At 33.5% G+C, this 144,179-nt stretch overlaps 4 protein-coding genes across 7 annotated transcripts; 3 read left to right on the top strand and 1 right to left on the bottom strand.

The window, feature by feature from the left end:
* Positions 1-33,173: 33,173 nt before the first annotated feature.
* On the top strand, positions 33,174-39,524 carry LOC123266084 (putative glycine-rich cell wall structural protein 1). Its single transcript, XM_044730118.1, has 4 exons — positions 33,174-33,268; positions 37,096-37,214; positions 38,491-38,950; positions 39,487-39,524. The coding sequence occupies exons 1-4, from the start codon at positions 33,199-33,201 to the stop codon at positions 39,522-39,524; spliced, it is 687 nt and encodes a 228-aa protein (XP_044586053.1). The 5' UTR covers positions 33,174-33,198.
* Positions 39,525-58,457: 18,933 nt separating this feature from the next.
* Positions 58,458-60,582, top strand: LOC123266083. Its single transcript, XM_044730117.1, has 3 exons — positions 58,458-59,250; positions 59,352-60,522; positions 60,576-60,582. The coding sequence occupies exons 1-3, from the start codon at positions 58,458-58,460 to the stop codon at positions 60,580-60,582; spliced, it is 1,971 nt and encodes a 656-aa protein (XP_044586052.1).
* An 8,090-nt stretch (positions 60,583-68,672) lies between these two features.
* LOC123265779 (uridine phosphorylase 1) lies at positions 68,673-143,857 on the bottom strand. 3 transcript variants are annotated; one of them, XM_044729679.1, is made up of 6 exons: positions 143,465-143,857; positions 84,391-84,514; positions 74,671-74,832; positions 73,260-73,445; positions 70,714-71,046; positions 68,673-69,451 (listed from the first exon to the last, which is right to left on the bottom strand). In XM_044729679.1, exons 1-6 carry the CDS (start codon positions 143,497-143,499, stop codon positions 69,269-69,271), a joined length of 1,023 nt encoding a protein of 340 aa, XP_044585614.1. In that variant the 5' UTR covers positions 143,500-143,857; the 3' UTR covers positions 68,673-69,268. The 3 variants fall into 3 exon arrangements, with proteins under 3 accessions (XP_044585614.1, XP_044585613.1, XP_044585616.1); XM_044729678.1 differs by lacking the exon at positions 143,465-143,857 and adding an exon at positions 86,346-86,685; XM_044729681.1 differs by lacking the exon at positions 84,391-84,514 and having other exon boundaries at positions 143,465-143,483.
* Positions 81,539-83,240, top strand: LOC123265787. 2 transcript variants are annotated; one of them, XM_044729705.1, is made up of 4 exons: positions 81,539-81,906; positions 81,990-82,074; positions 82,178-82,433; positions 82,541-83,240. In XM_044729705.1, exons 3-4 carry the CDS (start codon positions 82,388-82,390, stop codon positions 83,230-83,232), a joined length of 738 nt encoding a protein of 245 aa, XP_044585640.1. In that variant the 5' UTR covers positions 81,539-81,906; positions 81,990-82,074; positions 82,178-82,387; the 3' UTR covers positions 83,233-83,240. The 2 variants fall into 2 exon arrangements, with proteins under 2 accessions (XP_044585640.1, XP_044585641.1); XM_044729706.1 differs by having other exon boundaries at positions 81,990-82,433; positions 82,541-83,033; positions 83,112-83,240.
* Positions 143,858-144,179: the final 322 nt, after the last annotated feature.

Genomic DNA, 144,179 nt, shown 5'->3' with positions numbered 1-144,179 from the left:
AAAAAAAAAAACACACACACACATACAGACGTACAAACACCATCGCGGGAATAGTCAGGGAAGCTTCCTAGGACCTCTAAACGTTGAGATCTGATGAAAACTCGATTTTCGAAAAACGGGGTAAACAATAACTTTCCGATTTTTTAAAACTTTCAATTTTATTAGCGTAAAGTTAAAAATTCTCTTGCCGTGGACAGCATAATTCATTATTGATTCATCTAAAATCAAAGAACCAAACATGCTTTTTTTAACTTCCCGTTAAGAAAAAAGATTTTCAAAAATCGGGAAGTTATTGTTTTCACCCCGTTTTGTAAAAGTCGAGTTTTCATCAGATCTCGACGTTTGAACCGATCGGAACGTACCAAACGGCGTTCTAAAGAGTTCCCTCAAACTTAGATTTCCTGTGAATTTGAACCGTTTCGGACCGATAGATTTTGAGAAATTTTTAAAAATTCCAAAAAAAATAAGAAAAAAATTTTTTTTTTTTTGGAATAACTTTTAAACGGCTTTATCGATCAACTCCAAAAACCAATCCGCTCTTAAGCTTGAAAAACCACATCGATTGCCGCTCATCCGGTCAAAATCGGTTAATTCGTTCGAGAGATATCGTGAACGAAAGAAAACCAGAAAAAGTGTTTTTTTCACATAATTTCGACATTTCTTTTCGGATCGTCTTCGATCAAATGGAATAATTTTTAGAGCTTATAAAACCGCGTCAATCGCCGCCAAGACCGTTGAAATCGGTTGATTTGTTCGAGAGATATCGTCGACGAAATATTTGGAAACAAGTAATTTTTCAACATAACTCCGACATTTTTTGGAATAACTTTCAAACGGCTCTACTGATTGATTCTAAAAACTAATCGGCTCTAAACATAAAAAACCACGTCGATTGCCGCTAACTGCGTCTAAATCGGTTCATTCATTTAACAGTTATTGCGGTTTAAAAATTTGAAAAATTGTGTTTTATCAAACTTCTATCAGACTTTTGAGCTCGAAGAGCTCAAAAGCATAAAAAAGTTATCTCTTTAAGCTCAGAGAGCTTAAAATAACATATAAATGGTATTTTTGAGCTTAGAGAGCTCAAAAACATAAATAGTGCAATTTTAAGCACCTAGGTATGAAATGAGCGGGAAGTTGCACGGATGGCCTCCAGAGTCTACCGTTTTTCTAATTTGTTTTTTATTAAAAAATCAAAAATTGTGTTTTTTTTTTTTTCAAAGTCTGTCAAAAATTCAAATCTTAATTTTTTTTTCTCTTTCGTCCAATAACGAGATTTATCCATGTACTAACGAAATATACTTAGTTCTTTGATTTTAGATGAACTAATAATGAGTTATGCTGTCCACGGCAAGAGCATTTTTTTTGAGACGTCAAAGGAGATGAGGTACCAACGGCTGAGTTTTCGCAATTTTTAAATAAAAATTTCACAGAATACTGTTTAAATATGTATCTTTGGTATGCTGAATTGTTTAAATAAAATATATGATTGTATATACTAAAAAAAAAGTAAAAATACCCTTTTTTTGAACTTCTGAAACCCACCTAACACCCCTTAAACTTCTATCACACTTTCGAGCTCTTTAAGCTCATAGAACACTTAACTTTTTAAACTGGAAGAGCTCAAAAAACACATAAATTATATTTTTGAACTCGAATAGCTCAAAAAACGTCGTGAGAGCAATCTTAAGCGTTTAGGTATGGAATTAGAAAAAGTTGCAAACATGGCCTTTAGGGTCAACCGTTTTTCTAATTTTCTTGTCTTAATTCGATCATAACTAAGCCAAAAAGTCAAATGTTATAGAATATTTAAATTTATAGAAGAAAATGAATAAGTCTAAATGAAATAACTTTCGATTAAATTTCAAGTCAAAAGATTCTTCATCGACCCGGGAACTGATATGGTTTGCCGTAAGATTTTAGCCATGATTAATAAGTGCATTTCAATAATCAATATAATCACAAATATAAAAGAACTTACCAAAAACACAAAATTCTAAAAGTGAAAATTAGTTCCAACTTTTTAAATATGATATTTCGTAAAAAATGCTAACGTGATAGTGATGATTTATTGTCGCTTAATAAAATTTAATGACGTAAAGTGATAAACTTGAGTTATTATTAGGTGGTAATAATACACCTACATGATAAGAATACTTTCAGAAATTTTTGAGTTTGCTTTATAAAAATATAACTATTGTATGTGTCGTAATAGTGGAACTTTTATATAAGTTTTGCTGTTGTGTATCTTAATTTGTCAAATACACGATTCGCAAAAATTAAGGGATTTAAAAAAAAATTCTAATTTTTTGGGTGATTTTCAACGAGCTGTTACTCCGAGGAAAATGATCGAACAGTAAAAAAAAAAAAAGCAAATTGTAGCTCTAAGTGTCTAGTTTTCAGATACGACCATGAAAATTTTTTATCAGGTTTGGGTCTGGAGAATTCCTAATGAAACTACCAAAATTATCAAAAAAAAATTTCCCTATCGGGCCTCAGCCTTATACTATCCCTGCTGAAGAAATTTGTCACCTCGACTGTATTTACGCGTGGCTCGCCCAAGGTACATAAATAACTAATTAAACAACCGTAACTTTTGAATGCGTCGTTCAATTTTCTTTTTTAAAAAAGCATTTGACGCAGTTTTTAAAGCACAAAAAGAAAATATACAGGTTTATATTGATTGGTTGAGAAATCTGGAAGGTATTGTTACAGGGTAAATGTACCCGAAGTGGGTAATTCTTTGGCATCGATATTTGATCGACGCAGCACTGGCACGTCTCGATCTTTGGACCCCGTATTGTATTTTTTCTATTGTATAAAAAAAAGGCCTATTACTAATACGTACTGATTTTATAAGTAACAATTTAATAACAAGAAATTGTACAGACGGTACAAATTTGTCAAAGGAGTTAACCAGGAAGCGACGAGGGAGTCGAAAAATAAGCAGTACTCCCGAGTCGAAATTCGAGGTCCCTTTTAACGGTAATTTTTTTCCATCTCAATTTTACGGTCAAAACAGACTTGGCGCTGTATTGATAGCTCATTTAAACTGAGGCCTCTTTGCACCGTAACTAGTTCAGTTTCGTCCCATTCTACCACGATTACGGTCAAACCAGGCTTGAAATAATAATAATAATAATATCAAACATAATAATAATAAATAATAAATTGAATTTTAAAATTCTTAGGGATCCGGGTTCAAATCCAATTGAAATCCCATTTATTTATTTTTTTTTTTCGTTTTAATCGCTGCAATAATAATTGTTATTATGAATAATAATTATTATTTGCAGTAGAAGTCAGGTGAAAAGACCATAAATAAGTTTCAACACAACTATTCGTTATACGACGTTTCGTCGGTTTTATTCCGACATCCTCAGGTATCTAGTTTGACACAAATATTACAATCAATTTTTATACATAGTCATTAAAAACAATATCACAAAATTCAATTAATATAAAAAATAAAAAATAAAGAACAATTATCAGCAATCATAAATAAATTCATATCAAAATTACCCATAGCAATCATAAACAATTAATTACATAATTCCAAGCAATAAAATTACCTCGAATACTCTGTCAAAACATAGTCATACCAATGATCATTACAAAAACATTCTGAAGTACAACAACACATGTGTACATGATTCTCAACGTCATCCAAATCATAAATAAAAAACAGTAGATAATACAGCTCCAAAATGTTTACAATTTATAATACTATCAATAATTTAGAGGTTATTGACAAAAATAAATAATCTAAACATTCTACCGTCATGAGTAATTCTCAACTAAAAACCAAAATTCAAACAGCTGGTAAACATTCACAAGCGCTCTCTACATGTCAAACGGCGCACTAAGTAGAACGAGCAAGAATTCAAGTTAGTTCTTTTTTCTAAATTTATAACTCTCAATTAGTCTACTATATAAGCTATTCAAAATATCCGTATCCGTTTTCATATTCACAGTATCATTTAAGCTAATATGGACCATTTCACTAATATTTCTTTTCAGCCAATTACTTTCCTTATCTAAAACCTCCACCCCATCAAAATTTCTCACCATTCAGATGCTGGTCCCTGAACTTCCTTAAACAGATATCCACAAACGACCTCGGGTAATTATTCTTCTCTAAAATACACCTAACTTCTTTTAAATTATCTTCATGGAAGCTAGGATGACTCAACTTTAAAGCTCTATACATTAGTCCCAACACGACACTACATTTTTGAGTCAGAGGATGATAAGAATTAAAATTAAGCAATCTACCCGAACTCGTAGGCTTCTGATACCACTTCGTGCATAGCTCACCATCGTCCATCCTTATAACCTTAGTGTCCAAAAATGCAATCTGGTAATTAACTTCCACTTCCATCGTGAACTGAATTTTCGGGTGTATACTATTGAAATATCCCAAGAGATTGCCAACCTCACTCTGAGGGATTGCCAGTAACGTATCATCAACATATAGTTTGAGAAACGCTACTTCAAAAGATAAAAGAGGTAATACTTTGTTCAATACATGATTCATAACCAAGTTCGCCAACGACGGGCTCGCCGGATTTCCCATAGCCGACCCATCCCACTGTACATAGATGTCATTGTAAAATGTAAAATAACTCGTATTGAAGCATATATTGACCAAGTCCGGCAGTATATCTTTAGGAACCTTTACCATATTCTTGAACTCATCCCAGTTCTCTTCAATAGTAGCTAATACCAAGTCCTTCGGAATGTTAGTAAATAATGAAATAACATCCAATGACACCAAAATATAATCATCTGGTAATCTCGTCTTCCCTAAAAATTCAACTAATTCAGTTGAATTTTTTACATTGTAAGAAAATGTGTCAACAACAGGAACCAGCACCGAATGCAAGAATGACGCCAGTTTATAACACGGTGTTTTGATGCAGCTCACAACCGGTCGCATCTTACACCCAGTTTTATGTAGCTTTCTAAGACCGTATAGTCTAGGAGGTACCGCATTCCGAGTACTAAGAGCTTTGGCCTCGAGCTCATCAATAATTCCCTCATTAACCATTCTCTTAACGAAATAATTAATCAGAACTTGATATTTATTCGTCGGATCTGACTTCACCCTCTTATACACAGCTGGATCATTTACCAACTCAGCCATAGCTCTCTTATACTCCGCCTCATCCATCAGTACCGTTGCACCACCTTTATCAGCCCGCATCACCAACAAATCTTTGTGTTCTGACAAAAACTTTCTAGTACTCATCAGCTCTTTTTTCAAACAAAAATCTGCTCGATCCTTCGATTTACTCCCTCCACTATTGTAAAGGTTCATGACAGCATTCAGTGCACTCAGCCTCACATTATTCTTAATGACTTCTATTTCTTTAGCATCCGCATCTTGGACCTTAATCCTGGACACCCCGAACTCCAAATCCTTGATGATCGTAGGGATAGGAATTTACTTTTTATCTAATTCTACTCCAAACTTCGGAGACAGGCTGAGAACGTTAGTCACATAATCCGGCAAATCAACTCCCGAGTAATTACATATTACTTTATTTTCATTAAAATGAAAAATTTTCATTATAATTATTATTGTTATAAAAAATAAGTTGTAGTAACTAATAATAATTACAATAAAATAATAATTATTACAATTACTACTATAAAAATCGTTTATAAGCAAAAAAAAATATATAAATTAATTTTTTAACGAAAAAACAAACATGAATGATTTCCTAATTCGGGAGAGTATTTTTTCACGGACAGGGATTATTTACCGTCCAGTTTGTACAGATAAGGAGTAAGGAGGTAAGGATTATTTATGTTAAATTAACCTAATACACGGAAAAAACGAGATTTAACTAGTTTCCATGTTGGACGGAACCTAGTTCCATCTATAGTGAAAAAAATTTACAAATGGTTACTACTTCTATGTAGACTGTAGTAAGTACAGTTTCCGTTTATTTCAGTTCAATCCAAGATGGGGCTCAGAGCCATCTGAGATTTATTTGTCTCAGATGGTTGTCAGTACCGCGCGCATGCTCGTCAGTCCCATCTTCCATAGAAGTGGCATCCATTTGGAATTTAACCAGAATCTATCTGCAGATAGTACCTATTTTTACATTATCATTTTCATGTGCATTTTGCAATCAAATATATATGAATAATATGAATGAATAATAAGTATATTATAATGAATAATACAGATTATAATTTTATTCCAAATCAAAAAACTAATCCTTAATAAGTTTAAAAAAAAAATTTTTAATTTAAAATTAAAAAATTAAAAAAAAAAATTTTAATTTCAGTGTGGTACTATTTTTTAAAACAAGATGAAGATTGGTATTCATCAACATCTTATTTTAAAAAATAGTACCATACTGAAATTAAAATTTTTTTTTTAATTTTTTAATTTTAAATTAATTAACTATATATTCATTATTATTCTAAAATTTAGAGAAGTCTCTTAGGATTCTAATTATTTAGTCTGAGCAGAGGGTGGTACAGCAATTTAGATAAGAAAAAAAAACGCGTTAAATAAATCGGGACTTCAAGGTAATAGATTCCTAATACCATTCAGGAGAATGGCTTTCTTTTTTTAGCCGGGGGAGCGTGTGACGGGTAGGCTTACCCTCCAGTCAATATTGAGATGAATCATATATATTTCTATAAATCGATGGGCCAACTTGCCCACCTGAATTGGACACCGAATTTCCGTTATATTTCTAGCCTGACTCTGGTTACCGAGAATCGCTGCTTGCACGTGTTGCTGAGGAGACGCTTTCTCATGGGAACCGAGCGAACAGCCCAGCAAACGAGGTCGGATTAAGTCGGATTCAACATCCTATCCGCTTTAACACGATTCAATCCAATTTCTGAAATCTTCGGTTTTCAATCCGTCTTAATACGATTCAATTCGATCCGTCAGTGTTCGATAACTATAGTAAAAATTTTACCAACTTCTAAAAGTTCTTCTATACCGGCAACTAAATTAACATTTTCTACTTTATTCAACGACACTGATAATACAGTTAGATGTTATTATTATTGAAAAGTAAATTTTCTTATAAATAATATATATTAGTTATGTATTTAAATATTACAAAATAATTTTAAATATTTAAAAATTTTATGGTACTAAAATTAGCCGACGTTTATAATTTTTTTGTCTATTTTTGGTTCATTAAATTAGAACAAAAAAAATTTTTTTTTACATTGCATTTACAGTTTTTCTAATTTTTTATGAATGAAAATTAAAAAAAAAATTTTTTTCAATAATTTTTTCAATAAAAAAAAATTGCAAAAAATTGTAGATGTCAAATAATTAAATTTTAATAAATGTTTTTATTCAGGGCCCTATTTAAATCATTACAGTAAAATGTTATTTAAAATATTTAATTTATTAATAGATAATTTTTATTAATAATAATACACACTTTGTTCATAACTATACAATTAAAAGTAACTTATTATAAATATAAACTAGACAAAAAATGTCTGCGGCAAGTAAATAAATAAATACAATCCCAGTGAACACATGACTTTAATATGACGTCATTTATAAGTCATAGGAATGTCACAATATTTTACGTAAATATGACGTACAATTGACCTGTCTTGTGATCCAATTATGATGTAAAAATATATGATATAATTTTGACATCGTACTGATGTAAGTTTCTTACTTCTCTATGATATCACGGAAATGACTTAGATATTACGTACAACTGACATAATATATAAACTACAATATTACGTTACATTAATGCCATCATTGTATGTCATAACGACGTAAGTTTAATATCATGCATTTTCATCAGTGACCAGTCACGGTTGTACGTACTCTTGACGTAAGTTTAACATCATTCGTTTACATCAGTGACGTCACGGTTGTACGTATTCTTGACGTAAGTTTAACATCTTTCGTTTACATCAGTGACAAGTCACGGTTGTACGTAATCTTGACGTAAGTTTAACATCAAGCGTTTACATCAGTAACAAGTTCCGTTTGTACGTAATCTTGACATAAGATTAATATCATGTGTTTACATCAGTGACAAGTCACGGTCGTACATAATACCGATACCGTTTGTGAGTCATTATTTAACGTAATATGTCACAACTGTACATAATACTGACGTAATTTGAAAGTCATTTTCTAAATCAGTGACAAACCATTATTTTCTATAATATTGATAAAATTTGGGGGATATATTTTTTCAATATTATCGATTTATCAAAATTTATCAAGTATAAAACTTCTTTAACAAGATGTCTAATTTACAATTAATCGCTAAATATTAGTAAAATTGGTTTGAAATGTTGTAAGAATCAGAAAAGAGGTGAACAGTTAATTTAGGCCGGTACTTTGCAAATTTAAGTCCGTTTTAATAATAAAAAAATTTATAATTTCTTAATATTAATGAATATATCTAACATATTAGAAAATAACATACAAAACATTTTTCATTTACGTTTTTAAGAAAAATACATATAAATTAAATACATGTGGGATATAAATTTTTTATATTTATGCTTGTATGTTTTTCATACACTGCAGAAAAAAACATCTTGACTCAAAGGTAAATTTCTTTGGACCAAGAATATATTAAAGATGACTGAAAATTCCGTGAATAAAAGTCAAAATTTCTTGAGACTAAAAACACTTCTTTCTTTCTCCAATATAACTTTGGCCTCCGTAAAATTTTCTTGGTGCAAGAAATACTTATTGTACAGTGTTCATGTTACTCATTTATATTTTTTTCATGAATTTAGGTACTTTTATCCATTGTAAAAATATTTTCAGCTTCATTCAATATAAATGACTTAGTGTGAAAATGATAACAAAATACCGAGTTCAATTTATGTGGCATGAACTCTAAATTTTAAACCGTCAAGCGAGTAAACGTATAATTTCATATGATTTTGCGTCAAGAAATTAAATGTCAGTCATTTAAATATTGCACTATTACTTGAAAAATAATTTTTGAGAATTAGTGCTGCTACTTATGAAACATTGTATTAGAAATAATTCAATCAGTTCATGATTGTCATTGACGAGACTAATAGTATTTTACATCAAGTTTCATAATGTTGTTAGTATGTTAAATAAAAGAAAAGAAATTCAAATTTCGAAAAAAAATTGAAATTAAAAAGAAATATAGATTAAAAATGTTATTCTTAGAAGGTTGAAATTAAAAAAAAAAATCTAAATTGTAAATTGAAATTTTGAAGAAGAAAAATCAAATAAAAATACTAAATTTATGGAAAAAATTGAATAAAAAAATTCGAGTCTGGAGAAATCAAATAAGTATTAAAAAATATTCGTGACACGGATATATCGTTTACTCTGAAAAAATTTCGCCTCAACCATGTAAAGTTCTCTGTGTCCACTTTTACACGAAAATTTTTTGAAACTGTAAGAGTAAATCAAGTTTTATAAAAAATTTATAAATTGCCTATTCATTATCGCAAGTTTCACTAGCGAGCCTTTAATAAGAGTTTTACAATGTTTTATAGAACTTTATAAAAGATTTCATGAGCTTTTAATGAAATTGTATAAATTATTAGACTTGAATTGTATACAATTCCAACTCTTAAAATCCATTTAATATCAGAAAAAATTATGAAATAAGCATTTATCGTTATGTAGAGTTAACACATAAGTTAGGTATTACGAGACATGAACCGTTACTTGGACAAGTGAGCAGCGTTCCAGACTTCGACACGTGAGGACCCGAGTTCAAGCCCAACATACCTCAAGATTTTTTCATCAAGTATTTACATATATCTTGTGTTTCCAAGTTCGCAATAAGTCCACAATACTATAATTGATTTCGAAATTTTAATTTTTTTATATTTGAGAAATTTTTTTTTTAATATTTTTTCTGAGGTACAATTTTTACATCACTTACATCACTTTTACGTCATAATGACATCATTATCATGATATAGACATCACAGGTACGTCATATTGACGTCATAAATGTCATTAAGACATAATACTGACGTCATGACTACGTCATATTTTTACGTCAGAATCTTACGTCAGGAAGTGTGAAATAATGAGTCACATATGACTCATTCGTGACTTATATCTTACGTAAATCCTGACATAGCCCAATGTCATTTTGACTTCACATTGACGTAAACGTGTTTACTGGGATCATTTCATTATATTCTACAGTTATAATTATGTTACATTTTTAGTAGATTTCATAGAAATCTAACTATTGCATTGGTCCTCATGATGGAACTTTTGAAAAATTTTGCTATATTTCGACTCAGCTCGTCAAGCGAATTCAGAAAATGCATATGGTTCAAAAGTTTATATATGTATGTATTTATATATATATATATATATATATATATATATATAAGTATATATATATACTGCTATATGCTGTATATATATATATATATATATATATATATTTATATATATATGGGATATAACGCGGCTTGTCAGGACGATAGCGTCGCCAATTTACAACGGATCTCTACCAAACTCAACATACTTATTCTACAGATAAATATCAAAGTCAAGTTCGAAGATGAGCTTAATCGGTCAAGTAATTTAGAAATACCAGGATTTCAAAATTTTGAAAATCATAAAAATTCATATTTCTTCACTTTCGAACTCGAATAACTTTTGAATGGGATAACTTATTGCAGTTCTGTAAATTGCATCCGAAAGCTCTTCAAATAAGCTTTAATGTGAGTACCATGTCATATGTGTAGTCTCAAAATTATGCCCCATTCCCCTATGCCAATTATGAAATTTGCTATTGCACTGGTTTTAGTATTTGTCCGTCGATATATATTTTTGTCGATTGCATATAAGTTAAAAGCCCTAGTTCTGTATACAATTTTCGTTATATTTTTTTCTATTCATGATGAAATCTACTTCCATTTCGGCTGCCGAATGGTCTTTTTTTACTATACAATTTAAATAATTAATTAACGTTATTTTAAACTTTGAAATAATTAATTAACGTTAAAATTACTAGGTTGTAATGGTATAAAATCAACATTTTCACCTTTAATATAAATGATTTTTCTAAGAACGTTCTCTAAAGACATTGGTACGGCATTAGTTCGTTGTACTTTTACTTTCCATAAATAAGTCATGTTTATACCGTTAATATTTATTTGTTCAGCGTCTATTAATTTGACAGTTAATAAATTTTTATTATCGCTAAAAAATATTTCTTGAATTCGAGCGAATTCACCGCTTTTAAGTTGTATATAACTACACTCTTAAAAATTTCTATAGTATTTTTACTAAAAATGTGTTGGAAGTTTTTACGCACCACAATATAGTAATTATAATACACAGTTTTGTAAATTTACTCCACTTTTTATTCCAACTCAATTTAGGAAAATTACGAAACAATTTTTGTAATTTACTAAACACCTATCGGCAATTTGTTTAACAATATTACAATACGAGATTGTAATTTTACAAAACAAATTCTATTAAAAATGTTTTGTAAGTTTAGTACCCCGAGAAAAAATATTCAATATATATTCATATATATATATATATATATATATTATATATATATATATATATATATATATATATATATATATTTATATATATATATATATATATATTAGACTGGGCCAAAAAAACTGACTATTTTTTTTTCTATCGATACTGTGAAAATATCATTCATGATGATAAAAAAAAATTATTGTGCAAGTTTGAGTCCTTAATAATAATATTAAGGGGTGTATCGTTACGACTATTGATTTTTCAACAGTAATCGCATTTTTTACTCAAAATTCGTTAATTATCAATCTGAAAAATTTTAGCGATATGTATTCTTATAGGAAATTAAATTTCCTAAAAAAAAGTTATCTTTGTAAATTACTGTAAACAAGCCGTTTCCTTTGTAATCATGCCTTAAACAAAGATTTATTTTTTCAATTTTGCGTTTCAATTTTGGATTTTTGTAGCTACCAGAAATATCAATATTTTTACAATTTAAAATACTTATTTTCAAAGGAAATTTAATGCTCTACAAAAAAGGTCTCTTAACATTTTTGATTAAATTCACTCCTTTCAAAGTTATTCGACGTTGAAGTTAAATTCAAAAATAATTTATCGTTTTTTTCGCGTTACACATGATTTTTTCCTTTTGATTGAAAAATTTATGACTTTAATATTGAGAATAATTTTTTTTTTGTTGGAAGACTAAATTTTTTTTATAAAATCATAATTTACCAATGTATTATTTTGCTTTTTAACGATTAATTATCGACATAAATTCATTTTTACTGTATTTAACTAACTCCAATAGTAAAATAAATTCGGTCCCTTTATTATAAATTATTTATTTGCCTAGTGACATACTTTTACTTACAGAAAATATTGTATAAAAAGTCAAAACAAATTAAATCAGTAAAAGAGATAAACAGACATTTTACTTTTACTTATAATTTATATTTTACAAAAAAATTCTTTAATTGTTATCAAATCATGGCAAATGATCAGTTGAAAAATTAAATATTCAATCAAATTACTTTTATTACAATTTGGGTATTTTTTCCGGTGTTCACTAACGGCTAACAACAAATACTGAAGTTGTTCTTCGTTTTTAGTGAGACACTTATTGTAATCTTCAATTAATGATACACCACGTTCTGCAACATCATTGACGACAGCTAATTTTCCAAAAAATTCCTTACACTCTTGAAAACTATCATTATTGGACCAATTGCTTATGTCTTCATCGATAAAATCATACGGCAAATCAAATTCTTTGAATATGGTGAGCGATTCTACAGAAATGAAGTCACTGATATCTTTTTCTAGCAATTCATCTGAATCGCTTGCTACTTCATATTTTCTGGTTTTAGTATTTGATGATTTATTATTTATTAGATTTTCAATCATTTTTTTCTTCACAGTCAGGTCAATAGAATCATCAAATAGAGACATTATGGCTAATTGATCACTCAAATACCATAAATGTCTCACCATTTTCTTGAGAGCAGCATACAGTCGAGTTTATTTTGTTATATAATATCAATTGTTGCATCAAAGTCAAATCATTATTTGGAGCCAAAATTGCCGAGGATGAAGTAAACCAAGCTTTTATATAAGTTGTAACTATGAAAATACAAATATGACGAAGATTATTTAACTCTTTAGGTGTAATCTTAAACTCTGTTCGAAAAATAAATATTTTCAAACAATAAATCGCCTTCGACATCCAACGAGCATGACTCATTGCTCCCGGACATTTAAAAGTGTAATTATCCTTGGCGTAGCTCCCAAGAAAATAGATGATAACTCCAAAATTCTCGATAGTCATTTCTTGGAAGAAATTTCTGCAAAAAATATGATCATTTCTGTTATTATTGAAAGGTAATATCTTTACATGAGAACTGGAGATTTTAAATTGTGTACACAAAACGTGGTCAACTTGAATTAAGAAAATTATTAAAAGAACACTATCTTGCCTAAAATGAAAATTTTCTTTTGACCAAAAAGTTTTTCTGTGTACTTTTACAACTCAAATAACAACTCAAAATATACCTGCGAATAATTATCGATAAAACTTAATAGTTCATCTTTTTGTTTAATAGTATATTAGCCACTATCTTATCGTTGATGCCAGCGTTATATTTGGATGTGTTGATTTTATTCCAACCGATTTTAAATCGATTAAAATGGAACGTTCGGACCTGATTGTACTGGCCAGTAAGCTTCAAAAACGCCTTTTATGACAAGTTCAATTACATGATGACGACAGGGTAACCATATAAGCTTTCGTTTCAGAATTTTCTCAAGCTCTACGCCAGCGCCATGATGAATTCCTATAGATTAGAAAGATAAAGATTTGATTAGAAACATGAATGGCAAATCAAGTGATTTTTTATTTTGAACTATATTACTTCCATAAATTCTGAAAATATAACAATCAGTGGAGTTAATTTTTTGTAATAAAGTTTATTTTTAAATATTATCATCTGACCACAGAAAACTTTATTTTTGGCAAAAAATCAACTTGTCGGTTTTTAGAGGTTTTTAATTGGAATATTGAAAAATAATTGTGAAAAGATCTTAAGTATAATTTTTCTCTACTTTTTCAAATCTGAGCTTTTTCAAGTAAATAAGACTAATAATTAAAAAATACCCGTATTGGTTGCTCCAGTATAAAAGCATATCGCTTTTATGTAATTACTGACACCCCATTGCTCCATAGTTGAGTATACAGCTAAAGCTTGCTCAATCCCAGATCCTGAATTAATTTTTGGAATACCCAATAGCTGTTCACTGCCAGACGATGTTAAAAGCACCGGAAGCCTATCTACTGTTTCTGTCCCAACAATATCACTTAGCAGTTTACCATCCCAATGGACCACATAATTGTCATTGAATTTTTAAGTCTTCTTTTAAGCCTTTAGCAATTTCTTTCCGATGAATTATACGCTGTCGTTGAATAGTTTTATAACTCAAATTTACATTCCGAGTATCGAATCCCACACTTTTTAAAAGTAGCTGCCAAAACATATGTGGCGCTTCGGCTACTTACATTACCACGATCCAGTGCAGCAGCTAATTCTGGCGTCATAATATTAATTTTTGGTGTCCGTTTTGCTGTTAAAAATCTGTTTCAAAGTTAGACACATTTGAATTTTGACTCATAAATGAATCTGACTTTTGATTGCAACTCCTGACTAGATGTTGTAGCATCACAATCATCATTACTGTTATAATCACGAGAGGTGTCTTCTGAAAAATATAAATTATTTTGACATTGTTAAATAGAAAATACACTTCTTACAAAAAATAAGGGAGCAAGAAAAAATCAAAATATTTGGGGTATTTTCAACAGTCTGTAACTTATAAAAACTATCGTACAACAAATAAAAAAGCAAATTGCAGCTCTCAGTATTTTATTTTTGGATCTGAGTTCCAAAAATTTTTTATTCTAATCTTAAGAAATCTATCGAGATAAAAAATTTTTGAAATTTTTTGGTTTTATTCTTAGCTTATGGATTTGGAAAAAATTTTTGATTTAATCTCTATATGGACTGGATATCTTGCTCATTGAGCTTCGATTTGTTAGTTTGAAAACCTCGATTTGAGCATTTCTCGCTGAGATATCGGCGTTTTAATGAAAAAGACCATTCTGTCTTTTGATTATCAATACCTCAGCAACCAATGATCTGTAAAGAAAATTCAAGATGGGTTTTGAAAACTTGGATGAATTTTCTACAAGAATTAGCCATTGATTTTTGAAAAAAATTTTTTTAATCATTACATGAATTTAAAAAGCAACAAAAGGGCTTTTCGTAGTTTTTAAAAATCAATTGCCTAATCAAAAATTTGCTGCAATTTCCTTTTTTATTTACTGTACGATAATTTTTTCACAAGTTACAGCCTGTTGGAAATCCTCCGAATACTTGGATTTCTTTCTTACTTCCTTAATTTTTGTAAGAGTATGATAAAATTACACAATTGTGTAAGTTTGCAAGGCATTAACTACTAAAAATATTATTTTTGTGTAGAAAATATGCAAAAAATAAGTTATAAAAATTGTCAATCTTAACATAATTTAAGTTAATTGTACAGAAAAAAGATTATATCATCAGCCATATATAAATTTTAGGAAAATCTGAGATTTTCGAGCGTGAAATAATTTCATTGGCCCTAAAACAATTCGATTTGAATCAAATTATTTTAGTTTTCTTAGATATATTTTCATCAGTTGAGAAAATTGATTCTTTATTGAAGAATTTTTTTCTTACTTTGTGTAAAACTTAAAATTTATTGAATATAATAATTTAGATAAGTATTTATTCATTAGAACATAGTAACTTATTATTAGCACAGTACAAAATAAGTTATTTTTGACTTTTATTAAACTATTGATAATGAATACGTACCTATCGCCTCTATTTCCATTATTTCTTCGTGTTTTCGTCTGAGATATTATTATTATTTTCTTGCAGATTTGAAGACATTGGAAGTTGAAAATCAATATTATTATTTCTATCGAGAACCTTTTAAACTATTCTTCCCAGCGATGTCAAATAATTGTTCGAGTTTTTTTCAAAGCTATTTTCTCTTGTTTTTGAGCACGTGATTTTTTTTGCGATTGCACAGTAAATATTTCCACTTTTGAAAATACTAATTATTTTCTTTACAATGTTGCAAAAACCAGAAGTTGAAATCTGCAAATTATTCCAGCAGTCTTGAAACGACACTAGCAGTTTTGGAAGCACTATCATAAATTTTAATTTGAGAACTTTATGTTGATAAAAAAATAATGATAAAACTTCTTTGACAGTCGGAAGCTTACGGTTATTAATTTTCTCAATAGGAACACCGATTAAATAAGTTTTCTCCAATGACATAGTGGCGAGTTTTTTATCAAATCGAACTTAAACGTTACAAAGTAACGTAATGAAACAATTCACAAACACAGAATTAACTAAACGCTTAATTTGTAATACTGAAACAATTAGATACCATAAATAAATTCAAAACTATCAATTACAATTAAACAATCTAAAGAAATAAAGAAGAAAATTATATACCAAACAATAAATAAATACTTAATGAAAACTCAAATTTGCGTTGACAACGTTTAAGTTACTTTTGCACAATGAAGAATAGAATCAAAAGTAATTATGCACAAAGAGTATTCATTTTTTGAACAATGCAATGATAAAAGCAGGGGGTGGGAGTGAAGAAAGGCTATATTTTCAGCTTCAGTAATAGATTACGGAAAAGCTCACAATACCTCGCAGCGCTTTGGCGTGAAAGAAAGGCAGCGCTGTAGCGTATAACAATCAAGGTCATTTTCCGATCAAAAGGAAATCAAAGTTATTATACACGGATAGTATTCCCTTTTTGAAAAGCGCAATAATAGAAGCAAGGTGGTGAGAGAAAGGAAGGCTATGTTTTCAGCTTCGGTAACAGATTACGGAAAAGCTCACGATAACTCGCAGCGCTGTAACGTGAAACTTTCAAGGTCATTTTCAGGTGGTCGAAACTTCGCTAATAAACACTTACAAATATGTAATCGTGGAGGAGAGTAAAATTAAATTCTCGTTGACATTAAAAGGACAAAACAACAAGAGGGGCTAAAAACGGAAGTTTAAAAGTGTAAGTTTATAGAAAAAATATATCCCTATACAAATAAATAATTTATAATAAAGGGACCGAATTTATTTTACTATTGGAGTTGGTTAAATACAGTAAAAATGAATTTATGTCGATAATTAATCGTTAAAAAGCAAAATAATACATTGGTAAATTATGATTTTATATAAAAAATTTAGTCTTCCAACAAAAAAATTATTCTCAATATTAAAGTCATAAATTTTTCAATCAAAGGAGAAAAAATCATGTGTAACGCAGAAAAAACGATAAATTATTTTTGAATTTAACTTCAACGTCGAATAACTTTGAAAGGAGTGAATTTAATCAAAAATGTTAAGAGACCTTTTTGTGAGAGCATTAAATTTTCTTTGAAAATAAGTATTTTTAAATTGTAAAAATATTGATATTTCTGGTAGCTACAAAATCCAAAAATTGAAACGCAAAATTGAAAAAATAAATCTTTGTTTAAGGCATGATTACAAGGAAACGGCTTGTTTTACAGTAATTTACAAAGATAACTTTTTAGGAAATTTAATTTCCTATAAGAATACATATCGCTAAAATTTTTCAGATTGATAATTAACGAATTTTGAGTAAAAAATGCGATTACTGTTTGAAAAATCAATAGTCGTAACGATACACCCTATAATATTATTATTAAGGACTCAAACTTGCACAATAATTTTTTATCATCATGAATGATATTTTCACAGTATCGATAGAAAAAAAAAATAGTCAGCTTTTTTGGCCCAGTCTAATATATATATATATATATATATATATATATATATATATATATATATATATATATATATATATATATATATATAGGTAGTTGATAGTTGAAATAGTAAAAAAGAATAATTTGATTTGATATTTGATGTGATTTTATTTTTATAAAGTGCTAATTATATTTTCCGAAATTTAGCACTTCATACAGACCTTAATTTTCTATTCATTAAATATAAAGTGAAAAACGCATTTGCCCTAACTAAGAATCGAACGCGAGTCACGCACTTTCCAGACCGATACCTAACCCCCTACGCCGTACGACCGATCGGTGGTTCAATATCTCATCATTCTTATAAGCTAATCCTACAGGGTAATGGAGCATAACGACTTATTTTTACATCATTTGCGTTATTTGATGCTGTTTATTGATGGAAAATAACTAACTTTTACATTATTTATAATCATTAAATATTATAAAAATTAGAGTCTAACATATACTCGTTCAAATATATCGATTCCGAAATGATCATTCGAAAGTAATATTAAAATTTATAAAAGATAAACGATGCTTCGAATTTCTTATTAGTAATAAGTTATTACAAATAAACAACTATAGACTGAAGACTAGTAAAAACGAATATGAAGGACATTGTTGTTTTTTGATACATCAGTCTACATCAACAAGTAGACGATATTTTAGTTCAAATTTATAATCGTATTGAACTTCGGCTTTATAATTAAAAAAAAATTTAATAAATAAAATTAAAAAATATTTTCAAAAACATAAGAAAATGACTTATAACAAAATCCCAACTTGGAGTATTTGAAACTAATTTTTCCCATTAGTTTTATATAAAACATATCTCAAAAGTTATACTGTATAGTGATAGAGAAATATATTCAATAATTATGATTTAAATTAAGAGTGAAAATTAAACACTGAAGATTTCGAACGTGATTATTCTCACCTAAGAAAAAAATAAGTATCTCAAATAATTGATTGTCTAGTGAATATATTGTTTATGAACATTAAAGTTGACCATAAATAATCAATGGAAACTTTTATTTTTTCATTTTTTATATTTTGTATTTTTTGAATTATGGAGAACTATTTAATTATGCATAAAATTGAGAAAAAAACGGCCCTTCTTATATTATACAAAATTGCTATAACAAAAATAATATGGTAAATGAAAATACAAACAATGTTTGCAAATATAAGGCGTTTTCATAGTAATTTAGCAAAAAGTTTTGTAAAATTACCACACACATTATAAACAATAATAATTGTGGGTGAAATTAAAATTCACGATTTAATTTCACAATTAAAATTTGAATATTACAAAGAAAGTTACTAAATTTTTAAAGACTCCATTGTAATTTCTATTACAACTTTGTTTTGTGATTTTACAAAAATTTCTAGTAAACCAAATTACAAACAATGTTTGTAAATATCAAAGATTTGTATTGAAATTCGACAAACAGTTTCGTAAAATTACAATACAATTAGGATTTTTACATGAAAATCGTAAAATTACAATACATCTTACTAAGTTTCCTGACGTCTTTTGAAAAATTACCAAAATTGTTTCATAACTTCGCAGTAGTAAACATCGATTTGTAATTTTACCCAACATTTGTTTTGTAAAATGATTGTAATTTTACAAATATTTTTAACAGTGTAATTCTGACGTAATAACGCAACCGGACATAGTCGATTGCAATATATTATTGTTGATAGTATACTACGTTTACAATAGTATAATAGTATAATACGTTTACAATTTTCAAGTCGCAAACTTAATGCAGACTGTATTCAATTCATTTATTCACATATTAGTCGCAATCTTAATGCTGACTATTTAAAATGCATGTATCTATATCAGTCGCAAACTTAATGCTGACTAAAATGCGCACGTTCATTCCCAGTCGCAATATATAGTATCATTGCTGACGGTACAATGCTTTTACAATCTTCAAGTCGCAAACTTAATGCAGACGGTATTCAATGCATTTATCTATGTACAAGTCGCAAACTTAATGCTGACTATATCCAGTGTACACACACATTGGATCGAAGTATATTCTTGCCGAATATGGTACATATTTCAAAGTCGCAAATTCAATGCTGACCATTTTAAATGCATTTATTTATGTCAGTCGCAAACTTAATGCTAGCTGTAAAATGTGCTTCTACATTGCTAGCCGTAATATATTTATGCCGACTGTACCCCTCGCGACCCTATGGTCACTCTGGAATCACTCTGGAACCAGCGTCAGAGTGGAAACAGTTTGAAAATATATTGGTTCCAGTATGTTTCCAGAATGGGTTTGTGCGCTGCTTTCAGAGAGGTTTCAAAGTAAACCCAGAATGTTTGCAATGTTTTTCCAAGATAGAAATTAAATGGTTCCGAAATGGATTCTAAATGGAATCAAAGTGTTTTCAGAGTGTAATAAGAAAAATTTCGCAGCGGATCCAAAATTGTTTTAAAGTGGTTTGACTATTGATTTCAAGTAAATCACATTGGATGCAGTAGTGGGTCCACAATAGAATCAAAGTAGAACTAGAGTTTCTATAATGCATATATATTCAGCAATAAAATTTTCGTTTTAATTATTATTCAGGAAGTTTATAAGTTGATAAAATATTATTTAATTATTATAATTGTATTTTGAATTTTATCTAAGCATATGTCATGATTTATTTACCATTCTTCGTTATAAGAATGGCAAAGAATACGTTTGAATCAATCGGAAATAAATCGGAATTAAGTCTAATATAATTAATGATCGGTTATGAAATCATTAGTTATCGCTATTTTTGTCGTTATATTTACAACAACCGATCCGTATAATTGCAACAGATTGGAAATTTTGTATTATTCTAAAAAATCACGATGTAAAGAAATTACTATAAATGTGACAAATAAATATATTATTTATTGTTATGAGATCATCTAAATCCAAAAAATTCAACTAGCATGAACGCTTCATCCATTGTAGTAGTAAATTAATTACCGGAATTTTTTAAATTTGCCTAACAAAAAAAAGTTTGCGCGCCAAATTGATGAAAAATTCAATTTCAAAGTAAAAGATTTTTTGATAACACTTTTCTTAAGAAACGATACTTGAAATAAAGCCCTAAAAGTTATAAAAGATGTAGTAAAAAAAATTAGGAAAACGGTTGACCCTGAAGGCCATCCCTGCAACTTCCCGCTACTTTGGTAATAAAGCGCTCAAAATTGCACTTATTACGTTTTTGAGCTCTTCGAGCTCAAAAATATAATTTCGTGTAGTTTTTTAATTAGATATGATCATACCTGGCTGTTCGCCGGGTGAAGCATAGGCGAAGCATGCGGGTCAAGCATTATTACCATAATCCCAAACAGGATTATCCATTAAACTCCATTTATTATCATATATAAGTTATATATAATCAGATCTGATAATATATAGGTCTATATATAATTCCAAAATTCTCAAATAATTTTAATAATACATGAATAAAGAACTAAAAATTACATTCCATGATAAATTAATAAAGCATACACAAAAGATTTTTTCATTTGTCATAATATTGCATGAAGAAGAATAATAATATCAATTCCATATTGTATTTAAAAAATAAAAAAAAAAATTTCTTTTTGTAAATTGATTTTTTAAATAAAAAATTCTAAAATATCAATTTCTCAATTAAAAAAAATTTTGTGAGAAATTGAAAAGTACATAATTAATTGAAGAGTTTTAGAGCAACTTAGAAGATTTTTTTTTATAAATTCATAAATTTTACCATTTTTATAATTTATACCGTAAATCTGCCTTTAAATATATTAAATAAAAAAAATTAAAAATGTCGCATTACAGATACCATAAAAGGGCGTATAATAAAAATTTTTTTTTTGGGAATTAATTTATTTTTACCTGAAACGTCGAGAAATGCAAAAAAAAAATTTTTTTCCAAACTAAAAATTTTATTGGACAGAAATAAAATTGAATTTTTATTATACGTCCTTATGGTTCCTGGGTGCCATATGGGCGTTTAATTTTTATACGTCCTTATTGCATCTGTAACGCGACATTTTTAATTTTTTTTATTAATACATTTAATGGCAGATTTGCGGTATAAATTATAAAAATGGTAAAATGTATGAATTAAAAAAAAAATCTTCAAAGTTGCTCCAAAACTCTTCAATTAATTATGTACTTTTCAATTTTTTGACAAAATTTTTTTTAATTGAGAAATTAATATTTTAGAATTTTTTTATTAATTAAATAAAAATAAATAAATTTTACATATTTTTCAAATTCTCTACATTTTCAAGAAACTTAAAAAAAAAATTACTGTTGTAGAGCCAATCGGTTACCGTGTTTTATCCGGTTTAAAATTTACAAAAAGTAAATTTTTTTTTTTATTTTTCAAATACAATATGGAATTGATATTATTATTCTTTTTCATGCAATATTATGCCAAATGAAAAAATCTTTTGTGTATGATTTATAAATTTATCATGAAATGTAATTTTCAGTTATTTATTCATGTATTATTAAAATTATTTGAGAATTTTGGAAAAAATTAAAAATATTCAATGAAATATTTATAAATCTGACAACATATTAATTAGTTACAAATAAAAGACATTACCATGGAGCAATCACATGTTCCGCACTGTCGAAACTAGTATTAAAAGTCTTCGATAGATGGCGTATGGCCGCAGAATTGTTCCCTTTCTAGATACTTGACTTTGAAGTGTTAAGTTAAAAAAAGAGTAGAATTTTTGTACTCTAATACAGAGAGTATCTGTTTTTGAATAAAGTTGTACAAACAACTAAAATGAATGTTGTATCAACTTTATTATAAATATAACTTTATTTATCACTTTTACTTAGGCTTCAGGTTTGTCCACATCTTGGTATGGCCATATCAACCCTGATCAAGTCTGATATTGCCAATTTTATATTGGGCCTGCTCAGAGTATTTTTTTCAAGGGATATAAATTATATCATATAATTAGATATGATTAGATCTGGCCATTTTTTGGATCATATATAGACGATTATGCATGATTATATATAATTAGACAAAATCTTTTTTCATCGGGAATGCTATGCATAATTCAAGAAAACACATTGTATCCATTCAAGAAAAAGTATAAATTCAGTCTGGCCCCACTCTGTAAACACTTTGAAACATATTTAAAACCAGTCGAGAAATATTTTGGTACCATTCTGTAATGAAGATTGGACTATTCAATTTCTGATTTGAAAATACTTTGGGAATACTCTAGAACGATCGCGGTTACATTTTGATTATTCTAGGTTAACATAATAGATCGACTCTGGGTTTATTCTGGAAACAGGGCACAAATCTACTCTGAAAACACTATGAAATTCACAAAGTTACGTAATAATTTTTGAATGTTCTTTGAGTGTTTCCAGAAAAATTTGAAATCCGCAAGGGACGATACATGCATGTTTTCAGTCGAAAATTCAATGCTGACTTCATAATTATTATGAAATATTCATAGACTGTACAAAAATTCAATTAGTTCATTGTCAGTACGTAACTAATAGTCATTTTCTTCCAATGAATCATTTATTGAGTCATCATCAAAATCATCATTTTCTGAATCTTCCGTAAAGGAGTCAATATCATCATCGATATTATCATCATCATTTATGTTGGAATAATCTGCATTATTTTGATTTTTATTATTATTGTGAGAATTATTTACTTTTGAAGTGTCTCGGATTCGAACAATTGGAGTTAATGAAAACCATTGCTTCACTTGTTTTTGTCCATAATAAACCTCCTGTAAGAGTTCATCTCGTTCTTCATCAACTTTAGGGTCAGCTGTATGGAGCTTTTCTGATTGATCTTTTTCTTCTTCATCAGTTGAACCATACAGTAAAGTTGGATTCAATAATTCGGGTACTAAGAATTTCCAATAAAAATCATTTAGACGAGGAAACATTTCTTTGGTCCAAAACGTTCTGTCATAATCGATTTTCAGATTTAGTGAAGCTTTAGGTGTCCATATAGATAAAATACACCATTTTCTTTGTGTTATGTGTAATTGTCCTTGAATTTGATGATAATAAGAACTGCTTGTTCTTATAGATGTAGGATCTTTATCTTTAAAGTGCTCATTACCCCATTTCGTACCTTTGTTGACAGCTTCTGTGGGATCTGCATCTTTTAAAGTGTAAGGACATTTAATTTCAACGATGCCATCATCACCAACTAAGCCATCTGGTGATGCTCCAAATCCAAGAATTTTGTCATCAATAAATAACCCACAAGGTTCAATTTGAATATCTTCATGTTCTTCGAGTCTATCGAGTGCATTTGATTCATTATTTTTACCGTAAACCAATGCAGGATTATGGATATTTCTTGATGGATACAAAATTTTCTTTACATTATCTTTTTTTGTTTTGTCTGTTCTACATTTACATGCGTTCTTAAAGTTCGATGCAGTTAAAGAAGACGACGAATGGTATGCCATTTTTCGCACTCAGCTTGATCAATTGTCTCAATGTTCTAACTTGACACGATCATTTTGAAGCTGCTGTAATTTTTCTCGGTGCTTAGCAAGTAAGTTTTGATATTCATTTGGAGTAATTGCTATACCCGCCTTTGGTCCATAGTAGCAATCTTGTGTACCTTTGCCTTTTTTGCAGTAACGACCTTGAGAACCTTTTTCGGTATAGCGACGATTGTTATATTCTACTTTTTCTTTTCTTTTATTTTCTAAAGTTACCAATCGTTCAGGAATACTTTTTTGCCAAGTAGCCAAAGTGTCGCACATAGCTGCTTTACTATTATATTGAATCACAGCAAATGCCACGCGAATTGAGTACCGACCTAATTTGCAAAAATCTATTCGCTTACCACCGACTTTTGTAGCTATAATGTTATTGGCGCATTCAGCTGGATTATTACTCGAATTTAATAGTACATCTCCTGGAACTGATTGACATCGAGCAAAGTATCCGAGTATTGTATTCCAGACATTCAATTTAATTAAGTCAGGTACGTGATTGGTTGCCGGATTTTTATCACAATAATAAGGTTTACAATTTTCATGTCGTCCAAATGCATGGAATGGCATATTTTCTAAATCTTCTTCGATTATCTTAACTTTTGTTTTAAAGGCAGTGTTAGTGGACATTATGTGACGAGCAGCTTGTCGAATTGCTTTTGAACTTCGTTTACCAGCTTCCTCAGTGGCCTTTTGAAGATTTTTTTCGTTTTTTAGCTGGCTTGATTTTTCAACTTTTCTCAAGTTTGTTGATAATCTACGAAGCATGTGATTCATACAATTTATTCTTTCTACTTCAACACCATGTGTTTTATATACATTGTGATCGCACAGTTTTTGATGTACACTACTATCACCATCGGTCACAATATTTTTTTATATCAAATTATGCTTTTCAACACTAGTTTAGAATAGTTCTAAAATCATATCTGATTCCATTCGTGTTGAAGCTAGGTTAGGTAAGTAATTCTGCCAACAAAGATGATACGGTTGTTTTCCGATTTTACACTGTGAACATCTTTTATTAGCTACTCCAACATCTAATACTTTGTAATGTATTGATCCAGGACAAGAGCAGCTCCAGATGATGAATTATATAATCCTGAAGCATAACTTCTTTTGAGATAGGTGCCATCGGTTATAACTGTCGTACACGGTATGCCATCTTTAGTAACACGTCCTTCATCGCAAGCTCTCTGCTTAGATTCTTTAGCAGCTTCAGTCATTGATTGAACTGCTGTTTTTGTTACATAACAACCTACAACAGTCTCAGCTACAGAGTATGATTGATAGTTATGACATGGTAAATCTGCAGCTGTTAATAACCCTTGCAGCTGATAAAATCCAATGCCACTACTTATACAACCTAATACAATGCTATCATTAGTACGTGCAATATCATTTGATTGTCGTTCACTAAGAACCATAAATTCAAATTCACACGCAGAGCATTCGTATAAAATTGAACATTGTAAACCATTCATTATTGGCCCAATGTAATTAAGGCAGCAGTTCAACTGTCGACATTCCTCATGAAACGAAGCAAGACGATGTTCATAAAATGATTGATTAAGTTGTTCTGTTAAGTATTCCACATCAACTATCAATTTTTTGTGAGCATTACTTACAAAAGAGCTACGTGGACGCTTTTGTCTTTTCTTCTTTTTTTTGGTTTTTGATGATGGTTTATTACTATCTAAATCAGTTAATGGTTTTTTGATATTTGCATCATTTTTTCCACTGTTTGATGAATTATTAACCGTAGGATCATTTGGAACACTGTTTGGTGAAGAATTTACAGTAGGATTCATAGGTTGATTACTTAATGACGTAACATCCGATGAATTTTCTACTACATTTTCCTCTAAATTTGTTAAATACGATTTAAAAATTTTAGATAGTCTATCTCTACATAGTCCTTCGACATTGTAAATTTGGTCATTAGCTTTACAATTATTTATTTCTATGGTAGCTAGTAGGTAGACATTTCTTTGTGCATCTGTATTTTCCTCACAAATCGACATATTTGTAACAATCATGGTCAATAATTGTTCTAAATTATCAAAACAACAAACACAAGATGTACCATCTGCATCAACAGTGCCTGATTCATTTCGACTGTGTGAATCGAATGAATAATATAAACCATCACAAGAAATAATTGCTATTGAAACGTTATTCATTCTCAGTATTGCGTTTATATTATTTCCTTGAAACATCTCAAGTCGTTGCTCTAGTGACATAAGCTCTGCATCAGGAGTGTTAAAACATTTTCCATAAAAAGTTTCCTTAACTGTAAAGGTAGAACTAAAATTTGGGAAAATATATACTTCATTACAAAGCTCATGAACTTCCAAATAATATTGATCAATAGGTCTTCCATCAACAGGAGGATTATCCCGTAAAGACATGCTAGCCTCATAAAGAGAATCTCCAACTTCAAGTACGATATCAATAATTCCGGACTTCCAAGTTTCAATTGGAATAAAAGTTGCCGTTGCTATGGCAGAAGCAGCCATCGCAGTACATTGGTTACCAGCAGACATTCCAAATTTAGGATTAACTTGATTTATACTACCTCTAATAATACTATAAGGCTTTTCTTTGTATGAACAATGCGGTTCAGGTTCTGACGAAGGCAGGCTATCGTTCGAATTCTCAATATTAATGTTAATATTTCGATTACCATTGTCATTATCAACCATCATTGTCTCGATTCCTTCAGTGACTTCGTTAACATCGTTATAACTATTAACGGTGGATGTCTGCGGATCACTGTTTGGTTGTGAATCAATAATGTCTTCTTCAGAAATTTGTGACTTTTCACTCTCTTCATAATTATCTGAAACATTATCAATCACTGTAAATTGGGAAGGGTACTTACCATTTTCTGCCACTGGTGATTTATTTTGGGGTTTTTTGCCTCGGCTCTTTACTAACCTAGAGAATATAAATAATTCGAAAATGAAGTGTGAGCTCTACAAGATCATTTAATTTTTTTGTTAATTACACCAGCACACCAAAAAAATGGTTTGTATATTTCATCAGAACAACATCGAATTATGTATTTCGATGCGCTGAATCCGAATTTGAAGATTATGTAGCTGGTAAATTAAGTTTGTCTAGATTAAGTTTGTCCTCATGTATTTTGATGGGATAAATGCAAATCTGAAGTTGGTTTGGCTTGTACACGCTTCAACTTAGAAAAAATTACAAAAAAAACGCTAAAAATAGCAAAAAATCATAAGAAATAGTCATAAAGTAGTAAATAATATCAAAAAACAGTATTGTTCTTACTAGCAGTAATGAACTATAGATATTATTCTTTTGAAATTATACTATGAAATCTATAGATTGTAATAAAAAAAAAAAAAAAAAAGACTTTTCTTAATTTTACACCGTTCTTCGCTTGTATCGAGCTTTTATGTCTACACGGAGAAAATTAAATATTAGGGGTTATCATACTAAATTTGTAGCTCCAATCATCTAGGATGATCAAAAAATTTTTCAATGCAAAGATGGTTACTGTTATTATTTTTTTATGATAACAGTTTCCATTTTTTATAGTAACAGTTACAGTCAGGATGATAACAGTCACTATCAAGATGGTTATAGTAACTCTCAGGGTGATAATATTTACTATCAAGGATAGTAATTAATATTATTGAATTCTATGAAAAAATTAATCAAAAATTCAATAATTTTCAAGTACACGGAAAGAAAATTATAAGTACTTTTCAATTCATCACGGGAATAGTTTTCATAATCATATAGAAATTTTTCCTATACTGCTATAAAAATAGTTTTCATGATAGTATTGGAATGATTCCTATAATAGTATAGAAACATTCAATGTTTACTGTCACTGCAAAGATCTTGACTCGAATTTGTGTCTTTTCAAGGTTTTATATCATTCTCACCGATAGTCAAGTTATTATGATAAGTATTTAGTCTGCATTTGAAAATGCTCTGTCTCTCTAGATACATAATGAAGAAATGACCTTGTATCTTTTGAACCATTGACATTTTTAAAGATATAAGCTCATCCCGATGTTACACTTATCAAGACCTTTCATTTGAGTACCTTTCATTTTTCACATACTTTATATATTTATATATTTCACAAATACCATATATATAAAATATATAAAAAATGCCATGTGGGTATTTAGGTGAAAGGTCTCGATGAGTGTAACATCAGAATGAGTTTAGATCTTAAAAAATGTCAATAATTAAGAAATCACATTGTTTCTTGTTAACTATTGACATTTTTAGAGATATAAGCTCATCCCGACATTACACTCATCAAGAGCTTGCATTTAAGTACCTACATCAATTTCTCATATATTTATATATATCATATATATGTATGCATGAAAAATATATCAAAAATGCATGTGGGTACTCAAATGAAAGCTCTTGATAAGTGTAACATCTGGATGAGCTTATATCTTTAAAAACATCAATGGTTAAGAAAGTACAGTGCAATTTAACAAGAGTCATTGTTTAATAAAGCAAAATTTTATTTATTTATGGTTCAGAAGTCACGGCTCCTATAAATGATGGAAACAATTCCTGTAAATATAGGAACCACTCCATTAATTCGTATCGGAACTATTTCCATAATTGTTGGAAGCGATCTTATAAATTTTAGGAACACTTCCTAATATTATGGGCGTCATTCCCATAATCATAGTAATCATTTCTACAATCAGTATAAGAACTAATCCCATAAATTAATAAGAATAATACCTATATTTTTCTTCTAATATATATATATATATATATATATATATATATATATATATATATATATATATATATATATACGTTTTTGACCGTGGTTTTTAAATCCTGATGTTTAAATTCTACTTACTACCTTAGATAGTAGCTGTTATAATTTCTGATGGTTACTGTTACCATCAGAAATTATATATATATATATATATATATATATATATATATATATATATATATATATATATATATATATATATATATATATATATATATAATACCATTTAGGGTGATAATGGTAACTAACTCTAGTTTACATACAAGATTGTAACAGTTATTATAAATATGGTAGATGCTACCATCTCGATGATTTCTACAATCATCTAGATAGTATTCACTACCATAGGGTTTATGGTAATAGTATATTACATACCTAGGCCAGTAAAATAAGAAAAGTCTCAGACCACATGTAATTGTTGGCCGAGGCGAAGCCGAGGTTGACAAACATGTGGTCTGAGGCTTAACTTTTTACTGGCCAAGGTATGTACACTATTTTTCTGCTCGACGTAGCCGGAATGTGGCAACTTTGTTTAGCGCAACGGCCAGAAAATTGCTACTTTCCGGCCGGAAGGCAGAAAAATTTTTTACCATAAGTAGATAGTAACTGCTATTATTTAATTTTTTCCGAGTACAAATGATCTACGCAGCGGATTTCTTTTTCGTTTCCTTTCCTATTTCGGTATTTCTGTCGGTGATACGAAATCCATTTAAGACGAAAAAATTTTTTTGCTTACATGATTGTATTTTTTGCGATTTTTAGCTATTTCTGAAGGTTTTTTGCAGTATACTAAAAATTTGGGTCATGTGCGGACTAAACTTACCACAAATTCTGATTTAGTGCATCGAAACACATTACCCTAGGTAGGTCTGGTCAAATGTACAAACCACTTTTTTCTTGTTTGCAAAGTTCAAAGTCTAGTTCTGCAAAAGGAAAAAAAATAAAAATTTTTTTTTCAAAAGATATGCAAATTCAAAATTTCGCGATTTTTCCAGTTTTTCGTTTTTTTTTCTGTAATATCTCAAACACTATTATAGATACAGGAATGAGCTTTCGTTTGTTTGAAAGGGACACTTGGGGCTATTGATAAAGAAATATTTTAGAAAAAAATTTTGAAAAATGCCAAAGTTGTCAAATTTTGAATTTTTGAAAATCGTCAAATATGACGAGCGCCAATAAAATTTTGGCTCAGGTTTTTTTTGTATAATACCTTGTACTGATCTTAAAAGATTCTGAAATTTTTGGAGAGGGGTTTTTGGTTTTTAACCCTAGACTGGTCAACAAACGCGACCTAACGATTTTGGTCAAGTGATGAGGGTTTTGCCGCAATGCTTTTAGAGCGTACAGTGTTGCCAGTTCATACACGTTTGACAGGCAGAGACTAGAAGTGTTTTCGGAAACACCGCGGACAAAAAACTACTTACGACTCTGGTTAAGCGATGAAGAAAGCCCCGCAAATTCTTTTTCAGCAATTTTACGTTTTCGAAGATGTTTGAAAAATTTATAATTTTGAATCATTTTAGTAAATATTGAAGACGTAATAAAAAAAATATAATTGAGCGCGGCGTCACGCTCATAGAGTGACCAGTCTAGGGTTAAAAGCATGAATTTTTGAATTTCAAAAAAATTTTTTTTTTCTTTTTTGCAACTTCTAAATAAGTTAAATTAAAGTTATGCAGATACGTAATATTGTAATTTTTAGCATATAAAAATTGAATGCACGACGTCGAAATATTAAATAATAAATTAATTTCATTTTTAACTTCCCGCTAAGAAAATTGAAAATTTTCAAAAGTTGAGTAGTTATTGGTTTCACCCCGTTTTTTGAAAATCTACTTTTCAACGGATGTTGACGTTTTGGGATCCTAGAAAGCTTCCCCCAATGTTTCCGCGATGATGTCTGAATGTCTGTGTGTGTGTGTGTGTGTGTGTGTGTGTGTGTGTGTGTGTGTGTGTGTGTGTGTGTGTGTGTGTGGGGCCGTATGTAAACCTCTCATAACTCTTAAACGGCTCGACCGATTTCATCGCGGTTGAGGCCATTCGAAAGGGCTTGACCAAACTTGTCCAAAAATAAAAAAAAGTTGTAATTAATTTATTATTTAATATTTTCACGTTGTGCATTTAATTTTTAAATGCTCAAAATTACAATATTATATATCTGTATAACTTTTTCTCATTTAGAAGTAGCAAAAAACAAAAAAAAATTATTTTTTGAAATTAAAAAATTCATCATTTTGAAAAAAAAAACCCTTTTCAAAAATTTCAGGATCTTTTAAGATCAGTACAACGAAAGCTCATTCCTGTGTCTATAATAGCGTTCGAGATATTCCAAAAACAAAATTGAAAAACTGGGAAAATCGCGAAATTTTGATTTTGCATATCTATTGAAAAAAATTTTTTTTTTTTGGCAGAACTTCGTAATATGATAAAAGAAAACTTCTGACCAAAATTTAACCAAATCGAAAGCGGTCGATTTCAACTATTGGTCGATTTAACATGGTATGACCCATATAGATTTAGTAATTATAAGCCTATGATTATAGTAATATGTGCAAATTAAAGCTTCTTGATGGGCTTTTATATGAACTTTTTCGAAAGTCAATAAGTTTTTCCAATCAAAATTTATTCTAGATACAAGTGGAAAAAGAGTGATTTTTTTTTTAAATGTATATCAACATTTTCTATATTTATCAACCTAAGAGATTAATTATTTAACAAATATCAAAGATGAAATATTTTTTTTCTAACTATTCAATTTTTTTTTACCATATTTTGATTTTTGACAGTTATTAAAAAATAGAAATAGCGTAGTAATAGTAATAATACAATAATTTAATAAAACATACTTCTTCATACGGTTCTTTAAACTTCTTTTTTGATACGGCTCATGGTTTTTACCAAAAGACTTATTTTTTTTTAATAAAGGCATTATTATTTATGTAAATATAAATTAATCACAGTAATTTTTTAATTTTTATCACTTAAAAAGCTCAATTTGTCAATATGTCAAATGACATAAAAACAAATGAGATGCAAATTTAAATTTTAATACAACGTAAATCAAAAATTCAGTACTATGACAAGCGATAAAAATGAAAATAATAAAAATAAATAATAATTGCCCGTTGAAAAGTCACTTAATATGATTACATTGTTTTTATATTTATTTAAAAGACATGTACAAAGTAACTGCGATAATAAAAATTAATTTTCATAAGTTTTTGTAATAAATAAAAAATGACAAATATTCAAGTTAGTGGAGTTGGGATCATGAGTAGCAAGATAAAACCTGTAAGTAAAATACAAAATAAATAATTTATAGAATATTATATAAAATAAATAATTAGTTATAATTATAAAATATTTATCTGTATGATAGCAGGCATGATCAGTACTTTTTGTTCTATGGGTATTTCCCTTGGTAACAAATAAGAAGATACCACACCTGCCATCTAGCAGATTAATACTTAAATAGTAGCAGCAGTGACATCTTAGCCTCTTTAGACTTATGGCGCTGTGAGTACAAACAAATATATATAAATATATAGCCAATTATAAAATGCTTGAGGATAATGTGTTCATTGGCGATAGACTTTTAACTTCCAATGGTAATGCAGCAAAACAAGCTTGCAAACATATGAAAAGAAGTATTGAGTTCTTGTTGGCACTGTGATTACTATATTTTAAAAAAAATAAATGAATATCAAAATTAATACATTAGCTGTCAAAAGAGGTAAGACAAATATTCATTTTTTTACTAAAGATTATGTACGTTATATTGAATATTTTCAAGCAATGAAGATAAATACTACCCAAGCGGCATAAATTGTTTTTGTTAATGTTTTGTTGAATTTAATTTGACGATTATTAATTTTTTAACTTCTTGTTGAGTAAAATCTACCAAAAAGTCCACATTTTTTTTTGTGACGCTTGGGTTATTAATGTAATTTAAAACTTAAAATTTAACAGTGCAAACTAATTTTTTTCAGCATAAACTATAAAACATTAATATGTCTAAAGAAGAGATTGAGCTGACGGAAACTCTTTCAAATTTCAATCTAGGCAATCCAGATGTAACGGGTAAGAAAGAAATTTTTTGATGCAATAACTCCAGAAATAACGTTTTTTAGGTAGATTTCTTTAGAAATCTATCTGTTGTAGCCGGTTTCATGTCGTAATTTAAAAATTTTGTCATTACATCGAGTAATGTAGAAAAATCGCATTGGCTCACAAGTTTACAAATGTATTTAAGTATGTATGTATATATGTATGTATGTATGTATGTATCTATATATCTATATATATATATATATATATATATGCTGCTATATATATATATTGTGATGCCTTTTCCGGCACTGGCGTCGACAGGGCCGGATCAGGTCACCCAAAAAAATTGGCTTACCTGGTTCGTATATTTGGTTGGGTGCCAGGAACTCAATGTTCCACGGGTCGATCTGGCGGTGGATCTTCGTGGGCGGCGGGTCGGTGTTGAAGAGATTCAAAAATCGAATCACGGCAATCGACGAACAAAGAAATCGAAATGGGACGATAGGATCGGTTAATCAGAGCAACAACAATTAAAAAAAATAATTGAGGCGTGCAATTCTAATCCAACAACGGTTTATTCAACAACAAATATATACTGTCGGCAATGTCGCATTAATAACAAAATTATTTAACGCAAAAATAATTCTAACGCAAGACTAGTGCTAACGCAATGATTCGACATTTCAAAATAAACCAAATTCTAGAAAGAAATTCGAGTAACCAAAATAAAAATTACAAAGCCCTTTCTTTCAAACAAAATAAATAAAATGTCGGTTCGCCAAAATGCTTCAACAAATTTCGAAACGAATAAATAATTCAACTCGCAAAATTTATTCAAAATTTCAAAACAAATAATTAATTCAATTCGCAGAATTTATTCGAATTGTCAAAACAAATACTTAATTCAATTCGCAAAATTTATTCAAAATTTCAAAACAAATAATTAATTCAATTCATAAAATTTATTCAAAATTTCAAAACAAATAATTACTTCATCTCGCAAAATTTATTCAAATTGTCAAAACAAATAATTAATTCAATTCGCAAAATTTATTCAAATTGTCAAAACAAATAATTAATTCAATTCGCAACATTTATTCAAAATTTCAAAACAAATAATTAATTCAACTCGCCAAATTTATTCAAAAAATTTTTAAAAGGAAATAATTATTCCAATCGCAAAATTTTATTAAAAATTTCAATCGCAAAATTTTATCAAAAATTTCAATTGCCAAATTTAATAACAAAATCTCAATCGCAAATCTTTATCAAAAATCGCAACAGCAAAATTTATCTACGAAGTCTTCTCTTTTTTTTTTTATTAAAAAAAATATAATAATTTCAATCGCAAAATTCAACCAATAATTTCAATCGCAAAAACCTAATAAAGATCTCAAAATTATCCAAAATAATTCAAATCGTCAAATGGTTCAACAATGACAAGAAAAAAAAACAAATTATGCGAAGTATTCGAATTCGTCAACTTATTTTACAAAGCACTTTACTAAGCCGCTTTGTCGGGTATTTGAAGCTCGAGGTAGGTAAACAGTACTTATAATCCCGACCAAAAATTCCACACACACAAACACGTGACTCAACGGTACCGTGCCGCAGAGTGTCGTCACTAAGCTTCAAAAATACCGCACGGAATTTCTTTAATTCCGTGCAACTCGAATTATAAACAAATTATTTTAACACGACGAAATTCGCGGTGATGACACCCTGGGGCTAATAAAGACAGCGACCAGACTTACCCTGCAGCTACCGTAGACGTCTCGGGCGATGCTGACCAAGTAGACGAAGTTGGCGGCAAAACTGACGGAAGAGCGTCGATATCTCGGCGATGGCGTGTCCGGGGTCGTAGTGTCCAAAACAATTCAGCGAAATATTTCACAATAATGTACACAATCGTACTCACGTCAGCGACAAATTTATAAAAAAACTCAACAGCAAAAATAATCAAAATAGAACGGCACGATGCCACAGTCACGGCGTCCAGATCAGAATTCATTGCTAATATGGCTGCCTCCTCGGCAACCCATGCTCTTTTTTTTTTCGGTTCGTTCCAAAAACTCGCATCCAATCAGCTCACAGCTTCTTCTAGCCGGCCGTTGTATTCCGGGATGCGTCCAGTATTCCGTTGCGATCGATGATTGGTCGATACTTCGATTAGTGATCAGCCTCGTGTTCAGATGGCGCCTCGCATACTTGTTGTTGGTCGCTCTCCGTCGTCATTGGTCCGTTCAAATTTTCTCGTCGTTCTATCCTCGCGGCCAGATGTCACGTTGATCGTCGATGGCTCGTAGAAATTCGCGGGTCGTCTGATCGCTATAGTCTAGTCTCACTCACTCATGCATTCAACAATAGTTCCCACGCATTCCTGTACTCTTTTCAAATTCGGCGCGTTTTCATGAATTATTCTTACCTCGAGCTTGTCATTCTGATCGGGAGGCCGCTTGGGGCGACACAGGCGCGTCGAATCTCAGCAATTCCTCAGCTTAGCCAACCTAATAATCTCTAACCGAGCAATTTCAAATTTATGGAAAATTTTCTCATGTCACAATATATATATATATATATATATATATATATATATATATATATATATATATATATATATATATATATATATATATATATATATATATATATATATATTAGGGTGCTTTTTATTTCAACTATTTTTTTTTTCGGTCTCATCGTGAAATTTAGTTGCAAGTACCCAAAAAAAATTCCCTGAAAGTTTAGGCCCTTAATATTATTATTAAGTCCTCGACCCAGGCGTGTAAAGATTTCCCATTAAAAAAATATGGAAACTCTGATTTTTTATCTGTAAATTTCTGTATTTCAGTGCCATTTTCTAGCATCGTTTCATCCATGGACTGGTTTTCTTCAAAATTAAATGCGCTACAAAAGTATCCATTGCGGTCAAGCCATAACTGAAACCGGCGAGGTAGTACAGGCCTCTAAACTTGATTTTTCCATGAAATTCGCGTTTCCTTGCATTTATCTTCCGAATGACAAGAGCTATACAAAAAATGTCAATGACAAACTTGTAGAAAATTTAATTTCCTACAAAAAAGTCTTAGGCACAAAATTGCTAAAATCAATATTTTCAGAGATATCTAATAATAAATTTTTTGTAATTTCAAATTTTTATCGAAAATTGCGTCAAATTATAAGAAATATCTTTTAAAAATATCATTAAATATCTTAAAAACTAGTGATTTTAGCGACTTGGTGCTAAAGACTTTTTTTGTAGGAAATTGAATTTTTTACAAATTTTTCATTCACATTTTTTGTATAGCTCTTGTCATTCGGGAGATAAATGCAAGGAAACGCGAATTTCATGGAAAAATCAAGTTTAGAGGCCTGTACTACCTCGCCGGTTTCAGTTACGGCTTGACCGCAATGGACACTTTTGTAGCGCATTTAATTCTGAAGAAAACCAGTCCATGGTTGAAGCGATGCTAGAAAATGCCACTGAAATACAGAAATTTACAGATAAAAAATCAGAGTTTCCATGTTTTTTTAATGGGAAATCTTTACACGCCTGGGTCGAGGACTTAATATTAATATTAAGGGCCCAAACTTAAGGGATTTTTTTTTTTTTGGTCCTTGCAACAAGATTTTACGATGAGATCGAAAAAAAAAATAGTTGAAAAAAAAAACACACTTTTGATAATTTCTTTGGTAGTTTGGAGAATTAAAAAAAAATAAAAAATTAATTAATCGTCGGCTCATAACATTAAAAAAAGCCATTCGGCGACACCCGATATGGATAGGTAGATTTCACTTTTCATAATTTTTTTTGAAATTTATTTTATATTTATTTATAATTTTTTCTATTAATTCAGCTATTCAAAAGCTGTCCTCTGACGTAGAGAAAATAATGAAGACTCTTCAACAGAACCATGACGCCTACAACAGGCAAAAGAACGCCATTGAGATGTTGCAGAAGAAGCTGTTGGTTAAGGTTAGTACCTCCGCGATAGTCCAGATAAAAAATTTTGGCTCACCATCCATGTTATACGTATCGATAGAAGTAAGGTTGTAGGTTAAGTTTTTATAACGTTACTGTACTCGTCGACTACTATATTCTCTATACATATACACACACACTACGGTTTCAGTGACCAGCGGCTGTTTTTCGTACTCCTTCTCCTAAAAATGATTCTCTAAAAGTGAAATTTATTTTAATTAATCTCGAAAATTACACGGTAAATAATTTTTATTTTTTTTATAATTGTTCGAAATATCATATTCTTCAATCTACTAGGTTTTCGATAAAGTGGTGAAATTCCTTCGATGGAAAAAATTAAAAATACTGTCAGTTTCCCACGCTTCTCCTATGTTACATGTACAAAAATGTCATTTTCAATTGCAATTATCTCAAGTTAGGTACGGTAAATCGTTTTCAAATTTTAACAGCATATGTATTATGTATTTAATGACTTATATATTCAAAGTTTCGAGGATTTCTTAAAATATTGTTTTCATAACCGTACTACCTTAAACATTCGTCAGTAAGTTCCTTCCCAAGAAACATAAAATCAAATAAAATTCTTGAGCGAGACCCTGATAGCCACCTTAACTCAAACTTTTATTCAATCTACTGCCGAAATTTGTAGCCAATTTGATGAAAAAAGTTGCAAACCAAACGTTTTTATTTGAGTTGTCTACAAGTTACACTGCAATTTGACGTCAAGACTTGCAGTACAAGTATTTTATTCAAGTTGGAGTACAATTTAACCAAAAGTTCGGTGTTAACTTGTATTCAAATTCGGGCTGTAGATTTTAGTCAATTTGTTTACAACTGTTGTACTGTAATAATTTACGGCAAGCTTGATGTCAAGTTAACTGTAACTGCTGAAATCCAACTACTTTAAATCAAAGCGTGGCTATCAGGGGAGCTTGTGCAAAACGAATAGTTACTAGCGTCTCCATCTAGAAATGGACTCAAGAATTGTACATGACTTTTCCATAGTTGTACTGAAGAATCTTGCATGCAGCAAATGTTTGCACATGGCTTAAAAAGGAATAGACACAGATATGTAATTTGTTGTGATAAGACCGAGTCAAATTTTTGTGGTAGACTTGCACAACATCGGCAATTTCTACCTGTAATAATTATCTGCTACAAGCTCCCTAGATAGAACACGACGCTAACAACTATCGAACTTAAGAGCAGTCTTGCACAAGCCTTGTAAAGAATTGTGCAGTATAATTTGTTAATTTTTTTTTTTTTTTAGAATGACGATGATGAAGAAGTAGATGAGGGAAGCGATGGCAGAAGAGTTGGACCAGGAGAAAGAGAAGAAGGTGGTGAAAGAGGTGGGCGAGGAGGAGGAAGTGACCGTGGAAGAGGAGATGGCTGTGGAAGAGGAGGTGGTCGTGGAAGAGGAGGTGGCCGTGGAGGAAGAGGAGGTGGAGGTGACCGTGGGGGAAAAGGAGGTGGCCGTGAAGGAGAAAGTGGCCATGAAAGAGAAAATGGACGTGGAAGAGAGGGTGAAGGAGAAGGTGGTCGTGAACAAGAAGGTGGCGTTGAAGTTGAATATGACCATGGAGCAGGAGGCGGCCGTAGAGGAGGAGGAGGAGGTGGCTATGGAGGAGAAGGTGGACGTGGAAGAGGAGGAGGAGGTGGCTATGGAGGAGAAGGTGGCCGTGGAGGAAGAGGTGGAGGTGATCAGCGGCAAGACGATATGGAAAAGGGTAAGCATTATATATATGTATATATATTGTAACGTAATATTAAATAATGTTTAAATAAATTGATTCTATTTGATGTGAAAATCCAATTGAAATTATTATTACGTACAAACTTACCAACTTGGCACGCCTTCGAATGTAGCAAAAGAATTATACAACATCAAATAACAGTAACTGTTACCCAGAAGGCGCCAGTTAATTTTATTAAAAATTAACAAAATAGATAATCAACCAAGCAAAAAAAATTTCAATTACCGGCTAAAGACAATTTACTCTCAAAGGGAATTCAGGAGATTATGCAGATTATAGGTTGTGTCAATTAATGTCTCAATATTATTTTCCCATTTTTCAAATTTATTAAAAGAAACAATTTATGAATAATCAAAGAAGAATTTCAAGGCTATGACGTCACGCAGGACGCCGTCAGCTTTACAAATAGTAATTTTCCTAGTACTTTTATTTAAACAAATAATCAATTTATTTAGCAACCTTTAATTAACTAGCCTAATTAGCGATAGTTCAATATAAAATTTAACTAGTAAGCCTGGAGTTGAAAGCCGGAGCTACGCAATTCTAACCCAATACCAAATATTAATTCAACGCTTACTTGATACAATGTCGATTTTCAGAATATATCAAAATAATTATTATCACCCTTCAGAAAGAGCTTGGTGCTAGCAACAAAAACTGGAGTCCTTGGACTACACTTAATTTAATTATTCCTAATCAATTTATTACAAATTATAGTCTTCACTTTTTTTTTTTAATAAAAAAAACAGAAACCAAAATACGTGCTCCTTCTGTTTACACTCAAGGCGGTCTCTTTTCCCCCCGATGTGTGTGCTCGCTCCCCGGTATCCACTCCGTGGCGCATGCGCACTGCTATTTTTTTTCTATTAAGTATTTTTCCAAAACAAATTTTTTTTTTTTTTTTTTTTTTTTTTTTTTTTTTTAACAGTACGTTACAATGCCCCTTCCCTGGACACGAGCTCCCGCGAGTTCGCAAAAAAAATTTTATTTAATATTTGGTACTTACATCCATTGTGCCTTTGTTTTACCTGCTTCACCGCTCGAACCCATGACCCTGAAATATTCAATATTAGCGAGACTGGGGGCTCGTAAACAAGAGTGTCACTAATTATCTTTCCTGATTTGATCAAACCAGTGACCGTTCATCTCCTGCGAAATAATCCATAAAATTAATTAGTCCGAAGAGAGATTTTATAGAAGCAGTCAAAGTAACGCAAAGATTTAGCAATATTCATCTAGCAAGCTAATGACCATCTCCAGGATTTGGGCCACGGTAGGGCTTCAATTTTGAGACGTGCTGCCTACCAATGTTTACACCATCCATATTTTCCAACTCGACAATTGTTGGTGACACTACTGTCACCACTGTAAATGGACCGGCAAATTTCGGTGCAAGTTTTGCAGCCACATGTCGAACTGCATCAGATAAAATATAATTCTTCTTCCACACTACATCTCCTACTAAATAGTTGCTCTCTCTCCTCCTCAAATTGTAATAATAAGCCTGCCTATTGGAGGCACCCTGTATATATTGAGATATTAAATCTCGGAAGTCTTGTAACCGCTGGGTTCTTTCGATCCATTGCTGATGATCTTGCACATATCGATCTGGAGCTTCTCCGACTTCTTCTTTTAAAATCCCCCCGGGTTTTAATTCTCGGCCAAAATTCATAAACGCCGGGCTCACGTGTCCCATTGATGAATGAGCTGCTGTATTATAGGCAAAAATAAATTCTTCCAGGTGTTTGTCCCATTCATCATGGACGTCATCTAGATATGATCTCATCATTGTCTTGAGGACTCTGTTGATTCTCTCCACTGGGTTTGCTTGTGGGTGATATGGTGGGACATGTGTGATTATAATGCCGAATTCTTCCCCCATCTCATTGATATTCCTGTTGGTAAATTCAGACCCATTGTCCACCAGTAAGACCTCCGGACACCCATGTCGATATATGACTTCTTTTTCGAAGATATCCCGAATAGCATCTCCAGTGGCATGTTTTAATGCCGCTACTTCAACATACCTCGTGAATAGATCCTGTATCACTAAGAGGTAACGATTTCCCTTATTAGTACGGGGCAGTGGCCCCATTATGTCGGCTGCCACCACTTTCCAAGGTCCATCATAGTCCCGCTGACCCATTAATCCCACGGGAACCGCTTGTTCTGGCTTGACTCGTTGACAAGTGATGCAGTCAGCCACGTATTGCTTCACATCCCGGAGCATAGCAGGCCAATAATACCACACGGCTAATCGACGATACGTCTTTTCTGCTCCATAATGACCAGCTCGGGGATTATCGTGCTCCTCCTGGAGCACTCGAAGTCTGTGTTCGGGAGGCACAACTAATTTCCATGCCTCCAAGTCCCGAACTGCTAATTCTTTTAGCCGATCAGGTCGCAACACATATAATTGCTCATTGAAGAAGTCGTAGTCTGGAAATCTCTCGGGATGAGCTATCACCCGGTCAATCTGCCGCTGATACCAGCTGAATTCCTCCTCATCAACCTCCTCGTCGGGATCATCATCTTGTAACAAATTGATTTCTTCGGGGTTTTCCTGGCGTGTTCCGGGTATTCTTGATAAGGCGTCCGGTACTTGATTTTCGGTACCGCGTCTGTGCACTATTTTACACGGGAAGGTTAACAACTTCATCGCCCAGCGAGCGAGTCTTCCTACTGGATCTTTTAAATTTTGCAGCCATCGCAAACTACTGTCGTCAGTGACCACCGTGAAATTATATCCCTCCAGATATGCTCGGTACTTCTGAAGGGCCCAAATAACCGCTAGGCACTCTTTTTCTGTCGTAGAATATTTCCTCTCAGCCGGCTGTAAATTACGACTCGCGCAAGCAATTAAATATTCCTTGCCATTAATTTCCTGGTGCAATACTGCACCCAGGCCCACATCACTGGCGTCAGTATATAACTTGAACGGCTTTGTAAAGTCTGGATACACTAAGACTGGTGCTGTGATAATTTCTTGCTTGAGTCTTTCAAACGCTGTCTGTTGCTCTTCATTCCATTCCCATTTGTTGTTGGGGCTGACCAATTTTTGCAATGGTGCCGCTATAGTGGCACAATTTTTAATAAATTTCCGGTACCAGCTGACAGATCCTAGAAAGCTTCTGACCTCAGCTCTATTCTTCGGTGTCGGATAATTTTTTAATGGAGTAATCTTGTCCGGATCAACGCGAGTCCCCTCACGATCCACTACAAACCCCAGATATTTAATCGACTCCCGGCAGAAATGACTTTTTTCTTTATTGATCACCAGACCAGCCTCCTTCAGGCGGTTTAGGACCTTCCTGACCAATTCCAGGTGCGTTTCTAGTGTTGGAGTTGAAATAATAATATCGTCCAAATAGGCATACACATATGGTTCCCATTCCGGGCCAAACAAGGAATCGACGAGCCGTTGAAATGTCGCGGGCGCGTTGGTTAAACCATAAGGCATTCTCTTAAATTGATATAGACCCATTCCAGGTACTCGGAACGCTGTCTTTTCCTTGCTGGACGGGTGCAATGGTATCTGATGATACGCGTGACTCAAATCTATATTTGAGATATATCTTGCACCTCTCAAGCCATCAAGTATCTTATCCATCCTCGGAATGGGATACGCATCCTTTTTTGTGACTTCATTTACTGCCCTGAAGTCCAAACAAAATCTATAAGAACCATCTGGTTTCGGATGCATCACTATAGGCACTGACCATGGGCTGGATGACCTTTCTATCACTCCATCCCGTTCCATTTCTCGGACTTGTTCCTGAATAGCTTGATTTATCCTAGGAGAAGCTGGATACGGCCTCTGTCGTATTGGCTCGTGATCTTGAACATCGATCACATGTTCCGTAAGGTTGGTCAGTCCAAAGTCGTTTAGCATTTGGTCCAGTGAATCCGCAACGAACTGTTTGACACTCTCTTTTTCCAAATCGGAGAGCTCGGCTAAGCCGCAACAGGTTTCAGATTCAATATCTGACGTTGATAGTGGGTGACGTTGTCCTCCAAGCACCCACCATTGTCTTGATTCTGCCGAAATGGTAAAACCAAACGTATAGATGAAATCCATGCCCAAGATACACTCTGCGTCTAACCTCTCGCAAATCCTAATTGCGAGAGTACGGGTTACTCCATCCATAGTGGCTGGTACGTGAGCAATTCCCAAAATCTTCTCACGTTCACCATTAGCAACTCCTACTGCCATATTTTCAGCTTCCTCAATCGGAATACAAGCCTCCAAAATGGCTTGTTTTCCTCGCCGAGACACATAGGACCTTGTCGCTCCAGAATCAATTAATGCGTCAAGTTCTGTATTGCCAATCCACAATTTAGCTATCATTCTCTTGAAATTAATTTGCGTATTTTTCTCCAATACAGCATAAACGGCTCCGATCTTTATTGTCGTCTCAGATAATTTTGGTGACAACATGGGGTTTTCTACAATGATTTCACGCTCCACCGGGGCATTTTCTAAATTAAACAAATCACGCTCAGATTTATTGTGACTCTCTGAGTCACAGGTGTCTTCGGATTCCTGAGAAATACTACCCTGAGCAGTAGTAATTCCACATGATATAGGAATCCCACCATTTTCATCACTTACTGTGTCCTGGGAGTTGTCACAGCCTCGGAGCCCGCTGCCTCCCCTTGAGCGCTGCTCCCCTGGCCATTTCCCTGCTCTATTGGGTTACAGGTTGGACAGGTTCTGACTGTCACACCAGGACGTCCACATCGATAACACACGAGTGTCAATGGCTCTTGACACTCCCGATACAAGTGTCCAATTTTCCCACACCGGAAACAATCTAATTGTTCTTTGGGTTTAGCGTCTGATGCACTCGTGGTGGTATTTGTTCCTGCTGGAGCTGTGGGTTGGCCAATTAGCCTGTAATTGCGCATTGGAGACGATCTTCTTGATCTCCGCTGCTGGTTAAAGCTCTTCGGCTTCCCCGAAGATGTTCCTGGCTGGTTCGAACTCGATGTGCCCTCTTTGGACGCATACTTGGGCCCTTTAGTGACAGCTGACTTCTCATCAACCGTGCAGACTTGCTCATCTTCAGCTTTGGTGCCACTAGATTTCTTAGGCGACTTTTTATCCGCTCTTGAAGACTCCTTGGCTTCTTTCTTCCAACGAGATTCATATTTAACTATTATACGAATCAGGTCTGAATAAGTTATAAAGTCTTCCCTGTCGAACGCTAGTGAATATCGAGCCCGTAAGCCATCGTAGACTCGATCCAACTGCTGACGTTCTGAAATGCTTTTTGACAATCTTGTGAACAGACTCTGCATTTCAATGACATATTCCATGCCAGACTCTTCCAGTCGCTGATTTCTGGTCCAAATAATTTGTTCGAGTCTAGTAGAATTTGTTTCTGGATTGAACCACATTTGGAGATGAGCTTTGAACTCTCTCAGGGAGCTCCATTGCTTTTTATTCTGCCTGAACCATTTCAGGGCAGTGCCTTTTAATACTTCAGGCACCAACTGCAGCGTTTCATTATCATTGAGCCCTCTGGCCTCACATTTTTCCTCAAACTCAGCCAGAAAGTCTTCTAAATTCTCCTCGCTCTTTCCAGAGAAAGAAACTCCCCATCGGTGAACATGTTCGATGCTTGGATTTGCACGCGATCCCGAATTCTGTGACAAATTCACTCCTGACGACGACGTTTTCCTGCCTGGCGGTAGCAACGGTGTTGATCGCGAAGACAAAACTTTTCTCGGCGCCTCGTTCTCCGAACGTTCCGCCTTGTCGTCATGTTTCGCTAACAACCGCGCTGACCTTCTTCTCGGCTCAGTCGTCCGTCTTCTAGGGGGATCTCGCGGCAAATCTTCCCCATCTGTCGATACATCGCACAAAACCTCAGTTTTGTAAATGCTGGATTTCTTTGTGGGTACCTCCACCTGCTTATGCCTAGGTGCCGGCATTGGTGGGACCCTCGGTGAGGTCCTTGGAGCCAGAAGTGTTGATGTAGAGGCATATAGTCCTAGTAGATCCCCTCCCCTCTTATGGCTCCTTCTCAGACGCTCCGGAGATTCTACAAAAAGACATTCATTATTCTCCAAGGTAACACGAATACACTCACCTTGCCATTCCTTGGGAAGCATGATAGTTCGCTTCGTGGATTCAGCATTGCTTCTTTCGGACGTCTCTGCATCGCTCGCACCGTCGTTTGTCCCACTGTCCACCTCGCTTTGTACGGTTGATGACCCAGGTTCTCTAGCCCATTCTTCAAGGTTATCTGGACCGTTGTCTACCAGTGGCTCTTCCAACAGGTGCCCCATATGGCCTGATATTAATATTGAGAATCGCTTGACTCGTGCTATCAGTTCCTGACGATCGCCTTCTTCTGGTAGTCTCACTAATCTCAGTGCGAGACGCAATTTTATCTCGTCCCAACTATCTACGTTGATCAAACGCATTTTGGACCTACTCTTGTTTACGATAATTAGAGGGAAAGGATACGATGAGAATACTCGCGTGTAAAGCAGAAAAAAATTTAAAATAAAATAAATTAGTAAGCCATAAAGCAATATGAATTAGAATTGAAATCAAGCAAAAGCACAATGTTTACAATAATTTCTTAGGTATTCCAACTACGTAGCCACCATTCTTTGTACCACCTATAATCTGCTTTAAAATTTCTCCTGGGGGCCCCACGTTTCGGGCGCCAAATTGTAACGTAATATTAAATAATGTTTAAATAAATTGATTCTATTTGATGTGAAAATCCAATTGAAATTATTATTACGTACAAACTTACTAACTTGGCGCGCCTTCGAATGTAGCAAAAGAATTATACAACATCAAATAACAGTAACTGTTACCCAGAAGGCGCCAGTTAATTTTATTAAAAATTAACAAAATAGATAATCAACCAAGCAAAAAAAATTTCAATTACCGGCTAAAGACAATTTACTCTCAAAGGGAATTCAGGAGATTATGCAGATTATAGGTTGTGTCAATTAATGTCTCAATATTATTTTCCCATTTTTCAAATTTATTAAAAGAAACAATTTATGAATAATCAAAGAAGAATTTCAAGGCTATGACGTCACGCAGGACGCCGTCAGCTTTACAAATAGTAATTTTCCTAGTACTTTTATTTAAACAAATAATCAATTTATTTAGCAACCTTTAATTAACTAGCCTAATTAGCGATAGTTCAATATAAAATTTAACTAGTAAGCCTGGAGTTGAAAGCCGGAGCTACGCAATTCTAACCCAATACCAAATATTAATTCAACGCTTACTTGATACAATGTCGATTTTCAGAATATATCAAAATAATTATTATCACCCTTCAGAAAGAGCTTGGTGCTAGCAACAAAAACTGGAGTCCTTGGACTACACTTAATTTAATTATTCCTAATCAATTTATTACAAATTATAGTCTTCACTTTTTTTTTTTAATAAAAAAAACAGAAACCAAAATACGTGCTCCTTCTGTTTACACTCAAGGCGGTCTCTTTTCCCCCCGATGTGTGTGCTCGCTCCCCGGTATCCACTCCGTGGCGCATGCGCACTGCTATTTTTTTTCTATTAAGTATTTTTCCAAAACAAATTTTTTTTTTTTTTTTTTTTTTTTTTTTTTTTTTAACAGTACGTTACAATATATATATACTTCTTAAAAAAATTAAGGGAGCAAGAAAAAAATCCAAATTTTTGGGGGATTTTCAACAGGCTGTAACTTGTAGTAAAATGGTCTTACAGCAAATAAACAAAGGCAAATTGTAGCTCTAAGTGTCTAGTTTTTGGATTTGAGCTTGAAAATTTTTTATTAAAATTTTTTGTCGATTAATCTTAAGAAAACCACCGAAAAAAAAATTATCGAAATTTTTATGGTTCTCTTTTTTCATTTACGGACTTGGAAATAGTATATTACACATCTAGAGCAGTAAAATAAGAAATGTCTCAGATCACATGTAATTTTTGTCCGAGGTCAATAAACATGTGATCTGAGGCTTTCTTATTTACTGTCCGTGGTGTGTATACTACACTGATAGAAAATTTATGTTGACTCAAGAGATATTTTGTTGATCTAAGAATCTATTTTGGAAGACAAATGATTATTTTGCTTTAAGAATTTCTTGTCTTGATTTAGATTTTCTTGGCTTAAGAGCTATATTATGTTCAATCGATACATTTAAGTTTTTCAATCAAAATAACATTGTCGTTTAAAAAACTTAAAATAATTCATCTAAGTATATTTCAAAAACTAAATAGTCTTTAATTGTTATACCAAATAAAAATTATTTATTGGAAATAAGTAAATTAATGAATGACTCAAAAAAAAAGCCATTCTTAACACAAGTTGGTAACATCTTGAATCAATGTTATCGCCTATCTTGAACCAAGAGACAAAAATTCTTGAAAGAAATATATCTATATCTAGTTTCAAGAGTTCAAGTTTTGAAGAAAAAAAGTTTCTTGAATCAAGATTATTTTTCTATCAGTGTATTTTTTTCCTCGACGGAGGCGGAGAGCGGCATTTTCATTTAGCGCAGTGGGCGGAAAATTGACGCTTTCCGCCCGGAGGGGAGAAAAATTTTTTTTGACTTAACCTTACATGGAACGGATAACTTGTTTATTCAGCTTCAATTTGGTATTTTCAAAATCTCGATACATGCATTTCTCGCTGAGATATCGGTGTTTGAATGGAAAAAGATCATTTTGTCTTTGATTACCAATATCTCAGCAACCAATGATCGCACAGAAAATTTAAGGTTAAATTTTAAAACTTGAATAAATTCTCTACAAGGATTGGCTATTGATTTTTGAAAAAAAAAATTTTTTTTCAATCATTACATAAATTTGAAATTACTTAATTATTTTTCTTTTTCTTGTAAAAATCAATAACAAAATTTATTTTTTGGTTAAAAAATGAATGAGCGTTATGAGGCATGCACTTTTGAATTTTCCAAAATTTTACATTACTTATATTATTAGATTTTACAAATAAGATGCAATGTAAAAGAGGGAGCAATGAAGGGCAGAAGCGGAAGATGAGGAATGAGGCCTACAAAGTCGTGCATCGTCATTTGAAGAAATTTAAAAATAACAATGAGAATGATGATGATAATAATGATGATAAACGTTTTCTTTCCCGTGCAGGCCCAAGTTTTCATTTTCACAATTATTAAATTTTTTTTTTGTATATTTTTAATAAACATCCTTTATTTTATTTTAAAAATTATTTGTTGAATCAGTTAATTTAAAGCTCTTAGAGCTCCAAGGGATGGCTCTTTTATGCTTTTGAGCTCTTCGAGCTCAAAAGTCTGATGTAAGTTTCATAGAACACTATTTTTTGAATTTTCAAACCACAATAACTTTAGAATGAATTAATCTATTGTCACGCGGTTGGCGGTATTTAACACAGTTTTTTCAGCCTCATTAGGAATTTTTGAGTTTGAATTGATCGAACTAGGAATTTCGGAGCAATTCCGAAAAAACAGTTTTTTCGGTTTTCTTTCGTTCACGATATCTCTCGAACGAATAAACTGATTTTGACCAGGTTGGAGGCGATCGACGTGGTTTTTTGATGTCTAAAGCTGATTAGTTTTTTAAATTAATCAGTACAACCATTTAAAAGTTATTCCAAAAAAACAACATTAGAAAAAATTTTTTTTCGTGGTTATTTTGAGATTTCTCAAAATTGACTGGTCCGAATAGATCCAAATTGTATTCACAATCGAAGTTTGGTCAAGCCCTTTCGAATGATACCAACCGCGATGAAATTGGTTGAGGCGTTCAAAAGTTATAAGCGGTTCACATACTTTTACACACACACACACACACACACACACACACACACACCAGCAAGGCATTCACCGATGCAGTAAGGGCAGCCACTGCAAACATCGGCACAGTCAAGACGCTAACACCAACAACAACGATCGAGATCCTCGACTTAGATGAAATCTCTACCGAGAGCGAAGTCCGTGAAGCACTCAAACGTGAATTCACTGACAACCTGGAGGTCAAACGGGTAAATTTGACAAAACCCACACCACGAGGTAATCGGGCAGCCTTCTGCGAACTAGACGAGCCCAATGCGATTAAGGCCCTTGACAAGGCCCGTATACGGATCGGTTTGGTGAACTGTCGTATACGCCCAGTAGTAAAAGTAACACGTTGTTTTAAATGTCTTGGTTATGGACACCAAACACGTCAGTGTGCGGGACCAGACAGAAGCAGGTGCTGCTACAAATGTGGCGGAGAGAACCACAAGGCCGTAAACTGCACGGAGAAGTTAAAATGCTTCCTTTGTGCTTCGGACAAAGATGCCCAGGATAGTCTATGCCATATTTCTGGCACTGGAGCGTGTAAGGCATTCCGCAAAGCACTTGCAGAAGCCATGAAAGGTCAGAAATGACACGCATACTACAAGGCAACCTGAATAGGTGTGCCTTGGCGCAAAACCTGCTGCGCCAGCGTGTTTTCGAAGATAAAATTGACGTCTGCTTTATCTGCGAGCAATATCTAAACATCGAAGGTAAAACATGGTTCGCAGACGAAACGGGCACGGCAGCAATTTGGATTGTGAACACAAAGAACGTTACCGTCAACAACAGCGGAGGTGGAGCAGGTTTTGTCTGGATTCAAACCCCCACAACCTACTTCATGAGCGTCTATCTCTCACCTAACGAAGGGATTAGTGTGTTCCGACAGAAACTCGCAAATATAGAAGATGCGGTCACTAAGTTCGACGGCGAAGTTATCGTAGCTGGTGACTTCAATGCTAAATCGGCTGAATGGGGCGCTGATTTCTCCGACACCAGAGGCAACGAGGTCGCTGACGTCGTGGCTAGACTCGACCTCATAGTGCTAAATACTGGGAGCACCACGACTTTCAGAAGACCGGGGTACCAAGAATTCATCCTCGACATTTCGTTGGCGACTCCAAGGACTGCCAACATGATTGAAAACTGGACAGTATCCGAAAAATACAGTGGCAGTGATCACCAGTTCGTGACATTTAACGTTGGATTGGCATCTGCTCCGGTATCACAACACGACCTTTCTAAGCGAAAGTGGAATGTCAGGAAGCTTGATCCAGAGGCACTGCGAGCTTCACTTGCACGGAGCTGGTCTACCCTTCAGAACAACCCGACTCCGGATACTTGCAGCGAGACAGAAAGGACAGTACTAAATACGATGAAGGAGATTTCCGCCGCATGTGACGCCTCTATGCCGCGGTTGAAAAACCGGAGTTTTCGCAGGCCGGCGTACTGGTGGTCAACAGACATAGCGGAACTTCGCAAAATGTGCCATCAACTACGTCGCCGCGCAACGAGAGCCGCCAAACGCTCCCCAAGCCAGGACTTGTATTCAAAAGGGTACAAGCAGGCCAAAAAGATGCTAAATCGAGCCATCAAAGCAAGTAAAGCAAAGTTGTGGAAAGAGATCTGCAACGATCTCGACAATGACATCTGGGGTAAAGCCTACCAAATTGTCGCCAAACGACTTGGAAAGGCTTCACCAGAGGCGCCGAAGTCTCCAGCCTTAATGGATAGCATCGTAGCGGAGCTTTTCCCCAAACACCCGCCGCGGGAGAAGAAACACTACACTAAAAACAACGAAGTAACGCCCTTCACAACTAAGGAACTACAAGACGTGGCCAAGTCACTCAAAACAGGAAAGGCACCTGGACCTGATGGCATCCCGGCATCGGTGATCAAGATTATAGCCCTGGAATACCCAGACTTACTCCTGAACACCTACAACGCATGCTTGGCAACTGGCACCTTTTCCGCGGTCTGGAAACGGCAGAGATTGGTTCTCTTAGACAAAGGTAAGGGAACCCCCATAACACCTTCGTCGTTTAGACCACTCTGTATGCTAGACATTGCTGGAAAACTGCTCGAGAAGCTCATACAAGGGAGACTTCGCGACGACATCGACCGTGCTGGAGGTTTTGCCACCAACCAGCATGGCTTCCGGAAAGGTCATTCGACAGTCGGAGCGATCAAGAAAGTCATAAAGACAGCAACACAAGCATGGTCTGGTAGCCTCAAAGCTCGTAAGGCATGCACTCTCCTCACGCTAGATGTCAAAAACGCATTTAACAGCGCAAATTGGGGAGACATTTTAGACGCTCTGGAGCACAAGTTTGACGCGGAGCCAGAAAATCTGGCACTAGTCGACAACTACCTTGACGATAGAAAGCTAATAGTGGAAACTACTGAAGGCCCACAAGAATACGCCATAACGGCTGGCGTGCCGCAAGGCTCAATAATGGGGCCTGATCTATGGAACGCAGACTACGACGAGCTTCTTGAAATCCCGTTGCCAGAGCAAGTAGAGCTAACAGGCTTTGCAGACGACGTTGCAGCCACTATAGTGGCGGACAGCGTGGAAGAGGCCGAACTGCTAGTTCGGGAAACCATCGACACCGTCGAGACTTGGCTCGATAAGCATCACCTGAAACTCGCCAAACAGAAAACCGAGATGGTCGTTTTGACCCGTCAAAAATGGTTTCCAAAACCATTCGCTATGGACATGGGAGGAACAACGCTGACGTCAACAAGGGCCCTGCGGTATCTAGGGGTAATTATAGACGAGAAACTATCTTTCCGTGAACACCTCGACAGTGCATGCAAGAAAGCCAGCAAGACTGTGTCTAGCCTAGCACGAATTATGACCAACACCATGGGACCAAGAACAAAAAAGAGAAGAGTTCTTCTAGAAGCAGTCCACTCGGTACTGCTTTATGGAGTGGAGATATGGGCAGACATATTAAAGCAGAAGACCTACCGGCGAAAGATCGCAGCAGTACAGCGGCGAGGCGCTCTCAGGGTTGCCTGCGCCTACCGCACAGTTTCCGAAGCGGCTGTATTGGTCATTGCAGGAGCCGCGCCCATCGACCTATTAGCGTTCGAAAGAGCAAAACTCTATGACGCTAAAGACAGTGATGATAACATGAAGGACGCAAGAACGAGGATAAAGGCGGAAACGCAGCAAGAGTGGCAGGACCGATGGACATCGGGAGAGACGGGCAGATGGACGGCGCGCCTGATCCCAAACATCAACGTCTGGCTCTCTCGGAAGCACGGGGATACGGACTTATTCCTGACCCAGCTATTGACGGGACATGGGCAGTTCAATGCCTATCTTTTCAAGATGGGTTTGCACAGCACACCAACGTGCAAATACTGCCCGGATAAAATCGACGACTCCGAACACACATTCTTCGAGTGTGCTCGATGGAAGGACTACAGAAGAAACACTGAAGAGATCATAGGCACCAGGCTCTCCCCCTCAAGCCTTGTGACCTATATGATCAAACAAGAGGAAAACTGGTCAGCTGTTGCAGTTTATGCACAGCACCTCCTGAAAGACAAAATCGCAGAAAGGGACCAGTAGCCAGGAGTAGGCGTCGTGAGACGCAGCACGACTGGATTGAAGTAATGCTAACGCGGTTCCAATCCAGTCCTCCCCGTACCATCTAGGGGAGAGGGGAAGAGGAATGTTTTTTTTAGTGGGTAAAAATCTCCACACTACCGACTATCGATATCTGCCGGAAGATGGGCGGCAGAGTTAACAATACCGGTGTCTTTTGAAGATCTTTTTTCGTACCTCTTTACAAAAAAAAAAAACGCACACACACACACACACACACACACACACACACACACACGAATACATACATACATGCATACATACATGCATACATACATCCATACATACATACATACATACATACATACATACATACATACATACATACATACATAACCATTTATCCGATATCTGGGGGTGACGCTGGATGCCCGACTGAACTTTAAACAACAGTTTGAACACGTAAGTGCTAAAACATCAGCGGTGGTAACTAGCCTATCAAGACTGATGTCTTTACAAAAAAAAAAACACACACACACACACACACACACACACAGAGATACCATCGCGAGAATAGTCAGGGAAGCTGCTTAGGGCCTCAAAACGTTGAGATCTGATGAAAACTCGATTTTCGAAAATTTTTAGTTTTCTTAGCGGGAAGTTAAAAAATTGTTTTGTATCAAAAAAAGTAACATTAAAATTTTTAATTGCCATAGAGTTTGTATGAGTAAGACAGAGATGGTAATATCGTTCTGTCACATTCCTTGCCGGTAAGCTGAGCAAATAAGACATAGGTAGTAATATTTCTCTATCAGCTCAGCTGCTACGCTTCTAAATGTTGTCATGCGCAATAGGCTAAGAATGTAATAAAAAATAATATCTATCTCCTTCTCACTCATTGAAATTGTATGGAAATAAAAAATGAAATAAAAAAAAAGTTATACAAAAAAATTTTTTTGATTGGAAATATCAAATTGACTCAAAAAATTGTGAATTATAGAATATTCGAGTAAAAATAAAAAAAAAGTTAAAAAAACGGTTGACCCTGAAGGCCATCTCTGCAACTTCTCGCTACTTTCGTAATTAAGCGCTCAAAATTTCAATTATTACGTTTTTGAGCTCTTCGAGCTCAAAAATATAATTTTCGTGTAATTTTGAGCTCTCCGAGCTCAAAAGTGTAATAGAAGTTTAATAAAAAACTATTTTTTGAATTTTCAAACCGCAATAATTTTTGAATAAATATACCGATTTTCACGGGGTTGGCGGCATTCTACGCAGTTTTTTGAATTCTATAATATATTTTCAAACGCAAATTGATCAGACTGGAAATTTTGGTGTAATTCGAAAAAAACACTTTTTTTCGATTCCTTCCGTCAACGATAACTCACGAACGAATCAGCCGATTTTGACCAACTTGGTGGCGATTGACGTGGATTTTCGATGTTAAGGGCTGATTAGTTTTTAGAATTGATCAGTCAAGCCGTTTGAAAGGTAATAAAAAAAACGACACTTGAAAAATTTTTTTTCGCAGGAATAGTCAGGGAAGCTTTCTAGGACCTGAAAACATCGAGATCTGATGAAAATTCGATTTTCAAAGAACGGGGTAAAAACAATAACTTCCCGATTTTTGAAAATTTTCAATTTTCTTAGAGGGAAGTTAAAAATAATTTAAGGGAGCTAAGGCTTCAGGGTCTAAAATTTTGGTAAATAACTAAAAAAATAATAACCTCTCGAAGAGCTCAAAAGCATAGAAAAGCTGTCTCTTTAAGTTCAGAGAGCTCAAAATAACACATAAATTGTATTTTTGAGCTCGGAGAGCTCAAAAAAATCATTAGTGCAATTTTAAGTACCTAGGTATGCAATTAGCGGAAAGTTGCACGGATGGCCTTCAGGGTCTACCGTTTTTCTAATTTTTTTTTTTTATAAAAAGGTGTACAAATTTATTTGTACAATTTTTTTGTTGAATATTTCATGAAAAGTCATAAATTTTATATTAACATTATTATATCGGGACTTAGATTGACTTGGGTGTAAAATTTACATATAAAATAAAACAATCTATTTAATTTAATTTTTTCCTGTATGACGTTTAGAAAACCTAACGATAAAAAGTCAAATTTCTAAAAGTTGGTTAACTCATTACGAAATTTGAAATCAATTAATACCTATATTGCCGAATAGATTTTTTAATTGTTAACTAACAATTTTTTTAAACAAATAAAAAAATTAAAAAAAAAAAAAGTTCTCCATAAGATAGGATATCTTCACAATTGATAAAATTTTTAATCGTTTAATATCTACATTGTGGAAAAAAATTTTTAATTGTTAACTAACTATTTTTTTAAACAAATAGAAAAATAGAAAAATTTTCTTAAAAAAAGTTTATCCTCACCATAGGATATCTTCACGATTCATGAAATTCTGAATCGTTTGATACCTACATTGTAGAAACAAGTTTTTAATTATTCACTAACAATTTTTTTTAACAAATGGAAAAATTAAAAAAAAAATTAGGAAAACGGTTGACCCTAAAGGCCATCTCTGCAACTTCCCGCTAATTTCGTTAATACCTGGGTGCCTAAAATTGCACCTATATACGAAGATTTTGAGCTCTTCATGAAAAAAATCAAATTTCTGAAAGTTGATTAACACATTTGGAAATTTGGAATCAATTGATACCGATATTGCCGAATCGATTTTTTAATTGTTAACTAACTATTTTTTCAAACAAATAGAAATATTAAAAAAAAAAAGTTCACACGATAAGATATTTTTACGATTCATGAAATTTCGAATCGATTGATACCTATATTGTGGAATCGATTTTTTAATTGTTAACTAACTATTTTTTTAAACAAAAAGAGAAATTATTTCAAAAAAAAGTTTGTCCACACCATAGGATATCTTTACGATTCATGAAATTTTGAAACGTTTGATACCTACATTGTGGAAACAAATTTTTAATTATTAAGTAACTATTTTTTTAAACAAATAGTAAAATTAAAAAAAAAAAAAATTTATCCACACGATAGGATATCTTTACGATTCATGAAATTCTAAATCGTTTGATACCTACACTGTGAAAACAAAATTTTAATTGTTAACTAACTATTTTTTTAAACAAATAGAAAAATTAAAAAAAAAAACGTTCTCCACACGATAGGATATCTTTACGATTTATGAAATTCTGAATCATTTGATGCCTACATTGTCGAATTGATTTTTTAAAAGTTTAACTTATTTTATTATAAAAAAAAAAATTAGTTAACATTTAAAAAATCGATCTTCTGTCGATAGGTTTTCTGGACGATTCATGAAATTTGGAATCGATTGATACCTATATTATGGGATCGATTTTTTTAAAGTTAATTAAGACTTAGAAAAAAACAAAAAGTTACAAAATAGAAATAACTCCGAGTTTCTGAGCGGCCGCTTACTATTGTTATTATTTGCCTAAAAATAATAATTATTTCCCCCATTTTTATCCGACAACGGTTTGAGGGAAATCGCGCACGTGCACTGTCTCGGATCGGGGATCGGACATCGAGTCCCCGTAGAGCTCATATTTTTTTAAACTTGTTAACTAAATTTTCGCACTAAAAAAATTATTTTTTCAAAATTTTTTTTTTCATCTCGATTATCTGCTGCGGGGAAAATTTTGATATGAAAAAAAAATAATTTTTTTCTAATTCTAACTATTTTTTAATGCAGAAATTCAAAAAACTAAAAATTATTCAAATAAATTCAAAAAAATTTTTTTGACCGTAGCTGATTTTTTTGCTTATAGAATACAAAAAAAGCTATAATTAAAAAAAATGTAAATCAATTGATTTTTAGCGGAGTTACAGCTATTTGTTTATGAGCGCTTCAGCGGAACCGCGTTTTTTTTTTTTATTAAAAAATTAATATTTCGTAAACTATCGGTCGTAGAGATATCAAATTTAGCTCATTTTGTTTGTAATTAAATTCTCTAAGTTTCATTTACTGCATATCTCGACTACTTTCGCGTAGTTTCTGAGATATTTTAATTTATATAAAAAATAAAACAATCTATTTAATTTAATTTTTCCCTCTACGACGGTTATGCATCGGGCATGCGCCGAACGATTACGAGCATATTGCTTACAGCTGTCATAAAGTTACTAAATGCAAAATGTAAACATGAATTTTATTTTTCAAGCTACATCCACCTGTGTCGGGATAATATTTGTAAGTTATTTTTTATATATTTTTAATTTTTGTAGAATTCGAGCTACGTTGGTCTTTTTTTTTATCAATCGCTTCATTATTTTTTAATAATATCATAAAAATAAATAGGGCGTTGACAGTTCAAGGTCACCACAACTGCTTATCGTTGATTTAAATAATTCTGTCAATGTTATATATTTTTTTTTATTTCAAAATATAAAGCAATTTTTTTAATTATTATTAGTATTCATTTTTTTTATATTCAATAATTATTTATATTTTTTATTTAATTTAGAATATTTTCACGTGCTAGGGACTTTTTTAGTACCCGGACTGGCCACCAGGCAGCGCCATTTTACTTTTAAAAAAAGTGGGGGGTACCCTCCTAAAATGGCCTTAATTTCTAATCAGATTTTACATGTTATCTGCTGATGATATTTGCATCAGGTGGTAAATTGGTGTTTGCCTAATGTAAGCCAACTGGCCACGTTGCAACAGGTGCCCTAATATTTATTTAATCTAATATATAAAATTCTCGTGTCACAGTTTACGTTGCCATACTCCTCCGAAACGGCTTGACCGATTTTGATGAAATTTTTTGTGCTTATCCAATATCTATGAGAATCGGCCAACATCTATTTTTTATCCCCCTAAATGTTAGGGGTAGTCCACCCCTAAATTTTTTTTTTTATTTTTTAGACAAAATTTTTAATTTCTATTTTTTTATGATACAACATACAAAAATACATACAATCCTCAATTTTCACCCTTCTACGATCAACCCTTATTTTTTAATAGCCATTTTAGTAATTTAATCATTTTTCCTCTCCGGTCGAAAACTGATCAATCGTCATTTAATTAGTTATCCCCGCCAGATGTCTACAGGTGTCACTTCTGACCCAGTAAACAGCACGGAGTAGGGATGAGAACGAAGCCGGTCTCCTTTCTTTCTCACTCCCTACACAGTTGTCGGCCATCATTATTGTTTATGCATCAAGTGTAGTAGTAACGTTGACAATTATTATTTTGCTATCTCAGTGTAACTCTCATATTAACTTTTAATCATTCCTATTTTATCAATAATAATTAAATTATCAATTTTGAGTGTATTTTGCACGATTAGTTAATCAAGTTATTTTATAACCTCAAAAGTACTCAACACGTGACACGAGCTTCCAATAACAACGGATTTTGTGTTGTAAGTATACTTTTTTTTATATCGAAAATGTTGTTGATCTTATAAAAATTTAAGTTTCATTTAATTTTATTAACACATCTGAATTGAACAATTAAGATTTTCATAGTTTCCAAAAAATCAATCATTATGAATCTTTATTTTGAAATGTCAATGGAAATATTGGTTGTATGAAAAAATTATAAGAGACAATGTTTTCATAAAATTTAATTTTTTACTTTTGTTTGAAAAATTTTTCCATAAAACTTATATTTTTGTTATAATTTCATAAATTAAAACTAATCATTTCAAAACTGCGGGAAAAATCCTGGCCCTAATTATACTTTTAACATTTTTCATCATTAAATAATTTCATTAATTCTATTCATGTATGTTTTGTACAGTGAGCAATGCCAAGAAAACGCAAAGGGGCTGATTTGAGCCGCAGTACAAGTAAAGCTCGAAACTTGCGAAATAGCAGATCCGAAAGAACAGAAGAACAAATCCAGCAACAAAATACTGATGCACGTGTCAGAATGGCGCAATTGCATCAGGAAGAGCCAGAAGATACACGAGCTGAACGCAATGAAGTCAGAAGATTATAACAACGACAATCACGCCGTTTCACAGTCAATAGACGAAGAACAAATGACCAACAACGACAACAGGTACATCGAGCATTTATATCTGATTCATTCCTGCGTCTAGCATTCCAGTATGAGCCCGATATTGAATATTATGCTCATTCAAAAGTGGTAATTGGTGCTATGGACAAGGAATGTCGGCATTGTCATGCTCTGAAATTCAAAAATGAGCCAGCTGGGATGTGTTGCGCGTCAGGAAAAGTGCAACTACCTGAAATTGAAACACCACCTGAACCATTGAACGGCTTACTTATCGGCACGGATCCAGATTCTAACGTGTTCCTGAAGTCAATTCGAAGATTCAATTCATGCTTTCAAATGACATCGTTTGGAGCAACAGAAATAGTTCGAAATACTAATGCAAATGGTCAACAATTCAATTCTACATTCAAAATCAGAGGCCAAGTTTATCATAAAATGGGCTCACTGCTGCCAATGCCAAACGAACCACATAAATTCTTACAAATCTACTTTATGGGCGGCGAGGATTCCGGAAGCGCACTTGCCAATCGCGTGAATGCACGTTGTGATTATAATAACCTTGATTCACTTTATGCCAGGCGCATCGTCAGCGAGCTAGATGCTCTTTTGAACGAGCACAACGAGTTGTTGAAAATATTCAAATCACATATGCACCAATTACAAAGCGATAATCACGCTATCGTCATTAATCCTGATAAAACACCAGCTGGAGAGCATATTCGTAGATTCAATGCACCCGTTGTTGATGATGTTGCTGGAATCATGGTTGGCGATTGTACAGCTGCACGAGAAATTGTGATTCGTAGAAGAAATAATAATCTTCAGTTCATTGCTGACACACATCGTTCATATGACGCTCTCCAATATCCGCTAATATTCTGGAAGGGACAAGACGGATATTGCATAAACATAAAACAACGAGATCTCGTATCAGGTACTTCATTGTTTATTAGATTGATCATTAATCATTTAACAAAACAATTAAATTATTAAACGTAATAAATTTAAATCAATTTTTATGAACAAATATTACAGGAGCTGAAACAAACAAGAACGTTAGCTCAAAGGATTATTATGCGTACCGATTAATGATTAGACGTGGCCTGGACAACGTCATTTTACGATGTCGTGAGCTTTGTCAACAATTCATGGTCGACATGTACGCGAAGATTGAGAGCGAACGACTACGATACTTACGATATAATCAACAAAAGCTGCGCGCGGAAGAGTACATTCATTTGCGAGACGCTATCAACAACAACGCCGACGTCGCCGAAATTGGTAACCATGTCATTTTACCATCATCGTACGTAGGCAGTCCACGTCATATGCAAGAATATATACAGGATGCTCTGACTTTCGTGCGCGAATACAGACGACCATGTTTATTTATCACGTTCACATGTAATCCAAAATGGCCAGAGATTACATCTTTGCTACTACCTGGCCAAAATGCAATACATCGCCATGACATTACAGCACGTATGTTCAGACAAAAGTTGAAGTCTTTAATAAGTTTCATTACTAAATCACATGTATTTGGTCCCACACGTTGCTGGATGTATTCGGTTGAGTGGCAAAAGCGAGGATTACCTCATGCACACATTTTGGTTTGGTTCATCGACAAAATCCGTCCTGAAGAAATCGATAGTATCATTTCTGCGGAAATTCCAGATCCATCCACTGACCAACTGCTGTTTGATATTGTTACAACAAACATGATTCATGGTCCATGTGGTACTCTTAATAGTTCATCGCCTTGCATGGCTGATGGTAAATGTACTAAAAATTTCCCTAAAGATTTTACCAATGATACGGTCACAAATGTCGACGGATACCCAATATATCGTCGAAGAAATCCTGAAAATGGCGGACAATCATTTATTAAAAATATCATCAACACAGACATTGATATTGACAATCGTTGGGTGGTGCCATATTCGCCTCTGCTGAGCAAGACATATAATGCTCATATTAATGTTGAGTTCTGCAGTTCTGTGAAGAGCATCAAATACATTTGCAAGTATGTCCATAAAGGCAGTGATATGGCTGTGTTTAGAGTGGAAAATACTAATGTGAATGCTCCTCCAGTGAATAAAAACGATGAAATAACGCTCTACCAAATTGGTCGGTACATCAGCTCCAATGAAGCTGCTTGGCGTATCTTTGGTTTTCCAATTCATGAACGGGATCCAGCAGTTGTTCAGTTAGCCATCCATCTTGAAAACGGTCAGCGTGTATTTTTAACGAACGAGACAGCGATTGATCGTGCAATAAATCCACCTAAAACTACACTCACTGCATTTTTTGAATTGTGTAATCGTGCGGATGATTTTGGTGCCTTTGCACGAACATTACTCTATTCACAAGTACGACGCTATTTCACATGGACTCAAACAAAAACATGGATGCCCCGCAAGTCAATCCAAGACACACGGAGTGCTTTTATCTTCGACTGTTGTTGGTTAATGTTACTGGCCCATTATCATTTCAAGATATACGTAAAGTGAATGGGCAACAATATCCAACGTATAAAGATGCATGCCTTGCACTCGGCTTGCTGGAAGACGACAACCAGTGGGAATGCATGCTTGCTGAAGCTGCATTGAACTGTACAGCAATACAAATTCGTCTACTATTCGCTATAGTGTTGACTACATGTTTCCCAGCCCGAGCACAGATATTATGGGAAAATCACAAAGATTCAATGACTGATGATATATTGCATCAACATCGTATACGGTGCCACGATCTAACCATAACATTCAGCGACGAAATGTACAATGAAGCATTGATTGCTATTGAGGATCTTTGCATTGTCATTGCCAACTTACCACTTAGTAATTTCGGTATGAATTCGCCAAATCGAACTGCATCTGATTTAATAAATACTGAAATGAATCGTGAACTGCAGTACAGTACTGTAGAAATGGCAGCGATTGTTGCCCGCAATGTCCCACTAATGAATGAGGAACAAAGAACCATTTATGATCGCATTATGCTCGCAGTTTCAGCTGGACAAGGTGGGTTCTTCTTTTTGGATGCACCGGGTGGAACTGGCAAAACATTCGTTATTTCGCTAATTCTTGCTGAAATACGATCAAATAATGGCATCGCATTGGCCGTTGCATCATCGGGCATTGCAGCAACTTTATTGGATGGGGGTAGAACAGCTCATTCAGTATTTAAGCTGCCACTAAATATTCAGAATAACCCTGACGCAGTATGCAACATTAAGAAACAATCGTCCATGGCCACTGTGCTGAAACGTTGTAAAATTATTATTTGGGATGAATGTACTATGGCACACAAACATTCACTTGAGGCGTTGAACAGGACATTGAAAGATATTAAAAACAGTGACAAACTATTTGGCGGAACTCTGTTGGTCCTTTCAGGTGATTTCAGACAAACACTTCCAGTCATTCCACGTTCAACATACGCTGATGAGATCAACGCTTGCTTAAAATCATCTCCATTGTGGCGTAATGTTGAAAAATTACAGCTAAAAATAAATATGCGCGTTCAAATGCTTCAAGATCCATCCGCTGAAACATTTTCAAAACAACTCTTAGATATCGGTGATGGAAAAGTTGCTATAGATGAAACTGGATACGTCAAATTACCGACCGATTTCTGCACAATCGCTGATTCGCAAGATACTCTCATTGAATAAATATTTCCCGATGTACACACACAGTACATAAATCATGAAGTGGCTTGCAGAAAGAGCGATTTTAGCGGCAAAAAATGTAGACGTTGACAATTTAAATCTGAAGATACAACAGTTATTGCCAGGGGACTTGGTATCATATAAATCTATTGATACAGTTTGCGACGACAGCGAAGCAGTAAATTTTCCCACAGAGTTTTTGAACTCACTGGATTTGCCAGGCATGCCACCGCATAATTTACAATTAAAGGTTGGATCTCCAATTATCTTGCTTCGTAATTTGAACCCGCCCCGGCTGTGCAACGGTACGCGATTAGTCATTCAAAAATTAATGAAAAACGGGATCGAAGCCAGGATTTTAAATGGCAAGTTCAGAGGTGAAAATATACTCATACCACGGATTCCTATTATACCTACAGATGTGCCAATTCAATTCAAACGTATTCAGTTTCCGATTAGATTGGTATTTGCAATGACTATCAACAAATCCCAAGGTCAAACGATGTCTGTTTGTGGATTAGATTTGAGAACACCATGTTTTTCACACGGACAATTATACGTGGCATGCTTTCGAGTGGGTAAACCATCCAGTTTGTTTGTGTTAGCTAAAGATGGACTAACAAAAAATATTGTTCACGCTATAGCATTAAGAGATTGATATTGTTTAATAGTGTTACTGTCGTAATTGTTTAATTAATGATATATAATTTTAAGGAATAAATCATAATAACTTAAAAATAATGTTTGCCTTTTGTTATTTTTATATTCCCTCATCGTTCACAGCGCTCCATGCTTATTTCACGCATATACCACATTCTTACATACATACAATATACACATTCTAACATACATACATACTTACAATAAGTAAGCTATTTTTTGTCTACACTAGAAATTACTAGGAAATTATTTATATGGCAAAACAACGTTTGCCGGGTCAGCTAGTAATTTATATGATGCGTCGATTCCAATATATTCAGGATAATATTCCATAGCTGATTTAATTTGCGGTATAACAAAAAAAAGACCTTTGAAAATATTATCCACAATTAAAAAATTACAATCAGCTTTATAATCGTTTATTAAAATATTTTTTACAGTTTCTGATTGATTTTTTTTTCTCCATTGTACTTTAAATTATGGATATCTTTTAATAATACAACTTTTCCAGTTTGTTCGCTAATTAGATCTTTAATTTTCGTTTTATTAGCTTTTAGGTTTATAAGTTCCTTAACCTTTTCTTTAACTTTTGGAGTCATCCGTCGAGTTTGAGGCAAGTGTTCATACAATTGGGTTGTCGAAAGATGATTATGATGTAAGTCGATTCTCGATATGAACAACCTTTTTCCATCATCACTCACACTAACTTTAAATGACGCTGGGCATTTTTTTTGGAAGGTATTTGACGATCTCTCTCCTCTTCCTACTGATTTAAAATTTTTTTCACCATGAATGCAATAATATTTGATAAAATAATACTTTAAACCTTTATCAATAGGTCTTTTTACACCTTCTTTTCTACACCGATGATGGTTGAACAATCTCTTTTGTAAAAAATACAATTTGAATAATTTTGATAATCCTCTATTCTTTTTTGTGATTCTTCAAATGACTTGAAACTTTAATTCAATTTTAAATTCGCATTTTCTTCAATAATGCTTAATAGTAAAGGATGCATTCGGAAACACTCTAGCTAGAAATGGCAGCAGGGCGCAAGAATTTAAAATTCAAAAATGAAATAATAATAAATACTATCTGTTCACCCGAATATCGGACGGATAAGAAAAAATTAATCGTCCGAATAATTGGACGGCTAGACACTCCATTAATTTAAATAGCTATATAAAAGTATACATATAGGTTAGCTTTTGCTCTTTTCATTTCTGCAAATACGAAATCGGAGTTAGTAGCGAGATAAGATGCAACCGTAAATGCATCGCATCAACTCATGGTAAATTATCAGATCGTGTCTCACAAAAACCAGGATCCACTTTTCGTCGGGGCATTTTGTTAATTTATTGATAATCACTAACTGCACTGCTCAAACTAACGCTGCTTAGCAATCTTAGTATAATAACATTGATATATGATCATAACCTCCACACAAGTATTCACGTTTGTTTTAAAAGAAAAACATTACACAAGAATTTATTTCTATCTTAATTATTGTCAGTGAAGTCTGGCATTAATGATGTAATGTATAAAACTTAAAGTTTCCAAAACTTACTTTGAATTTTTTCACCGCAATATAAAGTTATGTAATATTCATGGTACATTCAAATTAACGCGCCAGAAACAGCACAGTGACGTCAAACCAATCACATCACGTTTTACGTCACGTGAATTTGATGTAATTTAGGACCACTTTTATTTATTAAATTATTTAAATATTTATAAACAAAAATCGAATATTTTTTTTTCACAAATTCTAAAAAATTATATACAATCTAAAATCATCAATAGTTAAGCAATATAAAAATCACGCAAATACCTAATTCAACCCTTTTGTAGAATTTTACTATTTTATTTCAGAGGATTCAATTTATTCTAAATTGGATTCTTAATACTGATTTAGTTCAACATGAAACAATTAAAATCTGAATATATTTCATAATCTACTTCTAGTAAATTCTATAGTGGTGAATAAGCCTGGGCTTGCTTTGGCTTCGAAACTTGGGCCAGGCTTGATTAAAAAGCTTGGACCAGTCTTGGCAACCAAGCTTGGCACCCTGTTATCACTCCAGACTTCTACGAAGGCTGGGCCAAAGCTGGTTTACAAATCAGGAACAGAGTTTTAAACGTTGCGCCAAGCCTGAGCCAAGCTTGGCCCCGTCGTAATCTCCTGTCTAGGGTATACAGTATTGTAAAACACAAATGATTGTGATACAATTAAAACGCTGATTTAAAAAAAAAATTTTCATTTAATTACTTTTTTTATTGAATTATTAATAATTACCAACAGTTAAATTTGTTATTTTAATCGTAAATAAAAATAATGAATTTTAATAACTATTAAAAGAATTGGGAATGCTAAAAAATTAAAATCACTATTTTGACTCATTTGTTACACTCAAACCTTCTAATAAAAAAAAAAATATACCTTAGAGGTGAAGTCTGAACAGCGTATCACCATAAAGTAAATAATAGATTATACTCGATAACTTATTGAAAGGTAAAATGTTATTATATATTTGTTTAAGAATATAGAATATACGATATTCACAATCTGAGCATTTCTTGTTTTATAGTTAACTGTAATTGATAAATTGGGTTTACATCCAAAAAACAATCAAAGTTATAAATGTGTATCATTAACTTAAATTTTTGTTTTTTTTTTTTTTTCATTGTTAATCATACTTCAATAAGTCAACAGATAACGTAAAAATTTAAATGCAAATATGCAGACTTTCATAGTTGAATCAAAAAGTCTAGAAACAAGACACAGTAAGAAAAAATTATTGGTTCTAGAATAAATTTTCTCAACTCAAGAAAATATTTAGAAAGATAAAATTCATATCAAATTGAGTTAGGATTTCTTGAGCCGAAAATATTTTCTTGTCTCAAGAAAATTTCTTCTTACTCCAAAACAACTTCGGTCTTCCTTAGAATTTTCTCGGTTTAACCTTTCGTAGGTTGCGTGATTTTACCGAACTATTTCCGTTGCTTGGTGAGCGTTACCCAGCTGTATGATTTAAATGGGACAGCAGTGATACTTATAGTCATACCAGAATTTAAGAAAGTCTCCATCGTTCACTCGCACCGTATGCCACGGCGCCAACCGGGTTGAAAAATCAATTTAAAAATTTTTCTAGAACATTTTAAGATATATTTATTGCTTTTACATTTTCAGAAAGGTTCAAAGAAAGAATTACATTTGTTTTAGAACTTTCTTTTAAAATATTATTGATGAAATGTAAAAAAAGCGGCGTCACGCTCTTAACGCGACCTACGACGGGTTAAGTATACTTTTTTGTCTGTGCACCAGAAGCTGTTATCTAATTAACGATAATAATTAACATATTTTTTTGTGCTTATATATTTTTTTTTAATTGCATCACAGATACGTCGTTGTTTTCAAGAATAAAAAATTCAATGGAATTAAAATTTTTTTTAATAAAATGTATTAAACTTTAAAATTGCATTTTATTAATATTCAATATTAATGATAAAACTAATTTTTATGCGATTTTGCTAAATAGACATACACATTCAACATTGCTAATTACTAAGTAAAGTATAACATTTAATATTTTTCAACTGATTTTTCTCTTTTTATGCATTTCGCTTATTGTTACAATTAATCATTAAATAGTTGATTTCGATAAATATGATATAAATATTAAATAGTTATATTTCTTTAATATGAATTTTTTCGTTTAGTTATAATTTACAATAATTTCTTAAACATTTTACGCAGAAATTTGTCACGAAAATATTATTTTTAAAATAGATAACATCAACTATTTTTTAAAATATGTGGAATGTTTTTTTTCTTATGCGTTTTAAAAAAATTGGAAACAAAAAGTTAATACGCAGCATATATTTTCATTTTTTTCAATACAATAGCATATCATGTCATTTATTTTAACTATAACTATTAACCTCAATACTAATTGTACATTGTGTAATGAGGTAAAAAACAATTACGCGTGGTTAGCGTATCGAGTCATACTTTAAATTAACCACAATTTTCAAATTTTAACTTCAAGTTCAAATACCACTACTTTATGTCCGTAAATTTATACTGTTATCATGTAATAAACAGTCATTATAAATCTCAGAGTTGGTTTTCCGGACAAAATAGTTGATTAAGACATACTTTAGGGTGTTATGAAGAAACCGCAAAATTTCTTTTTGAATCTTCTATGAAAATATGTTAGTTAAATGTGTTTTAAAAATACTCTCCAAAAATCAGCTAGATTAGAAAATTTTTAAAGATCACTTCTATTACCAAATGAATTGTTCCTACGTTAACATAATTATTTTTTTAATGCTTATAGTAAAAATTAGTATGTTAACACAGGAATTTTTCTTCTGTTAACATAGTAGAAATTTTTATATTAACATGAGAAGTATTCCTGTGTTAACATAGTAAAATTCTCTACATTAATTTAGAAATTTTTTCGATGTTATAGAGTGATTTTTGCAATGCTAGCGTGGTAAAAATTAGTACGTTAACATAGGAATTATTTTTTTCTTATGTCAACATAATAAAATTTTCTATTTTTAGATAAGAATCTCTCTTATGTTACACAGTTATTTTTCAAATGCCGGCATTGTAAAATTTAGTGTGTCAACATAGGAATATTACCAATGAAAAAAAATTTTTAACTTCCCGCTAAGAAAATGGAAATTTTCTAAAATCGGGAAGTTATTGGTTTTACCCCGTTTTTCGAAAATCGAGTTCTCATCAGATCTCGATGTTTTGAGGTCCTAGGAAGCTTCCCTGAATGTTTTCCCGATGATATCAGTATGTCTGTATGTGTGAGTGTGTGTGTGTGTGTGTGTGTGTGTGTGTGTGTGTGTGTGTGTGTGTGTGTGTGTGTGTGTGTGTGTGTGTGTGTGTGTGTGTGTGTGTGTGACCCTCTTATAACTATTGAACGGCTTGACCAATTCCATCGCGGTTGGTGCCATTTGAAAGGGCTTGACCAAACTTAGATTTTAAATACCGTTTGGATCGATTCGGACCGGTAGATTTTGAGAAATCTTAAGAAAACTACAAAAAAAAATTTTTCAAATGCGGTTTTTTTGGAATAACTTTTAAACGGCTTCATCGATCGATTCCAAAAACTAATCAGCTCTTAACATCAAAATACCACGTCGATCGCCGCCAGCCCGGTCAAAATCGGTTGATTCGTTCGTGAGTTATCATTGTCGAAAGAAATCCGAAAAAAGTGTTTTTTCGGAATTACTTTGAAATTTTTGATTCGATCGATTAAAATTTACAAGTTCGTAATGAGGCTTCAAAAACTGCGTTTAATACCGTCAACCGCATGAAAATCGGTTCATTCATTCAAAAGTTATTGCGGTTTGAAAATTCAAAAAATTTTGTTTTATTAAACTTTTATCAAACTCAACCGCTATTAGAGTTTTGAGCTCGAAGAGCTCAAAAACGTAATGTGTCATTTTGAGCGCTTAAGTACAAAATGAGCGGGAAGTTGCAGGGATGGCCTTTAGGGTCAACCGTCGTCCTAATTTTTTTTTTTCCGTATTTACTACTTAGTATAGATTAACAATTTCACAATTTAGATTTTTATCAATTCATTGCCTTAACGTCCGATTAATCTTAAGCAACCCATGTAAATTTTTAGCCGATTTTTTAAAGTGCTTTAAAAACATAATAAACTGACATTTTTTCTAAGGACACAAAATAAATTAATCGGTTTTGTGCATCGCCGTCATGTAGAATAGTACTGGAGGTATTGAAACTCAAAGTTCCATCCGAGAATTATGTTGAAAAAGAAACATACAACTACATCTGCGCAAAACGCATAGGCCACTGAAAAATCCATGTAACATTTATATAACATAGAACATTTGCTTTTTATTAAGCATCGATAAATTTAACTATTTATTATTATTTTCTTTCATTCAAAACTCAACTTTGTTACTGTTAAAATGTTAGATATGTAATTAAAACAGGTATTTTTATTGGTTATAGTTCCTTTTTATTTTTCTTCTAATTTTCATTGAATGTCGTTTTCATTTAAAACATTAAATAGCCTTTCTAATTTTTTTTTTTTTCATCTCATGCTATTAAAACCGGCACTCATTTGTACTTGTGTACCACTTGTTTTGTAAAAAACAAAACGTGGCAAAGTTAGCATTCCCTCTCCACTGATGCCAGTAATTGAGTACTACACTTGTGAAAAAATAATTTACGTAACAGAACACATTTTAAAATAAGTATAAATTTGTATATAAAATTTTATAATGATATAAAAGTATCATTAATAAATGATTATCATATTAATATTCATGTTAACTTTTTAAAATTAAGTTTAATTTCAATACAACTAGACTAAATAATTCGAAATGCCATGAAGCTAATTAATGAATTCATGAATTCAATAACAGCAAGTTTCAGTTTATAATTATAACATTCCAGTATTATATATTGCGAATCACAAAGTTTATTTTAGTTTGGTGTACTATAAATATTTATTAAGAGAACAAGATTTTTCGAATTGCATCGGTGGATGAAAAAAAAAAAAAAAATAAATGTATTCCAAATAAAGAAAGTATGAAAAATTGAAGAACAAATTTTAACGCTAACGATTTAGTCGTAGTTTTCGGATTCTTGTTGAACGAGTTTAAAACGCCGTGGGCTTTTAACTGCCATCGAACCGTGGCCTTCTAGTGACAAGCGACCTTTTGTTTGCAGATATTTGGTAATGTATCGTGACACTAAAATTTGCGGTCTCTTCTGCCACTCTTCTAAGACTTCTTTCGGTGCCATAAGCTAAAAAAAGAAGAAAGTAAAAAATTAATATACAGAATTATGAATCTTTATTGCACACCTCAAAATGTGAAGCTACTCTTAATTTGATACCAAATTTAACTACAAAAATTTCTTTCAAAATAGAAATATGCCCATCACAAGTTGGGAAGTTATTGGTTTTACCCCGTTTTTTGAAAATCGAGTTTCCAACGGATGTTGACAATTGAGGTCTTAGGAAACTTCCCCGAATGTTTCAGCGTGCGCGCGCGCGCGCGTGTGTGTGTGTGTGTGTGTGTGTGTGTGTGTGTGTGTGTGGCCGTATGTAAACTGCTTATAACTTTTGAACGGCTTGAACGATTGGAACCAAACTAGTGGCGTTTTAAAAAGTTCCATCAAACTTAGATTTCCTGTGGTTTTCGAACCGTTTTGGACCAGTAGATTCCGAGAAATGACAAAAATAAAAAAAAAAAAATTTTTGTCAAATGTTTATTTTTTGAGAATAACTTTTAAACGACTTAACCAATCGATTCCAAAAACTAAACATCTATTAACATCAAAAAGCCACGTCGATCGCCGCCAGGCTGGTCAAAATCAGTTGATTCGTTTGTGAAATCGTTGGCGAAAAAATTCGGAAAAAGTGAATTTTTTTCCAATTGCTCCAAAATTTTCGGTCTGATCAATTTGTGTTTGAAAGTCAGTCATCGGAGTGGCTAAAGGTACGGCTCACTGGGACATACGGAGAGCGGAAAGTAGTAACTTCCCACACACCGATGTGATAAAGTCCCACTTTTCATCTTCCGTATGTCCCAGTGAGCCGTACCTTTAGCCACGTCCGTAAGTCATATGATTCAAAAGAATACGTTGAATGCCATAAACCGCGAGAAAATCTATTGATTCATTCAAAAGTTATTGCAGTTTGAAAATTCAAAAAATTGTATTCTGTGAAACTTCTCTTCGAGCTCAAAAGCATGGAACAGCTATCTCTTTGAGCTCGGAGAGCTCAAAAACGTCATAAGTTCAATTTTAAGCGCTTGAAGTATGGAATTAGCGAAAAGTTGCAGGGATGGCTTTTAGGGTCAACCGTTTTCCTAATTTTTTTCGTCGTATCAGTAATGAAAATAATAAATTTTCCTTATTCATTATACTTCAAAAATGAACAATAAAATTGTTTTTTTTCTTTTAAATTAAATGAACGGTTTTGAGGTGTGCACTTCTAATTTTACAGAACTTTATTAAGATTTTTAGTGTAAGTCTTTAGTCGTAATTTGTTTATTTATATTTACCTGATCACCTTTCAGTCTATCTAGCAAAGTAACACATACAATGGCAGATCTAATACCAGCATGGTGCGTAAGCGCTGCGAAAGCTACAGCTTCCATTTCAATATTAACAACACCCGCTTTTTGCAGCTTTTGAAGATACTCCATTTTATCATTTTCCGTAAACTCGCAGAATGCACCATCAAGACGACCTTGGCCTTCATAAAAGTCGTGCGTACACATAGTTTTTCCGATTACTGTGTCGTACGGATCCTCTGGATGCGCCATTGCGTTCAACTCCTTAACCAACTGTTTGTCCAATTTAGCTGGTCGTCGAACCATTTTTCCCAATATTGGCTGTAATTTCGAAAAAAAAAAAATATTTATTGCCATGCTTAAGGGATAATAGGGAAAAATTCGCGATTTTATTCCACTTGTTACTATTTTAACTATTTTTAATCAAAGCAATCGAATTTTGCAGAAACTATTTGCTAAAATTATAAATAATTTTGTTGGATGTCTCAAACGCGAGCGCGAAGGTACATGCTTTCTTATCGCCTAAAAATCAAAATTCCAATGTTTTTATCACATTGAATCGTTCCTGACAGTCATATATATGATACAACAATTCATACATCGTTTAAAACAAAAATTATCGCTGAACTTGTCAAAAAAATTTTTTCAATAATTAATTGTTATTTTTACGTAAAAAAAAAGTGGTAGCAATAGCTTATAGAGTGGATTTCTCAAGTCTTTATGAAGGACTCATCATTATTACTTTTAAATCAATTTTTAATTAAATTTAGTATTTAATTTCCTTATCTGCGTTATGAAAAGTAGTGAAAATTGCAGCTTAATACTGTTTTGTAAAATTACAATTAATATTTTTCGGCTGACAGTTCGAAAAATTTTCTGTCTTTTGAGCAGCCATGGATAAAAATTTATTTCTTAATACACCTTAAAGACATTTAATACTACAGTGTATACACTCCCGTACAAAAATGGATTGATCAATTATTGATCAATAACTGATCATTACACTGATAAAAAAATTGACGACTCAAGAGCCAAACTCTTGAACCAAGAATTCCATTTTGAAGAAAATGATTTTCTTGAGTCAAGAGAATAAATTCTTGACTCAAGAAAATTTTCTTAGACCAAGAATAATTTCTTAGCTCAAGAATTTATTCTCTTGACTCAAGAAAATCATTTTCTTCAAAATAGTATTCTTGGTTCAAGAGTTTGGCTCTTGAGTCAAGTCAATTTTTTTATCAGTGTACGTGATCACTAAGTGATCAATTATGAGTCTACCATAGATCAACGAGAGATCATTCAGAGATCGCTAATTGATCACTGTACACGGAAAAAAATAATTGGTAGAGGCTACCGATTGGCGATCGGTAGCAGCTACCGATTTTTTTTCGGTAGAGGCTACCGATTTTTTCGGTAAAGGCTCCCGAAAAAAACCAGTAGCTTCTATCGAAAAAAAATCGGTTCCCTCTACCGAAAAAAAATCGGTAAGTGAAAAATTAGCAGTCACTCAATGATCAATTAATGACCTCTGAGTGATCAGTAAATGATCATTGAGTGATCAATTTTCTATCACGAATGATCATTTAGTGTTCATAAATTGATCGCTGAGTGATCTTGAAGTGATCAATCGCTGATTTCTGTGATTAATAGGATACCTGCCAGTGATCAATGATCGATCAGCTCGTGATAAAAAATTGATCACTCAATGATCATTAACTGATCACTCAGAGTTCATTAATTGATCATTGAGGGATTGCTAATTTTTCACTTCATGATTATTAATTTATCGCGTAATGATCAATGATTAATCACCGTATGATCTCTCAGCGATAAAAAATTAATCTCTAAATGATCATTGGATGATTTCCTACAAAATCAGTAAATCATTAGATCATTTCTAACCGATCACGTGCTAATTTTGTTGCTTCTCTTCCAACCCAAAGCGGTTGAGATAGTGCTTTACTTTTAGCACGTCAAAGTCAGGCAATTTTGTAATTTTAATTAAGTTAAAAATAGCATTTTAATTAAGTTCAAAATAGCATTAAAAGGTTATTAGTGAAAAGTTTTTGTATATTTAAACTTTACTTTGATCAATTTATGTATGAAACGAGCGCTTAAAGCACGCATGCGCACTTGGATTTACTAAACTTTTTTAAATTTCTTATTAAAACTTTATGTAATTATTTTAAGTTATGACATGTCTTTGTACATAATATTTCAAGCTTAAGTCAAGAAATAAAATCTCCATTTGAGAAAGTAAAATTTTCGCTACAATAAATCCTGCAAAAATTTGACATTTTTTATAATTTTGAGAGAAATAACAAACATAAATTCAACTTGATTATAAACCGAGTAGCTAAGTACACAATATGTGGAAAGAAAAAGCTCTTTATTATTAGTTTTCAAAATTAAAGTATATTTTTGATAAATGGTTAATAAAACTTTAACTTTTTAAAAAGAAAAAATAGTGACATAAGAAAAAATAAATTAAAGCGATAAAATGAAACAATGGATAAAACAATAGAATATTTTCTTACCACTTCATAGTATGGTTTGAGCATTCCATCAACCGCCTCTTCACTGATAACAACAGTACCACCTTCAAGACCAATTCCACCGCATGTTCCGATTCTGATGAATATAGGGTCACGAACTTTTGCATGATACATGAGTTTGATAACTTCGTGCAACAATATTCCGACAGACGGTATTCCCATTCCATGCTAAAGAGTATAAAGTACCAATTGATTATTATTACTATTTTTGTTCTTATAATAGTAGATTTTAAAAAAGAGTAATACACGGAAAAAAAATCCTATGAAAAATTACAATGGTAACATCGTTATCCAGGACTAGACTTTCAGTATCTTGATTTTTATGATGCTGCCGTCTACAGAATTCAATTTGAATTATTGAAAATTACGATGTTATTTAGTAATTTTTTTTCCGTAAGAGCAAGTGAATAAGGACGCATACTATATGTTTTAATAAAAGAGAGACAGAGTCCAGTAGTTTACGACGCCACCACCGAAAGATGACCAACTACTTATGGAGGGTCTTATTGTGTGCCTGAACAGAAAGTTTAGATCTTCCCTCTGATAGCGTAAGGGGATAAACCTTGGGCTTATGGCGGAGAGGACACCGGGTTCGATTCCTCGGTGATATAGAATTATTTTTTCGGTGACCTAAACTTCTATTTAATTTGTATGATAGAAATTTACGATGTTGCATCGTATAAATTATAATGTTTGAGTTCTGGTCCGGCACTACAATGTTCTATACTAAAATTACGATGTTTTCACCGTAATTTTTCGTACAATTTTCTTTCTGTGTACTTGAATCAAGTCAACCGGTTTTCTTTAAAATTAGTTTGTTCTTGGATTGAAAATTTTCTTTCTAAGGCAAGTATTTTTTTTTCTTCAGTGTACCTTGATATTTTTTTAGTAAATTTGGATTTGAAATTTTTTGTAAATTTGCTTTCAATTTTTGCAATATAGTGAATCGTTTTTTTTTTTTTTTTTTTATCTGAGTTGTTTTATTCATACCAACAATGAAATGTTAATTTGAAATTCATACGCATCAATGGAATTTATTAGTCAAATTTGAATATGGATTACTTTCAATTATTTAATCAAGAAATTTAAGAACGTATTATTCTCAATTCTGAAATATGCCAATATTATAAGCAAAACAATCCTTTACAATAATATTATTAGCATTCTCTTCAATTTGTTTATTATAAACTTCGTCTTACATTACGGCATTATAAAATTTTATGATAGTAGGTATTGTATGAATTAATATTATATTTCATGTGGGAGTATGAATGTATCGATATAATAAAAAAAAAAAAAAATTAAACATAAAAGTAAAGATATCATTTCAATTGATATCGGCTTTTCTTTATTATTTAAAGTGTCAATATACAATGGCAATTGAAATACTTACGCTGATTGATAAGACTGGACCAACTTTGTACATAGAGTAACGATAAGAATATTGGCTGATATCCAGTAGAGTAGTACCAGTCGGAAGCTTGTGACCTATTTCTTTCATAATGAAATTGGCGAAATTCTCCATCCGCTTTGGTGTTCCTCCCATGCATACAAACTGATTTAATAAAAAACAAAACAAAATTAATTTTTTAAATCCAGTATCAAAATGTATTCATTTATCTTTTTTAAAAATGAAATTTTTATAATTCAGAGTTATATTGGATTGTTAAATATATCTTGAAGCTATAATTAATTTTCTATCATGGATTCATTTAAGTTTTTTTTTATTTCAAATATTTCGCGGTATTTCCTTTACTCACTAATAAACAGGTTGCGGTCAACCAGTCAGATCGAAAGCATTCCGAATTATCAAAACTTTAGAAAATTAAGAATTCCGCTACATTCAGAGTTTATGAAATACATTAACTTAAATAGAATACTAGCCGAAAAACAATTTTGTAAATTATAAAACACCGAGCTATCGAATATAGGTAAACATAAATCTTATATTCCTCAAGAGTTAAAATTAATTTAATTTCGAAAAAAGTTCGTTCCGACGTATATTCATCCAAATACTCATCCATATGAATAATACAATGATTCGGTCGAAAATTACTCATCCAAATAACTATATATTCACATTTTTCGGCTAAATGAGTGTTCGTCTGTTCATTTATTTTGGCGTAAAAATTTTCGTTGTTATGTTTTTTAATTTATTGAGACTTTGTGACTTTGAAAGATTCTATTAATATAGCTTTAGTTTTTTCTTTATTCAAAATTATATTTTTCGGAATTTTAAAATTTTTCAAATTATTTATTTTAAATTATATTTTATATTTACTTTCTAAGTTCTAGTAATTTATTAATTCGGAATGTTGTCAATCTGACTATTTGACTGCAACCCTAAAAAGGCCATTCAGCAGCCGAAATGGAAGTAGATTTCATGATGAATAATAAAAATACTACTAGGGTTGCATACGAAAAAAAAAATAAATTTCTGTTTGATTAAACAACAATGACGTCAAAACGAATGCAAAAATAAAATTTCATTAAATCTGTCTGAGAAAGCAGGTGATTTTTGGCCTAGACATAGTGAGATACACAAATTAAAGCTTATTTAATAAGCTTTCAGATGCCATTTATAGAATTTTGATAAGATATCTTGAAAATATTTTGAAAATTTTTGAATTGCTATTATTCCTAAACTATTTAATTTGGAGAAATAAATAAGTACACAAATTGAAGCTTATTAAATAAGCTTTCAAATGCAATGTACAGAAATCTGATAGGATGTCGCGTTCCATTGTTATTGCACGGAAATAAGGTAAAAGTGAAAATTTTTTGCGATTTTTGAAAATTTTTGAATTGCTCTCAATTTTAAACTAATCGACAGATTTGGCTCATCTTAGAACTTAACCTCGGAAATTGTCCTCAGAATAAGTATGTTACGTTTTATTGAGATCCGTATAGAATTACGGAAGTTAGAGAAGAGACAATGCCGATTATATCGTATATATATATATATATATATATATATATATATATATATATATATATATATATATATATATATATATATATATATATAAATAATATATAAAATTCTCGTGTCACAATGTTCGTTCCCATACTCCTCCGAAACGGCTTGACCGATTCTCATGAAATTTTTTATGCATATTCAGTAAGCTTGAGAATCGGCTACTATCTATTTTTCTAACCTCTAAGTGATAAGGGGTGTTCACCCTAAAAATTTGTTTTTTATTTTTTTGATAAAATTTTTTTTTTTTTATTTTTTTATTATGTGGCATCAAAAAATACATACAACTCTAAATTTGCACTTTTTTATCACCAACCCTTGCTTTTTAATAGTCATTTTCATAATTTTATCATTTTCTATCCCGCTCGATAACATCAATTATTATCACTTGGTAAGTTATCCCCTCCATGTGTCTACCGGTGTCACTTCTCACCCTGTAAACAGCACGGAGTAGAGATGCTACCTCTACAGTTTTCGGCTATTATTAGTGTTTATGCTTCAAGTGTAGTAGTTAAACATTTTTACTATCTTAGTGTAACTCTCATATCAAATATATTCTCGAGTAACTTTATTAATTATTTATTAATAACTAATATTATTGAATATAAATAATTATTAATAACTAATAAAATTATTAATTTTGAGTGTAAATCGCACGATCAGTTAATTAAGTGACTTACATAACCTCTAAAATACTCAACACGTGTCACGAGTTCCCGCAAACAACGGCTATTGAGTTGTAAGTATAAATTATTTTTTACGTTTATTATAAAATCGAAAATTATTCTTTCTTATTTATAACGAAAATATTGTTGGGAATGGTGAAAAACGAATTCGGTGAAAGTTAGATTTTTATTACAATTGGGAAATTTTTTTTTTGTGTTTACTTATAAAAGCTCTACCCTGTTTAAAAATATTCATTGAAAAAAATTCACTATCGTTAGATTTGAATTTTTTTCAATAATTTCAATTGATTTTAATTTCTCAGTATATATCTATAGATATATAATTTACATAGAGCGATTTTTTTTAATTTTTTTCAATGAATATTTTTAAACAGGGTAACTTCGACAGAATTTTTTTTTCACTATTTCTAACAATATGTATTTTCGATATAATTAAGAAACATAAAATTTTTTGCTTTCGTGAAACTATCTAATTTTCACATGTATATTTAATGTAATCAAAGATAAAATAAATGATTAATATAATAATTAAAGATAATAATTAAATAATTCTATCAGTTCTATTCATGTGTGTTTTGTATTGTACAGTAAACAATGCCAACAAAACGCAAAGGGGCCAATTTGAGCCGTGATACAAATAAATCAAGAAGCATTCGAAATAGAAGAGCCCAAAGAACCGAAGAACAAGTTCAGGAAGAAAATACTGGAGCGCATATGAGAATGGCGCAATTGCGTCAAGAACAATCAGACGATAGACGAGCTGAACGCAATGAAGTCATGAGATTAGAACAACGACAATCACACCGTTTTACTGTCAATAGACGCAGAGCGAATGACCAACAACGCCAACAGGCACATCGAGCTTTTGTAGCTACATCATTTCTGCGTCTAGCATTCCAGTATGAGCCCGATATTGAATATTATGCTCATTCAAAAGTAGTAATTGGTGCTATGGACAAAGAATGCCCGTATTGTCATGCTTTGAAATTCAAAAATGAACCAGCCGGGATGTGTTGCGCGTCAGGGACAACTACCTGTAATTGTATAAACACCACCGGAACCATTGAACGGTTTGCTTATCGGCACAGATCCAGATTTTAACGTGTTCCTGAAGTCCATTCGAACATTCAACTCATGCTTTCAAATGACATCGTTCGGAGTGCGGATGATTTTGGTGCCTTTGCACGTACTTTACTCTATTCACAAGTACCACGCTATTTCACATGGGCTCAAACAAAACAATGGATACCCTGCAAGCAAGGCTCACCAGTTGATGCATGCCCCAATTTATTCAAATCAAACGCCTTGGGGCGAGTATTTACAGTGAATCCAAGACAGACTAAGTGCTTTTATCTTCGACTATTGTTGGTTAATGTTACTGCCCCATTGTCATTTCAAGATATACGTAAAGTGAATGGGCAACAGTATACAACGTATAAAGATGCATGCCTTGCACTCGGCTTGCTAGAAGATGACAAACAGTGGGAATATATGCTTGCTGAAGCAGCATTGAACTGTACAGCAATACAAATTTGTCTACTATTCGCTATAGTGTTGACTACATGTTTTCCAGCCCGAGCAGAGATATTGTGGGATAATCACAAAGATTCAATGACTGATGATATATTGCATCAACATCGTACACAGTGTAACGATCTAGCGATAACATTCAGCGACGATATGTACAATGAAGCATTGATTGCTATTGAGGATCTTTGCATTATCATTGCCAACTTACCACTCAGTCATTTCGGTATGAATTCGCCAAATCGAGGTGCAACTGATTTAATGAACACTGAAATGAATCGTGAAATGCAGTACAACACTGTAGAAATGGCGGCGATTGTTACTCGCAATGTCCCACTAATGAATGAGGAACAAAGAACCATTTACGACCGCATTATGCTCGCAGTTTCAGCAGGACAAGGTGGGTTCTTCTTTTTAGATGTACCAGGTGGAACTGGCAAGACATTCCTCATTTCGCTAATTCTCGCCAAAATACGATCCAATAATGGCATCGCATTGGCCGTTGCATCATCGGGCATTGCGGCAACTTTATTGAATGGAGGCAGAACAGCTCATTCAGTATTTAAGCTACCACTAAATATTCAAAATAACCCTGACGCAGTGTGCAACATAAAAAAACAATCGTCCATAGCCACAGTGCTGAAACAGTGTAAAATTATCATCTGGGATGAATGTACCATGGCACACAAACATTCGCTTGAGGCGTTGAACAGGACATTGAAAGATATTAAAAACAACGAAAAACTATTTGGTGGCACTCTGTTAGTCCTTTCAGGTGACTTCAGACAAACACTTCCCATCATTCCACGTTCAACATACGCTGGTGAAATCAACGCCTGCTTAAAATCATCGACATTGTGGCGTAATGTTGAAATAGTACAGCTGAAAGTAAATATGCGCGTTCAAATGCTTCAAGATCCATCCGCTGAAACATTCTCAAAACAACTCTTAGATATCGGCGATGGAAAAGTCACTATAGCTGAAACTGGATACATAAAATTAGCGAATGATTTCTGCACAATCATTGATTCGCAAGATGCTCTCATTGAACAAATATTTCCCGATGTACACACGAATTACATAAATCTCGAGTGGCTTGCAGAAAGAGCAATGTTAGCTGCAAAAAATGTGGACGTTGACATTTTAAATCTGAAGATACAACAGTTATTGCCAGGGGACTTGGTATCATATAAATCTATTGATATAGTTTGCGATGACACTGAAGCTGTAAATTTTCCAACAGAGTTTTTGAACTCACTAGATTTGCCAGGCATGCCACCACATAACTTACAATTGAAAGTTGGATCTATAATTATTTTGCTTCGTAATTTGAACCCGCCACGGCTATGCAACGGTACGCGATTAGTCATTAAAAAATTAATGAAAAACGTTATCGAAGGCACCATTTTAAATGGCAAGTTTCGAGGTGAAAATATATTGATACCACGAATACTTATTATACCCACAGATGTGCCAATTCAATTTAAGCGTATTCAATTTCCGATTAGATTGGCATTTGCAATGACTATTAATAAATCCCAAGGCCAAACAATGTCTGTTTGTGGCTTAGATTTGAGCACACCATGTTTTTCACACGGACAATTATACGTTGCATGCTCTCGAGTGGGTAAACCATCAAGTTTGTTTATATTAGCTAAAGACGGGCTAACAAAAAATATTGTTCACACTGCAGCATTAAGAGATAAATATTATGTAATTAATTAATTATATAAATAATTATTACTTTTAATAAATTAAAACAATTAATGTTTGGTGTTTTGTTATTTTTGAACAACATTCCCTCATCGTTCATAGCACTCCAGGCCTTTTTCACTCATATTCCACATCCTTATACACTTCCAATAAGTTAGTAATTTTTTTTTCTACACTAGAAATTCTCTAGAAATTATTCACATGGCAAAACAACGTTTGCCGGGTCAGCTAGTATATATATATATATATATATATATATATATATATATATATATATATATATATATATATATATATATATATATATATATATATAAATACATACTATATATAATGTAATACTATATATGTGTCTATATATAATATATATATATATATATATATATATATATATATATATATATATATATATATATATAAATACATACATACATATATAAACTTTTGAACCATGTGCATTCTCTGGATCCGCTTGACGAACTGAGTCGAAATATAGCAAAATTTTTCAAAAGTTTCGTCATGAGGACCAATGCAATAGTTAGATTTCTATGAAATCTACTAATAAACTGAGCATCCACTAATACTATAACGCACATGCATAAAAAAATATACTTGTTTGATTTGATCAACAATCATTGATTTTCTTAGTGGGAAGTAAAAAATGATTTAATTAATAGAATTTTTTTCTTGTTATCGTATTTTCAAGATTCATATATATTACGTTCCGGGAAAAGTATTATAGATTCTTGACGTTATTTGTTTTTTCTATTAGATTAAGCAAATTTCAAAAGATTACAAAATTAATTTTGATTAAATTATCACTTCAATGGTATGCTAACTGTTTAAGTTCTGAGAATGAACAAATAGAAATAATTAATGAGAAAATGCGAAGAAAATTTTTTTTGGAAAGTTTTCTTTAATGCTTTGAATAATGAGTCGTGCAAAACTAACAGTAAATAAATTTTCTTACTACCTCGGTCGAAAATACGTAGTTTCTGCTGCGATATCGCAGCAGAAAGCTTCATTTTTATTCCTCGGTCAAGCAGTACGCGCGCCATCTAGAAGAGCGGGAGTAAAAACTTAGTCGCGTGTACTGCCACTCAATACATGAGAAATTTCCTCTACAATACTACCACAAAGACCCGACTCACGTATCCACAACCTCTACTTTTACTCTCACTCGTATAACCTCAAAATTTGTTTACAATTAGTTAATGCTAATGTTTATTGGTAAATTCTATTCAGAAAATTATTGTGATTAAAATTTTATAATAAAAATAAGAAAATGCATGACCAATTATTTGACGAGTCAACCGATGAAGAAGAAGTCACCAAATGCTTTGATGCGGAAACACAATTGATTGTGCAAACTGACACTTTGCCCAAGAAATCTGCTGATAAATATACGCTAGTCTATAATACTTACAAAAAATGGAAACAAAAAAATAAAAGTGCTTTATCTGATTCTGAGGAAAATAATTTAATTGTTTAATTCAAAAGTCTATCCACAAGATTGTGTCCGTCTACTTTGTGGAGTGTTAATTCTATGTTAAAATCGACGCTGAATGCCAGAGATAATATTGATATCAGTAAGTTTTATAAATTAAAGGGTCTAGTTAAAAATAACGCCAAAGGTCATAAGCCTAAGAAATCTGCTGTCTTGACGTGGGACGAGGTTATGTCATTCATAAATAATGCACCGGACTACACTCATTTAGCCAATAAAGTATGTATTTATAAAAATTTGTATAAATTGTATTAATTCTTTAATTAATTAATTTATTGTTATCTTTATTTTTATATTTTAAGGTTGTGTTAATCTTTGGCATTTGTGGAGCTACCAGATGCGATGAATTAAAAGAACTTCAAGTTGCTGATATTGAAGAAATTGGCGGTAAATACCTCGTTCCTATCAACGATTCAAAGAATGGTCTACCTCGTAAATTTTTAGTCGGACAACTTTTTTATGAAAAAGTGAAAAAATATATTTCATTAAGGCCTTCAGATTTTGGGATTGAGAGATTTTTCGTGCAATTTTCAAACGGTAAATGCTGCCGACAAGTAATTGGGAGAAATAAAATAGGTCAAATCCCAAAAATTATTGCTGAGTATTTGAAGTTGACTAATCCATAGAATTACACATAACAGGACACTGCTTACGCAGGACATCAGCTACATTGATATCAAACTCTGGAGCAAATGTAACAATGTTGAAACAATTAGGAGGATGGAAATCAGCTAATATAGCAGAAGGTAATTTTTATTACTAATTTTTATTACTTTTATTTATTAAAAAAAATTATAATTATAAATGTTTTGTAAGTATTTTAAATAATATGTTTATATCTATATATTTACAGGTTATATTGAGAACTCCTTGCTGAATAGGCAGAAAATCTTTGATAAAATCACACATACAGTTAAAGTTGCTCTTCCGTCAGATACAAATCCGCAAACATCTACAAGTGAAACTAATTCTACTAAAACAGGAAGTTCAGTTCAAAATCATGAATCTATATCAACAGAAACCGATTGTGATAATTCGTTTGATAACTTTTGCTTAGATGATGACACTTTGGCGGCAATTGACAACTCATTTGGATCAGAAAAACCAGTATCATTATTACCTTCCTTTACCTCGGCAAACAATGAAAAAATAATCATAAATTCTGACGTTGAAACAGCTGAACCTTGTCATTTTTTAAAAAAACCACCGATCTCGGTTTTTTCTCATGACAAAGAAAATCAACCTCCAGAGAAAAAAATGAGGGTCGAGCAAATACGTAATGCAAATAGTAATGTAAAATCAGCATCAACATCAACTAATTTTGTAACAAGTCAACAAAAATTTAAGTCTACGCCTAATAAAAATGAAACTAAACGACTGACATCGGAAACTAAACTAACAGATTTTGAGGCACCAGAGTCTGCATCTATAGAAGCGTTATCAAGCAAAAATCCAAACATACGATACGACAACTGTACATTTCACGGAAATATAATTAATAACTTTTATTTTTCTGATGATAAACTTCCTGAGCAAAATATATAATTTACTATAACAGGTTTAACATTATAATATTATTACTTTTAAGGTATAATGTACGCAAAATATTCAAATTGATAATTATTAAAAAAAAAATTTTTAAAATGACTATTACTATATTACTATAAAAATGACTATATAAACTATAATAAATAAAGTAACCTTGGCTGTTATAAAATAAGTTTTGTAATTTTAATACAAATAAATAGTCAATATTTTATAACATTACTGTTTAGTTATAATACATGCAATATATTCTAATCGATAATTACTTTTAATAAATGATTATTACTATATAAGCTACAATTGATAAAGTAGCCCCAGCTGTTATAAAATGAACTTTGTAATTGTGATACGAATAAATAGTCATGATTATAATATAAGTACAATTTCTTTAATTAAAATGTATCTTTAATTAAAATCTATACCTTTATTTATAGATGTATTTGATGCCTGCCCCCGACCAGCAGCACTCACTCCGCTCGTGCCGCAAATGTCGGGGCAGGCATCTATCTTATAGTACACACTTGTCGTTTTTCCGTATTTTCGACCAGGTAGCAAGAAAAATAGTATACACTATACGCGCAGAAAGTTTGAGAGCCCTGAACTGCGCGCTGTGATGCCCTCGGCTTCGCCTCGGGCATCATGGCGCGCAGTGCAGGAATCTCAAACTTTCTGCCCTTGTAGTGTAATATACTATACTTTTTCTAAAAATAAAAACTTGTAAAAAAATGAGTAAAGTAAAGAACTTAATTTTATTTATTTCAATAATTTAAAAATTTTTAATGCAACTTTTTCGTTTCGATTTCTGATTATTCTTTATAGAAAGTCAGTGACTTAAAGAAGAAATAAATATAAGAAATTCTAAATATTTAATTCGATATTCGGTATCTCTTATTAGTGAAATCAGTATTAATACGATAACATTAAACTCGTTATTGCATACTATATCATTATTATTTTAATTTATCGCAGTTTATATATTAAACTATTGAAGTCGAGGACACTTTTTATTGATGCGAGATAAAACTACACTAACGTCTTTATCGCAATAAAAAGAATTTAATCTATCATAAACAGATTACAATTAATGAAATGAATTATTGACATATTCTATTCATCTTAAATGCTAATAAAATTACTTTCAATAACTGACTATTGTACCTTAATGTCACCAAACATTTCAACTAGATCATGAGATCCACTCCCAAGAGCTAGATGGTAAAGAATGTCTTGGTCCATTAATTCAATGTTGGGATTCCTTAGCCGTACTGATCCATCGCTGTACCTTAAGTAAACATAAAAATTATTTTTAAATTTAAAAAATAACATCATTTCATAGGTAGCACGATTATGATGGATTTCTATAGATTGCATCCTATTACAAATAAATGGATACCTTTACTTTCATTGTATAAAATTTCACTTATTGTTACACTGAAAATAAATTACTTGATTCAAGAGAAATTTTTATTTTTAAATTTTACTCTTGCTTCAAGATATTTTACATTTAAATTTATAAAAGAAGTTCACTTTTAAATAAACCAAAAATTCTACAAAAAAATTTTATTTTATACCTTAATTAACTAAAAAGTCTGAAGTACAGTTCAAAATATATTGAAGTAAAAAATTCGTTCTTTCAAACAATTTTTTTTTTGCTATTTTAAATAAAGAAACAAATTCTTAAAGTCAAAAAGTCAAAATTCGTGAAATACAATAACAGATTTTTTTAACAATTAGTTTCTTGGAAAGAATATTTATTTTTAATCAATCAGAGTTTTCTTCATCAGTGCATCAATTGAACTACTACTAATTCTAAGATTTTTCAAAACTAAAAACAACATTTCGTTTATTATTTATAAAGAATGACGTTACAGTTTTATCTCATTTTTACGCTTCAAAAAATCAGAAAAAATGACCAAATCAACGTATAAACATTTTTTTTTTATTTTTTTCAAATTATTTCTAATAAATTTTATGGAAAAAGAATTTTATGGCTAGTAAAAAAAAATTTTTTCGTACAAATTTTGTCGAACAACTGCAGATATCATTTTTTTTTTTTTAATTTGAAGTTCGATTTAATAATTGAACTTTGAAGATTTGTTGTTGATAAATTCACAAACTGGTAGAAAAATTAATTGGATTCAAGGAACAGAATTTTCAACCAAAAAAGTCAATTTGAAAAATTGGATTGTGTCTTGAATTAAGTCGAAAATTTTTTGAACCGGGTGAGATTTTATTAAACAAGAAAAAAATTTTTATTCAGAAACTTGATTCAAGACAATCAAATGCTTCTTAACAATCTTTGAGGTTTAAAATTTTTCCTCTTGAATCAAATTAATTTCTTATCAATTTTGTCTTAAAAAATTTAAATCTAGAGAAAATTGATTTTTTGATCTTTATGATAAAAAATATACCATCACATATATTTTATTTCTCAAAGGTGTTTTCTATGACACAGTTTGATCTCTTAAGTACTTACGAGCACGGTGCGGTAACTTTGAAATATAGGCTTATTTTTTATAGACAGTTTAAATATAGACATATGAATTCTTAACATCCTTAATATTAGGGAAGTAATTTTGAACAATTAAAATAAAATTCAAAACAAGATTGAGTAATAAAAAAGTATGTATTGAATTGTCCGCAGACTTATAAAATGTATAATTTTTCATTTTCATGAATAAAAGAACAAAACAAATTTTAAAAGAATTATTGACTATTATTGTCGTTTAATTTAACGACAAAAGCCATTTTACTTTATTTTACCTATTTTCTATGACAATTGAGTTGACTATTAATAGTAAATTAATTAAATTCTTATGAATTAAATTAATGATCGAGCGGAACTAATCAATTAAAAGAAAAAATTTTACGATCGGTATTAGTAATAGAATATTCTTCTACTATAATAAAAAAATTAACTCGATTTAAGAGAAAAAAATCTTAAACCAAAAATATCTTTTTGAAAATTACAATAATTATGAATTCAGCAAAAAAAATTGTTCTCAGTTCAATTATATTTTACTTCGTTCAAAAATTGTTCTCTTGGATCAAGTCAATTTTTATGCGAGTGTATTACTTGATTATCCACCTGAGTAAAAATTACAAATTCATACCTAACACTACTTTCCAATTTCTTTAAGCCACCAAATTCATTTTCATTTGAATCAGACTCACAGTCACTTATAATTTTCATCTGACAGACATGATTTATTATCTCGTCTTGAGACAAATTTTCGCACGTGCAAGTCGGCATTTTTGATCGTGAATAATAGAGCTTACTCTATTGAAAACGAAATTCACATAAAAATAACAAAGTTTATGATAACTTATATTCACAAGCACTAGGTTTGAAATTCGAATAAAACTTTGAAGTTTGTTTTGGTTGTATAATAACTCAAACTACAAAACTAATATTCTGAATGCACTGACGCTCTCCGAATGGACTGATTCGATTGTAACAGCAAGTCTTATGTTACCCCACCTTTTTCCATTCTTTCGATCCTTCACTTCTTCGTAATTATCTTCCCCCACTGGTTTAACTACTGACTTTTTTTTCCCCCGGAGTTGCATGAGCTTTTTTTCGTTCGACATTCCAATCACCGATTACCGATCACTCAAAAATTCTACACCTACAGAAATTTACTAGATTTATTGTTAAAATAATATATACATATTTATATATGTACATGTGTATATTTTTTTTAATCCTTCCGAGAATGTATTTATCATCCATGGCAATAAATTACAATATGTAGACTAGTTTTAATTAACAATTAACCTGATTTGAAGAGAGAGCCTCAATAGTGCGATGCAATAACAAAAGCTCATTTTCTGTATCAAGATTCAACTTTTTGACTCGCTTGGAAATTTATACTCCTTATAGTCGCTGGTGCTTAGAAAAGTTTATAACTTTCCTAGTGTCACGAAAAATTTTATTTATTATGTTTATTGTGTGTACGTATATTTACACACTTAGCTAGATTCTAGGTGACAGAAACTATGGTGCTATTATGAAACATGTTACGATTAACTTTATAAATAACATTATACATTGGATTCTATGTACAATATTTAAGCAGATAAAATAGAAAGCAACGTTTATTATAAATTATAACTTATAATTATAACCATACAAAGGTTTACTGACTAATATTAAATAAAAAGTCTAGAATAGTTTCGAAAAAGAATTTATATGAATGGATTACCGGAAGATTAAAATAGAAAATAATGAGTCGTTTTACTTTAAATACTTGACATTTAAATTTCGAATGAAAAATGCAAAATATGAAAATTAGAATAAATTAAAGCATAATTGATCAATAGCTTATTACTTTTATGTTTACATATGCTCTAATTCATTTTTATTCTTAAATAAACAATATATGGTAGATAAAAGTATATTTTTCATAGGAATGCCACGTTATGGTCTTATAGATAAAATATTGAATATCACAGATACAGGTAGGGGGAAGGACAAAATGAGGTACCCCAAAATTTCATAAAGAAAATTTTGTTCTCTTAAAAACTTATAAAATGTTTAAAAATATATCGCAACGTCATTTTTCGTTATTTAAGAAAAAAAAATTTTTTCTGTTCTAAAATATTTCTAAAGTAATTTTTAACGTCATTATGCATCAATAAATTATTTTTTCAAAACTACGATTTTTTTTTAGATTTTTCTTAAGAAACTTGTACGAAAAATTTTCGTTTAGTCTTTTTTAAAGCAAGCGTTGGACAATGTTTAAGGAGCAAATCTTATTTCTTCAATTCTTCATGAGACTTTTTTCAATCGATCCGGAAAAATTATTCGATAAATCGATCTAAAAATCCACAGGACCATTAAGGATATGTTGGCCAGTAAATAGTTTTTAAAACTTTTGTATCTCCATCCATGTATACATATGAATTACGTAACAATTATATAATTGGGTATAAGAAAAAGAATTATATAAATATATTCATAATTCATAGCTAAATTTGTCATTAAAGACAAATTTGGGAATTGGGGAAATAAAGGATAAAGGGAGAGGGGGGACCTTACTCAGTAAGAATTTTCGGTAACCGACAAAATAATTCGGACAGCCCAGACCGGGACTCGAACCCGGATCGTTTGGTTACGCGCCAAAGGCTCTACCAATATCTTGTTACCTGAATCTGAACACTTCACGTAATAATTACCGTAACTCCTATTCTTTCCTGCTTCACAGCATTATTTATATTTGTAAAAATGATTGCCGTAAGATGAACGGTGTGGCTTAATGTATATAGAATAAGCGAAAGGAAATTTAGTATAGACCGGATAGCTCAAATGGTAGAGTAGCCGACATGTCTTCGGAAGGTTCTGGGCTCGAATCCCAGTCCGAGCTATCTAATAATTTTTTCTCGCATATTCTATAAACTCACATTAAGATGATCCTCTTCACATTCCTTTCTCAATCCTTTCCTACCAATATCCTGTTACGTGAATGTGGAACGCTTCACGTAATAATTACCGTAACTCCTATTCTTTCCTGCTTTACAGCATTATTTATATTTGTAAATATGAATATATTCCATCTTACATATGGAAATCATATATGAGTAAAGATGCACTTAATTTGCCAACATTTTGACGTCTCACTTTTTTCGACGTTCGTTAAATCAATATTGAGGGTCGAGAAAAATTTTTTTGCATTTAAAGTCAAGAATGAATCTTGTGGATAATTCATTTCAATTTTTAAGACTAATTTTTAATTTTATGTGAGGCTAATGATTATTCAGATACCACTATTTGAGGATACAACGATTTTTTTAACTTCCCGCTAAGAAAATCGAAGATTTTTTTTATTCAAAGTCGGATAATTGACGAGAAATTGACGTGAAGAAACTTTACTTAAACGAAATTGGCGATAGATAAAAAAGATATCAGATCTACGAGATTGTTTAGTTCAATAAATTTTTTTTGTCTCTAGACCAAGAAAGAGAATGCAAAAAAATTAAAACATTTTTTTTCATGCTATTCCTTAAAATTGCGTGAGAACTATAATTAAAAAAAAAAAATTTGATCAGGAGATCTATAAACTGGCATCTCATTAAAAGAACTCTTTCTTTTCATGTTGATACTAGTTTTCACTTGATTTAATCGAAACTGGTCAAAAATTACCGAAAAAATTGGAAATTTCTGGTAACTGCGAATTCTTGTTATTTAGTTGATAGTTGATAGTTGATAGCTGAACATATTTATTTGACCTTAGAGCCGAAATTTTCTCAAGGCCATCAATAAGCAATACATTTAACAGGAATATACAGCATTATAATATAATTACAATAATAGTTTTAGATTAATAACAAAGTAAAGTTTTTAAGTTTTATAAAAATAAGTAATAAATTCTAATTGATCAGTACAGCAGTTAATCAATGAACACTTTGAACAGAGATTATAGTTGAATAAATAAATAGTCTAATAATTTTAATTGTCATTTGCGAGAAAAACTGCAAAAGAGGCATTTTGAAATTCAGGAAGACTATCCACAGTTGTCAGTCCAGGAGGCAGCGAGTTCCATACACGTATGCCATGGATTATAAAAGATTGTTCGTACATGTTACTGTTTACTCTAGGTAAATGCAAGTAATCTTGACTAGTATCATCTCTACACATTGAAACTTTTAGATACTCGAACCCTGGGCCAAACAGCTGTCGATAATTTAACCGAATTTCTTCGAAAAATAAACATGCTATGAAGTAATCTCTACTCTTACTCAATTTTAGCCATCTTAATTTATTATAATACGTGGTTATATGCTCGTATCTGGATAATTTGAAAATAAATCTCTCACAAGAATTCATTTTTCTTTGCAACCTAAATAGCAACTTTTTCGACATATTAGTAAACGCTGCACAACAATAATCAAAAATGGGAAAAATAATCATCACTAATTTTATTTACTTCAAAAACAATTAAAAAAATTAGGAAAACGGTTGACCCTGAAGGCCATGACTGCAACTTCCCGCTAATACCATACCTAGGCGCTTAAAATTGCATTTACGACGTTTTTGAGCTCTTCGAGCTCAAAAATACAATTTATATGTTGTTTTGAGCTCTCAGAGCTCAAAAAGATAGATTTTCTATGCTTTTGAGCTTTTCAAGCTCAAAAGTTTGATAGCAGGTTGATAAAACACTATTTTTTGAGTTTTCAAACCGCAATTACTTTTGAATGAATGAACCGATTTTCACGCGATTGGCGGCACTCGACGCAGTTTTTTAAGCCTTGTAAAAAATTTTTAAGTTTGAATTGATCAAACAAGAAATTTCGAAGTAATTCCGAAAAAACACTTTTTTGGGTTTTCTTTCCTGCACAATATCTCTCGAACGAATCAACCGATTTTGACCGGATTAGCGACAATCGACGTGGTTTTTCAAGGTTAAGAGCTGATTAGTTTTTGATCGATAAAGACGTTTAAAAGTTATTTCAAAAAAACCACTTTTGAAAAATTTTTTTTTTACAGTTTTTTTTAGATTTTTCGAAATCCATCGGTCCGAATCGGTCCAAATTATATTCAAAATCTAAGTTCGGCCAAGCCCTTTCGAATGGCACCAACCGTGATAAAATCGGTCAAACCGTTCAAAAGTTATAGGAAGTTTAGATACTTACACACACACACACACACACACACACACACACACACACACACACACACACACACACACACACACACACACACACACACACACACACACACACACACACACACACACACACACATACATACAGACACTCGGGGCAGAAGAGATACTGCTACCGGGCGCGTCTCCCCGAGCGGATGGGAGAACGCTCGCTGTCCTTGGATGACACTTAATCTCTTAGTTGATGAGGTACAGCGGGTAGGAGCCAAGTAAAATAACCAAACAAAATACGCTCCCGTGGACAAAACTCCCCTTTAATGGGTTGGTCGCACTAACTGACCTAACAAGACGATCGTTCCCTGCTGTGACCCACTGGGAGTGACCGGAACCTCGTGTCGTAGTTTCCGACGATGCAGGCCAGGGCTGATGTGAGCTTGCTCTGCCGAGGTGTAAGTTGCAGCAGTGGATCAGGAGCCAGCCACTTCGGGCCTTGATCAGGAAGTACGCAGTGAGTGTTAGAGATCGGAATCTTCACCGCTCCGAGCGAGTCTAGTCCGTCCGTGTATTCCGGGGCTGGCTAAGTGTCGGCTAGGCCTCAGGGAACTGGGGTAGGAGTACTATCTCCGAGGGTACACCCGTTCCTAGTTATGACAACCCGCTCCACTCCGTACGATGCGCTGGTGAATTTAAAAGTATGAGTAAAATTCAGGAAAACAACAATAGTGAAAACGGGCCTCATGCCCAACAAGCAGCGATTGAAGCAAGCGCTGAAATGAAGCGGTCGCAAGCGTTTGAACGCCTTGAAAAGCTGACCAGTGAGCTAAATGACTTCATCCAATCTAAGGTCAATATCCACAAGGAGATTAAGACCAAGACGACCAGCGTAGCCAATGCCCTCCAGAGATTCAAGAAACTTGATGAAGAATGGTGTTTAACAGTACGACGCACTTCTCGCACTACACCGGAGAGAAGCATTCAAGCAACTATCGTGAATGAAGAAGCAATGGACACTGGAGCCGAAGGTGACGGTGAATCAGTCGCGGAAGACAGAATCAGAACTAGCAGCAAGTCAACTAAGAGAAAAGATCGATCTTCTCCCGACCCAACGATCTGCCAAGTTGTGAAGAAAAAGGACCTGAAACCAAGCCCTCCGAAAAACACGGCAGTGAAGAACGCCGGAAAAAAAGAGGTGACTGAATGGCAGAAGGTCCAATCCAAGAAGGAGAAGAAGGAGCAAGCGAGAGAGCGGTTACCAAAACAACCGGTGAACAAATCTCGGCCGGAGCCTAAGCGGGAAAAACCGCGAAAATTCACCAAACCAGATGCCTTAATTATTCGACCCGTTGAGAAGGCAAAATATGCCGAGATACTGCGTCGGATTAAAAAAGATGTCCCACCAGATCAGACCCGTGACGTCGTTGACAAGGTTCAAAAGACGAATGATGGGAATATGCTCATTACGCTTTCCAGAAAGACCGCAGACAAAGGACAAGCTTTGCTGAAGACCATCAAGAGCATCCTTAAAAAAGAAGCGCAAGTCATCTGTAAAGGCCCAGAGGAACAGATGTCCGGAAGGCCTTACAAGAGGCAGCTGGAAATGACTATGAAATACCTGAAGATGTCATTAAAATTCGTCCGGCCTACAGAGGTACTCAAACTGCTTCGGTACGATTGCCAGCAGCAATAGTGCAGAAGATACTTGGAAAGACAGGCAAAATAAGGATTGGCTGGGTAAATTGCCGTGTCAGAGCAATTAAGACACCATTACGATGCTATAAGTGCTGGCACTTTGGGCACACTACTGCCCAATGTAAAAGCGAAGTCGACCGATCTGGGCTTTGCATCAAATGTGGGCAAACAGGTCATCAAGCTGCTCAATGCCAAAATAAAGTGAAATGTGCGTTATGTGCGGAAAAACCTGGCTCTCAGGACACTGTTCACCGGTCTGGTTCTGGCCGATGTCCAGTCTTCCAAGAAGCACTCCAGAAGCTGACAAATAAACGAACATGAGGATACTGCAGCTTAACATCAATCACTGCGAAGCTGCGCATGACCTGCTTATGCAGACAGTACGGGAATTAAAGCTCGACGTTGTGCTTTTATCGGAGCCATATAAACATTTAGCTGGACAACCTTGGGAGACGGATATCACCACGAAAGCTGTGATCTGGGCTTGTGGTAAGCTCCCTTTCCAGAGTGTAGCTACCAATGGCAGCGCTGGCTTTGTAGCAGCATCAGTAGATGGCATCCGTTTTTACAGCTGCTACGCACCACCTAGCCTCTCAATTGCTGAGTTTACTGACTTCTTGGATCGACTGACCGAGGACGCGAAGCAACATCATCCAGTGGCGATAGCCGGGGACTTTAACGCCTGGGCAGTGGACTGGGGCAGTAAGCAGACTAATGCACGAGGAAGAGAGCTGCTAGAAGCTCTTTCTACACTAGATGTAGTCTTGCTCAACAGTGGTGACACGCCGACCTACACCAAAGGTGACGCAAGCTCGATTGTAGACGTCACTTTTGTCAGTACCAGCCTTGCTAAAGGTAACACTAACTGGAAGGTACTGGACATCTACACTGCCAGTGACCATCATGCGATACTCTGGGAAACGTCAAACGACCAGAACCTCCGGGGGCCTATCAAGCAATTTAACACCGTCGGTTGGAAGGTGAAATCTCTTGACCCAGAAGTATTGCTAACAGCCCTCGATAGTGATCCGATAGAGACTGGATGTGCAGAAGAACATACTAAGGCTCTGATGATGCGAGTAACACAAGCTTGTGATGCCAGTATGCCTCGCAAACGTGTTATGAATTCAAGACCTGCGGTACACTGGTGGAATGATCATATCAGCAACCTCCGTAAAGAGTGTCATCGAAAGAGAAGAATATCACAGCGTGGCTATCAACGACCTTACTCTGCAGTGCTGATCGCAGAGTACAAAAAAGCTCGTCGTGAACTTAATAAGGCCATAAAAGAGAGCAAAAGAAGATGCTGGAAAGAGCTCATATACGAGGTCGACAAAGACGTGTGGGGTCGGCCGTATAAGGTGGTCATGACGCACCTGAAGAAACAACAAATGCCGTCACCTACGTGTCCCCAACTCCTTCAGAAAATCGTCACTGCGCTGTTTCCACAGCAACACAGTCTCAATTATCAGTCAACGCAAGATGAACTGGACGACATTCCACCTGTCACTGAAGAAGAATTGTTGGAGGCCTGTAATCGGGTAGGAAATAATAAAGCGCCGGGATTAGACGGAATCCCTAATATAGCCTTGAAAACCATCATAAAGGCAGCACTAACATTATTTCTGGACGCTTAGAACACATGCCTCAAGGAGGGGACGTCTCATCGTAAGTGGAAACAGCAACGGTTAGTTCTTTTACCTAAAGGAAAGAAACCGCCAGAAGAACCGTCATCTTACCGACCACTCTGCATGCTAGATACGGCGGGTAAGATATTTGAGCGTATCATCCATCAGCGAATAGATGCAGTAGTCGACCTACTCTTGGCAGACAACCAGTATGGATTCCGGAAAGGACGATCAACCCTGGACGCGATCAACCTGGTTGTTAATACGGCCAAAGAGGCAATCGCAGGAACTAGATGGAAGGGTGGAACGAAGAAGTACTGCCTGGTGGCTGCCTTGGACATCAAAAATGCTTTCAATTCCGCTAATTGGGACTGCATCATGCAAGCTCTCGACGAGAAGAACGTGCCAACATATCTTCTCAGACTAGTGATTAGCTATTTTACAGATAGAGTGCTGAAATATGATACAACGAATGGTCCAAAAGAGTATGATATAACCGGTGGTGTGCCACAGGGCTCTGTTCTTGGTCCACTTCTGTGGAATATCATGTATGACGGGCTCCTGAGACTGAAGCTTCCAAGATGTGTCAAACTGGTAGCGTATGCGGATGATGTTGCCGCAGTGATCGTCGCCAAACACCTCGACGAGATTCAACATCTGTTTGACATCACTTTTGAGAAGATCAACCAGTGGATGGATACAGTGAACCTACAACTGGCCAAGCAGAAGACCGAAGCAGTGCTTATTACCAGCCGAAAAGAAGTTGAAACAATTAAGATTAATGTCGGTGACCGAGAAATCACATCACAACCATTTATCCGTTATCTGGGAGTGATGCTGGATGCACGACTCAACTTCAAACAGCAGGTGGAACATGTCAGTGCCAAAGCGTCAGTAGTGAGGGCTAGTCTCGCACGGCTGATGCCTAACATCGGAGGCCCAATGCAGAGCAGGAGGCTACTATTGTCATCAGTAGTCACATCAGTGCTCACTTACGGAATATCCATTTGGGCTGATGCACTGGAAACCCAAGAATCATGGAGAAAAGCTGGACCAATATACCGACTGAGTGCCCTACGAGTAGCTAGTGCCTTCCGCACTATATCAGAAGAAGCAGTGTGCGTCATTGCTGGAACCCTACCTCTTAGAGTTCTAGCAGAGGAAAGACGGGCCCTTTACCAACGAAAAGGTCAACTGCACTGAGCCCGAAAGAACTTAGAATTGAAGAACGGCAGAAGAGCATAGGCCGATGGCAACTACAATGGGATGCTGCAGAGAAGGGTAGGTGGACGCACCGTCTCATACCTCGGATCGACATTTGGCTTAACCGGAATCACGGTGAGGTCAATTACTATCTTACGCAGATGTTGTCGGGACATGGGTGTTTTCGAGAGTATCTACACCGCTTTAAGCACGATGACTCTTCGGAGTGCCCGTCCTGCCCAGGAGCTGCTGAAGACGCGGAGCACGTCTTCTTTGTATGTCCTCGTTTCGATCCACAGCGTGAAGAACTGGAGAGGATCCTGAACCAGAGAATGCAACCAGATTCACTAGTAGAAGCAATGTTGTCATCAGAAGCTGCCTGGAACGCTACCAACACCTTTTGCAACAGAAGTCCTTAAAGACTTGCGTTCCACCGAAAGAAAAAGAGCAAATAGCAGAAGATAGAAGGAAGATAGTTAACACCTTAGCCACCAGAAGGAAGAACAGTAGCTAGATCCTCCCTTCACGAAGTAATGCCTGACGGCGGTTTCCATGAGGGATTAGAGGAAAGAAGGAAAAGGGGTTTAGGGTTTAGTGGGTAGGGGCGTTAGTGTCGAGTTAGTATGACGCTGCGTCGAGTTGCCACATATCCAGGCCAAACAGCTATGCCTAGAATCCGTAAAAAGGATTCCCCGCCTACAAAACACACATACAGACACACACACACACACACACACACACAGACACACACACACACACACACACACACACACACACACACACACACACACACACACACACATAATACAGACATAGTGACACCCTCGCGGGGACAGTCAGGGAAGCTCCCTGTGACCTTCAAACGTCGAGATCTGATGAAAACTCAATTTTTGCAAAACGGGGTAAAACCAATAACTTCCCGATTTTTGAAAATCAATTTTCTTAGCTGGAAGTTAAAAATTATTCTGTGTATTTGAGTTCCCAAAAACTTTGTACTTCCTTATATACTCCGTTTTGTACCCCCATTTCCCCTAATTTTTTATTTTACCGTCCCAGAATAAGAAAAAGAACTTCATAAATGTTATTGAATTAATAATGCACAGCAAGAAAATTCTATCAAAATTTCTAATATGACTATACTGGACTATACTTGTATTACTGGCAACTTTCAAACATTTTAGACAAAAATTTACTACTGCCACGGAGAAAATAAAACAGCAATGAATACTGTTTCGTACAAATATTAGGAAAATGTTCATAAACAGTAGTGAGTGGTGTACGAGACACAACTGGTTAGTGTTAGAACACGACTCAATAGTTTGCAGACAATAGTCAGTAGTTTTTATATAGTGCTCTCTACTGTCCCAAACATTTTAACCTCATTTTCTTCAAAATTAGTGCTGAGAACTGTTCAAAATAGTAATAAATGCTGTTTTTCTTCCTTCGTGTGTTTAGAAAAGATTTTTTACAATTTACTATCGTAATTTTTTAAAAAGATTATTGTATTAAATTCGATTAGAAAAAATACGATATTACTATCGTAAATGGTAAGAGAATAAAAAATAAGATGTAAAAATGTTATTTTTGACATATCAACCGTGAAAGTTGGATTTTCATGTAACACACAGAGAGCGCAAAGAATACGATTTCTGACACTCTATAGTTTAGTTAATTTACCTCGTACTACACGGAGAAAAATTATAATAGTATTTACTATACGAAAATATTAACTCCTACTATCTGAAATGGTAATAAAATTAATTAGTCACAAAATAATAGGTGTTATCATTGACAATTGTACTAGTTACTATTAATAATGATAACGATTACTATCGAAAATGATAATTGTAATTATTAAAAATTATAACTGCTATAATCGAAGATGGTAACTGTAACCATCTCAAATTGTAAAAATTCCGAAAGAAAAAATAATATAAATTTATTTTATTTAATTCTTTATTTGCATACATATTTTAGTTATGAACATTTTTTTGTTTAAAATATTAAAACAAATAATAACACAATCGTTTAAATCCATATATGATAAAAATTTCCAAATATTAGAGCTGTTATTGATTATTTTGAATAATTGACATATAAATTATAACCGCTAGAGGGCCGCTATATTGACACGTGTTTATTTTTATTTTTATTTTTATTGCTCTGTTTTATTATTAATTATTGTCATCAAAATACAACAATTAATTGCAAAATTGTGCAGTGGTAAACTTTAACAATATACAATTGTAATATTATTTTCACTCAAATTCGGTACTTAAAAATAATAAAAATGCCACCTAAAAAGCAAACCACGCAATGTGTCTGTAATAGCTGCTCTAAAATTATACGAGAAAATAGCTCTAGTGTACAGTGCTCAACATGTAGAAATTGGACCCATGCAAATTGCACCGGTCTCTCCTCCGAGGATTTCAGAAAAATTGCTAGTGATATCAAGAAAAACAAAACCGCATGGAAGTGTGACCGCTGTAAATCTGAGGTTAGTGTCGTGCTCGAAAAAGACTTATCAGGTACGGACTCCGATTATGAGGACAGTGACAACGATAGCAGTAATACAAATGATATTAAACAAATGCTAGAACAATATTTTAAGGATTTTAATGAGTTTAAAAAATCCCAAGCCAAATCCCAAGCCAAGTTAGAAGCTAAATTTGACAATTTCAAGGCCTCAGTCGAGGACAACCTAACTGGAATCAGAGCCGAGGTAAGCAAGTTGTCCAAGCAAAATGTGTCACTTACAAAAAAATGTGCACAATTTGATAGTAGAATAAATACTGTAGAAGATAAGCTAAACTCGTTTGCCGTAACCGCAGACTCCCCAGAAGAGGTTATTGCAGAGATGAACGAGCGTAAAAGACGTGAATCTAACGTAATAGCTTTGAATATCGCTGAATCAAAAAAAAAAAGATGGAAAAGATCGCCTAGAAGATGATAAGAACCAAATTGCAACAGTATTACCCCCGGAGCTGGTGGATGAAATCCCCAAATTCAAGTTTCGTCGGTTAGGTCGACCAACTGTAGACCGCATTCGACCTCTGCTAATTAATACTGGCTCAGCTGTTACTGCTAAGCACATTCTGAAGTCAAAAACTCCAACAACAGGTAATACTAACATCTCGTTTAAATCCGACCTAACTCCATCGCAACAGTCGTACCTTAATAAACTCCGCACCGAACTCGATGAGTTCACTAAAAATGGCAACACAACGAAGACAATTAAATATGTTAATGGTACTCCAAGAATCGTGAACAAAAATTTTCGCACGCTCTCAGAAAAGGGTAAATTTAAAGCACCTGCAACTCTACTATCAGAACGTGAGAGGTCTAAGAACAAAGCTGAGCAGCTTCCAGGCTGCCACAGCAACTAGTCTGTTTGATATTATCTGTGTCACTGAGTCCTGGCTGCATAGCTCCATACTTGATGGGCAACTAGTTGACCAAGTTTACTCTGTTTTCAGAAAAGACAGGGACCCTGCTGTGAGTGAACGTGGTGGCGGTGTTTTTATCGCAACCAAGCGCTCCATTCAGGCAGAGCCTATCTCAACAGAAGATACCAAGCTGGAACAAATTTTTATCAAAGTCCCAGGCCTTCACAGTAACACTATCATTGGATGTGTCTACTTTCCACCACACTCTACTCTCGACAATTACCAGACGCATTTCGATATACTTCTTGACATTAAAGGCAAGCATATAGATGCAAAACTTATGATATTAGGTGATTACAATTTGCCGACCAGTACTCCACGTGCTGATTGTGAAAAGCTGGTATCCGAAGGTTTCGCTCTTCTTGAATGCCGGCAGTTTAACAACACCGCAAATGACAACTTTAACCTGCTGGACCTCTGTTTTAGCGACCTTGAATTGTCTCTGGATAAAACACTTGCATTGACTACTGAGGATAAATATCATCCAGCACTTGACATCAACGTTGATTTCGCACCAAGCCTCAAATCAGATAATTTCCCATACCTAGCATTCAAAGGAGCTGATTATGTCAACCTCAACACCTTTTTTCTTCGAACAAATTGGTCGGAGCTTTATAAAATAGACCTAATAGATGACAAACTCACGTGGTTCTACAACAAAATGCAAGAAGGTATTGATCAATTTGTCCCAGTGCACAAGTGCAAGAAAGATAATTTCCCTTGCTGGTTCTCCAATGAACTAAAAGAAAAAATACGACTGAAAAAGGCAGCTCATGCTAGGTACAAGAAATGGAAAAGCCAAATCAATTATAGGAATTTCAGCCTCCTGAGATCTGACTGTAAGAAATTGAGCTTAAGGTGCTATAAAAGCTATATCAACCGTGTAGAATCTATGGTCCAGTCTGATCCGAATTGCTTCTGGAAATTCATTAAAAATAAAAGACGCAACAATTCAGACATTCCGTCGAATGTGTTCTGGGATGACCTATCAGCTGACACTGGTGCAGATATAACCAATCTATTTGCATCCTATTACGAAAGTGTTTACATCCCTGCTACAAGTGATAATGAATATTCTGAAATCGACCTCGACGAGCAGAAGGCCGACCTGAATGACTTTGAGGCCACCTTCGATAACGTATACAAGCAACTGATGAGCCTGAACCCTAAGAAAGGAGCTGGTCCGGATGGGATTCCTAATATCTTCCTCAGGAACTGTGCTACCGGACTCTGTGAGCCCATAACTCACATCTTCAACAAATCATTACAGCTTGGGACATTCCCAACAGACTGGAAAGTCTCATTCGTCAGCCCAATACACAAGGATGGCCCTAGATCATCTGTCTCCAACTACAGACCCGTATGTATTCAATCAGCACTAGCTAAGCTAATGGAGAAGGTAGTCTTACCTCAACTGACTTCCTCCTTTAAACACATTATCTCTACCAAGCAACATGGATTTGTAGGCAGTAGATTGACGACAACCAACCTGTACACCTACGTCAACTACATACTTAATGCTATGAACAACGGTTACAAGACTCATGCCATCTACACCGACTTTAGCAAAGCTTTTGACAGGGTAGATCATGAGATTTTACTAAGGAAGATGGAAAACTACGGTATACATGGACATGCACTCAGCTGGCTCCGGTCTTACCTAACAGGCAGACGTCTGCAAGTCAGGGTTAATGGTAACTTATCTGACGAATACATGGTCACTTCAGGTGTTCCTCAGGGGTCGCACTTGGGCCCTATACTCTTCAATATTTTCGTCAACGACATTGGGAAAGAGTTTGTTTCTGAGTTTATACTGTATGCAGATGACCTAAAAATCTACAAAACTATAGTGAGCGAATTAGACTGCGAGATCCTACAGCATGACATCAACACGCTAGCTACATGGTGCACAAACAACAAACTTGACTTGAATGTCAAAAAATGTGCAGTGATAGCCTTCACACGTGCTCATACCCAGGTGCCCACCAGCTATCTCCTGAATGGCGTCGAGATCGAACATGTAGACTGCATCAAAGACCTTGGTGTCTTAATTGACAACAAGCTTATGTTCACCAAACATGTAGACAAAATCACACTCCAAGCCCTCAAAATCCTAGGCCTTGTCACAAGAACATGTAGAGACTTCAACTACCCGCATACTACGGTTAACCTATACCTTACTCTAGTTCTGCCGATTTTGGAATACTGTTCGGTCATCTGGTCACCTTACACTGATATCTTAACCAAGCAGCTTGAGAGAATTCAAGACAAGCTATGTAAATATCTCTCAAATACATGCTGGTCGCGAGCTAATGCCTCCACTTTAGATGATCTTCGCAAGCACTTCAAATTAAACAATTTGACTAATCGTCGTCAGGTCGCCGACATGGCTTTTTTTTACAAGGTGGTCAATGGAATCATTGACACCCCGGACATCTGCAGCAGCTTCGAATTTGCGCCTGCCAACATAATGTTGAGGCGCAAAAGGTTACTGAAAACTACTAAGTCTTCAAAAAACTATGTGGTGAATGGACCTCATGACAGAATAGCAAACCTGGTGAATAAATTAAATGGCGAAGTGGAATTCTACGGTGGTACCTTCAGTGCTTTTATGTCAAACATTAAAAAACAGTTACTTATGTACACATAAACTACACAAAATTTTCTTTTTCTCGTTCTCTGCTTCAACTTAAATCATAATTTAATTTTCTTTAATTTATGTTAGTTAATTTTAAATAATCTTTTTTTATGTATATTGCCGATAGGCGTATGTTGATTAATAAATAAATAAATTATCAAAATAGCAATCGTCCAAGATTTGGGTTACTAAAAAAGTCTTATTATTATCAATTATTAATATTTTTTCACAAGATAAAATAATGAAACATTATTGATGGTTCCAATATGATTGAATTAATTGTTATCCTATAATCTATATTATTAAGAGAATATCATTGAGAGAAAAAAACTCTATCTCTAGATTCATAATCAATAAATGATCTTATATCTTATGAATTATTGACATTTTTACAGATATAAGCTCACTCCAACATTATACTCATCGAGACCTTTCATTTGAGTACCCACATCAATTTTTAATATATATATATATATATATATATATATATATATATATATATATATATATATATATATATATATATATATATATATATATATATTAGGGTGTGCCAAAATGTAACTCCTGTGGAGAACCTTTTAAAATTGGAATTTTGAGTTCCGCTTTTAACAGGAGCTGCGTTTGGGCATTTCCTGAGATATTTTAGAGTGAGACGATGTATTTGATTTTCATAGAATTTTTTAACAGATGCTTAGTTTGGGCACTTCCGGCCAAATTTTTAATTTTCTCCGAGTTATTATTTTTTCGGTGGCCGAAAAAAGTCTCACTGAGTAAAGGATATAACATCTTTGCTTAATCTTAAATTAAAATAAAGATTTCTAATTGTTAGATATATTCACCCAAGGATGGTATGAGTGCTCATACCGACAATAATGTTATGAAAATAAATAATAAGTAAAAATTAAAATTTAAAGAATTTAATAAATAAAAATTTAATGTAAAATTTAAAATTAGTCTAACATCAATTTGGATCGGGGATAATGGCTTTGAAATATAGAACTCTTTAATTAGTAAAAACACCGATCTTCGGAAAAAATAGTAAATTATATATATATATATATATATATATATATATATATATATATATATATATATATATATATTAGGGTGTGCCAAAAAAAAGACGATATTTTTTTTCACTCTTAGCCCAAAATATGATAGGATATGTCTAAACAAAAATTCTGTCAAAAGGCCAGCTCTTAATTTCAATTTTAAGAGCTCCTTCATCGAACTTTAAGTTTTCCCATATAAATAACATGGAAAGTACGGTTTTAAACAGTATTTTACCCTGCAAGCTGTGAAGAAAATTTTTTTTGATAAAATGAATGATTGGACCTTTTAAGCATTAAATTTCTGAGAAAAAATTTCATTGAGTCATAAATCAATCGTCATTATTTAAGTTTTTACGGATCTTTGAAATTTGAATTTTTTGAAAATTTTACGTTTTTTGCATTTAACAGCCAAACTATTGGAGATAGAAAAAAAAATTAAATGGCAATTTTGTAGTTCGTTTGATGCTCTATAACAAAGTTCTTAACAATTTTTGTATAATCAATAACAAAAAAGCTACAGACCTACAAAGTTTTGTTTTTATTATTTTTCACTTTTTTCAATTGAACTATCGATGATATAGAACAAAAAATTTAGTATAAATTTTTTAGTATATCAAATTTGCAACAAAATTGTATAGGTGAGATTTTTCGTATTATTGATGGTTAAAAGTTACAGGCTCAACAAATTCTATTTTTATGATTTTTCATTTATATCATGTAGTATATCAATAACATATATAAAAAATTAATAATAAATATAAAGTACATTCAATTTTTTACAAATTTATGCTTGGTAAACTTTATATACTGTCTGCAGTTCCTAGATCAAAAATTGTTTACTAAAATCCAGTAAGAATCAGAAGAACTACAACAAGAATTTGTGAAATAGAACCCTCCTTCAAGTTGTTTACTATGACTAGATTATTATAATTATGGTTTATGATGAAATATACACGATTAGATTAAATAATGATGATAATAAATTTATAATTACTTTGCAAATAAAACAGATAAAAAAGTTTTTTATAGTTTTGATTATATATTTAGACTCTAAAGAAATATGTTTCCTTTTCAATATCAATTAATCGCAATTTAACCCAGAAAAATTATTACACAAAAATAAATTCTCAATATTTTATGTTTATGTTTCTATAAATATTAATATTTGCATTGAACTATGTGTTTTCTATAAAAATGAAGTTGTTATTGCTGCCAATATTCAAATTTAAATTCAAATTATCCTAAGGAATTCGCATTTAACGCCCTCTAAGCATTTATTGTTTTTGGTCGCTTAATTGATAAATTTTCCCCGGGAGAACGCCAATTAGTGAATTTTATTGTCTTTCGTTTTAATTAGTCTTCAATTGAGGTTGGTTTTTTAAGAGTTATTTATGTAATAACAACAATTATACTTTTTGGAAAAAAAAACAATGTCTAGTAAAACTAATCAAAGAAAATACATCAACTTAGTTGGCTTCGAATCGAAAAATTTAAATAATTTAAAATTACCGATGAATCGTGACGTTTTATGTTTGTTTTTCTACAAACATAGAACAGAAAAACGAATTATCCGCGAAAGTGCTAAACTTGTTCTTTTTGAGGTTAGTAAGGTGTGGAATAAGTTTTCATTGCCTGCAAACAACTCACATAATACAATCGTAAAAATTGAAAAATTGTACAAAGATTGGCAAATAACTCAAGTGAAGATCTCACCTATACAATTTTGTTGCAAATTTGATATACTAAAAAATTTATACTAAATTTTTTGTTCTATATCATCGATAGTTCAATTGAAAAAAGTGAAAAATAATAAAAACAAAACTTTGTAGGTCTGTAGCTTTTTTGTTATTGATTATACAAAAAAATTGTTAAGAACTTTGTTATAGAGCATCAAACGAACTACAAAATTGCCATTTAATTTTTTTTTTCTATCTCCAATAGTTTGGCTGTTAAATGCAAAAAACGTAAAATTTTCAAAAAATTCAAATTTCAAAGATCCGTAAAAACTTAAATAATGACGATTGATTTATGACTCAATGAAATTTTTTCTCAGAAATTTAATGCTTAAAAAGGTCCAATCATTCATTTTATCAAAAAAAATTTTCTTCACAGCTTGCAGGGTAAAATACTGTTTAAAACCGTACTTTCCATGTTATTTATATGGGAAAACTTAAAGTTCGATGAAGGAGCTCTTAAAATTGAAATTAAGAGCTGGCCTTTTGACAGAATTTTTGTTTAGACATATCCTATCATATTTTGGGCTAAGAGTGAAAAAAAAAAATATCGTCTTTTTTTGGCACACCCTAATATATATATATATATATATATATTGTGACATGGGAAAAATTTTCTAAAATTTGAAATTCCGAGTTTTAAAATTATTAGGTTGGCTAAGCTGAGGAAAAGCAGAGATTCGACGCGCCTGTGTCGCCCCAAGCAGCCTCCCGATCAGAATGACAAGCTCGAGGTAAAATAAGTAAAAAAAAACGCGCCGAATTTAAATTAAAAATTTAAATAAAAAAAATACCGGAATGAGTGTGAACTATTGTTGAATGCATGAGTGAGTGAGACTAGACTATAGCGATCAGACGACCCGCGAATTTCTACGAGCAACGCGACATCTGGCCGCGAGGATGGAACGACGAGAAAATTTGAATGGACCAATGACGACGGAGAGCGATCAACAACAAGTATGCGAGGCGCCATCTGAACACGAGGCTGATCACTAATCGAAGTATCGACCAATCATCGATCGCAACGGAATACTGGACGCATCCCGGGATACAACGGCCGGCTAGAAGAAGCTGTGAGCTGATTGGATGCGAGTTTTTGGAACGAACCGAAGAGAAAAAGAGCATGGGTTGCCGAGGAGGCAGCCATATTAGCAATTAATTCTGATCTGGACGCCGTGACTGTGGCATCGTGCAGTTCTCTTTTTGATTATTTTTGCTGTTTAATTTTTTTTTAAATTTGTCGCTGACGTGAGTACAATTGTGTACATTATTGTGAAATATTTCGCCAAATTGTTTTGGACACTACGACCCCGGACACGCCATCGCCGAGATACCGACGCTCTTCCGTCAGTTTTGCCGCCAACTTCGCCTACTTAGCCAGCATCGCCCGGGACGTCTACGGTAGCTGCAGGGTAAGTCTGGTCGCTGTCTTTATTAGCCCCAGGGTGTCATCACCGCGAATTTCGTCATGTTAAAATAATTTGTTTATAATTCGAGTTGCACGGAATTAAATAAATTCCGTGCGGTATTTTTGAAGCTTAGTGACGACACTCTGCGGCACGGTACCGTTGAGTCACGTGTTTGTGTGTGTGGAATTTTTGGTCGGGATTATAAGTACTGTTTACCTACCTCGAGCTTCAAATACCCGACAAAGCGGCTTAGTAAATTGCTTTGTAAAATAAGTTGACTAATTCGAATACTTCGCATAATTTGTTTTTTTTTCTTGTCATTGTTGAACCATTTGGCGATTTGAATTATTTTGGATAATTTTGAGATCCTTATTAAAGTTTTGCAATTGAGATTTTGTTATTAAATTTGGCCATTGAAATTTTTGATAAAATTTTGCGATTGAAATAATTATTTCCTTTTTAATTTTTGAATAAATTTGGCGAGTGAGTTAATTATTTGTTTTGAAAATTTTGGAATAAATTTTGCGAGTTGAATTAATTATTTGTTTTAAAAATTTTGCATAAATTTGGCGAGTTGAATTAATTATTTGTTTTGAATATCTTGGAATAAATTTTGCGAGTTGAATTAATTATTTGTTTTGAATATCTTGGAATAAATTTTGCGAGTTGAATTAATTATTTGTTTTGAAAATTTTGGAATAAATTTTGCGAGTTGAAATAATTATTTGTTTTAAAAATTTTTTGAATAAATTTGGCGAGTTGAATTAATTATTTGTTTTGAAAATTTTTGAATAAATTTGGCGAGTTGAATTAATTATTTGTTTTGAAAATTTTTGAATAAATTCGGCGAGTTGAATCAATTAATATTTCTTTTTTTTATTTTTTGAGAGAAAAGACTTTGTAATTTTTTTTTTTTTTTGGTTACTCGAATATTTTTTTGTGTAATTTGTTTTATTTTGAAATGTTGAATCATTGCGTTAGTACTAGTTTTGCGTTAGAATTATTTTTGCGTTAAAATAATTTTTGTTATTGATGCGACATTGCCGACAGAATATATTTGTTGTTGAATAAACCGTTGCTGGATTAGAATTGCACGCCTCAATTATTTTTTTAATTGTTGTTGCTCTGATTAACCGATCCTATCGTCCAATTTCGATTTCTTTGTCCGTCGATTGCCGTTATTCGATTTTTGAATCTCTTCAACACCGACCCGCCGCCCAACGAAGATCAACAGCGAGATCGACCCGTGGAACATTGAGTTCCTGGCGCCCAACCAAATCTACGAACCAGGTAGGCCAATTAATTTTGTTGACCTGATCCGGTCCTGTCGACGCCAGTGCCGGAAAAGGCATCACAATATATATATATATATATATATATGAAAAATATATAAAAATGCATGTGGGTACTCAAATAAAAGCTTTTGATAAGTGTAACATCGGAATGAGCTTATATCTTTAAAAATGTCAATAGTTAAGAAATGACATTATATCTTGTAAACCATTGACATTTTTACACAAAATTTGCGTCTTTTCAAGTTATTAATATAATGTTTTTTAATAAAAATTGCTAGTATGAGTAGGGAAAATTGAAGAGATTTAATGAAAAATATATTGTCTGAAGAGAGGAGGTGACTCCTCTATAACGGACGGTTACAGCTCGGCTCGGTAAATATTTTGCGTTTTTTTTAAATTACGACGTACATTCTTCGAGACAAAAAAGTTGCGGCGAGTACTGAGGGTATTGGAGATTGAAAAAAAATTATTGTCTGGAGGAACGAGGTGACTTCAATATGGCAGACGGTTTTTAAAGCTCTGATCAGTTGATACTTCGCGTTTTTTAAATTACAGCAAGTATTTCTTGAGATAAAAATATTGTATCGGGTACTGGAAGTACTGCAGATTCAAAAAAATTATTATTTTCTGGAGTGAGGTGATGACTTCAATATAACGGACGGTTGTGAAACCTCTGGTCAGATGATACTTCGCGTCTTTCTAAGTTATTAATAAAACGTTTCTTGATAAAAATTGCTCGGATGCGTACAAATGACTTAAGAGATTCAATAAAAAATATCTCGTCTGAAGAGTGGAGGTGACTTCTTTATGGTAGACAGTTAAAGCCCAGCTAGGTAAATGCTTTGTATTTTTTTGAATTTATTATGTATATTTTTCGAGATTAAAATGTTGAAGCGAATACAAAGGGTACCGGAAGTTTAGAAAAAAAAATTATTCACTGCGGTGAGGAGGTGACTTCAATATGGTGAACGGTAATTAAAGCTCGCGTTTTTCAAATGACGACAAATATTTCTTGAGATAAAAATCCTGAGGCGAGTACTGAGAATACTTGAGATTAAAAAAAAAACATTATTGTCTAGAGTAAGGAGGTGACTTCAATATGGTCACGGTTATTGAAGCTGTGGTCAGTTGATACTTCGCGTCTTTTCAAGTTATTAATAAAATGTTTTCTGATAAAAATTGCTAGGATAATCAGGGAAGATTGAGGAAATTTAATAAAAAAAATATATTATCTGAAGAGAAGAGGTGACTCCTATGTGGAGGACGGTTGAAGCTTGGCTCAGTAAATACTTTGCGTTTTTTTCTAAATGATGACATATATTCTCTGAGATAAAAATGTTGCAGTGAGTACTGAAGGTACTCGAGATAAAAAAAAAACTATTGTTTGGAGTGAGGAGCTGATTTCAATGTAGTAGATGGCTATTAAAGCTCTGGTCAGTTGATACTTCGCGTTTTTTCGAGTTACGACAAATATTTTTTAACAGAAAAATGTTGAGGAGAGTACTGGAAGTACTGGAGGTTCTAAAAAGTTATTATTAATTGGAGTAATAAGGTGATTTCAATATGGCGGACAGTTTTTAAAGCTCTGGTCCCATGATACTTCACATTTTTTCAATTTATAAATAATTGTATATTGTATAATAATTGCGACAAGTTGTCAATTGCCCACGAAAGCGAAGTTGAACGCACGAGCGAAACGAAGCGGTGGAGTCCAGGGGCAAAGCCCCGGTAGGGGGTTGGGGCGCGGGGCTTTCCCAGTCCCTAAAAACAAATAAAAAGTTAAAAAAATGTGAACCAAATATATATCAGATAACGATTGCAAAGTACCTAATATTAATTAACAAAAAATAAATTTACACGTTGGAACAATCAACACATAAAATTAAATAACATTAAATTTAGCTGTCACTACAATTTTTTCATTTTCTTTAACAAACAAATTTGTTCCAGAAAATTATTCATAAAAAATTGCATTTTTTATTTTATAAAATTCCGAAATGGCAATTTAAAAAAAAATTTTTTTTGTCATAATTTTTTTTTTTTTTTTTTTTTATTAGTTATTATTTAGAGTCGGTTTTAACTGCTGTGGTCATATCGCCGACTTTAATTGTTGGGAGTGGTACGTTGGGGTCTTTTTGGGTTGTGTAAATCTTAACCTACGCGGCAAGGGCCGAATATCAACCAAGTTGGTTTCTAAGACCAGCTTGGGATTCGAACCCACGCTTGGCTGGTAAGTTAGTTCGAGTCCTCTATAGGCCATGCACCTTAGATGACTCGGCTAACGTCACCAGTTTTGTCATAATTTATTTCTTACAGAAAATATCAAAATTATCAAATATCTGCTAAATTAATTTTCATCACAATTACAGTTTAATATTAATTAATTATTTTTAATTTCGTTAAAAATATGAACTTTATAATGTCAACCTAACTTCTTTAATATTGACAGTTAGATTGTTTTTTTCTAACTTCCCGCTAAGAAAATTGAAAATTTTCAAAAATCGGGAAGTTATTGTTTTTACCCTGTTTTTCGAAAATCGAGTTTTCATCAGATCTCGATGACTTGAGGTCCTAGGAAGCTTCCATGTCCATTTCCGCGATGGTGTCTGTGTGCGTGTGAGTGTGTGTGTGTGTGTTTTGAATAACTTTCAAATATCTTTCTCTCCGTATAGAAATCCTGACGTTCCTGCTGTTGATTATAATAATAATAAGAAGGCTACTATGCATCGCTCTCGTAGAACCGTTACTCCTCCACAGCCAAAAACTCTCGAGCAGTGTGGGCAGTACTTGATTGATGAAGAGTGGCAACATCTGACTCAATACAATCACGGAAAATTGGAAGTACAATGTGTACCTTCTAAAGATGGCACTTCAGTTATTTTCTTCGACAGACTCTTTATTCAAACTTTATTGAAAAATGAAGAAAAAGGAGCTGTTGAATTCAGCATTGACGGGACTTTTAATATCAGGCCTCAGAAGATTTCTACGCGCCAATTTGTTATCTTACAAATTTACAAGGGTAACCATGTACGTTTTTTGAAATTTTCTTGCATAATATCCCGATTTCATCTCAATTCCACGTTTCATGTGGTCAATTTATATATAAGAATAATAATCAATTTATTATGATAAGAATTAAGGCTGCATTCGAAAATGCTCTATCTCTAGATACATAATTAAGAAATTACCTTGCATCTGGTGAACTTTTGACGTTTTTAAAGATAAAAGCTCATCCCGACATTACACTCATCGAGACCTTTCATTTGAGTACCCACATCAACTTTTCATATATATATATATATAAATATATATATATATATATATATATATATGGGTCATTCCACCAAATAAGAACATTTTTACGGAGCGACCCTCGCGGATTATGTTTAAAATTTATGGAGGTGTTCTCTATCATAAGACAAAAATTCCCTGAGAGTTTTAGCTCTTAATACGCAGCGGTCTTGACGTTATGATTTTTTGAAATTTTGGAAAAAATTTTTAACTTCCCGCTACGAAAATCGAAGATTTTCAAAAATCGGGAAGTTATTGTTTTCACCCCGTTTTGCAAAAATCGAGTTTTCATTAGATCTCGACGTTTGAAGGTCACAGGAAGCTTCCCTGACTATCCCCGCGAGGTTGTCACGGTGTCTGTATGTGTGTGTGTGTGTGTGTGTGTGTGTGTGTGTGTGTGAAAGTATGTGAACCGCTTATAACTTTTGAACGGCTTGACCGATTTCATCGCGGTTGGTGCCATTCAAAAGGGCTTGACCAAACTTAGATTTTGAAAACTGTTTGCACCGATTCAGATCAATAGATTTTGAGAAATCTTCAAAAAACTAAAAAAAAAATTTTTTTCAAATGTGGTTTTTTTGGAATAACTTTTGAACGGCTCGATGGTTCAATTCCAAAAACTAATCAGCTCTTAACCTCAAAAAACCACGTCGATCGCCACGAGTCCGGTCAAAATCGGTTGATTCGTTCGAGAGATATCGTGAACGAAAGAAAACCGAAAAAAGGGTTTTTCGAAATAACTCCGAAATTCCTAGCGCAATCAATTTAAAATTTGAAATTCTTTGTGAGGCTTGAAAAACTGCGTAGAATGCTGCCAACCGCGTGAAAATCGGTTTATTCATTCAAAAGTTATTGCGGTTTAAAAATTCAAAAAATAGTGTCTTATCAAATCCCTATCAGACTTTTGAGCTCGAAGAGCTCAAAAGCATAGGAAAGCAATCTCTTTGAGCTCGGAGAACTCAAAATAACCCATAAATTGTATTTTTAAGCTCGAAGAGCTCAAAAACGTCATTGGTGCAATTTTAAGCGCCTAAGTATGGAATTAGCGGGAAGTTGCAGGGATGGCCTTCAGGGTCAACCGTTTTTCTAATTTTTTTTCAACTTTTTCGTCAATTTTTCTGATATGAAAAACATTTTTAAACAAAATCGACAAACATTGTTTTTTGTAGAAAAAATTCTCAGCTTTTGAATGAAAATATTTATTTTTTCATAAACTCATCAGAAGACCCTTAAAATCGAATTAAAGTGGAAAAATTGATTTTTTTCGGTGTGCAGCCCAAAATTCTTCAAATTTGAATTTTTTTTTCTGAAAGCTAAGATTTTTTTACACAAAATATAGCGTTCTGCCGATGTGCATATTTTTTGTTTCGTCACAATTAAATTAAATGTTAGATTCACTATGCAGTAATATAATTTAGAATAGTAATATAATTTTCTCTTTAATACTAAAATTATAGTACTCAGAAATTTTGAACCACCTGCTTAAAAGATGAGTCTATACTCCGTCACTTATCATGCAGATGGCGCTCACAACTCCCTCTATTTACTTTCATTTTGTGATTCTTTCTTGAGCAATTTCTTTTCGGATCGTTTGTTCTTAACAAAAATATAATTGCTCAAGTTTTTAAGTAATAATTATTGCGTTACTTTGATATTTCATCGCCATGAGTAAACGTATACGGTCAGTAAATTGTTGTAATCCATTCAATGAGTCACGTAAGTAACTAATACAGTGCACTTGACCTCTTATGTATAACCTCTACGTAGAACCAATTAAATTAATGGCCTTGTGTTTAATATTGACTTTTGACATCTAATTAAACGAAACTTTTAGATAAAAAAGGAGTTAAAGATTTAAGAAAATTTCCCGACGAAGATCGTTGGAAATTTCCTGACTTAGATGACACTTCAATGTTATGTGTGCGTTGTCGATTCCGTGTCAAAGAATATATTCCGCCGGCATCAGAGGAAGAGGAAATTATTTTAAGTCAAATTAGTGTTGAAAGTCTGAGTATATCAGCTGAAATTTGTACTCAAGGAAGCAGTTTATCTCGAACTGTCAGTAATTTTAGCGACAATCTATGTGATTACAATGATCATTCTTTAGAGCGATTTTTGAAAATTCCTCTTATTGAAAAAGACAGGTAAAAATTTTCTATTGATTAAGTTTTTCATTTACTGAGTGAAAACTTACTTAATTATTTTTTTATGCGTTTAATTTAAGGTTATATTCTAAAAAAAATTATGGAATAAAAAAACTTGATGAGAGCTATGCTGCCCTAGAGAATAAGTTCCAATCACAATTTGGAATAGTACCTGAATCTACCTACAGAAAGATTAATCAAGATCATTGTTCCATGATAGCTAAAGTGAAGAAATTATATAACGCTGAAAGTGACAAGTAAATTTTTTTAACAATCGATCATTTTAAAATATCTTCATTTTTTTATATTAATACGATCGATCGTTTGCTTTACAGATCAATAAAAAAGAAGCTGCTTTCAATTTCACCCGACAGTTGGGAAGTCAGTCGTATAGCATCTGAATTTAACTGTTCTCGAAAAATGGTACTGAATCTTAAAAATGATATCAGTGAATCTGAGAATGTTGATTTAGACTCTGGTGAAATGACTACTAATACTTTGAATCCCACCAAAGTTCCAGGCAATCAGCCGCTTAAGTTAGATGTAAAAAAACTTATCATTGATTTTTATGAAAGCGAAGAAAACTCAAAACAATTAGCGGGCATGAAAGATTTTAAATCTGTGAAGGATTGTGATGGAAATCGAACTAGTGTACAAAAAAAGTTGATTCTTTGTAATTTAAAAGAATTGTACCAAAGCTTCATAGCGCAATATAATTCAGTGGCAATCGGATTTTCTAAATTCGCTAGTTTGAGGCCTACTTATTGTATTCTTGCTGGAAGTAGTGGTACACATGTCGTATGTGTTTGTACTATTCATCAAAATGTAAAATTGATGTTAGAAGGTACTTGTGTATTTGACATTCTCTATAATTGTACTAAAACTAGTTATTAATCTTATTACATTTATTCCATTTAGGATGTAATTTTCCAAAGTTTGCGAAAAACACCGATTGGGTTGTAGAATCTCAGCCAATTTACAAAAATTTATTAAATAAATTAGTTTGTAACAATCCAAAAGAATCGTGCTTTTCCAGAATGTGCAATAGTTGTCCAAATAATGAAGAAATCGCTGATTATTTTTGTGTGTCATTTAATAAATCTGATGTTAATGAAATCCAATATAAAATGTGGACATCAACAGACCGTTGCACTATTGTGAATGTTACTTCAGATTCCGAAGACTTCATCGAGACTTTAGTGACGCAACTTGATAAGCTTTTGAAACATGATTTTATTGCGAAAACACAAAGTCGATTTTTTTCTGATACAAAACTAAATTTAAAGATCGGGGAATTCACCGTAGTATTTGACTTTGCGGAAAATTATGCATTCGTTGTGCAGGAAGCAGCTCAAGGCTTTCATTGGAATAATGATCAAGCTACTATATTTCCAATGGTGATTTATTATAACGAAAATGATACTATTAAGCATTTGAGCTTTGTTGGTATTTCAGATTGTCTTAAGCATGCCACAGTTTTAATTTATTTATTCCAAGAGCAATTGATTGCCTTTCTTAAAAAGAAGTTTGCTGTCATCAATACGATTTTTTACTTCTCTGATGGAGCTCCACAACAATTCAAAAACAAGAAAGCATAATTTACAAACTTATATTATCCACATGCTGACTTCGAAATTTTTTGCAACTGCCCATGGCAAAGAACCATGCAATGGTCTTGCGGGTTCATTAAAACGATATGCTGCTAGAGCTTCATTACAAATGAACAATAAAGAGCATATACTGAAACCACAAGATTTGTTTTCCTGGGGAACGAAAAATTTTACAAGCGTTGACTTTACTTTTATAGCTAATGACGATTATTTAATAAAAAAAAAATGTGTTAGACGTACGATATTCTCAATCAAAAACGGTGAAAGGTACACAGTCATTACACACTTTTGTGCCTTTAAAAGATGAAATTGGTTATGCTTTCATTAAAACTGTGTCCACATCTCAAAAAAGTTCAAAAATAAAAGTATTTTAATTATAATGAATTTGCGTTTAATTTAATTGTAACGAAACAAAAAATATGCACATCGGCAAAACGCTATATTTTGTGTAAAAAACTCTCAGCTTTCAGAAAAAAAAATTCAAATTTGAAGAATTTTGGGCTGCACACCGAAAAAAATCAATTTTTCCACTTTAATTCGATTTTTAAGGGATGAGTTTATGAAAAAATAAATATTTTCATTCAAAAGCTGAGAATTTTTCCTACAAAATACAATGTTTGTCGATTTTGTTTAAAAATGTTTTTCATATCAGAAAAATTGACGAAAAAGTTGAAAAAAAATTTTTTCCAAAATTTCAAAAAATCATAACTTCAAGACCGCTGCGTATTAAGAGCTAAAACTCACAGGGAATTTTTGTCTTATGATAGAGAACACCTCCATAAATTTTAAACATAATCCGCGAGGGTCGCCCCGTAAAAATGTTCTTATTTGGTGGAATGACCCATATATACATATATACATATACAGGGTGTCCCAGATGTAACGGACGCCATTGTAGCATCTGATGAAAAAAATAATTCTGAGATGAAAAGTCCTTAGCCATTTTTTAATTAACCTCATAGATAATTAATTATTAATTAAAAATAACGTCTCTTTATTTGTTAGGGAAAGAGCGCCAGTGTCCAGTAAAGTACGTGCCAAACAAAGACACAACTAACTGTATGACTAACTAGCTTCTATAGCTAACGTAGTCACACATATTTACTTACACATTCACACGTGCAAGCGTCTTCGTTTTGAACGCACTTGACTGGACACTAGTGCTCTCTCTCTAACGCATAAAAAGACGTTATTTTAATTAATAATTAATTATCTATGCGTCTGATTGAAAAATAGCTAAGGACTTTTCGTCTCAGAATTATTTTGTTTATCAGATGCTACAATGGCGTCCGTTACTTCTGGGACACCCTGTATATATTTCAAAGATATAAGCTCATCCCGATGTTACACACATCAAGAGCTTTCATTTGAGTACCTATACATATATTTTTGACATATTTTCCATATATATAATATATATAAATATATGAAATGTTGATGTGGGTACTGAAATGAAAGGTCTCGATGAGTGTAATGACGGAGTGAGCTTATAAATTTATAAATATCGTTAGTTGACCTTGTACTTGAGAGAAGTACCTACGGGAATTTTTATTATGTATATATATATATATATATAATAAAAATTCCCGTAAGTGCTCAAATAAAAAGTTTTGATGACTGTAACATCGAAATGAGCTTATATTTTAGAAAATGTAAATTGTTAAGAAAAGCCATTGTATGTCGCTGCTACTAATATAATACCCTGCAGGATCAGTCGTCTTAAGATTTTTCATTTTATTATAGGCATTCCCTTTCCTGTATGCCTTGATGGAGTCAAAGGCAACATCATCATATGAAGCCATTTTTGAAATCTTGTATAATGATATGTCCCCAAATTAAAGAGCTGGATCCAATTTTTCATCTCGATTTCGAGTTAGCCAGCAGAAATGCAATAAAAGATCTGATACCATCTGCCACCACCCAACCCTGTTACTTTCACTTGTGTCAAGTACAGTTATCAATATAAATTTCATTTAATAAGTAAAAAAAGACAAAAATTCGCATAATTAAGAATATTTGGATAACTTAGTAAAACTTTGGATAAAATGAATGAACGAAAGATATCTTTGGTAATTTTCCAATCTTATAGTGTCCCTTAAAACCCCTAAGAAATTCAAAGTGCTGCGATTTTTTTTTCATACACTGATAAAAAAGTTAACTTGATTCAAGAGCCAAACTATTGAACCAAGAACTTCATATTGAAGAAAATGATTTTCTTGAGTCAAGAGAATAAATTCTTCGAACAAGAAAATTTTCTTAGTTACATCATAAGCTTTTCGCTTACATAGCGAAAACCTCGCAAGGATAGTCAGGGAAGCCTCCTGTGACCTTGAAATGTCGAGATCTGATGAAAACTCGATTTTTGCAAAACGGGATAAAACCAATAACTTCCCGATTTTAAAAAATTTTTAAATTTCTTAGCGGGAAGTTAAAAAACCGCGTGAAAATTCGTTCATTCATTCAAAAGTTATTGCGGTTGAAAATTCTAAAAATAGTGTTTTATTAAATTTCTATCAGTTTTTTGAGCTCGGAGAACTCAAAATTACACGAAAATTATATTTTTGAGCTCGAAGAGCTCAAAAACGTAATAAGTGTAATTTTGAGCGTTTAATTATGAAAGTAGCGGGAAGTTGCAGGGATGGCCTTCAGGGTCAAGCTTTTTCCTAATTTTTTTTTTGGTAGTTTTCTTAGAAATCTAGACACTTGGAGCTACAATTTGCTTTTTTGTTTTTTTTTTGCTGTACGATCATTTTCCTCGGAGTTACAGACTTTGAAAAAATAAATAAATAAATAGTCTGTCTTTGCTCTCATTCAATTTTTTTCACTATCTTTCACTTAATTAACATCCTTATAACTCGAACAGATATCACAAGCTTCCAGCTTTACTAGTATTTAAGTTCGATGGATTCCATCGACCTAATGGGAAGAGAGAATAGAGCTCTCGAACAGAAGGGAAGATAAAAGATCCATCTTTGGGCTTAAATTAGAACCACAAGTCACTCGACCGAAAATAGGCCAAAAACTTTAACTCATATTTTTTTATATCTGGTCGAAAATACGGAAAAAATTGCATTAAAAAAATTGATGCCTGCCCCAACATTTTCGGTACGAGCGAACCGAGACCGACAGATGATAGTCGGTACTGTAGAATTTCCATCCACTAAAATCCACTAAAATCACCCTCACCTTATTCCCTGCGCTTACTGCAGGGAAGACTGGGTCAGAACCACGTTATCATTACTTTAGCCCAGCCGGTGTTGCGTCACATGACATCCACTCTATAGTTTCACCGATCTCTATCTTAAATCTTTTTCATTAAAAAGCACCACAAGTAGTCTGCAATTTCAATCCAGTGTTCTTCGCTTTGTATCATGTGGTTCACTAGGCTCACAAGGTTGAAAGTCTTTCCTATAGTTATTTAGATATTGGTTCGATGGCTCATCTAGCGTTCGCACTTGAAAAACTTGTGCTCGGCTCGGTCAGTCTTGTCTGGGCAGTATTTTACCATCGGAGCATGCTGAAGGCCTAATTTGTGAAGGTATGTATTAAACGAGTCATGACCCGTCAGCAGCTGGGTCAAAAAGAAGTCTGCCTCACCGTGATTTCCGGTGCGCTAGGTTCTAATATTCGTGATAATGCAAACTGTCCATCTACCCTTGTCGCAGGTCTTCCATCTGTCTTCCCGTTCTTCCAGCGTTTTCGCTTTTACATGCTCTGGCTGTTTTCGTGTTGTTGCTACTAGTTTTTAGGTCATAGAGTTTCACCCTCTCGAATGATACTTGGTTGATGGGCGTAGTCGCTTTTTCAAGATGTTCGCGAAAGGACAGTTTCTCGTCTATCATCACATCCAGATAAAGCAGTACTCTTGTTGAAGTCAATGTAATATCGCCAATATCCACCTTGAAGTTTCTTGCAAATAATTTTTGTCGCGTTAGTCACAGCCATCTCCGTTGTGTGTTTAGCTAGTTTGATCTGATCTTGTTCGAGCCACTTTTCTACGGTATCGATAGTGGACCGAATCAGAAGGTGAACCTCCTCTTTGCTGTCCACCACTGTGACCGCGACGTCATCAGCAAGACCCGTTAACTGCACCTGTTTCGGCAGGAAGATCTCGAACAGCTCTTTATAACTTGTGTTTCATAGATTGGGGCCCATGACTGAAACCTGTGGTATACCTCCTGTCATTGGATACTCCTGTGTACCTTCTGTAGTTTTCACGATTAGCGTTCTTGCGCCGAGATAATCGTCGACTATGGCCAAGTTCTTCTTTTTTATCTTGAGTCGGTGCCCAAGAATGTCCTCTTATTTTACGCTATTGAAGGCGTTCTTACATCTAGCGTGAGGAGGATGCAGACTTTCCAAGATTTAAGGTTACCAGACCAGGCTTCAGTTGTGATCTATGTGATCTTAATCGTGCCAACCGTTGATCTGCTTTTCCGAAAACCGTGTTGATTTTTGACAAAGCCACCCACACAGTAAAAAATATTGTGCTAAATACGGTCCACACAAAATTAGTGTTAAAATTCAACACATTTTGTGTTATTTTAACACAAAGTTAGTGTCATTTTAACACAAAACGTGTTGAATTTTATTACTAATTTTGCGTGGACCGTATTTAACACAGAAATTGTGTTGATTTTACACAATATTTTTTACTGTGCACAAGATCGATGTCACTTCGAAGTCTTGGCTGTATTATTCTTTCGAGAATTTTTCCGGAGATGTCCAACATGCAGAGTGGCCTGAAAGATGAAGGTGTTTGCAAAGTTCCGTTCCCTTTATCCAGTAGAACTAGTCTTTCGTGCTTCCAAACGGTAGCAAACGTGCCAGTTGTAAGGCATGCATTGTATACATTCAGAAGTAGATCCGGGAGATTTCTGGGCTATGATCGTAATAATTGACGTTGGGATACTGTCGGAACCCGGTGCCTTCCCTGATTTGAAGCACTTAGCTGCAACTTTCTTAAAAAATAAATAAGCGTTAAGCCCTGATTAAAAATACTGATTGAAAAGAATTGAAAAGCGGTCACTCCATGCAAACTGTATATCTATATATACAAACAAAAGAATTGAAATTATTGAAAAGAATTCGAATTTCATCATTTCGAATTCTTTTCAATCAATATTTTTCCTCTCCTCCGGGCGGAAAGCGTCAATTTCCCTCCCGCGGCGCTAAACGAAAATGCCGCTTCCGTCTTCATCGAGGAGGAAAATAGTATTCTCATCACGGGCAGGAAATAAGAAAGCCTCAGATCACATGTTTGTCGACTTCGGCTTCGCCTCGGTCAACAATTACATGTGATCTGAAATATTTCTTATTTTTTTGCCCTCCGGGCGAAAAGTGGCAACTTTCGTCCCGCTGCGCTAAACAAAGTTGCCGCTTTCCGCCTTCGTCGGACAAAAAAATAGTATACAGCCCTTAGGAAGTAAAAAAGAAAACCTTTGATCCCTTGTTTGTTAACCTCGGCTTCGCCTCGGCCAACAATTACATGTGATCTGAGGCTTTTCTTATTTTCCTTCCCAAGGGGTGTAATATACTATTCCTGCCCTAGGTGAGAAATCCACTATTATACAGGGAGAGCATGCAATGTTTGATTTTACAAATTTTTTATATTTTTTAGGCGATTTTGAGGAATGCCCAAAAAAAAGGTGCCACAAAACGCTGGAGTAAAAAAAAATATGAAAACTTCTATTGACTTTGAAATTGAAGACATTTTGAAGTACGTCAGAGAGTTAGCCTACTTACCAGCAACAGAAATTCCGTGAGCTCTGATCAAAATCAATGAAAGGACTGAAAATGAGGACGTTTTGAAAAAAATGAAAGGTTTTTTTATATATTTCATTGATCAATGGTTTGTGCGTCGAAAACCGGAAGAATGGTCTGTTTTCGACATTATTAGAAAAACAAACAACGGATCGGAGTCATTCAATCGTTCTCTAAATATTAATTTCGGACGACGACCACATATTTGGGTTTTTACAAGTACTTTATATATCTATCTATCTATATATATATATATATATATATATATATATATATATATATATATATATATATATATATATATATATATCGGAGAATAAAGTACAGTGGAGTATTTTCTGACGAAGTGATGAGAATATTCTTTAGGATACTTCTATTTTTAGTAATTTTAAGAAATGTACTGTTACTTTAATATTTTGTAAAATAAGGTTTAACGATATTGTTTTATTGCGGTAAGCTTAGGCCTAGGTAGGCACATGGTTGTCAACGTAGTCGGGATCCCAGGACGATAGAGGTATCATAAAATTAATAAGGAAAAGAGAAATATGCAGCAGGCAGACTATTTGAGAATAGTTTTGGAAAAGACAGTCTTGCTTTGAGATTGAGGTCGAACGGACGTCCTGGTGATCGCGAATTCATTATTTCCTAAGTCTCAGTCTGTCGCAAGATATTATTAATATTGTTTGTATTCTAAATTAAGTTAACCTTGTACGAGTTTATTTATTCATTCTTAATAATTGATCTTGTTGTAATCGCGAACATTAATTAATTCTATTAATAAAAATGAGTAAATCACAAGATGCTGAATCTCCAATAAAAGCCCCTTGCCTCTCTGACATCAGAAGTGGGATCTGAATCATCTACGGGTTGTTCTCCCAATCAGTTCAAGTTGCTAATGGAGATGCAAAATCAGAATCTGATTGAATTAATGAAGGCCGTAACAAAATCAGCGTCCACTAATCGTAATATTTCCTTGCCAAAATTCAACCCGGAAAATTCATGTGCGGATTCGTTTGCGTGATGTGCTACAGTGGATATGTGTTCAGTGGAACGTCCTCTAGAAGGGAGTTCATTGGTTTTTGCACTAAGTGAAGCTCTTCGAGGATCTGCGTCTACTTGGTTGTCTCAAGTGTGTTACCCTGGGATACCCTGGACTGATTTTAAAGATCTTTTCATTGCAAGGTTTGCCGGAGTGGAAACATCAACAGCAACTTTAATTAACTTGCAAAATGGTCGTCCTAAAGACGGTGAGTGATTAGCATCTTACTCGAGACGTCTCCTGGCGTCACTCACGTCAAAGTGGAAAAATTTAACTGCGGAAAAAATCGCAGTATCAGTTGTTCTTGCGTACGCGTCTCAGTTTGATAGTCGTCTTCAACGTTTGGCGTTCACCACGGATATTAAATCTTGTGTTCAATTGCAAAAAGAATTAAAGGCTTTTTCTTACACGCACAAGAGACCTATGTCATCTCAAGATGATCGACCATCGTCTGATGTTAAAAAATTTAAGTCAATTGCGTCGATAAAGTGCCATTTTTGTGGGGAAATAGGCCACAAGAAGTTTGAGTGTCCTAAACTTAAGAAGGAACACACGGAGCAAAGCAGTAACCATCGTGGCAACAGAAGATCGCCCTCTACATCGAGCACTGTGACGTGTTTCAAATACGGAGCAGCCGGTCATATTGCGCCGAACTGTACGGCTCCAGGTAGCGGTCGTAGTGGTCCAGGGAACAACAAGGACAACGGTAGCGTTGAACATGTGAATCTTTGCACAGTTGCAGCTCCTACTGGTATTCTGAACCATCTTGTTGAGTCGTTTCCATATTATTTTGATTCAGGAGCGGAATGCTCACTAATAAAATAATCCATTGCTCTTAAGTTTTCGGGAAGAAGAATTAATGAATTAGTAATTTTAAAGGGTATCGGAAATGTTGTAGTAAATTGTACTATGCAAATTTTATTTACTGTAATTACGAATTCGTTTACATTAGAGATTCTTTTTCACGTTGTCCCGGATGAATATTTGAACGAGAATATTTTGATTGGTCGAGAAATTTTAAGCTTGGGTTTTGAAGTAAATATTTCCCAACTTAATTTTAATATCTGTAAATTTAAAGTTATAAATGAATGTAGTAAAGTTGAAATTATCAATTTTGATAGCGTTGATACCGATGTTGATAAAGACAATAAAATAAGATTAGTCTCAATATTAAAAGAATATGAAAGTTCTTTTATTACGGGCTTTCCTCGTACTCACGTTAACAGTGGTGAACTTGAAATACGTTTAATTTATCCAAGTATTACGGTACAGAGAAGACCATATAGACTTAGTGTAGAAGAGAAACAAATAGTTAAAAAAATAATTAATGAATTGCTTGAAGCTAATGTTATTCGTCCTAGTAATTCACCGTTTGCTAGACCTATCTTACTAGTTAAGAAAAAGGATGGATCAGACCGCTTATGCGTTGATTATCGTGAATTAAATAAAAACACAATAGCAGACAAATTTCCTTTGCCGCTTATTTTAGATCAAATACCGAGACTTAGAAAAGCTAAATTTTATATCAGTTTAGATATGACCAGCGGTTTCCATCAGATTCCCATACATCCAAAATCTATAGAACGTACGGCATTTGTTACTCCTGATGGCCAGTTTGAATTTTTAACAATGCCATTTGGGCTTAAAAATGCTCCTTCTGTTTTTCAAAGAGCAATTTTAAAAGCATTAGGTGAGCTCGCGTATACTTTTGTTGTAGTTTACCTAGACGATGTATTAGTAATTGCGGATACAATAGAGGAAGCGTTTGAAAGACTTCGAATGGTATTAAAAATTCTTATAGATACGGGATTTTCATTCAATTTTTCAAAATGTTCTTTCCTTAAAACATCTGTTTCATATCTTGGGTATGAAATTAAAGATAGAGAAGTTCGTCCAAACCCTCGTAAAATAAATTCTTTAACAATGTTACCCGCTCCTCGGACCGTTACCCAGCTTAGACAGTTTATTGGCCTTGCGTCTTACTTTCGACGATTTGTACCTAAATTTTCTCAAACTATGAAACCATTATATGCACTTACCTCAGGTAAAAAATATATTGAATGGACTGAGGCACATGAAAATGTTCGACAAGAAGTCATTCGTATTTTAACCAATGAACCCGTCTTAATTATTTTTGACCCGGATTATCCCATAGAACTGCATACCGATGCCAGTTCCGATGGGTACGAAGCAATACTTAAGCATAAAGTAGATGGTAAAAATAAAGTTATTGAATATTTCAGTAAAAGAACAAGTCCAGCTGAGTCCAGGTATCATTCTTATGAACTCGAAACTATGGCTGTTGTTAAATCAATAAAACACTTTCGGCATTACTTGCATGGACGACAGTTTATTGTTGTGACGGATTGCAACTCTTTAAAGTCCTCTCAAAATAAGATTGACCTTAACGATAGAGTACATAGATGGTGGGCTTATTTACAGGCTTTTCAATTCGATATAGTTTATAGAGAAGGCAATCGCATGGCTCATGCTGATTTCTTTTCTCGAAATCCTTTGCCTGATTTGCCAAAACAAATTAATAAAATTGAAGAGAAACGTGTAAAACTCGCGGAAATATCGGTCGATTGGCTCCTTGCTGAACAACGGCGCGATTCGGAAATTTCAGAAATAGTCACCAAGTTACAAAATGATGAGCTATCGGAAGGCCTCTCAAAATCTTACGAGATTAAAGCCGGTACCCTTTATCGAAAAGTACAAAGAAAAGGTGAAACCTTCTATTTGCCGATTGTACCTAGAGCCTTTCTGTGGTCCGTTATTAACCACGTACATGAGTCTATGATGCACTTGGGTTGGGATAAAACGCTTGATAAGGTTTATGAATATTACTGGTTTGAGGGTATGTCTAAATATGTACGTAAATTTGTTGACAATTGTATTACTTATAAACTCTCTAAAACCCACTCAGGTAAAATTCAAGCTGATTTGCATCCTATCCCCAAGACCCGCATACCTTGACATACTGTGCATATAGATATTACAGGTAAATTGAGTGGTAAAAATAATACCAAGGAATACGTGATTGTTATTGTAGATGGTTTTACCAAATATGTCTATTTACATCATACTCGCAAAATTGATAGTCATAGTGTTATCAAAGCTTTAAAGGCTGCAATATTTCTTTTTGGAGTCCCCGCTCGTGTGATTGCCGATCAAGTTACATGTTTTACGGGAAAAGACTTTAAAGACTTTTGTAAATCTTTAAATATTATTTTGCATTTAATTGCTTCAGGTACTAGTTGGGCAAATGGTCAGGTAGAGCGTGTGATGAGTACGCTAAAAAATATATTCACTGCTGTCGAGTCTAATAATCGCCCATGGCAAGAGGCCATTGGTGAAGTTCAGTTAGCCTTAAATTCAACCGTGAATCGTGTTACCAAATATAGTGCATTAGAGTTATTAATCGGTAAAAAGACAAGACTTTATGGGTTGTTAGTTGATGATAACGAAAAAGAAATTGATATCTCTAATGTAAGACAACGAGCGATTGATAGTATAGAAGAAAATGCTAATTATGAGAAAATTAGATTCGATAAAAATAAAGCTAAAGTCAATAGATTTAAAATCGGAGACCATGTTTTGATAAGAAATGAAGAACGTAATCAGACGAAACTTGACAGAAAATATAGAGGTCTATTCGTGGTAACAGAATTACTTGATAATGACAGGTACAAACTAAAATCTTTGAGTAATAATAGGAGTTTTAAGTATAGTCATGATAAGTTGAGAAAGATGCCTGAGAATCATATTCCTAATGAGTTGGATGTTTGCTCGGACAATGAAAGTTGTGCCGAAGAGACTGTTGATGCGGGTCCTGAAATAGGGACTATAGTAGAAAAAGAGACCACCAATGACACGGCGCACTGATGGCTGTGGGTTGTGGACCTGAATTGTTTTTGTATTTTTCGCACATGCATCAGTGTGTAGTCGCAACTGCCAACTAAATTAGTGGCTAATGTTAGTTTGGTCAGGGCGCGATGGGCAGCTGATGATGTGGCGGGCAGGTAGTTGTGGCAACTACAAGATGTGTTTGATACTGTATGTGGCATACAGGGTAGCCTAGAGATAGTGCAAAGGTCTATTGATGGAGGGTGAATGTTGTTCGATAATTAAATGATAAGGAATAATGATTGATGGCTTTTAGATCTTTTGAATACTATACGATAACTCCTTAGTATAATAAATAATTAATGAATTTCTGTTACTGGAAAGGACTTCTGAAATTTTTCTTATGTAGTTTATCTATGGTAAAACGTTTTATAATAAGCGAGGTCAGTTAAGATCAAAAACTAAAATACCACTGTAACTCAATATTTTAGATACACCCGAGGGCGTGTGATTGTCAGAACGGCCGTGTCGGAGAATAAAGTACAGTGGAGTATTTTCTGACGAAGTGATGAGAATATTCTTTAGGATACTTCTATTTTTAGTAATTTTAAGAAATGTACTGTTACTTTAATATTTTGTAAAATAAGGTTTAACGAAATTGTTTTATTGCGGTAAGCTTAGGCCTAGGTAGGCACATGGTTGTCAACGTAGTCGGGATCCCAGGACGATAGAGGTATCATAAAATTAATAAGGAAAAGAGAAATATGCAGCAGGCAGACTATTTGAGAATAGTTTTGGAAAAGACAGTCTTGCTTTGAGATTGAGATCGAACGGACGTCCTGGTGATCGCGAATTCGTTATTTCCTAAGTCTCAGTCTGTCGCAAGATATTATTAATATTGTTTGTATTCTAAATTAAGTTAACCTTGTACAAGTTTATTTATTCATTCTTAATAATTGATCTTGTTGTAATCGCGAACATTAATTAATTCTATTAATAAAAATGAGTAAATCACAAGATGCTGAATCTCCAATAAAAGCCCCGTGCCTCTCTGACATATATATATATATATATATATATATATATATATATATATATATATATATATATATATATATATATATACGAATTTTGAAGTTTAATTAGATCGAACTAGGAATTTTGGAGTAATTCCGAAAAATAACTTTTTTCGGTTTTCTTTCGTCAACGATAACTCACGAACGAATCAACCGATTTTGACCGACTTGGTGGCGATCGACGTGGTTTTTCTATGTTAAGAGCTGATTAGTTTTTGGAATTAGTCGGTAGAACCGTTTAAGTTATTCAAAAAAAATCACATTGGAAAAAATTTTTTTTCGTAGTTTTTTTCAGATTTCTCAAAATCTACCGGTCTGAATCAGTCCAAACTGTATTCAAAATCTAAGTTCAGTCAAGCCCTTTTGAATGGCGTCAACCGCGATCAAATCGGTGAAGCCTTTCAAAAGTTATGAGAGGTTTACATCCACACACACACACACACACACACACACACACACACACACACACACACACACACACACACACACACACACACACACACACACACACACACACACACAGCTGTTGGAAGGAACTCGTCGATGAGGTAGAAAAGGACCCACGGGGCAGACCGTATAGGGTGGTCATGACCCACCTGAAGCGCCAGCCAATGCCATCACCTACGTGTTCACAGCTCCTGGAAAGAATAGTTTCTACGCTGTTTCCTCGACAAAGTAAGTTCGGCTATTCTTCATTGCTAGTAAATCGAGAAGACATTCCACCTGTCACAGAAGAGGAACTGATGGAGGCGTGCAACCGAGTAGGGAATAATAAGGCGCCGGGATTGGATGGAATCCCGAATATAGCATTAAAAACAGCTATTAAAGCAGCGCCAAATCTATTCTTAGATACCTACGATTCGTGCCTCAAAGAAGGGATTTTTCCTAGAAGATGGAAACAGCAAAGACTTGTACTTCTCCCTAAAGGGAAGAAGCCACCGGACGAGCCATCATCCTACCGACCACTCTGCATGCTGGATACAGTGGGTAAGATATTAGAGCGTATAATGCACCAACGAATAGAAGCATCCGTCGAACCACTCCTAGCAGAAGACCAGTATGGTTTTCGGAAAGGACGATCAACGCTGGTTGTCGATACAGCTAAGGAGGCAATCGCTGGAAAGAGATGGGAACGTGGCAGAAAGAAGTATTGTTTAGTGGCTGCCTTGGACATAAAAAATGCCTTCAATTCCGCTAACTGGGACTGCATCATGCGAGCTCTCGAAGATAAAGAAGTACCAGGATACCTGCGCAGAATGGTAGCAATTTACTTTACAGACAGAGTCCTCAAATATGACACGAAAAACGGTCCAAGGGAGTACGAAATAATCGGAGGAGTGCCACAGGGCTCGGTTTTGGGTCCTTTGCTGTGGAACATCCATGTATGATGGTCTCCTGAGAATTGCATTACCATCAGAGGTGAAACTTGTTGCATATGCCGATGATGTAGCGGTAGTGATTGTCGCGAAACACTTGGAAGAGATCAATCTGGCTTTCGATATCACATTTAGCCGGATTAACCTATGGATGGAGATGATGAAGTTGGAGTTAGCCAAGCACAAAACTGAAGCTGTGCTCATCACCAGCAGAAAGATCGTAGAAAACATCAAGCTGAATGTCGGCGAGCAGGAGATCGCATCACAACCATTTATCCGATATCTGGGGGTGACGCTGATGCCCGACTGAACTTTAAGCAACAGGTCGAACACGTAAGTGCTAAAGCATCAGCGGCGGTAACTAGTCTATCAAGACTGATGCCGAATGTTGGAGGCCCGAAGCAGAGCAGGAGACTATTGCTGTCGTCAGTAGTCACATCAGTGCTCACATATGGAATATCCGTTTGGGCAGACGCGCTGGAGACCCAAGAATCATGGAGGAAAGCCGGACCGGTCTACCGATTAAGTGCACTGAAAGTTGCAAGCGCCTTCCGCACAATATCCGAGGAGGCAGTGTGCGTCATTTCTGGAACTCTGCCTCTTAGAGTCCTAGCTGAGGAAAAACGGAACCTATACCACCGAAAGAGGTCATCTACACTGAGCGCTGAAGAACTGAGAACTGAAGAGCGACAACATAGTATAGCAAGATGGCAACAACTATGGGATGCTGCGGAGAAGGGAAGATGGACTCATCGACTTATACCAAGGATTGACGTTTGGCTTAACCGGAATCACGGCGAGGCCAACTACTATCTGACCCAGATGTTGTCAGGACACGGCTGTTTCCGGGAGTACCTTTATCGCTTTAAGCACGATAATTCCCCAGAGTGTCCGTCTTGCCCAAGAGTTGCTGAAAATGCGGAGCACGTTTTCTTTGAGTGCCCTCGTTTTAACCCACAGCGTGATGAGTTAGAGAAGATCCTGAACAAGAAAATCACACCAGAGTCAATAGTAGAAGAAATGCTGTCATCCGAAGCTGCCTAGAACGCCACAAGCACGCTTACCACCGAAGTGCTTACAGAGCTGCGTTCCATTGAAAGAAAAAGGGCAAATGACAGAAACTAGAAGGAACGAAAGATAACACCTTAGCCACCAGAAAGAATAGCAGTAGCTAGATCCTCCCCTCACGAAGTAATGCCTGACGGCGGTTTCCATGAGGGATTAGAGGAAAGAAGAAAAGGGGTTTAGGGTTTAGTGGGTAGGGGCGTTAGCGTCGAGTTTTAGTATGACGCTGCGTCGAATCGCCAAATATCCAGGCCGAACAGCTATGCCTGGAATCCGTAAAAGGGATTCCCCCCCCCCTAAGTTAAAAAAGAAGAAAAAAAAAACACACTCACACAATTCATCGTCTTAATTGAAGTACAAAAATTTTTAAATTGAGAAATTTACATTGGTTTAATTAAATTTTGCTAGATTGAAGACAATAAAATCCAAAATTTATATTATTATTATTTTTAATATTCTATTTAAGCCATTCCACTTATAAATACTATTTTATAGAAAAATTACTAGAAACACAAAACTCATCGTTCCGAGATTACTTGGCTGTCATGAGCTTGAAATCTTGTCAGCGAAGCCAAATCGAAAACCGTGCAAAATTGTCAAAAATCAGTGATTTGAACGCCTAACTTAAGACAAAACAAATTACTCCAATGCAATTTTTGGAATTTGCCACAAATTTAGTTGTCGGTGATGAAGGTAATTAAAAAAAATTTTAAAAACGGTTGACCTTGTAAGCCATCCCTGAAATTTCCCGCTAAGCTCGAGTTCAAAACAGTCGAGAAATAATATTTTCGTAAGTTTTGAGTTCTTGAAACTCAAAAACACAATTCTTACACTATTTTGAGCTCTTCGAGTGGTTCTGAGAAAGAATTGTGATATGATAAAAAATTAAAAAACTGTGTTAAAAAACCATGTTTTGTTGATTTAAAAAAAAAAAATAAAAATAAAATAACAATCAACCGATTTCGATGTGGTTTGCGGCAATATATCAACGTCGTTTTCTAAGTAAAAAAGCTGATTGGATCATAGAATCTATGAAACAAAGGTGTTGAAGTAATTCCAGAAAAATTACTTTTAGAAAATTAGAAAAATTATAATTTTTGAGGTTTCTTCAAAATCTACAGCGCCGATTCGGTTTAAATTCAGAAAATATCTAATCCCAGCAAGGCCCTTTTAGATACTACAAACTGCTTTTCGATCGGACACTCCATTACAAAGTTATGAAATGTTTATACGTTTGCACACACACACACACAAACATACACATACACGCGCGCGGATATACGGCCCATCACCAAAATAGCCAGAATAGCTTCCTAAAACCTCAGAACGCGGAGAACTGATGAGAACTAAATTTTTGAAAATAAGCGTGAAACCAATAACTTTCCCATTTTTCGAAAATCATTCATTTTTATTGCGGGAAGTTACGAATAAAAAGACTTTCTGTCCGTCAAGCAAAAAAAATGTTTTGAAAAAATTTTACGTTAACGTCTTCATGTCCGTCGCTGATTTTGTATGTACCAACGATTACTCCCAAAAAAATGTATCTATCGAGGTCGGTCTTTTTTTTATTAGTATCAGAATTTGATAAACTTGTGCCGTATTTCAAACCAGTAGCGAATCTAGTTTGCGAATTTTTTTTTAAACTAATTTTTAATAAAATTCACTATGAAACACACGTACAAAAAGAAAAAAACTTTTCTTATTTCTTTGACATCAAAACTATTGCGTCACTCAATCAAGCTAGATTTTTTTATACTGCGTTCGTATATTACAATAAAAATGAGCGCTACTGTTTAAAAAAAAATTGTAGAATACTCTGTAAGAAATTATTAAATTATTTTTTTTTTAATCAATTACACAATTTAATTTTTCTTAAAAAATCAATGAATGTTGTCAGGTGTGCACTTTTGGATTTTCCTAACTTTATTTATATTTTTAAAAAAATGTACTGTCAAAAAAAATTTATCACAAAAGTTGACTAAGACATTACTACTTATTGGCGTGTATTTATTATAATTATAAAAATTACAGCTATCTCATCATATGGAAAAGATGGAAAAGAAAAAAGAATTGTAAAGAAAACAAAGAAAGCAGAGAACGTCATTGACAATGAAAGCCTAAATGAGACGTTTAGTGAAGTAAGAGCGTTCGAAGAAGAAATAATGCCAATTGACAAGGCCGTGATTGAATCGGACCATTCCTATTATTTAAGTAAAGATAAAGAAGGTACATTTTCAGTCATAAATCAAATATATGGGTGATTCTCTGTAAGGACGTCTTAAATCTGTACAAAATTGTCCGATCAAGTTATTTTTGATTTTATTAGAAAAAAAATTAACAAAGGCCACAAAACTATCAGCTTAATCATAATAAATGAACAGCCGATTTAATTTTTGCTTTTTCGATATTTGTGTACCTTTTGCCACATAACATGACAGCCTGATAGACCTGACCATGCCTGTTCATGTATGATCAGGCCTGAAATTAGACATGATTATGCCTGTCCATATCTGTCCATGTCTGATCAGGCCTGTCCATGTCTGACGGGTTAAATACGCTCAGGCCTGATCATACCTGTCCATGCCTGTCATGCCTGTCCATGCATAGAAAATTTAATTAAATTTACCCTATATAGCTACCCATATGGTAGGTTTTTAATGATAATCAAAATACTTTTATTTATTGAATAATAAAATATGTCGTTTATTGATAATTTACAAATTTATTAATCGAAATTAATGTACATACACTGAACATATTCAAAAAAATTTTTTTAGCACATTTGGTCCTTAGCGTAAACAAGCATGGACAGGCATGAACAGGTATGATCAGGCCTAAGCGTATTTAACGCTTCAGACATGAACAGGGATGAACAGACATGGACAGGCATGAACAAGCATGGACGGGTATGATCAGGCCTGACCGTATTTAATACTTCAGACATGAACAGGCATAATCAGGCTTAAGCGTATTTAACGTTTCAGACATGAACAGGCATGACCATGTCTAATTTCAGGCCTGATCATACATGAACAGGCATGATCAGGTCTAATTTCAGGCCTGATTATACATGAACAGGCATGGTCAGGTCTGATCATTTTTTTCCGGGTAGATCTGATCAGACTTGCATAGTCTGAGATGTGATAAAAATTTTTTCTTTGACGAAAAAAATTTTTTTGGTCATCACAAAATGTGCAAAATTGTTTTTATCATTACGTTTAAATAATTTTGAAATAAAAAATTTGTTACATTTCCTGAAGGCAGCTTTGGTCTGCTCTGCTCCTGCCTGATACTAAAATCATTACTTATTTTATTATTCAAATAAATGTGATGTTATAATGAGATTTGGTTAAATAAATGAATTAGGACTATCAAAATATATTATAAAATTAATCTTTATATTATATTGATGATAAACTTATTTGATACGTTATGGACTTCATAGTATTTTTGTCACATAAGATAGCAGCACAGCAGGCGGGAACTTCAAGGCGCACGAATATCACCAAAATTAAGCAGCATTGAGCGTGGTTAGTAGTTGGATGGGTGACTGCTGGTGTTATAGCCGTACAATTATATGCAATCATTTTTTCTTATTGTCATTCATTATAGAGAATTTCGTATGACTATAAAGTACTATATCCATAAAATTAAGCAAAATAATTAATTAAAAGTAACAATGGGCTTTCAGACCTGACTATGTCTGATCAGGCCTGATCAGGTTAATTCATGCCTGCATGGTCATTTTTCATGTCTGATCAGGCCTGAAGACTCATGTCTGTTCATATCTGATCAGGTCTGATTATTTTTTCCCAGCAAGGGACTGTTTTTTTTTATAAAATTGAAAAAAATCAAGCAAACTATTTCAATGCATTCAACTTTTCAAGTTCTCAATCAATGTTTACATTAATTAGAATAATATTAAGATTTATGAATCCAATTTTATAAATAAATTATAAATAAAAATAGTTGCCAGGGGACTGAGTTTCTTGTGGCCCAGACACATATTTCCAGCACAAACGGTACTTTGACACTAAATAAAATGGCGATAAAGCGCTAACAGCTCTATGGTTTTTAACTCAAGGCTAGTTAGGTTCTTATAAACCTTACAAAAGGTAAAATTACACGCTGGATTTTTTTTGGCTTTGAACTTCTGGCAGGGGACTGTTCTTAAAATGTCTGGGACAAACTTTAATTTAATAAATTTAATGAAACAAATTAAATTTCGGAACTTTTTATTTAAGAAGATTGTTAGTTAACTAATTAAGTTTATAAACATTATGGACCAAATTATATATTATGGACGAATAGCTTAAAATTTAATGTTAAAGTTTTAATTTTGGGGATGGGACAGCCCAGGGGCCTGTTATTTAGGTGGTTTACGAATTTATAGCAAAAAAACCAAAATTTATTTAATTTTAGTTTTCAATGCTCCAAATAGAAATTTTTCGATAATGTTTGACGAGCAATATTTGAAGCAAAAATTGTTTGAAGAAGCTTTTTTAAAAAATGATTTTGTATCTCTGAGATCATACTTCTTCGAATTACTTAAAAATAGTATATTACAACCCAAGGCCAGAAAGTTGGATTTCCTGGCGTATGGGATATGATGGCCAAGGCGTAGCCGAGGCCATCATATTACATACGTCAGGGTATCCAACATTCTGGTCATGGGTTTTATACTATTTTTCTTGCTCTCTAACCGAAAGTACGCAACCCCGTGAAAGGGATTTTGCCGGGAGTGAAGGGGGAGCCGCCCGACTTTTGCAAAGCCGAGGCTTTGCTGGTCGGGAAGGTATAAAAAAGAAAATAAAAGTTAATAAATTAAAAAAAAATGTTATTTTAAACTTTACTAACAAATGCTCTGATTAAGAGTGATATCATGCACAGAATTTGTCACACATATTTAAACTCATTCTAATTACAGAATTTATTTTTTTAAGTTGATTAAAAATTAGTTTTTAATTAGTAATCGACGGCTAAGAAAGATTGAAAGTAAATTATTACAAGTTTGTAGAGTACATGGATCGTTTTATAAACATTGCTTTAAGGTGTGATTTCACGATGACGCTTGACGCCGGCTTAGAGCGTCAAATTTGATCACACTGTATAATTTCGATCAGAGTGCCAAAGAGCAGTGATAAAGCTGAAAATTCTGAGCTTTATTTAATTGACGCTTATGTACCATTTATGATTGAGTAAAATTTTTTTAATTTTTAATTCACGCTATTTATTTTGATTGTTTTAAGACCGTTGTTCCAAAAACTTTCTGTAAAAATTTTGAAATTTTATTTGATCACTGAATTCTAGCGAGAAGTGTGTTATCCTAAAAAAAAAATTAGGAAAACGGTTGACCCTGAAGGCCATCCTTGCAACTTCCCGCTAATTCCATACTTAGGCGCTTAAAATTGCACTTATGACCTTTTTGATCACTTCAAGCTCAAAAGTACAGTTTATGTGTTATTTTGAGCCCTCCGAGCTCAAAGAGATAGCTTTCCTATGCTTTTGAGCTCTACGAGCTCAAAAATCTTATGAGAGTTCGATAAAACACGATTTTTTTAATTTTCGAATTGCTATAACTTTTGAATGAATCAACTGATTTGCACGCGGTTAGCGGCAATCGATGTGGTTTTTAAAGCTCTATAAATAATTCTCAACAAAAAAATTGATCTGATGAAAAATTTCAGAGTTATTACAAAAAAAACACTTTTTTCGATTTTTTTCGACAACGATATCTCACGAACGCATCAAACGATTCTGACGCTTTTGGTGGCAATCGATGCGGGTTTTAAAGGTTAAGAGCTGATTAGTTTTTGAAGTTGATCGGTTCAGCCAATTCGGAGATATTTAAAAAAAATAAAAAAAAAAATTTTTTTTCACTTTTTTTTTGCAATTTCTCGAAATCTATTGGTCCGAATCGGTTCAAACTTACAGGAAATCTAAGTTTGGCGAAAACCTTTCGAATGAGATGAACTGCAATGAAATCGGTGGAGCCGTTCAAAAGTTATAAGAGATTTACACACACACACACACACACACACACACACACACACACACACACACACACACACACACACACACACACACACAACATGCCTGAAGGAAGGGACTTTTCCCCAGAAGTGGAAACAGCAACGGCTAGTGTTACTTCCGAAGGGGAAAAAGCCGCCGGAAGAACCGTCATCCTACCGACCACTCTGCATGTTAGACACGGCCGGCAAGATATTCGAGCGCATAATTCATCAGAGAATAGAGGCTTTAGTCGATCCACTCCTAGCAGAGAACCAGTTTGGTTTCCGAAAAGGACGGTCAACTCTGGATGCTATCAAATTGGTTGTTGATATAGCCAAGGATGCAATCGCCGGAACGAGATGGAAAGGTGGAAAGAAGAAATACTGCTTGCTGGCTGCTTTGGACATCAAGAATGCCTTCAACTCCGCTAACTGGGACTGCGTTATGCGGGCTCAGAAGAAAAAAACATACCAGGATACCTTCGCAGAATAGTAGCGAGCTACTTCACGAACAGGCTCCTGAAATATGACACGACGAATGGTACGGAAGTGTACGAAATCTCCGGAGGAGTGCCACAGGGATCAGTCTTAGGTCCTCTGCTATGGAACATCTTGTATGATGGCCTCCTGAGAATAGCATTGCCTACGGGAGTCAAACTTGTAGCATATGCGGATGACGTAGCTGTCGTGATTGTCGCAAAGCACCTCGAAGAGATAGAAATGGCATTTGATATTACATTCAGACGAGTCAATTTGTGGATGGACATGATGAACTTGCAACTAGCCAAGCATAAAACCGAGGCAGTGCTCATCACCAGCAGAAAAACGGTAGAAACCATCAAGTTGAGAGTCGGAGAACAAGAAATCACATCACAACCATTTATCCGTTATCTGGGAGTGATGCTGGATGCACGACTCAACTTCAAACAGCAGGTGGAACATGTCAGTGCCAAAGCGTCAGTAGTGAGGGCTAGTCTCGCACGGCTGATGCCTAACATCGGAGGCCCAATGCAGAGCAGGAGGCTACTATTGTCATCAGTAGTCACATCAGTGCTCACTTACGGAATATCCATTTGGGCTGATGCACTGGAAACCCAAGAATCATGGAGAAAAGCTGGACCAATATACCGACTGAGTGCCCTACGAGTAGCTAGTGCCTTCCGCACTATATCAGAAGAAGCAGTGTGCGTCATTGCTGGAACCCTACCTCTTAGAGTTCTAGCAGAGGAAAGACGGGCCCTTTACCAACGAAAAAGGTCAACTGCACTGAGCCCGAAAGAACTTAGAATTGAAGAACGGCAGAAGAGCATAGGCCGATGGCAACTACAATGGGATGCTGCAGAGAAGGGTAGGTGGACGCACCGTCTCATACCTCGGATCGACATTTGGCTTAACCGGAATCACGGTGAGGTCAATTACTATCTTACGCAGATGTTGTCGGGACATGGGTGTTTTCGAGAGTATCTACACCGCTTTAAGCACGATGACTCTTCGGAGTGCCCGTCCTGCCCAGGAGCTGCTGAAGACGCGGAGCACGTCTTCTTTGTATGTCCTCGTTTCGATCCACAGCGTGAAGAACTAGAGAGGATCCTGAACCAGAGAATGCAACCAGATTCACTAGTAGAAGCAATGTTGTCATCAGAAGCTGCCTGGAACGCTACCAACACGTTTGCAACAGAAGTCCTTAAAGACTTGCGTTCCACCGAAAGAAAAAGAGCAAATAGCAGAAGATAGAAGGAAGATAGTTAACACCTTAGCCACCAGAAGGAAGAGCAGTAGCTAGATCCTCCCTTCACGAAGTAATGCCTGACGGCGGTTTCCATGAGGGATTAGAGGAAAGAAGGAAAAGGGGTTTAGGGTTTAGTGGGTAGGGGCGTTAGTGTCGAGTTAGTATGACGCTGCGTCGAGTCGCCACATATCCAGGCCAAACAGCTATGCCTAGAATCCGTAAAAAGGATTCCCTACAAAAACCACACACACACACACACACACAGACGTACGGACATCATCGTAAAAATAGACAGGGAAGTTTCTTAGGGCCTCTGAACGTCGAGATCTGTTGAAACCTCGATTTATGCAAAACGGGGTGAAAACAATAACTTCCTGATTTTTCGAAAATCTTCGATTTTCTTAGCGGGAAGTTAAGAAGTAAACATCGTTTATTCATTTATTTTATTTTCAGAATTTTTAACGGAGCAGAATAAACCACGGACAATAAATAAGGAAAAAAAGAATAAAAATTCTGAGATACAAGAGGTAAAAGAAAGAGAAAAACCAAAATTGAAAAAATGTTTAAAAAAAAAATAAAGACTTTGAAGACAGAAAGTATAAAATTGAATTTAGTTAAGAAATCTTCTGGGAAACAAATGAAATGGAAAATAGTAAAGTAAATGAAAGTAAAACATTAAAAAGAAAAATCAATGTATAATTTGAATTGTTTTTATGTATAACTTTAAGCATCTCTGTATAAAAATCATGAAAAAAAAAAATATAATTTTATTCGTGAAAAATTTTAATTTATTAAAAAAAAATAATAATAATTATCAGAACCTAGTGTAAGTATACCAAGTGTTTTCCAGGAAAAATTCCTGTAGAAAGTACCTGCAGAACATTTGGAGCTAAGTTACACTTTAAAAATAATTATCGAGGCCTGTGCTAGGTATTCCAAGTGTTTTTCCGGGAAAACTCCGGTAGGAAACACCTGGATGACGCATACGACCTGAATTGGACTTTAATAATAATTATCAGAACCTGGTGTAAGTATATTCAGTATTTTGCAGTAAAAATTTCTGTAGAAAGTACCTGGAGAACATTTGGAGCTAAGTTATACTTCAGAAATAATTATCGAGACCTGTGCTGGGTATTCCTAGTGTTTTCCCAGGAAAACTCCGGTAGAAAACACCTGGATGACGCGTACAACCGGAATTGGACTTTAATAATAATTATCAGAACCTGGTATGAGTATACGAAGTGTTTTCCAGGAAAAATTCCTGTACAAAGTACCGGGGGACCATTTGGAGCTAAGATACACTTTAGAAATAATTATCAAGACCTGTGCAGTATTCCAAGTGTTTTCCCGGGAAAACTTCGATAGAAAACACCTGGATGACGCGTACGACCGGAATTGGACTTTAATGATATTTATCAGAACCTGGTGTGAGTATACCAAGTGTTTTCCGGGAAAAATTCCTGTAGAAAGTACCTGGGGAACATTTGAAGCTAAGTTAAACTTTATAAATAATTATCAATACCTAGTGTGGATATTTCAAGTGTTTCCCCGGAAAAACTCCGGTAGAAAACTCCTAGACAAAGCATATGAGCTCGATTGGATGCCAAAATTTATTATTATTATTATTATAATATTTCTAATGGTCTATTGTTACAAATGATTGGCTATTTGATTTAAATTATTATTTAATTTCGCAATTTTTAGCCTTACATCGCCATCTATTGATTTTTTTATTAGTTATCCGCCGAGTAGTACGTTTTTTGTCAATAGGTGGCGTTACTATCTTCTTCTGTTTCAGCGCCATGTTGTTGGGGGCAAATGCAACAGGGGGCAATTGGGATAGGGGGCAAATGACCTACAGTCTTATTAATAAAAATGAGTGAACTATTAACAAAAACATTAACTCCACCTAATTTAACTATTATGGAAATTACTTTAAATAAAATAAACAATGATAAAACATTTTTCACGGTTCTTTCAAATCCAACTTTCACAATTGATATGACAAAAAATTATGTTCGATACTTTATGCTCAAAGGTAGGAATCCTGACAAACTTGAAGTGAAGGCACGCGTTTGAGACTATGATACATTCTCATCAAGACTTCGTACTATATCTGGACTCGCTACGCTCGCATAAATAACTTGGTCTTGATAAGAATGTGCTATAGCCTCAAACTCGTGACGTCACTTCAAGCCGTCAAAATCCCTGCCTTTGCGCATACGTATCGAAAATAACTATATCCTTGTATTCATCTTTAAAATTTCCAGTGCTGCCTCTGGATCTTTCCAATAGAAGTAACTAATTTTACAATAGTTGAATTGGAATATTTTTTAATTAGTGTAAATGTTGGCCGTTCACGGCGCTAGACTCCGAGTTTATGTAAGTACTGAAGGACATCCATAGTAATTTACCTCGGATAGCGTAGCGAGAGAGTCTCTGGCTACGAACTAAGAGTTTTGGGTTCGATTCCCCGGTCGGAAATATTTCGATTTCTTTTTTCGGTTACTGCAAAGTTACCAATGAATCCAACCTCCTATCCCTCTCCTTGCCTTAAATTTCTCTTAAAAAAACCGACTGTCCATTTTTACGTTAGTTGAATTGTAAAGTTCACCAACACGTCTTGTATAATTAGCTCTACAGCGTTGGTCTTTTGAAGTATGTTGCTAGTATTATTTGTTAAATAAAATTTACGGTAGTAGATCGTAAAAATTATTAAATGTTTTACAATTTTTTAATTGTTTTACTCGTTGTTAATTGTTTTACGTGTTGAATTCAAAAGTGAGTATTTACGTCTTACGTCATACAATAGCTCTTAAAATAGATGTTTATGATATTGAATTATTTTATAGTTAAGGGCATTATGTTCATGCGTCACATATTTAAGTAAGCAATAGTAAGCACGTCACTAAAAAATATTTTGAAACACAATTAATTGTTAATTTTTAAGTTAATTGCATCAGCAAAAATAACACAAGTTACAGTTGACTTTTATGATTTATTTCTACCGATCAATACTTATCTGCATATAGTATTTTTCAGTCGATAATTTACTCAAAATTAATACCAAATTAAATATCTCCCGATAGATCAATTTTTTGTCTTGCACTCAGATCATAAAAATAGCTACTCTTTATTCACCCTTATGTGGAAAAGAACGTTTTAGTTGCGACTGGGATAAAATGTGTCGTGCTATATGTAATATATTTACACATGCTAGCATATAGTAAGGATGTGGTATACTTGAGAAACTTCTTTCATTAAAATTCTATGAGAGTAGAAATGACAGAGCATAAAAATGAGGGTTGTGCGTGAGTTGTTTCTCAGTATTTAATTTCCTCTTTCCTCTTGTAGATAAATCTAAAAATATTTTACGTTACTTGCCTTTATTATTAGATAAATTAAATATAAAATAAAATAATGACCTATAAATTGTTTCTGTAAAAAATACTTCAAAGTTACTCAATATAGAAAAAAATTCTTGGTACAGTTTTTCTATTGAATCAAATTTTTTGTAACCGAATAATAAATTAATCTAGACTATTGTTACGCAGTTAAAACATTAAATACATAAGCATTGTTTATTTATATCCTTAATAGGTAAAAGCGCAACTTTCTCGTGATTTATAAAGAAGCGTGTTTGTAAAATATATTTTTCTAAAATTAAAATGTACTATAATAATATAAGGTAAAAGCCCCAATAGATGCTCATATATACCACATTCATAAATATAGATATACAAATACATGGAGTGATCATATACTGATACATGAGAATCTATTGGGGCTTTTACCTTACATATATATTAGGGTGTGCCAAAATGTAGCTTCCGTGGAGAACCTTTTAAAATTGGAATTTTGAGTTCCACTTCCCGAGTCGAAATATCAGACCCGTTTAAGCTGTAAAAGTTTCCAAATCCTTTGTAGTTCAATTCGCCGCCTTAGAAGACGCCTGTTTTGGCAGTAAAAGTCGGAGTAAACTATGGATACAGTGAAAACAGGTCCACTGAGTTCCGTTTTCAATGTAAATTTTATCCAAAGAATAATAATAATAATGCAGAGTCGAAATATCAGACCCGTTTTAGCTGTAAAAGTCGGGGTGAATCAAGGACATAGTGAAAACAGCTCCACTGAGTTCCGTTTTCAATGTAAATTTTATCAATAGCATAATAAATAATAATAATAATAATAATACTAATATCATTATTAGTAGATTTCATAATAATCTAACTATTGCAGTCCTTATAGCGCAACTTTTAAAAAATTCACCCATTTTCTGAATCAGCTTGACAAACTGAGTCAGAAAATATCTTTCATTCAAAAGTTTATATGTCGCGTTCCAGATACCATAAAGGCGTATTCCGGCAAAAGGCCCCAGTGAAAAGCTATCGGTGCGTATAAAATATTTTTTTTCGGGAATCGACGAATTTTCGTCTGAAATGTGGAGAAATGTATAGAAAAAAAATTTTATACGTCCTTATGGCTCCCGGGACCCACCTCGGATGCCATAAGGGCGTATAATAAAATTTTTTTTTTCGGGAATCAACTTATTTTTACCTGAAACGTTGAGAAATTTAATTTTCAAAAAAAAATTTTTATTTTGAGAAAGATTTTTTTTTGTATTTTTTGACGTTTCAGGTAAAGATACCTGATTCCCGAAAGAAAAAATTATTTTTATACGCCTTTATGGTTCCCGGGACCTACTTCGGATGCCATAAGGGCGTATGAAAAAAATTTTTTTTTGGGAACCGACATATTTTTTCGTGAAAAGTGCAGAAATGCAAAAAAAATATTTTACCAAAGTAAAAATTTTTTTTGGACTTAGAAAAAAAAAATTAAATTTTTATTCTACGCCCTTATGGCATCTATAACGCGATTTGTTAGCGAATGCTAAAAATGAAAATTTATTTTTTAACCGAAAAATTGCATACCTTCAAATTGATATGGTCTTAAAAAAATTACAATATAATAATTTACAGTTAACTTTTTAATATTCAGAATTTTAAACATTAAAATTTATAATAAAATATTAAAAATGTACAGAACGATGTACAAATTCTAAAGTATTATAAGAACTTGACTTATGCATTTTTTTAATTAATAAACATTTTTAAAAAATAGTTAATATTTATCAAAACACAATATTAAATAACATAAATTATATAAATAATGAACCGTCACACTTCATCATTGCATAAATTTAGCTTATAAGAATGATGAGAGGTATGTTGACTCATCGGTCGTACGGTGTAGGGGTTAGTTATCGGTCTGGCAAGCGCGCGTCTCGGGTTCGAGTCTCGGTTAGAACGAATGTGATTTTCACTTTATTTCTGTAAGTAGCGAAAGTTAGGTCTAAATAAAGAGTCAAGCGGTCTAAACATGTGTTAGCTCTACATTAAAAATAATATAAAAAAAAAAAAAAAACTCGATAAATTTCTTTTTTATCATTTTACTAATAACAAAATTATTATTATTATTATTATTAAAAAAACAAAAAAAAATTCGGTCTCTAGTTGGGTTCGAACCTGCGTCCCCAGGCACGGTACAACATAAGTAATTATTATTATTTAAATTGTTATTATTATTCAACGCCTAGTTAGACTGTAATCCTATCAAAATGGGACAAAACTCCACTATTTACAGTCAAACCAGGCGTCGAGTTTATATAGTATTTAACTGAGCAGTCTTTCCTGACCACTCAATTTTCTAAGAATTGTTGGAAAAAAGTACAGCTTAAACGGGTCTGAATTTTCGACTCGGGTTTTAACAGCAGCTGTGTTTGGGCATTTCCTGAGATATTTCGGGTTGAGAGAATTCATTTGATTATTTATAGCATTTTTAACAGGAGATTTAATTGGGTACTTTCGGCCAAATTTTGAATTTTCACCGGAAATACCCAAACTAAGCTTCTGTTATAAAATTCTATGAAAATCAAATACATTGTCTCACACCAAAATATATCAGGAAATGCCCAAACGCAGCCCCTGTTAAAAGCGGAACTAAAAATTCCAATTTTAAAAGGTTCTCCACGGGAGTTACATTTTGGCACACCCTAATATATATAGATATTTATATAGAATAAATTTTATTTTTATTGTATAATACACAATATTAAAATAAAATTAATCTTTTTCATTTGTATAGAGGCTCGCTTCACTAGTTTAATAAATTTGTAATGAAAAAAAAATATATATATATATATATATATATATATATATATATATATATATATATATATATATATATATATATATATTAGGGTGTGCCAAATTTAACTCCGTGGAAAACCTAAAATTGGAATTTTAGTTCTGCTTTAGGGGCTTTGGGCATTTCCTGATATATTTTGGTGTGAGACAATGTATTTAATTTTCATAGAATTTTTTAACAGAAGCTTAGTTTGGGTATTTCCGGTGAAAATTCAAAATTTGGCCGGAAGTGCCCAATTAAATCTCCTGTTAAAAATCCTATAAATAATCAAATGAATTCTCTCAACCCGAAATATCTCAGGAAATGCCCAAACACAGCTGCTGTTAAAAGTGGAACTCAAAATTCCAATTTTAAAAGGTTCTCCACGGAAGTTACATTTTGGCACACCCTAATATATATATATTTTAATAATTTATTTGTTTGATCTTTCTTATTAATTATGAACATTTTTGCAAATCTTTTAAAATTCTGTAACCCATTTCACTGCAACCATCGACTTACACAAAATCTGTTTATACTTATAACACATTCGAACTTCATAAAACGTTGAATGGTTTAAAAGTCTGAGAGCATTAAACAAACCCTTTTATTAATAGACTCTGATCGATTGGAAACTGTTGCCAACGAATTGTTTCAAGCTTTTGTTATTTTACATTTAACTTGTGGGATATTTAAAAAGAATATTTTCTTCTAATTTAGATAAAGCCTTTTGAATGATACTGAATAATGTAGAATAATGAATTATTGAAAAATATGGTGGAAAAGTAATGTTTCTTTAATTTATAAATCAAAAAAAAATGTTAACATAAGTTATTTCCATTCAAACTCGATTTTGTTCTTAAATAAATAATCAAACATGAAATTTGACATTGGAAAGATAATTGTTCATAATACAAAGCTATCGACTTGAAAATATTTTTAATTTAACATCTTTATAAAATTTTTTCATTTCGCATTGTAAATAGAAAATTAAATAAAAATAAATGATCATACAATAAACAGGAATCAGATCACGTCATCGTGAGCAATATCTAAAAGCATTGAGACATTTGTTCAATTTCTACCATTCGACTTTTCAAAAATACATTTATTTAATGTACTTGACAATAAATTAAAAATTTTCATTCTAAGATGCCTTGAAAATTTCTAATTTTGTTTTTCAGAATAATTTAATGTAATAAAATTTTACTAAACGAGTATTGAGACACAATCCCGTGACAACCAAAAGACAGATACAAGATTATAGAGCGTACTAAAATTATTGATAAGAAACACACTTTAAAAATTTTAATAATATTACAAAAAAAAAAATGAGTGAACAATAAAAAAGATGTCGGTATTTGATATGAAATTCTTCTATATTTAAGTCACTTACTCGTCAACTTCATCTTCTTCAAGTAAAAGACTCATGGTTTATTTATAAATATAAACAAATCCTTGAACAATTCAAACTAAACTTTTATTTTCTCTTTGACGGAAAAATAGAAAAATTTTATTCAAACTGGTCACGTTTTTGGCAGTGAATTATTTCATTGATTTAATTTTTAGTGTTAAAAATTAACGATAAAAATACAGAATTTGGTTGTTATAAACTTGTATATTTTTATTGTTTGTTGATTTTTGCAATTAATTTAAAAAAAAATAGTAGCTTAAAGTGATATGGATGTTCGAGAAAATAGTGTTCATAAGAGTAGTTTGTTAAAAGTAATAAGGAGATTGTGTTATATTAACAAAGTGTTACAGTCACTGCATTGGTAGGTGAGGGTGGTTGTATCGAGAATTAGAGGATATGTAAAAAAAGTTGGCGCATGCGTTGTTGATATCTTATTGGAATCCGCATGAGCAGAAGAAAAGCAGGAATAAAGATTTAAGTTTCTCTCTATACTGCTATCCCTTAACTTGTATTAAGGTTGTAAACTAATCAACGTATTATAGATTTGTAGCTAAGCAAACTATTTTGTTCAAAATACTTCTTTTTTCCAATAATATAACAATTATTCATCTTCTGTTAATAAATATAGAAATTTGCATTGACGGAATACTTTAATCAATAATTTTTCGACTGATGGATCCTATAGTTTTAATTATGT

The sequence above is a fragment of the Cotesia glomerata genome, linkage group LG5 (assembly GCF_020080835.1).
Source record: "Cotesia glomerata isolate CgM1 linkage group LG5, MPM_Cglom_v2.3, whole genome shotgun sequence".
Lineage (NCBI taxonomy): Eukaryota > Metazoa > Arthropoda > Insecta > Hymenoptera > Braconidae > Cotesia > Cotesia glomerata.
This window is presented reverse-complemented; position numbering and strand designations above follow the sequence as displayed.

What these genes read in the sequence shown, in the direction of transcription:
- LOC123266084 (XM_044730118.1), top strand. Translation starts at nt 33,199, where the DNA reads ATGTCTAAAGAAGAGATTGAGCTGACGGAAACTCTTTCAAATTTCAAT. An exon ending in AGGCAATCCAGATGTAACGG is followed by an intron (nt 33,269 to 37,095) that starts GTAAGAAAGAAA and finishes CTATTAATTCAG; the next exon opens with CTATTCAAAAGCTGTCCTCT. An exon ending in GCAAGACGATATGGAAAAGG is followed by an intron (nt 38,951 to 39,486) that starts GTAAGCATTATA and finishes AAATTTAACTAG; the next exon opens with TAAGCCTGGAGTTGAAAGCC.
- LOC123265787 (XM_044729705.1), top strand. Translation starts at nt 82,388, where the DNA reads ATGTTGAAACAATTAGGAGGATGGAAATCAGCTAATATAGCAGAAG. An exon ending in ATCAGCTAATATAGCAGAAG is followed by an intron (nt 82,434 to 82,540) that starts GTAATTTTTATT and finishes ATATATTTACAG; the next exon opens with GTTATATTGAGAACTCCTTG.
- LOC123266083 (XM_044730117.1), top strand. Translation starts at nt 58,458, where the DNA reads ATGGACAAGGAATGTCGGCATTGTCATGCTCTGAAATTCAAAAATGAG. An exon ending in ACAACGAGATCTCGTATCAG is followed by an intron (nt 59,251 to 59,351) that starts GTACTTCATTGT and finishes CAAATATTACAG; the next exon opens with GAGCTGAAACAAACAAGAAC.
- LOC123265779 (XM_044729678.1), bottom strand. Translation starts at nt 86,485, where the DNA reads ATGCCGACTTGCACGTGCGAAAATTTGTCTCAAGACGAGATAATAAAT. An exon ending in AAATGTTTGGTGACATTAAG is followed by an intron (nt 74,833 to 84,390) that starts GTACAATAGTCA and finishes TTATTAAATCAG; the next exon opens with TTTGTATGCATGGGAGGAAC. An exon ending in TCAAACCATACTATGAAGTG is followed by an intron (nt 71,047 to 73,259) that starts GTAAGAAAATAT and finishes TCGAAATTACAG; the next exon opens with CCAATATTGGGAAAAATGGT.